Here is a 122756-nt window from a genome sequence, read left to right on the forward strand (position 1 = left end):
TGGGTTGTTTGTTGTTTATCATGGTCAACAAATCGTAGTGTTTGCTATTCTGGGGAATGGTGAGGTGAGCAGGCGGATTTATGTGTGTGCATGTGCGTACCTGGATAATGGAGGTGGTGGCTGGTCATTCAAAGACCTGTCACTGCTCGAGGGACTCTGTGGTGCCTCTAGTCTTTTGTTCTCTTTGTCCGACTCTCCTGAGGGCTGGTACATTGGTCTCTGTGGCAGAACACATATGTCAAAACATCTTTTTATTTATATATATATATATATATCAATAAATAAATATAAATATAAGGTAACCATGTATTATGCAAATGTACAATACCATTTGACTAGAAGGAGCAGCAAGGTGAGTCTGTGTGGCCTCCTCGTCCAGCTGAGCCCCCTCCAGAAGCAGTTTGGTGTAGGTCTCCTGTAGTCGCTTTTGCGCTGGGGCCACAGGGGCCTCGCTAGGAAGCACCACTGTTTTAGCCGCTTCCCTTTGCTTCCTGTAGAGGTCCTGCAGTCTCTGGTTTCTAGTCTCTGCCTCTTCCCTCAGTGCCCTCTTCTCATCTGCCCGTTGCCTCTTTCTATCCTCTTGTTGCCGAGAAATGTATTGGCGAACAGTGTCTGCATCATAGTGTCGTTTTTTCTGCCCAGTGTCAGCAGTTTGGTGTGCAGCAGGGCTGGCGCTGCGGCAGCCTCTTGAGTAGCTACTTGTTGCCACCGTAGTTCCCCAAACAGAGACTGAAGGCCTTGTTCGTGACCCTGATCTCCCTCTCCCTCTCGTACCGCCGCTTCCTCCCCGAGACCTTTGCCGGGACCTCTCCTCCCTCTCAACTGCTTTACACTCCAGCTGAAGGTCATCAAGTATCCCCTGGATGTCTGCTGACAACAGGTCCGTGCTTACACCCACTGGAGCCTTCTCCCGATCTGCAGATGGGGGTGTAGATGTGGTTGCGGAGTGGCTTTTGGATTGAAATCCACGTCGAGGCCTTTCCGTGCTGTTCAGGCGAAGCCGTGGGTTTGATTCTGAGCGTGGGTCTGAACTGGAGCGGTGACGGGAAGCTGGTGGACATAGGGCAAAACATTTACATAAACACACTTTCTAAATAGTGTAATGCTAAACTAAGCCTTTGAAGTGTAAGCTATGTTGATGGAACATTGAACATTGTAAATGTGCGTTCACTATTCAAATCTAACCAGAGGTGAAAGTGTGTGATCGGACATTAAACTTGTTTTTCTTTACTTTATTATGTATTGGCTATACAATTCTTTAACTGTGTTCCTCTTTATCGATGATTATTCCATTCAATAAACCGGTTATTTCAGCTTACAACACACTGGATGTTCCAACAAGTGACTGCTCAAAACACTCCAAAGCTAGACGCATACTAGATGAGGCTTGTGGGGCAGGCTCTAATCTGGGCCAATTTGAAAATTCCCATCTAGATTTTAAGTATCTAATCCCGTCTGCGAGCTGCGAGCCTGTCCCTGCTCTGTAGTCTCTGGAAATCAGGCCATGTCTAGATTGTGCACCCAACCAGAACAGCCAGTCACTATATTCTTTCCGGTCAATGGTACTCTGTATTGATGCAGATAGTCTGTGACTATGAGAGAATGTGAGACAGAGTCTGAGACCAGTAGCAGACTACTTTATTTATTCATATTCTTTGGCAGTCCCAGACATGCAAAACCTCTATAAAAGGCTCCAGATATGTATTTTATAACATCTTCCAGGTACATGGACGACTCCCATTCCAGGTAATAGCAACAGTACAGACCTTTATGTTTAATTTTAGAGGTGGAATTTTGATAGCTACTTGAGGAAACAAGTCACCGTTTCTATCCATTTCCTTTTGTACATTTTGACACGCTGGTTAATGAAAGTACGTCAAGCCGAGCAAGACCATTAGAAAAATGTTTACAGCGGAGATGACTGTGTAAGCAAGCTGGGTTAGATGTTTTTGAATTTGCCTAACATAGAAATATAAGATATGGGTGTAGCGGCATGTATAGAAGGGTTAGAGTATAGGTCTCCATGTCCCACCTGTTCTGCTCAGTCTGTCAGCTGGCTGGGATCTGTCCTCCTCCCTGGGCAGCTTGGGAACTGGACCCAGTACCATCTTTACCAGCCTTTGGCCCTCCCGCCATGATGCAGGGCTAATCACTACAATGACATGGAACAATATCACCAACAATATTACCAGGTGATAGCATTCAATTCAATATAGTTCATGTTGACCTTGAGGAACATGACTGCATGTGTCTGGAGCAAGTCACCAGAAAATAAATACACACAAAGATTAGAGAACAAAGAGACCAAAAGCACCAACCACAAAACATGCAATAGCGAAGGTGCATTGCTTTAGTAAGAAACGGTCACTTAACCTTATGAAAAACAACATGAGGCCCCCACTGAAGTTTTTGTATGGGAGAGGTGATAACAAAATAACTTGTTCTTTGCCCTCCCTCAAGTACATTTTCCTCTTTGCTCCTAGTAACCATCTGGCAGATGAATTGTTTTTATTTCACATGTATCCATGCCAATCTCTGCTGCTCATAGTTCTGCCACCAGTCCAGTACATTGAGAGTGTGTAGAATAGCATGTGTAATGCTCAGAGCATTGGAAAATTACATTTAAAAAACAGCAGTATCTCTTACCATGGGCTAATCTCTCGAGCTCTTTTCACTATGGCTGTATTCTACTGAAGTGCAGTTCCTGGTAATGAAGTTGTACATCCACTAACCAAGCAGCTGTTTGTACTGGGTGGATGAGCAACTGAACCTGGCCACAGATTTCAGGGGGCTATTTATAGTGTTTTTCCAGCACGAAAGAGAGAACAGCCAGACTTTAGAGACAACACAAAAGTTGGAATAAACAAGTAGACACCCGGTACAGAGTGAACGAGAGCTATAGAATAGGTGAGGTATATTTTACAGTCAGCTTTCAGGATATTCAGATTACCTTTTTTGGTTCTGTACTGTATATTTTCAATAACTTTTTAAAAATGAGATGGAATCACTCATTTGGATGATCATGCCAAGTATATATAAAACTATACATATATATCTTTGTGAATGGGGAAGTTTTCTCAGCTATCGGAGGTCTGCTATGCCCCGTATACAGCAGTATTTGGCTATGATTCTTCTATGTAGGTGTCTGTATGCTACACAAACCTCATGTCACACATACTGAACATTTCTTCAGGGATTAGAGACTTAACACTGCTTTAGAAGCCAGCAATGTCTCTGCCCCACACACACACACACACACACACACACACACACACACACACACACACACACACACACACACACACACACACACACACACACACACACACACACACACACACACACACACACACACACACACACACACACACACACACACACACACACACACACACACACACACACACACACACACACACACACACACACACACACACACACACACACACTGAATACTGTAGTTAGAACACAGGCTTCTGCAGTCTGTCTGATGAATTTACAACATTATCACACCAATCAGATTCAAATTAAAGAAATAATTATTGTTGTACATGATTATTTGATAGTTAGCTATAATGTAAACAAAGTAAGCACTTGATAAAACCATCACTCTCATTGTAACACAGACACTGAGAAAAGCCAAAGCACACCAACAGTTCAACATTGAGGCTCTTGGTTTTGGTCCGTATGGACCGATAATACACTTCTGCCAGATTAGTCCACATATTTAGCTTTCACTACTTATAGATAAATCAGAGGGTGGATTGGCTCCCAGACACAAAAGAGGATTATTATACCTGGTTTTGCATTAAGGTCAGATGAAGGGGCAGCCTGTGGACCTTCCTGACTGGTTTGGGTGGCCTCCTCTCTTTGGACCTGTCTGCTCTCTGTTCCCTCTGCTTGCTGATGTCTGGATCTGGTGCTCTCTGTGCACAGAAGACAAAAGCAGAAAATAAGCAACACAAACTGACAAACAATTTCTCAGCTAAAAGCTGTCAGTTGGCTGAAAACCAAGCCCTGTGCCTCGGGTCAAAAATCTCTGATGTTATAAACCAAAGACTATATAAGAAAAATCATGTTTAACACTCCACTATGGAAAACAGCTGAAACAATACCTTTTTTGTGTGGGTGTCTGAGAGATCAATACACTTTTGAGCAATCATTAGCTTGCTAAGAAAGTGTTTGTTGCTTACAGCAAACTGTCGTGACAGGTCTCTGTATATTTCTCTGCTGAGGTTATGGAACTCCTCCTCCTTCCAAACTCTCCCATCAGGAGTCCGGATCTTTGTCTCAGTACTGTTGAAACCTGGGCGTATAAAGGATTGAAGACGTAAGTTGTAGCATTCTTTTTCCTAAGCTAGAATTTGTATTCCTAAAACATTAAGCTATTTACATATCATTATGTCTTTTTTTTGGTTAAAAAAGTCAAACAAACGAGAACATTTAAGTTTGAGATATATCCTACACTGATGGTACCTTTGTATATTGGTGCAGGCGGTTGCAAGCTGCTACTTTCCGTATTTTGGCTGTGGGCTTGTTGCTAGTACCAGATTGTTACTCCCTACAGCTGCCATAACGGGCTGTTCCAGATAACCCAGCAGCTTCTCTCTCTCTGCAGACTCCTCCAGATGTTGCCTCTGCCTTCGAATACGCTCTTTGAGCTTCTCCAGCTTATCGTCAGGCTGATGTCGCCTTAGGTTCTCCAGCCGTTGGGAAGCTGAACCAGGGCTGGTGGAAGGAGTGCTCTCCCTTCTGTGTGTGGAGCCAGGGGCTGGACCTAGACATGGGCTTAACTCTTGGCTATCCATTCCAAGTTGTGCTTTTGCAGTGCTTTCCTCCTCAGTCTCCTCCCATGCAGGTACTCTGCGATGGGACTGGTTTCCAATAGTCCTCAGGGTGTCCAGGGCTGGCTGGTCATTGAGGTAGCGGACCTCTGTGCTCTCCAGAGCTGAGGAGTGTGTGCTGTAAAGGTCCATGTCTGTCTGTTTGTCCCTGGTGTCTCTCTGGTAGACCAGCTGGCTAAGAAGAGGATCTGAGGAGGGCGGTGAGGATGGGTGCGAAGACCCTGGCACTGACTGCAGGCTGTAGGCCTCCAGCTGAGAGGAGGGATGTGGTGGAGGGGTGGCCTCTCTGGACACAAATCAGATTACATGGGATCAGGAAGGGGATCAAGATTTACTTTTAATTTACCACTCACTGAGTATACAGAAGAGCTTGTGTAAGGGTGGTCAAGGATGGAAACCATTCAAAATGCATAACCAGAATGAAAAAAGTGGTATTTTTAAATGATGGTACTTCCACTACGTTTGGTCTCTACAAACTCTTGAGTAGATATTCACATTCGAAATTCAGTAATTCTGTGAATATATGAGAGACAAAACATACGATTTTGCAGTATTACTGCAAAAAGCAGAGCCTTGAGCTACTGAAATACCTGTGAGACATTCAGCTATGAGCTATTCAGAGATGTCAACAACATATGGTCTCTGAATGGAAGTCTTGAAGAGCAAAGAGCGTTGGGGGACTGACTGTTATGTCGGTGTAAGAGCTCTTCTGATCTATCAAGTTGAAACAATGTAGTGACGCAATAATGAAAAGCTCAGTTGCAGAATAGTCACCATCTTATTTTGTTGTCACTCTATAGACACCCTATATCATATGACTAGATTGGTATTATCTAAATACCATGTAAAGTAGTAACATTGATGAATGTGTTTCTAGAAGGAGGATGCAATAAAAGCATTATGCTTTAAGGTTTAATTTAAATTGTGTTTGTTTTTTTAATTATTTAAAAAATGATTACCAATGTGATTTGATTGGTGCACAGATATCCAGTCCAGAGTATGACAGAATACAACAAATTACCTAGAGAGAAGAGGCTATGGATGTTTCATACATGCATTCTGATGCAGTTTTTGTACCTGTAGGAGGCGAGCGGTTCCCTGAACTCCACGCTGTTGTTCCTGCGGACATTGCTGTCCTGTGTGGCATTTCTCAGTGGGCTGCGTGAGCTGCTCTTCTCTGGACTCTGCTGACATCGCCCCCTGCGCTTTGAAGACCCTCCATGGTCATCAGCTTGTTGACCATCTGTGATAGAGACAGCAATGTTAAAATAGTTAATGTTTGAGTGTAGAATTTAACTCGTGATAATGACATTTTTACATAACCCACCCCTGCAGCGAACCGTCCTGGAGGATTTCTTCTTGGGAGGGTCCATGACAGAGTCCAGGAGAACCCCCGTCCCTGGAGCTGCCTCTAGATGGTTTTCTATATGCCGCAACTACAAAGGGAGAACATGTGTCAGACTCCTTGGGTTATGCGATGATAAAAGGGAATCATCATCATCATCATCGTTGCAGACTGTATTTCATAACTTTCATGAAATGGAAAATATAGGAGCTGACAAACAAAGTAATACAGCAGAAAACTGTTGCAGATGTACTTACAGCAGCTTTGGACTGGGACAAACTTGTCCATGCAGTTGTCAGCTCTGACAAAGAGGAAGAGAATGAAAATCCATTTTGATAGGTGATAGAGAACCCCTTGCTATGTAAACAACTCATGACACATTACATATTGCATTTTAAATAAAGTGCTTGTGAGAACACAAACAACATTACAACAAACAACATTACAACTGAACTTAAGTATTGTACACACCTGTGCAATTATTGTGATCTGTAAGCTGCTGAGCAGAGCTTTTCAGAGACACCTCAATCCTCCTGCTGCTCCTCATCTCTCTCATTCAGCTGAAGCCAAGATTAGACAAGAGGCAAATCATGAAAACTAATACTGAGCTAAGGTAAATGTGACATAAGTCAACTCTTATACTGAATACAATATACCTGTCTGAAAACAAAGCCAGTTACAATCTGGCCATCAGGCAGATAAAACAAAAATGTGAGCTGAAACCAAAACAATGAGTAGTATAGAAACAAAATAGATCAAGCATTTTCAAACAAGAAAATTACTTACAGAAATAAGCATTGGAGACAACTGTCTAGCTGTAAGCAATGCCAAGTATGTGAACACATTACAATGTGTTGAGTCTAATTTGTTCCTAGTGCAAAGTATTTATTATGACAGCAGATTATGTCAGCCTGCCATTTAAAACCGGTTTTACAACAGCACATTCCTCTAAAGATTTCCATGTAGGAAGGTAAGCAGAACTTAAGTGTGTTACGTCAGCCATAAGATGTTTACTTTGAGGCACCTGTTAAGATGGAACACAGGTGTCTGGTCCTATGTACTCTCATAAAGTCAATGACAAAATGGTACTCTTCATAAGTCAACAGTTTGTCAAATTGTTGACAACTTTGCCAATTTAATCAGTTAACTGTACCATGGATTAGTAAGTACATCTGGCCTCATTCCTTGGCGCATGGGTGTTTTGCACAGCCTTTGAGTCATAAGGAGTTCATCAGAAGTCATGTCTTGTATTCATAACAATCACGTGACACAGCCCTGAAGCGATCACGATGGAGCTAACCGAAGAGATCTTGAACTAAGTCTCTACATTAACATATTTTATTGTAAACAGTGATGACCGTAACTCTCATGAATGACGTAATTATGTATTTTCTGTTCCACAACTTTAGGTTGAGTAGACAACTTGAACTATATCCCCATAATATGTAAACGGTAGCAAATTCATAAAGATAACTAAAGTTTCCAGGTCATCCTCTCGCCTCTGGGGATAAGCTGACGTGAGCTACTTTTGGCAAAAGTTGTGACTGAAAAGTGCACACGCCAGCATTGCAGGAAACGCTTCTCTAGAAGCTCGGTTAACGACTAGGAAAGTTAACTTACTGCCACCCATTGACGACTATAAAGTCTCAAATCTCAAGCTCGATCAGCTACTTCAGAGCCGTATACTGGTCCTGTACCGCTGTGGGAGATAATCTATCCAATGCAGGCATTCAGAGCTCATACATTTCGTTTACATACTTTGACATATAAAAGTCGTCGGAAGGGAAGTTGAACTCATCAGCAACCTATTAGGGCAACAACAGGTGAACTTTAAGTGAGAAAAAAACAATTCCCCAGCTGGAGTGCATGTGATTTCCACTAAAACGAACACAACCGTGTGAAGTCAAAGATAGCTACATGTTCTTCTTCGCTTACCGATTCAAGTGTTGCTCCGCAGTATCGTCTCGGTGCTAAAACCTCTGAGTGGACGCTACACTACAAAAACACACATGTAGCGACATTGACTGTTGCAATATAGCTTCCGACCACTAATGTCCTCACTGTGCAAAAGACTAGTTACACCGCCGTTGGGCGAGGAAGAAATGACGTGCCATTTTTGACTTTATGGTTTGTATTGACTTTAACCGTTGTCGTCATTAGGGTTAGTATTACTTTATATTCACCTGACATCGCCCTTTCTCGCTGAGAACTTTACCTTCCATTTAGCAACTTCGTATTTCCTACAATATTGTGTAAAAACATCGAGAGCCTGATATGTAAGTGGGTTCACATCGACAGTACATTGGGATCTGTACAATAACGGTGTTGCTGTGACAGCAGCGCTGTTATCGTTGCATATTATAACCTTTATCAATACTAAATTAAAAAGTAAGTAATGGCCACCTAGCTCCCCACGGTCACCTGTATCAAAGCTACGACTGAACCAACCTGTCCGGAATTACCCGCCCGTAGACTCAGACAACACAATCCTCTCATTAATCTACTTTCCAGGGTGAACTTACAGTCAGGGTATTACTGTTTTCTAAAAAACAATTTATTATTAAAACAACGGTGAACTTCACAACAACCATTTGTTTGTTATCCAGCACAAACATAAACTGTCCAGAAATTATATGTGCAACTCATTCGACCCTTCTGACTTCGAGATGACTTATTCCTAAACGTCTCGGGCCAGGGAATAGTCGGAGCCGCGAACTCGAGAAAGAGTTGACGTTAATGCGAGATGACAAGAAAGTCATGAATTAACTTAGCCGACCACCTCCTTTGAGAGACGTAACACATACCTTTAGGCAAACAATCCAATTGTCTAGATGTCCGCATTCATGCTGACGTCCCAGTGACGAGGAAATCGTTACTTCTCCAGACTTCTTCCTCAGTTTCGTCCAGCTGTCTGTTTGCTAACGTTAGCGTTAGCCAGCTAACGTTAGCAAACCAATGTTAGCTAGTAGTTGTGCCAACTAAGCTAGCAACTTTTTCTACCGACATGCACCCATATTGGATGTCTCGGTGTTTGTCAGAGCAACCAAATATCCAGGTCTACTGTGAGATTTCTAGAAATAAATGTCGCTACCCGCCTCTGAGGTTGGCTTTCCCGGGTTACTATGTTGATGTTTCACAACAGTGAAAACGGGGGTATCCAAGACGGGTAGGTAACCGAGACCGAACTATCGCGAGATTTGGACCATGTCAAAACGCTCGGAAAGCCCCACCTATGCGCGTGCACGCACGCTCATACATACACACACGCACACACACAAACAAACGCGCACACACAAGCGGACTATAACATCACCATAAATGAATACGTGGTAATAATAAGAAAAAACTACATTGTCCATGTCTAGCTGTTCAGATGTAAAGAAAGATAGTATGCTGTCGGTTCTCAATAACTTTATCTATTTAGCAAATGCAAATGTTAAGGAGTGAACTAAAGAAGCCAGGGGATAATAAAACGGTGTCAAATGATCACAACTCAACAATAAAGTAGAAAAAAAAATAGTGTATCATATCATAGAACGATATCTATTTATAATTTGTCATATTGTAGAGTTTCTTCCTTTTTTAACCGTTGAACTGAAGAATAAATAAATCATGAATTAGTGATATGCAGTATGTAGTAAGGTCAGAACCTGCTGCTCCCAATACAACGTATATGCATTGAGTGCCACCGAGCGGCCTGAGTGTGCATCACATGCAGAGGCACACTACCGCATCGAGTCGCCTTGTACGTTACACTCATTCACAAAACAAGAATTACCATAGCCCAGGAACTAATACCGAGTCCAGTTCTTTTGAGTGATATTTCATCACAAGATTATTGCTTCATTTTTTTCATTGGACTGATTTTTATTAGGGCTCCGGTTCGCTTTTACTGGTCCCTATGGCAACAAACGGAGTGCATGTTGTAAAAAATGGTCGAAATAGTTTGATGATGTTATTTGTGCCTACTGTTTAACAGGCGAGTCATAAATATATAAACTGCAGTGCAGCCCATCATAACCATGGAACCATAATGTTCAGGTTCCCAGGTTATGGCTGAGCACGCGGAAGGCAGTATCCTACTTTGCGAGAACACATGTTGAGAACACATTAAGTTGCATGTGGAACTATGTTTTACATGACATTTCATAGTCATGCAACAGCGGTGTCATTTGGCTTTGGGGTCTTTTCAATAAAAGGTGCTGTAACGGACTGCTCCAATTCCCCCCGCTTCCCCTTGGCTAATAACCTGGCACAGTCTCTCTCTCTCTCTCTCTCTTCTCTCTCTCTCTCTCTCTTCTCTCTCTCTCGTCTCTCTCTCTCTCTCTCTCTATCTCTCTCTCTCTCTCTCTCTCTACTCTCTCTCTCTCTCAGTCTGGCAGGGGGACAGTACGGTGGACGTTGTCGTACAGTATCTGGCGGCACATTTTTATTTTATGTGGAAAGATGAACGACATGGAAAGGAGTTCTCTCTTTTTAGGTAAGAAATTCTGCGGACTTTATATATCTAAACAGGTATTCATTTAAAAAACGGTATTGCGCTTCTGACTATGCATCAACAACAACAACTTAAGATTATTTTGTTTTGCATATATGTTTGTGTACCACCGAGAGAAACGGGGTGCAGAAATCCATGAAGAGGAATTTCTTCAATCTCCATTTATAATACTGTTCATTGAAATAGATACATACTTGAAACACAACAGTCTGCAGTTTTCTACGTGTTTACCGAAAACATCATCAACAACATTTTATTTATTAGATTATATTAAATATGTTTGAGAATCCTCTGTGTCTAAGAAACTGTGCAGGGCAGATATACTTTTTTCTAAAAAGTATTTTTTTTCCTAAATGTTAAATCCTTAACATTTAGGACATTTAACATTTAATAAGCCTATACACAACATGCCCAAAATCATCAATGTGCAAAGACAGTGACAGAGCACTATACGCTCTCTTTACATTTATCAGTGCAACAGGCTGAGACCGGAGCCTGAGTCATTTAAATCCTGCTAATACAAGAAGATCAAATCTTTATAATCAGTGTGTTGCTCAGAGTGACAGAGCAGGTGACAGTCGAAGGACCACATTGAGGCAGACTTGAATAAGGCTCTGCAAATTACTGGGTGGGCCTCGACCAGATAATAATAAAACATTCAAGTGCTGCAGAAGAAATCTCTTCCTTGCTCAATCTCAGATGTTGGGAAGGCAGAAATCGTTACCTCAAGGAAGGAGGAATTAATTAAAGATGATAAAATCAAGACTATTTGCTCCAATTCATTAAAAGGAAGCGAGTGTCTGACATGTTGTTGATGAGGGTTTTAGGTGAACTGCCACTATCTGCTTGTGAAATCCATCTGTCATCTTGTCTGTTTGTCTCTGCCCTTGTATTACTATTACCTGGGACTTTATCAAATGGTATGTATTGTTAATAAAGATAAAGAAATCCATCAGAAGTAGAATAACAGCCTGTTTTCTCAAGTCATGGAAGGTTGAAACTAAAGAAAGAGGCAGTTTGAATAATCACTGTTTGGATGACAGACTACTGGAGGCAAACACTGTGTTGCCAGTCGACTTCATCACTTTAAATCTTTCTTTTTCCCAAAGTGGAGCTTGACAATTGCAGCCATGGCACCTCCAACAACACCCAGTTATACCGCTCAGTGGTTCAATAGGCAGGTGATCAGCTTTGTTCTTAAATCGATCAAATGATCTTGTGAATGATCAGTCCTGCTACTCCACAGTGATTTGTTAATTATTTCATCACATTAACATTTGTCACCTACCACCCCAATCCAGTTTGGCTATATTTTCTTCTTATTGTTTTTTGTTAATCTTTTTCTTGTCAAGTGCTCAGATTGTCCTGCTTAAATAACACCAGTCCTTGTCTCTCAAATTGCAAATTGGTTTTCAGGGTGTATAAATTAGTGCCTCTGTTCAGCAATCAAACGGAACCTGACGGTACCTCTTGAACTGAAACAAGCTGTATGTTTCTTGTACCACCTACAATGCATATTCACACTGCTGAATAATTGTGATTCATCATTTACAAAGATTATTAATTGCACTAAATGCATGTTTAGTTGCCACATGCAGTATTTCTGTTAAATTCTTGGTAAATACGCAAAGCACTGACAGCACACTGTCCAGAATGCTGCCAGTACATGTTGTTATGTAGTTTCAGTACAGACGTCCATTTCTGTTAAGCCTGACACTAGATCTGAGTAATGAAAGCAACAGATTGTTGTTACTTGCAGCTGTTTTCCACAGTTATGTGTGCAAGAGATGTGTGTATATATATATATATATATATATATATATATATATATATATATATATATATATATATATATATATAAACACAGTGTTGTTTCCCCCACAGCCTTGTGAATGACTTTGGCGAAGATTTAAATGGCACTGGTCTTGCTGCCATATAATCCCTTTGGAAAACAATGTTATACAGCAATAATAACCATATGCAAAAAACATTCTACCTCATATCATCATGGTCTATATATGGGATGGATTGCTGTAATGTTGTTGTGCAGACATTATGCCCAAAAAGCCTTATTTTTTTTTATTTATTACGGTTTTATGCTCTGACAACTCCTTTCCACAGAAGTCAAATATGTTTGTGGTAGTATCCCATTAGATTTAATTGTTTGATATTTATATCAATGTATTATTCAGTTGACCTTGCACAGAAGTGAGGCTGTCTCTTGAACTGAACAATACAAATACAACAAAAATCAATAAAATGTGCAGTTAAGCATGTCTTTTTTATTTGTATATAACAACTGCCAAGTTAAACACCTTGTTAAAAACGTTCTCTGTCTCCCTGTTTCCCAAACATCTAAACATTACTGAAACTTTATGATAAAATTATATCATCAGACTGAGGAAATGCATCATGTTCTCCCCTATAACAGTTTCCTTCCCATGAGGCTACTTTCCCTCCCAATGATTGGACTATAACAGTGTAGTAGTCCTATTAGTTGTGTTGATCATTACTCATCTAATGTGTCAGTGATGTTGTGTAATGGTCTTTTGTGGAAGGTCATCACAGCGGTAGGATCCCTTTGAGAGGCGTCTGTCATGTTGTACCTGGCTGCAGTTAGTCCAATAAACTATGGAGGAAAATGAGCACAAAGCTTGTCTGTGTGTAACTCTCTCAGTGGCTGACAAACATATCAAACTATGCTCTATTTAACTCCAAATAACATGATAACATTCACAATGATTCTTTGTTGTTTGTATAATGTTCCCAAGGGTCTACATGTCTAATACAAAGCAAAATGTAAGAGACAAGACCGTACACTGATCCAAAAGTTGAGCTACCCTGCAAGTGCAATGTCAAATGTCTCACTCAGGCTTCCAACTAATCCAACAAATTGATTGGTCATCCAGTGTTCATGGTGCAACACTGACATTATGATAATATGGAACTTTAATAAACCCACCAGCAAAATTGGGTTGTTGTTGTTCCAGAAATAATGTATAATATTGAAAGGATAAAGCAAAGATCATAACAATACAATTAAAGTAAATAGATGCATGAAATGAATGGCATAGAACACCACGTTGTGTAATGGGATAATTTAATTTAATCTTGCGACTAATTGATTGCCATCCAACAATTGTGTATTCATGGTTCCTAAACAATGTATCATCAAGACTTCGGTGATCCCCTGACTTTTCCTCCAGTGCCACCAGGAGGTTTACAGTTGTGGCATTGAGTTGAACGTCTCAACAAATATTGGATGGAAACACCATTACATTTGGGACAGATATGTATACCACTCTCAGGATAAATCCTTCTAACCTTGGTGACCCCTTAAAAAGAGTAGTCTACTCCATTGACTTTGTGCTCCAGTCACATTGTCAGACTCACAATAGACAGTTTTAAAAAAGGATCAAAATTGAAGCAGCAGAACCAGAGAAAATTGTCTTTTTTTATTCCTTACGCCGCTATTACCCACAATGCCACTCGACCACTGACAGTTTGTCTCGAAGATTCAGGCACACTTCCTTAGATCTCCAAATTGTAGTCGTCGGCTCCGACTAACACTGACTCAAGTGACATCACCTGAGATCAGGTTTCAGACCCTCCCTTTGGAGCCACAAAAGGCGTTATACAATACTTTTTCACACATTCAATTGTAACCCCCAAGACTTTGATGTGTAAAATTGTTGACGTTCCCCTCTAAATGTCCCTCTATAGGGCAACCCATCAGGTCAAAAATGTATCCAATACTTTTACTTTGACATTAGCATGCTTTCTGCTTCTGTTTGCTCACTGAAATGCACCACAGTGTGAAATAGAAAGTTGGAAATTGAATATGTAGATGTTGGCACTGAACTAATGGACTCTGTATAATACAGAACAGTAGTACAAAGGGGCTTTATTGTGAGAGAGCCACAAGCTCTAAATTAGCGGTTGGGTGAGCTAGAGGATATGATACTTCTAATTGAGGGGATTCATATACACTGCATGTGCATAGGCTACTTCAGTAATGTGTCAGTGTTCCTTACTCTTGGATGAGCCGTCTGCTCAGTTAATTCGGTCTTTGTCCTTCTGTTTGTACAAGGCAAACAAAGCTGTAAGATTACCCCACAGCATGCGACCAAAACTTAACTTTGACACACTCAAAGTTCTATGTGGGAGTTCCTCTGTTCCCACTGCATTGTGCTGGATAACTCCGAAAAGTGTTTGTTGGTCTAACAGTGCATTCAAATTCAAAACACTAGATGCATCACACCAGCATACAAAAAGATGCATATTCAACCCTTTTTGTCATATCTGTTTTAATCTGTCATTTTATCGCCATATTCTTTCATTTTGCCTGTATGAAGGAAACCCGTTTAGGATATTATATTGGTTACTAGAAAAAATGCCATCGCAAGGGCACATTTGTATAACTCAAATGACCAGATTTCTGGCATGAAATGTCATTTCTCAATTCCTCTTTTGGACCATTAAGCTGTCCCCAAGGTTTCTTAACGTTGCGGCTGAATCTCCTGCACCTCGTTAGAAACATGATGGTTATTTTCGGCTGGCTCAAATTTATGCCAGATTCCCTTCAAACGCCCATTAGAGTAGGTCCTGGTGACATAAAACTCCCTGACACATGTTTGGCCCCTTACCATGTTGACATCCAGGTTGAAGGGAGGATGTGGTGGAAATACGATGTGTAATCAGGCGGTCGTGTGTGCCATCGGGGGCAGCAGGTGTGAGAAGGTTCCTCGCCTGCCAGAGCCTCTCCTTCACTCCTCATTAGTAACGTTGTAGACACCTGGCTGTCAAACAAAGAGCGTAAAAACCATTTAGCCCCTCTAATGTTGTGGTTCAGTTTTCGTAAAGACTCACATTTTTTTGTCTACTTGAATCTGGACTAAGTAACTGGAAAGTCCCCACGTATAGCTGTGAGTAACACATTAGATTTCGGATAATGGCAGTATGAAAAGCTCAGTGACTAAGGCTAATCAACAACTAACCTCTTAAAAGTTATTTAGGATGATTATTTCAAACCACAATCAACTTTCTTGGCAGTTTGGTTCTGATAATTGTGTCGGGCAACCACAGTGGAGTGCAGGGGAAGCAGCTGAGTGTTGACGTCGTACTCGTTGCATTGAATTGTGGGTGAAGGTCTGTTTTTTGATGGTCTGGCAGAACTAATGGTTCTGACGATTGTTGCATAAGGTAGAAGGGCAAAACAAAGATGTCTTCTTCTTCCTCCTCATTTCTGGTCACAAAACATCGTTTTCACTTTTTTTTCATGCCGATTGTGAGATGATTGGGAAATAAGCCCAATTGGCTTGCTTGCGAACAGTTAAATGAGAAGACAGAATATAGACTGTGAAGACAAATTGTATCACATAGGGATTGTTTTGTATCTGTCTTCTTTCTTTTTTTATCTCACCGGCAGATGGTAGATGACCATAAACAAGTCACTTAAGTGCGTCAATATTGAATACACTGTATGGTATGTATACATAAACACAGTCTAAATGACCTTTACTTTAATGCACCATAGAGGACCCAATTGCTGATAAGATCTGTACTGACTTTAAGAGCAGCCTTGTGCTTGTGGCAATTTACAATGAATGTATATTGTTGTACATACTTTCATGACAACATCAATGTCTGTGTCCATTTTAGCAGCTTTCATCTTCTAAAAGTGGCCTTTTTGTCATTCAACCCTTTACTAACCATATTTGTCTAAAAAAGGTTTTGGTGTTTTTATCAGCCCATCGTATTAGTATTGATCATGGGCATGGCACCTGTCTGAGTCAATTTATTTTCCCTTTGTTGTATTATCTTGTTACTGGTGCTTTTTTGGGAGTGCAATGCCCAGATCTGACTATTTCATACTTAAACACCGTTATATGATAGCTACATTGTTTTGGCATTCTTGTATGGAGGCAGTCAGTTTGAAAACATAATTAGCCAAATGGATTCAGTGATCAATGAAAATTCTCCTGCCATTTCTCTCACAGAGTAACGGGAACCATCTGAAGGGCATATATATTCATATCTGTATATTTCACTGGCCTTTTCTGGAGTCTCATGGACATAATCTTGCAGCACTCAGTAAAGCTGGGGAGAGAAGAAGGAAGGCCGGACTTGAGAGCAGTCAGCTCATAATCATCAAGCGGCTACAATTAAAGACACTTTCACTATGGTCCCATTCTCTCTGGTCTCCACAGGTTTCCTGTTGTAGTTTTAACCACCACTATCTGACTGTCTCCTTGTTTCTCTCAAATAATTCTGCCTATTATAAATACTCAGAAAATAGTTGAAGTATGATATTTCCCTGCGGAAATGTGTCTCTTTAGCTGCTAAATGTTCCACTATGTTCACCAGCTAACTTTGTCTACAGCTTGGTGCTGAGCTGCTAGCTTACAGTGGGGCTAACGTTAGCTATAAAGATAGGCAGGGGGAAAAGATGCTAAAGGAGAGACCATAATGCCGATGTGGGATTTGGTAAATCACAGCGAAGCTGAACAACGTTTATTCCGTATGGTCACCACCAGTTGGCTCATTTGTATTACATTCGTTAGCTCTAAAGAACTCAGCCAGCCTCCCTTGCCTCAGGAAAAAATTAATGTTTGATGATTCATTTGCAGATCCTTAGCCACATTTTTCATTTATTTCATGAGTCCCCCACCTAAAATGCATGTCACTTTCTGCCTCTTGAATAATAAATCAAATTGTTGCTGGTTCATTTGTGCGCTCATAAACACAGTTCAAAGAAATCTCTCCTATTAACCTTTGCTCTGCTGCTTGTCATCTTAAAGCTTCTAGTTGTCACGGGGCTTCATCCTCTTCAGTAACAGATATCAGCAAATCAAGCAGGGTTTTTTTTTCAGTTTGTGGAGGTGTAAGTGGAGACCTTCAGAATTCAAGGAGGTGAAGCTTTCTTGCACAATTGAAGCCATCATCAGCTCAAGAGGGCCTCTGATCGTCAGTGCCCCATTCATAGCATTGTGTCCACTTATTGACAGCATCCAATTAATTGCTCTCAACATGCTGAAGCAGTCTGATGGATTTTAAGCAGATGCTCATGACAGTTTAACAGCTTTCATCCTTTCATTCCACTTGCTCTGTACAACTCCGTAGCATACTCTTTTTAACGGGTTGATATTTTCACTGCACAAGTTATTTAGAACCATTTCTCTCCGAGGGACCGTAAAACCAGAAATCTATCATTCGGGTAACTTCATTGGTGAGGGCTCCATAAAGCTGGAGTAGGAGCAGTAGCAAAACTAAGGCTTTTGCAGCATGTCAGCCAACAAGATGTATTGAATGCGTGTCTTGCTGAGCACGTACCTGAAACCAGAATGAAGGAGAAGATGGGTTGAAAAAATAATAGCGCCTTGTAATTGGGCTATTGAGCATCGCACTAGTAATATTATATGATTATTTGTTTTGAGGGTTGCATGACAGTTATCTAATTGGTTTTAGGACTAATATTTTAAACTGACTGTAGGAAGTGAGAGCTATCCGGCCATTGGCAAACTGCCCAGCTGAACAAATTCATATTCACCCAAAAGCTGAGTATCTTCAGGCTTTTGACTAGCTATAATCTATCACCCAAATAAACAGACACGCCACAATTGCAATGGGTAATTTTGCATGGTTGCATGTGGTTGTGCATAAAAGTGGAAGAGGCCCAGATGATAGTGATGTTGGTCAATAAACTAGAAAGCTATTAAAAGAATCTGAAAAACACTTTACATTTGCTTTTGACCCGGTCCCTGACTTCAGCTTGTCAGTTTCTTTTCTACTGTTTCATGTCTAATAAAAGATCCAAACAAACTGTTTTGTGAATCGTTTATGTCAATTAAATTGTATACATTAATATTCCTGTATTACATTTCTCCTTTACTCCATGCAGCACTATGCTGAGATCCCGGGCAGCCTTCCCACCATGCTGGAACTGGGCTCCTCTTCGGTCAGCTCTCAGTCTCTGACAGGGGATCACAATGCTTTGGGGCTACCGAGAGCCCCATCAGGGGAGGAGTGTTCAGAAGGTGGTCTGGACATGGGGGCGATGTGTGGTAGCAACACCCCGAGGCCCCACATCCTTCACTCGTCCACAACGGACAGTGAGAACTGGCAGAAGCATCGTGCAGGACTGGCCGCAGGGTCAAGCCTGTTGTCTGAGTCCCACTCCTTCCTGGAGCCCCAAAGTCTCTCAACCAGCTATGACACCCTCTACCTCCCACACATGTCTGGCCATGCTGCCCTTCTACATCCGAACCGGCTCGGCCTCTGTCTTGACGTGGCCTCGACTTTGGACGTTGGAGCAGGAATGTTAGGGGTGGATGGAGATTTGGCGGTCAGTCCCAATGTGATGAAGCGACGCCGGGGCGGCCTGATAGAGCAGAAGGACATTGTCAAAGCCCACCAGGCGCATAAGATTCACAGCACACCACAGGCACGACGGAAGGAGTGGGAGTGAGTATGATGCTGATTTACATACAGAACCCTGGCTCTGTCTTTCTTTTACCTGCTAAATTAATCTCAGCAACACAGCTATATACAATAATGCTCATCATCATTTTTCAATATCATAAAATCTGCTATAGAGATGCTTTGGAATCTAATCGTACAATTTCATTATATTATCATCATTGTGACACAATTCAATTTCCAGCATGTTGCCAGAATCAAAACCTATGGTAATGCAACTAAAATGGATATAATGTTCAGCTCTGTTGCGGCCACAGTTTGGATAACACTTTATTTGTGGAGTCAAATGATAGTATTCAGCCTTGGGTCAGGTAGGGATGATATGGACAACATCTGGAATCACAGTAATTACAGTGATGTTGTTTTCTAAACAATCAATTGGGAATATAGAAGAAAAGGCTCAATAAGAGAAAAGTCCAACCCATTTTCACATTCACTCCTACCTTTGTATTTAGTGTACAATTAGCAAAAAAGATGCAAGAGTGGTGTGGTGTTGACAGGAGTTACAGTTGTAAAGTAAAATAACAAATATTATCAATATTCAATGCATGGGTTTGTGTATGTCAAAGCACTGTTTAGTGAGTGTGAGTGTAGGTGTAAAAGAGTAGTTGGACATTTGACAGGTGAGAGAGACCGTTCTCATGTTTGCACTCAGTCAGTTAGCTTAGCTAAGCATAACGACTGGAAACAGCTGGCCTGGCTCCATCAAACAGTACCAGCATTCACCAGTAAACACCACTAATAAACACATCTAGTTTATTTAATACCTTTAGGGATAACACATTGCTACTTTATTGCGGGTCAACTTTTTGGCTGTGACTTAATTGTTGCTGTTCCCAGCCAAGCAATAAAGGGGAAATAATTAATGTCATATTTTGTTTTACGTTTCAATTTGTTAGCTTTAGGGGTGCTAATAGGTGGATCTGGTCAGCTTCCAATCTGTTGGCCAAGCTATGCTAACTGGCTGCTGGCTGTGTGTGTTTTTACCGGTTTCCTGCCCTGTGGTGCTGTGGATCTTCTAACTGATTATAGCAGTGACGCCCCCCCTCTGTTGCCCTGCTGAAGCTGGGCCTTCACCTCTCGTGGTGTTGGCCCCCTCTGTGCCCCCCCCCCCCCCCCCCCCATGCCTCACCACAGGTACAGGATGCCACATCCCATACTGGGTTATGTATATGGCCAAAGTGGGAGGATAGATAGGGGGTGGAGATGAGACGGATGATGACATACAATGAATGCAGAGGAAGAGATGAGGAGGGAGGAGAAATGTGTAATACGAGGCATGATTTGCAGAATGAGAACCCCTTCTGCTATAATTCACATTTGATATTCAAGCACATGTGACAGTGGTATAGATGTGGTTGATTACTGGAACAGCAGGCCTGTTGAGATGCTCAGTCATGGACCAGATAACTATTCTCTCCCCTGCCTGATATCATTATTACAATATTACATGACAGATCTACACTTCATCCGCTGAGAGTACAATGACCAGAGTGAGTCAGGATATGTAACAACCATGAACATCCACCTCTCAGGGCCACTTAGTATCAAACCCACAGTCACCTGACAGGAGGATAGAAAATGAGATGTTGCACCTGAGCCTAAGTGTGCACCTGCTTTTGTTATTCAAAGGAAATTAAGCGGTCCCTTGTTTCACTTTAGCCTTGAGCAAGATATATAGTGCTAGTTGAGTGCAATACAGTCGTGGATGTATGTTTGTCCTCCCCAATGAAGTCATAGTTACGTCATGGCCTGTCATATAGCGCCACCATCACGTTTCAATCTTCCCCCAATCCACTCTTTTAGTTATGACAAGATATCTAAAGATTCGCTGTGGATATTCATGACTCCCTGAAGATATATTGTTATTGGCTTATTGATTCACGGAGGTTTTCCCAAGTCTCATCATTGGGCCCAATTTCCCAGAATGCAATGAAAAAAAACTCTGGCTAACGTTTCCATGAAATGATTTATGTTCCCCAGAGGATGAACTTTTGTGACCGTGTGACGCTCCTTCTTGCACCTTTTAAACATTAACATTTCTAATTTCATACGGCAGACATAGATATATACCCTGTAGTCTGTTAAACTTTACAGAGTGTACTCATACTCCCCAGAGGAAGAACCCACTTCCATGACCTTTTTTTAGACCTCCTTTTTGCTATATGGAAATGCAACGAATAACGAAATAACAAATAACAAAACCATCAGTGTCTTGTTTCTTTCTCAACCCTTTGTAGCTTGGATGTTAATGAGCCACTGACTTTGTCTCTAGTCTTATTTTGTCATGTGCCTCCAATGAGGATATTCTGAAAACATTTGCTTGTCACAGCTCCGCTTGAAAGACATGTTGAAACAGCAAACACTGCTATAAATGAAGCAATTAAGACTCAGATTCTGGTATTTTGTTTTCTTCCTGGCAGGGGTTGAAAGGGTTTTGTATGTTTGTGTCTGTATTTTGGTGTGTGAGTCTGTGTGTATGTGCATTTGTAGCATTTGACACGTGGTGTTCTGGATAAAAACATCCTTTCGGAAGTGCTTGATGAAATAACAGTAGTTAGATTTGGCCTTAGCGTGGCCCTAATGACAGTAATCAAACTGAATCAATCTGGCATTTCAGTGAGGAGATCAGTCGTTGGTCACAAATAGAGGAGGGCACTAAAACTGTTTTGGTCTCTCTTTGACCTTGGTGCTGCGTGTGTTTTTGTGTTTGATTTATGTGTGTATTTCTGAGGGAAAAAGTGACTAATTTGCCTAAAAGTTGTGCAGACTTTTTTATACAATCTTCACAAAAGATCCCAATCAACAGAAGAGCGGCCTCCTCAAAGAGCAGCAAGAGTATCTCGTCTGAGCACCAGGCCAGTTTCCAAGTGACAGCACTGTGTGTGTGTGTGTGTTTTTGTACTGGAAGTAGACGTACTGTGGAGTCTTGAAATTAATTTCTTGTTTTGCATTGATTTCAATTCTGCGTCACACCTGCAGTGTGTGCTCGTCATCTTTTACACTGAATAACTCCTCTGTCTGAGGGCACTTACACTCTCCTCAGCCTTGTCGACACATATTCACAGTAAACCGATGCAGGATGAATGGGACCAAAGTGGCTGAGTGTAGTGATGATACAATTGTGGCTCTCCACAGTCTCTGGACAATTCAATTGTACAGAAATGACTGAAGCATCTTAAAAGGTTTTTTAGAAAAGAGTAGAAGGCACTTTCAGTAATCATCTGTTTGACTAAAAGCATTGAGGAAGGCAAGTACATTCAGATTTTATATTCAAAAGTTCTTCTTGTAAGAAATGAGAGAGCATTTCTCTTTTTCATTCGAAGTTTATTTATCTTGGTGAGAGGGAGCCAGCTTGTGGACCAACATCCAAACAGACATTTTCTTCAGAAAGTGTATTTTATTTGATCGATCCATTGAATCCATTTAATTAAAGCCCCTTGAGGCACATTTTTTATTTTTTATATTGTGATATATAAATCAAATTGACTTGACTTGCAGGACAAAAAATGAATGATTCCTACCAGTTATACACTGCTTCATATCTCCGGTCAGATTTGTCTGCTTCACATCACAGCTGCATTTTGTTTTTTAGAGAAAATATGACACCACATAAAACTGATTGCTCTGCGCTGACACAGGGATTTCAGATTAATTTTATTAGCCTGACGTGTCTGTGTGTTGTTGTAGTTCCTTGACTGCCATGCTGAATGGCAACACACACACACACACATATATATATATATATAAAACTGCACAGTGAAGACATATTGAGGGATGTCAAATCAACGATTCATGTAATACTTCACAGGCAATGTATTCTGCAAATGGTGCAGGCCTCATTGGTTACAGATGAAAGATAAACCAGTACATCATCATTGCTGTAGCCACCGTGTGTGTGCTGTCTGTATGTGCGTTGTGTTATCAGTAGTTTTCTGTGCAAGGCTTATCCGTGTTGGCTCTATTCTCGGCATGGTTGTGTTTACAGACTTGTGTGGGATCCTTATTTCTTCTGATCACAAGCTGATTGGAGCGCACTGGCTATGCCTCTGGCCATCCACAAAGCGTCTTCATTCGTCGAATACATCACTCACAGCTGCAGTTGGAAAATTGCCCGTTTACAGCAGTGTCAGTGTCTTTATGCTTTAGGCACCAAGCACAAGTCTCATTATTTTTCCACCGGTACAAAGAACATGGTTTCGGGGTTCTTGTTTTAGTTGAAGACTGCATGAGGCATACTGAGTGTGGCAGCGCCATAACAAATGACTTTGCTTTTTGCGAGCGGCATGCCTCCATGAAGAGCAAGGTTTGTCGATTTGACATTAAATTGTTCTACAGGCATTCATGATCCTCAAAGGATGAAGCCTGCTGACCATGGTGATCTCCGGCCTGTTCCATTAGCGCCACCATGAGGTTTACATTTGCGGTTTGAGTGAAATGTCTTGCCAACTATTTGATGGATTGCCTTGAAGTTTTGCACATAACTTCTTGTCCTCCTCTGGATCCATTTGGTGATCCATTCAATCTTCACCTAGTGGCATCATCAGGTATTTTAATTTGTCCAATACTTTGGTTTTGACCAAGAACTAAGGACATTTCGAGCAGCCTTAGTTATACTTTGCGTGTTATTTAGCAGTACCACCTAGCTCCAGACTTAGGTTAGTCTTGTTAGAAAGATTGATCATTTCATAAAAACCGTCAGGGTTATTTCGTTTTCATTCCAGGAAGATACTTTCTGATGTTGAGCTTAAACATGTATTTGGATGAATGTGTGGAATATGTATTCATGTTATATGTTTCCAGCATGATTTAAAGGTTCAAACCATGTCGATAATCCTCAAAATATAGTTTTATATATTTAGTTTTATTTCTTTCTGTATTTCTTTTTTTTTTGTCTTGAAGAATCCTTTTTAGCCAATACAGGCTAAAATACAGTACAGCCACTTGACTGTTATAGAACATCTATAACTTTGTAATAACTTTGTGCCCTCTTTTTCGTTTTTAAAATAACATAACAAAATAAAACAATATCCCCACAATATACCGCACTGATCCGTGCAATTTGTTGCTTTGACGTCGGCCCATTGTTGATAGAACTCAGTGTTTTGTGAAGCTGCTCTACAGAGTAGAGAAGCAATCACTTTGCAGTGACATCCCCTCTGGTTTGAATCTGCCTGCTTCTCTCCGTGTTCGACGCGTTAGCTCTGAAACAGAGTCTGCACTCGACTGCCCTCGGAGGGCCTCACGCTTTGATTTCTTGGCAACCTGTTGAGCTGCGTATCGGACGGATATTCAGGAGAGAAGACTCAAGCTTTTACAAAGTTGGTCCTTTACTCAGCCGGCAAGTCTGCCATCGGCTCATTCACGCATTCTCTGGGGGGGGGGTGATGTGTCAAACAGAGGCATGATTGGGGAGCAAGGCATGCAATCTAAATGTCATGAAAAACCTGTTAGCTGATTCATGGAAATTGTACAAGATTTGCTGAAGGGGCAACAAAAAAAAGAAGCTTCGAGCTACAGTTACTCACTTGAGATCAGTTTGAGGTCAATGGAGGATTTTTAAAAAGGTCATCTTAGGCAGCTTTGCTTCTTCTATCAATGTTTTACGACTCGAGGTTTGACACTTTATTAGGCCTGCTACCTGACCCGTTCTAATTTCATCTGAGAGAGAATTTGTCTCTCCTTGTATCTGTCTCCGTCTCCTTCATTATTGTCTCCTTCTTGGTGTCAGACAGACACCCAGCGCAGTGTAAATGTCAGAGCTGTTTGTCCTAAGTGAATTATTAATGATGACACGCTGAAAAGCAATTTGCAGTGCCACAAAATCATGTGTCTGTCAAACAAGATGCAGAATGGAGAAGGCAATGTTATTGAGCGAGAATATGGGGGAGGCAGGGGGGTAATATTTGCACACTTTGTAATAATGTTTTTATTTCATTCAAGCTGGCATATTTGCTTTGCGACAAGGATGTATTCGTTGTCAACTGGGTTTAGGGTGGAGCGCTCATTAAGTGATAAAATGATACACTGCTGCTTGCATTCAGTCTCACACTCTCCCTCCACCCTCACTGGTTTCTCTCTTTGCTCTCCCTCTGCCTGTCCTCCTGCGTTTGGATGGAAAACCTGCAAACTGACACTGTTCATGCCCATCACGGTGATGGAGAGAGATCATGAGTTACCAAGCTGTGTGATGTGTCGAGGACGCTGTCTGAGTTTGACTCAATGTTGCTCTGGGGTGTAGAATGAAGACATTGGAGGGATGGGAAAGAGTTGCAGCAAAGACAGACCGATACAGAGGACAGTGAAATTAAACGCTTTTTTTCTTTTCTTTCCAGACTTTGTTTTGTGTCTGCGAGTGACTTCATTATGCTTGATTGTCGATTAATAGCATTTATATTTTATTGCTCTAATTATGGCAGAGTCATTGTCATCTTTGGTTTTGATGATTAACTCTGAACGCAAAGATTGCTGAAATTAATTAGTGTTTAAAAGTAGTTTTTGTGACCATATACTTTATTGTCATATTGTATTATCACAATGTCCCCAATTCGATTCTGGCTGGAGACCTTTGCATGCCACCCCTCCTTCTCACGGCTCCCATGTACCTGTCAATCTCTGTTGTCACTATCAATAAGGGCAAATGCGCCAGCGGTTTGAACTAAATGCCAACCTCAGCTTGCCAACATTGACAAAAATAACATGCTGATGTTCAGTAAGAATTTTTTTTTTTTATCACAATCCCCATCTTAGTGGAGTGTGTTAGCTTGATACTAGTTGCTAATAAGTGCTAAGCACACAGAGCACAACTGAGTTTGAATGGAATGTGATTGCATCTGCAGACGTTTGGACCAAAACAAAGTATTGGACTCAAATGTTTACCTAATGATGGTGCTAAATGCAAAATAAAGAGATTACCAAAGTGGTTGCATTTCATCCTGAGGGGGATGTAACAATAGCTGTTGAGATATTATCCTCAAACCAATGGTGGCGCTAGAGACACACAAAATCAACAAAGTCATTAGGATTCATCAACTGGGAATCATGATTGTCTTCAGAAAAGATTGTGATAATTCATCTTTGAAAAGTCAAATTGATGGACCAAAAGACTGATGTTGCCGTTTTGTGATTACATTATAAAGTTATGTTAGTTCAGCACCCCCTCACATGTCCTATATTTTGACTCAACACAGAGGATCATCTCCATGTCCCCATTAACAGTTCCCCATTATTTCAGTATCACAGCCCTAAAGGTTACTACCATGCATCTCTGGGCTCTTGGCCTGCTTTGTGACACCAGTCTTGTGGGACTTCTCTATGAAATATGGCCTCCGGTCCTTTCATTTAGCACCACACAACGTCCGCCTGCTCTCTCATTTACGATTGCACATTCACACTCAGATGGGCACACACACACACACACACACACACACACACACACACACACACACACACAGTTGGAGACTAAATGCATATGGTTTGTTGGCACTTATTGCATTTATTATCTGGTTAATAATTGATAAGACGATAGATGTGCTGATAACTCATTTGCTTGATATACTTCCAGCTCTGTGCTGTAATTTTGTTTTTATTTCTGTAAGAAAGCTCTAAAAAGTGTAGTGCATAATTCACAAAAAACATTTTTCTAAGCAGCTGCTTAGAAAACTGCATGGCTTCTCAGAAAAGCAGCACTTTGTGTTGACCTCCCACTCTGCCCTGTGATATTAAACCATTTAGCACAGGAAGCAATGGGACCTGCCAACCTGTACGCATGCACACAGACAAATAAAACAGCCTCATGTAATGATGTTTGCATAGAGAAGTGACACCATTAGCCCCCCTTTTAAAATAGGGACTGGCTACTAGCTAACAGGAGGAAGGAAGGGATTTTGGTCTTTGATTGTGAGCTTGCAAAATGTCAAGGTGTAAATCAGAAATACAATAAAATCACATATTCCACAATATTGGCAAAGTTATAATAATTAATTATTTAATTTCATGATTTACATTACATTACATGTCATTTAGCTGACGCTTTTATCCAAAGCGACTTACAATAAGTGCATTAAACCATGAGTCCAAACTCAGCAAACTCAAGCAAACAAGAATCAAGCAAGTACAATTTCTTCAATAACGTCAAACTACAGAGTACTATCCGTAAGTGCCATTTAAGTGCTACTAAAGTGCCAAACTACATTTAGATAGAAAATACCCACTGAATAAAAAACGTCTTTGAGCTGTATTAGGATGATTTTACCGTTTAAGGACAACCCTTTAATACTTACTTTACTTACATTGCTGTGTATATAAAGAAAGGTGGTGTGTGTGTGTGTGTGTGTGTGTGTGTGTGTGTGTGTGTGTGTGTGTGTGTGTGTATGTGCGTGTGCTCAAACTAATTAGGCTGTCATGTGCTTCTGTCGACATTAAAGTCCTGACACGCTGAAGAGGATGAATGTGTACCCCATCATAGACCTTGAATCCACTCCGGTCCGTTTATGCAAAGCTTCAGATTTAAATATCAAAGATGATTGCGCTGTGCTCTGGCAGTTCAATGCTGTTATCTTATTGGAGCAAATAATACCTTTGTAGTGCAACAGGATTTCAGTCACTGATACTTTCAAGCCAAATGGGCTTATGAGGGATGCCTTAGCGATATTTAATAGCCTTTGTTGGCCCCTATTTTGAGATTACAATTCAGTAGTCGGTTGTGGAGTATGTGGCCAGCATCAAGATACACACATTAGCCGTTGTTGGAGAGTTATGCAGGAAAACAAGCCAAAGACACGCCCGAAGTGTGTGTGCGAGATATTCATCACGTCCACCCCACGCCCCCAAAACCAGAGGGAGCCCAACTGTTGCAGCTGCATGACTTATGTTGCTCCAGAAGGGTAGTAGTTATGACAAATGGGGTGAAGGATGCTGGGTAAGCAAACTGAGTTGTCATCAATATCCACAACCGCTGCTTCAATGTTGTGTCTGTGACCTCTAGTGGAGCTGCTGAGAACTCCCTGCTGCACAGACAGAATCATTCATACATTCATAAGGCAAATGGACTGTGTTTTAGCCTGTGAAGTAGTCATCTGTTTCCATCACGATGTTGTTTCAAATAAATGGGGAAACGTGGCATCAAAATGAAAGGATTTACAAGAGAAGAGGAATAATTTAAAGAGATCTCCTCGAGAATTATCCATGCAGATGCACAATGAGAACAAAAGTGGCGACTCACATATGTAAAGCTCTTTTGGGGTTTAATTTGGCACACGTGAACTCCCCCTACAGGCTGAAACATTGATAAAGAGAAACAGCGGCCGAGACTGCGAACACACAAAGAACTGATGAATCATTCCTCCATTTTATTCATCCCAAGCCAAAGTTTGAATTGATCCTGTGTGTGTTAGATGAGCGTTGTTTTGCCCACCAGAGGCCATTCCTAATCCACGGTCTTAGTGATCCACTGCAGCTTCAGTCGAGTGCTTGTCTGCACTGTATGTTTTCCAGATCAGAGCAGCTGCCACTTAAGAAGCTATTAGGTAATGATGTGGGCAAAGTCTGAAAAAAAGAGTGACAAATCAAGCATACCCAATCTGCAGCTGCTGAGACAGCAGGAATGAGTAAAGTATATCCTCCAGCCCACCGGCCTTCTGGTTATGACTGGCAGGTCCTTCCTTGCACACCTCTGTGATAAATAAAGCTGCCTGTGATGGTATTGATCCGCCTGGCTGCCAGCTTGATTATTAACACTACAAGTTTGAGCCAGATAGATATATGGACCAATGGATTGTTTAATAAAATTTAAAAAAGTAAATAGCTGCAGCACCAATCACTGATAAATCCTTAGGTATGGCTTTTCTTGATTAACCCACCTGATTACTTTCTGTATATCAGGATTGAATGTTTTTTTTTGTTTTTTGTTTTTCTTTATGAAAGAACAGAGAAAATGTTTGTGTTGCTCAAAAGTATTATGACCAGGGCCTCTGTTGGATGGATGGAGAGAGGCAGGTCTGGAAAGTTCTTAAGAAATGCATCATGGGACTGGGGAAGTGAGAAGTGACAGCAGACAGGGGCTGAGGGGCAGACTGAGCTAAATCAAAAACAACTGAGGCAGCCGTTACATAAACATAAATATCATCCTCTTGTTGGAAGTTTATATGAACATTTAGAAAGGTGACTAACCACAAAGTTATCAGACAATATAATTAATTGCCAGACAGGCCATGTCCTTTCAATTGGACAAAATACATACTCCAAATATCCAAATAGAAAATGGAAATTGGGAAATTTAAATATTGTAGTACCTCTGGTTGTCACTAGATGGAGATAATTGCTCAGCAATCGTATTTCCCACCAACCTTTACTTTATTCAAAGAAATATGGATCATTATACATAATTTAGGATACATAATGGATACATAATGTGACAGTTTTGTTAGTACACATGCATTAATGTCATACTAATAATCAAAACCGTCATTGGCCTTTTATTAAATATTAGCTTGAAATGTCATCCTCCTGGACTATGACGGAGGTAGCTGCTAAACCTGCCATGACGTTCCATTGTCTGCACAATATATTCCTTCATTAACTGTTTAATTATGTCTTTCGGAAGAGTTTTCTGTATCACATAGCCTTAAGAAACTGATACTAAAAGGTACAATCTTTGATCCAAATATAAACAAAAGTGTTCCCACAATAATATTACAATTGTGTCCCAAAATCAATACAATATTATTTATCAATAATAGATTGGTTTCGTACCATTTCAGAGGTTTCTGCACCTCACAATTATGATTAGGGCATTGATATTTACATTAACTCAACAATGTGCTGTCTCAACCTCCCTGGGCCTCAAAGCTGTGCAAAGCCTGGATGAAAGAATCTCTCAAAGTCATGTAATGGTCAGTGTGCGGCTAGTCCCAAATAATGTGGCAAAATCCTAAAAAAAGATCTCTTTATCTTTCTAAATTAATTGAAAAAGCATCTCAGACAGCCGTATACATGTCAGCGTTTATGTTTGTTTTTTGTTATCTGGTTGATGATTGTGGCGCACCATTCACTGCCCAACTGTTGCATTGACCACTCTGGACTTAAAATATCGCAGAAACCAGGTTAACAACATGCTTGTACCAGAGTCGTTTGCCTGGAGACGACGATGATAACTCAGCCCTCCTTGGGGAACGATGATTTATATAGCTTATTCCATAAAATCTAGGGTTACGGCGACAAATTCACTGGGCTGAGAATAGGGGGGCATGTCAGTTCAGTTGCTAGGAAACAAGTAGGAGGAGGACAACAGTGGAAGGCAGAAATCTGGGTTGGGTCGAGAGAGAGAGAGAGAGAGAGGAGAAGAGGGAGAGGGTAAAACAACTGGATATATATAGAGGAGGGTGAGAGAAAGAGAGAGAGAGAGACATAAAGAGAGCGAGAGAGACAGGCAGATAAGTCGTGCCGCAGGGTAAATATGTTTCATCACATTTCCTGTGGCCGCTGATCAAGGCAATGCAGGAAAGCAGCAGTGCTGCTTATTAGATGCAGTGTTATTGCGGAGAGATGACTATTGTAATTATTCCTGTTTCTATGATCAATGTAAAGGCCAGAAATTCAAATTGTGGTTCTTGTGCAGCTCATCATTAACGCACCCAGACACATGCAGACACACACATGTACTCACGCATACACAAAAGTCCTCTCATGTTCCAACCATTATCATCTCAATGAAGCTAAATATAATCCAATCCCCCGGGCCCTTCATCTCGCCACATCAATAGGTCTGGCTTTGTCGTCCGTCTGTCCTTCGGTTTGCCCCGAGCTTTTCTGTGTCATGTGGGATTCTGCGGTCTGGCCGATGGCACACTGACCCAGCACAGAGGTTATTTTGGGCAACTTGAGGTTTACTTTTTTCTTTTTCTTTTTTTTAACGATTTGAGCATCACATGATGTTAATAAAAGTTCATAAATGAGAACGCAGCACGTGACACATACTGACACTAGTTAGGGAGGTGTTGTTGGAGGTGAATAATATCACAAATGTAATCAAATGTCGTAAAAGTGAGTTTAAATACATATCTAAAAAAAGTATGGTGTTTTTATATGTATCCGTTAGTCAGACGTTCAGCACCAACACATCGGCTGTGCGGATAGTTTTTGTGCTGATGCATCTCTGAACATGTAATCAATTGTGTGACGGCCCGTTTGATTGGTGCTTTCTGGCTCTGAGGCTGCGGACCTGTTTGAAGTAATCAGTGACACACCTGGGCTCGTGGTGCCGCATGCTGTATCAGGCCTGGAGGTCTTCGGGCAGACCGCTTGTGGCTCTTTGGTTCCTTCCTCTTGCTTTTTATAGTACAATACACAAGCAGCGCATTTCCACTCACCCACTCCCGACACTACTGACTTTACAGATTAGTTTGACATGTCTTGATTATGTTGTGCGTTATAAATGACTTTATTTGTCAGTGTGCCACTTTTCTGCAAGCTATGTCAATTGGAACGATGCCTCAGTATTTGCCAAAGTTTTCACACATTTTGCAGCTCATTTCTGGTGTTTTTTGTGGCCAGGGACAAACACACACACACACACCACACACACACACACACACACACACTGCCTTAGAAGTGCACTGGAATCTAAAGGGGTGCATTGCATTGAATTTGCAGGGCCTTTTAGTCCGCACGTATTTAATCATGCAAATAATAACAAGAGCAAATGCAAGAGATGATAATTTCTCATTCTGTTTTCTGTGTCTCAAAAATGTAATCAACCGATATTCTTCAGAGACCTGCGCTGATAGAGAGAGCTAGAGCATCACAGTAGTTCATAATAAATGAACACAACATCTGACTGTGTTAAAACACCAAACACAGAGCAAGAACAGATCTGTGGTCATTACTCCTCAACTTGAAGTTGAATTTGATAAACATTGAGCTCCTCACTAATACGGCACTCTGAAGACATATGGAATATATTTTCATCCGACACTCTCTTTCTCTAATCTTTCTCTTATCTTTTTCTAACTTTTTCAGTGCAGCTCTTCTTCACATTTTTGTGGTGCACTCTTCTGTCATTGGAATTTCTATGCATTATAAGTTAAGGTTTCTCCTCATCACTCACTACACCTGTTGCATTCCTTGCAAACTGTGTGAAGTGCAGCTAGTAAATCCAACAGAATGTGCAGTCAACTGGAGTTATCCTGTACAGTTCTTTGCGCACTCTGTCTTAAATCCATGCAACAGAGAGAATTGCACACAACGTATTACACACAGGTTGAACCTGAGACAATAGTCAAGCTGAGCTTCCAGGCTGTTGTACCGTGAAAGTTGGGACAAATCAAAATGAAAGTTTACTGAATTTTGGACACGTTGAAAACGTGCCCCAACAAAGGTGTTTGGGACCAAAAGATCTCTTGATATTTTGTGCTGCCGAATATTATATAAACTATATATATATATATATATGATGACTTGTCAGATAACATGGCATTGTAAAATTGGGTAAGACAACTTTTTTGCTCACTTTGTTGCTCATATCTCAACAGTATGGGGACTGGACAACATCAACTCTTCCTGGATGTCTTGTTTCCAAACAAAGCCCTCATGCTTCTGGATTGAGAACTATACAACAAACCACATTACCCAGAATCCTTTGGTACAGATTCTAATTTGATAGTTTTCCAACCTCCTAACTTAATGAAATGTAGACTGAAATTGTAATTTTTATTTGAGAATGCGTTCATTTAGAACAGTTATAGTAAGAAAACACTTGGGAGAGAAGCACACTTAAACAATAATGAAACTCTTAAAAATGTTACCTGCACATGTAAAGCCCCTAAACAACTGCGTTCTCCACAATGATGGAAATGTTTTGACAAGTCTTACTCAGGCAGACACACAGATTCCTTATCTGGCATCTCTCTCTCTCTCTCTCGCTCGCTGTAAATAACAGTCTATCATTTTGACTTTGCTCCATTCATTTCATTCCATTGTGTCACCCAAGAAGTACAGATAATAGTGTTTACCTTCATTTTGTCCTCTTAAACATTTTTGTAAGAGCAGATTTTCTTTCAGTGCATGTCTCTTTTATGTTCGGTAGCTCCAAATGTACAGCATGTGTTCAGCACCACACAGTATGTGTGCTGCTGTTCTTGCTGGTGGGCAGTAGGAAACTAAAGTTGTTGATATTTATAGCATTACTCAGCTGCACAATACCTTATAGATGTGTCAAATCCATGTTGCACTAGGTTGCACAAATCCAGACTAATCATACAAACTAACCTGAAACAAAACCCAGCACATGCAAAATCACCAACAGGCTAACTTTGTCAATTAAAGCCGCATTGCGTAAACGTGCACACACAATGAATTGGCCATCGTGGTTGTGTCTGTTATAGTTATAATCTATTTATGGTTTTGCGTGGACGGTAAACGCTACACCATAGCAAAGCGGGGTGAGCTGGATGGAAAGATGTTGGCAGCAAATGTTCACATATGACAACCAAACATGTGTCAAGTGAATTCACAAGTGTGACTGTTCTTTTCCTCAGGGTGAAGAAGCTCATTTAGTTACAGGACGATTAGGCGAAGAGCCTGATAATGACCGGGTTCCAGACATGAGCATGCCAGGTATCTCTATTCTCTCGTTCTATTTTTGAATTAAAATCTTCCTTGTCACCTCAGTCCTGTGTTACTAAGTCCCATTAACGAAGTGGGGACTGTCAACCTGCTGTCACGACAGCAAGTAACCGTGGTAACACTGTGTTCCTTGGCTAGATTTTTTTGCAAGCTAGACATCTCTTCCAGCGAGAAGATTTTCCAACATTAACAACACATCGACAATGTCAAAATGTTGCCACCAACATGTACCTTTAATAGTATAGAAGTATAGACAACACAATACAGAGGAAAGTTTTAGGGCTCCTAAATCCTGAAAGACTTTCTGTTGCTTCCAGGAGGAAGATGTTATTTTTCGTATTTTTCACAGTCCTCTGTTTGCCCGGAAATATGTGTCCCTTGTTAATAATATAATGTTCTTTGTCCTTTATAAGTATCATTTGTAGCTGCAGGAGTCTTATTTTTAACTGGAAATCTAAATTGGGTCACACTTAACTTTAAGCCCCCCTATTTAGCATTGATTAGCATTACAGTATATTATTTAATAAATGGTGTATCACATTATATGGTAGCAGACATAAGAAGATGTGATGCGTTTATTAATGTAACAGTGTTTGTCAGCGATTATAACTTCTATGAAGACTTGCTCAATTTAAACTTGTTGTTGGTTTGATCAAAGCTGCAGTCATTGGTTGATCTGAGCCTTGCAGCAACAACATTGATATTCCCTATTTCAGTTGGGTTAAGTTTTAAATGAGCTTTTTAAAATTCAAAGCATCATCGACAGCAAAAAGACTCTACCAACTTGCTTTCTGTCTCTTTCCAGAAAGAACCCTGGTCCTTCCACCCTAATCATCCCTGTCGCTAACGTCTAATTACCATAATTCACCCCTCACCTCTCAGCCAAGAGAGCCCTGGCCGCTTCGCTCTCTTCTCTTTGCAGAAAACAATGTAATGTTATCACTGCTGCACAGAGGAAGTGGCAGAAGTCACATGTCTATCATCAGCTGATATTGAAATAACAAAAAGCATGTGAAACGTGATCTCTCAACAGTTCTTTGCCTCATAACCGGAGGAGACTGTTACAGGCACATCTTCTGTGTCACTTCTAATGAGGAGATGTCAGAAATCTGTCTGTTATGTGTTCTATTTTTAAAGCACATAATGTATTGGAGCTCTAATGAGTTGGAGGCCACACATCATTGGTCACTGCCTTCGTCATATCACCCGTCAGTGTTAGCGTCTCCTGTGGTTCTTCTTCTCTTTGACTTCTGTTTCCATTAACATCAGTTTACTGGTGAATTTGACTTCACACTGATTCTATCAGCTTGATGCTTTTGAGAATAAAGGCGTTCGTTCAGACATCTAATTCGTGTTTTATACATCTTTTTGGACAGTTGCTCTTTTTCATTAAAAGCAAGCTCAGTAGTTCCTTAAAACCGCTGAGCACTGTAGTTTTTAGCAAATAGCGGGACAGTTGGCGCTATTTTCCTCTAGCGCCACCATGAGGTGCACACCTGTGGTTTTGAGTAAAATATCTCAACTAATGGATAGAGTGCCATACAATGTGATAGATGTACCCATGGTATGTATTTGTCCGAAGACTTTGGTTTATGACCAAATACCTGAAAACTAATGACATTCACTCTCAGTTTCTTTACTTAGAAGTTTGTTTCTCAAAATACTATAAATAAGATTAACATTATTGTTATGAGATTATAAGCATTGCTAATTTTAGCACAAAGCACTGCTGTGCAGAGGAAGAAGCTACTTGAGACTTTGGCTACATGTTAAAAAAATGTTCTAGCCAACTTGTTCATAGAATCGATTAATCATTTCGATTTGCTCTTTTCAAGGGAGTTATTGATGATAAAAGGCACGTAGAATATCAACAGACTCTTCAAGCCAATTCTCTTAATGATTGCTTGATGTACAGTACATTTTCTCAGATCTGACAGATGCAACATTTCAACTCAACCCTTCCACCTTCCACCATCGGTCCCTGCCCCCCCCCCCCCCCCCCCCCCCCCCCCCTTCATTGTGAAAAGCTTTCATCCTCATGAGATATGATCACTTCCAGCCAGCACACAGGGCACAACTCCCCCTCACTATATCAAGCCTCGCAATAGTAGGTTCTGAACACTGTAATTAAGCAAAGATGCTTGCTGCTGTCCTGCTGAGTGTCTTTGCTGGCGCAGGTTTCATTTCATAACAGGTGTTAGCTCCTGCAGACTCGATGTGTGACCCGGATGACCATGTGGGGTGAACAACATCCGAATCAACGGAGGTTACAGGATAGGCGCATGTCGCATTAGGAGACACTGCTGTCTCCTCTCCTTCTGCCTAACAGCGCGGTGGGGAAGGTGGACACTTCTTTCACCAACCCAATGCAGAAAAGATGGATAGAGGATTTTCTTTTCCTCCGTGTGACACGTAGTTGACAGTTTTCTTTTGTTCGCATGGAAAATGCCAAAGTTTTTTTTTTTTTTCGGTCGTCCTACGCACGCAATAATAGTGCTCTTGTGGTAGGTGGTCAATAGAGAAGAGGAGACGGGAGACAGGAGTGATGTGCTCTGAATTACTCAGAGGACTGCTGCTAGTTTATTTAAAGCCCCATGGATCAACCTGCTCTTCTCGCTCAGCGGACTGAGGATGGCTGAAGACGTGACCTGTTGCAGCCTTTCTTTCAGATATTAGTGTTTGGATGGGAATCAAACGCTGTGAAATTAATCCGTTTTTACAGCTTAATTCAAGACGACGGATTGTTAAATAAGGCGGAATTACTTTTTTCTTGGATTTGTGTCCTTTGTTTTACGCAGAGCGCACTTGAAATCGACGAGCGCCTCTAATTGGACCGACTGGAGGTGAATCCGTGAATGTTTTGAACATATTTTGAAGTTGAGGAACACTGAGTTCGGTGTTTCTTCTTTGCAAATAAAACTGATGATGGACTAGAACTGGTCAGGATCTCGCCCCTCCGCCGCTGTCACGCCTAGCGCAGCACCGCGCCCTGCTTTCTAGGAGACTATAACCTCCTTTCCCTCTCCCGTCTCCCCTCCCGACAGAATGGCCCGGTTTGGAGACGACGTCCCGGGCTTGTTGAGCCCGGGTGATGGAGGGTCCGAGCGCAACCGGAACCGCGATGGGGCGGCTATGTCCACAGGTGGCATCTCCCCTGCCTTCAAGCAGACCAAAGCGCAGCGTGCCCGCACCATGGCCTTGTACAACCCCATCCCGGTCAGGGAGAACTGCTTCACCGTCAACAGGTCCCTCTTCATCTTTGGCGAGGACAACGTGGTCAGGAAGTACGCCAAGAAAGTCATTGAGTGGCCATATCCTTTTCTGCTTCATGATGTAAGTGAAGCGGGTAATGTGTGAAATATACAAACGCATTCGTCGGAGATGTGAAAGGAGTCCTGAAGGAGTGAAATTACTAAGGTGGGTAAACTGTGTCACGGTGTAACAAATAAACAAGTGTATCATATTTCCACAAGTTCACACAATTTCACAGAAAACCAGAGTCCTTAAACAGCCACATTCTCTTCGCCCCTATAGTGTCTCTTTCAGCACCATGGACAGCACACACAGGGCAAGACATGATACATTCAACTAACACACACAGACAGTGTGAGATACTCAGTCCATGAGTCATTGAGTGATACATTACTTTTTTGGTGTGTTTATTTAATTGATTCACTCATTTTAATGTAATCCACTACTGGGAATTAGGAATTGAGAAAGTAGAGTATATGACTACTAAATCAGACATTCTTTTTTTTAATTGTTTTATAGGTCAATAATCCAGAAGTGGATATAATTATCTATAGGGTTATGACTCAGGTTTTGACACTCAGCTATTTCTAGACGATATGGAGAAGGGGAGGTGATGTCAATGGAAAGTGGATTAAAAGAAGACAGAAGAGTTTCGCTGTTTATGGTTGTCAATCTTTTCTGTACAAGAAGACCTGCTGTTGCCACAACATTCACTGAATGCAGTGAATACATCAAGCTCAACTAGAGCAGCAATAATCGGCTGATTCATCGAGTAGTCGATGGACAGAAAATGAATCGATAACTTTTATGATATATGATCAATTGTTTTGGTAATTTTTTTCAACTTCTCCAATGTGATGGTTTTCTGTTTTTTTCTGTTTTACATCACTTATAAACTTTATATATTTAAGTTTTAGACTGTCGATCAGACAAAATGCCAACATTGAAGTGTAGCAGCAAACAACTATTTGTGATGTAAAGGTATAATATAATGTCCTGAGCAGAGAATGAAGTCGCTCTCCCTCTTTGTGTGTTGTAATCCGAGCTTCTCTCCTCGCCGTGTTGGTGTAGCCGGGTCGGCTGCACTTGTTTCTCGTGCATTCGCATGTTAGCGTGAACCAATGGCGAGCTCACGGCTGCCGCTCTGCAGTGGCTCATACTGCTATTAATTCTAAGTGTGGCTTTTATCCAAATCTGTGATACAAAACACTTTTATTGATTTTCAAATAATGATGTCACATTAATGATTATTTGGCTACTTGGCTACTTTCTCAAACCTAATGACTCGCTCTTCCATTACTTACTGAAAAGGGGAGCGACTATATTATTATTATTATATATTTCCGCCTGTCGCTGAGGAGGACGACAACACGCAAATGTCCATTGGTGGTGTGTTTGTGCTGCTGCTGTGCAGCTCACCAGGTGTCCGGGCCAGGTGTGGCCTCCTCGCTGCTATTGTTCTGCTCCATTCAACAGCTTCCTGACTGACTGACTGTCCTACTGAAAAAAACAGCAAATAGAATGAGTGGGACTCTATTGTTGATTACTATCTATTGTTGTTTTCTCTGGGCTTGCCCATCTATTGAGGTGATTACAAATAGACACTGGATGAATTTCAGTCAACAGTTGAGGAACAAAGGCTGGAGGTGTGTGTGTGTGTGTGCGTGTGTGTGTGTGTTTGTATGTGTTTGTGTGTGTGTGTGTGTGTGTGTGTGTGTTAGTTATCATATCATATTTCATCTCTAGTGGTTGGGTCATAACCAATAGTGATGGTATAATTGCACCGACAGGCACATCTTCTGTGTCAAGAATACAATTTTAATCCAAATATTATGTGTGCTGCAGTGACCAGAAGGAAAGCAGCCAGACTAAATAACCTCCAGGTTAATGCGCTGTTGTGGAGGGAGTGTCTCATTACACCTAATGAGCTCTCCTGTATCTGATTAACAGACATTAACAGGCATTATATGTAATGATGTCTGATCGCACTGTCATCTACTATTACAACAAGTCATTACTCACTATTATCGTCAGACTATATTACACTGTTTACTAATATGGTTTTGAGGGGAATGATGCTGACCTGAGTCTTTCTGTGATCTGGTTGAGATTAACTGTGATGAGTGGCTCTCCAATACATGTGAATCATGTCTGGAGTGGGAGGATTCATTTACAGTAAATACACGAGTTAGCACAAATGCATTGTTCATATAAAGACATTTAAACGTAAAAGCAATGTTTCTATACTTGTGAGGACCCTCATTGATAGCATGCAATCTTGAGCCCCCTACCTTAATGCCCAGTGGTTGGTTCCTTAAGTATTCAGATCGAATACTTAAGGAAAAATAAAGTACCCTGCATGCAAATTATATTTAGACCTGCAAAGACTGACAACACAAAATTGACATACAATACACTTTTAAACTAATATGGCAAACTTGTTTTCAATTAGTTGCCTATTTTCACTTCCAGCAGTTATGGAGGAACTTTCATTGATCACTTAGTGAGTCCTATATTGACACTTTTTGGGTTTGACCAACTCCTGAGGTAAATTTGTCTCTTAGGCTTCTAAATGCTCATCACAAGTTAGCAGTTTAACCTGATCCCTTAACTTAACATAAACCTATTTATATTCATAACCCTTCCTGTAATAGCCTTTGAAGTAGGGAAAACCACCCTAAAACATTCTCACTTCTTGTTGTCTGAAATGCAAATTATTCACAGAAATAGAAATACAAGAGTACACACACACACACACACACACACACTCTCTCTCTCTCTCACTCTCACTCTCACTCTCTCAGCAGGACATCTCCTAAAGGTCAGCTATGAGTTGGAAAACAACATGCCGCTATCACCTCGCTATAAGAGGATCTTTTTTCTCTGAGTGCTCAATTAACAGCAGATCAATTTAGAAATTATCCAGAGCCAGAGTGTTGTGGGCATATTGCACTTGATATTTACACAAGTACATATTCTCTCTTATGTGTTTTGGAAGAGGTGGTTAAATATGTGTATGCGTACGTCAGCCTACTGTACCTGCCTGAGCTTGTAGTCGATGGAAGGCTGATCAAGGCCTGGCAGGGAAGAGGAAGAGCTAATTAAGTCAACGGCCTGAGATTTGTGCGGCAGGCCTGGTGAGGACTGACAGCTGCTCCTCCTGTCTGATCCCCACTGGGATCCCCCGCAGAGGGAAGTTTCCCATTGAGAAGGTACACCTCTAAATAATTTATATGGATTTAATAGTTTGTTTCATCAGGGCATACAGTAATAACCTTGTGCTTGCTGGTTGTCGGACTTTCAGTTTTTAAATATGAATGGTAGACATTTTAAGTATTAAACAGAACGGCCTACTGTTCTTTTTGAGGACTGTCCGTGGATTTCAAATCCTGGTGAGGCCACACCAGGATTGTAAATCCTTTGCAAATGTCTCTAGAGCCAGCTTTAACCCGAGAAAGACCATTAATTTCCCTCTAAATGGCATCCTTGCATGAAAAACGGAAATGGTCAATTAGTAAGGAAATTACCCTAGTGTTGATATGGCCCTACTCTCATTTATCTCCAATTACAAAAACAGTTTTTCCGCTTACTGCTTGCGTTTTTTTAAAACTTCTTTAATCAGAGCAGATTTTCTTTAGTGAAGAAATTAAACTACTAAATGTGGCCTTGCACTATGCTTAATATGCACTGCTCTCAAATCTGCTTACAGACATGTAATAAAACCAATCCCAAAACATCACATGAAGTATGTCCCACCCTCGCTCTTTAGTGTGAGGACTGTACATCCACCTACTCCCTGAAAGAGAGGTGCATATAAGAGCTAGCTGTGGCTCAGAGTTGACACGGTTTACTTGCAGGGATGCTGCGACTTACTGAACTATGGCCGCATTTATCCTCAGGATTGATCGTCTGGCTCAAGCAGACCACTGAGGTGTGGAGGTGATGTGGAATTGAAGATCGATTGGACAATGTTTGATGCCACAGTCTGTTAAATCCATTCAGTTGACAACATCTTTTGCACCTTGTGCATATTTGAATAACAGCACAGCACTAGAGATGTAAGTCGTAGTCTTTTCATTCCTCAGGAGGAAATAGAGTTAATTTTACTCCAAATGGTGATTACACTCTGGGCCTAAGCGTGTTCACAGATGCACAGGGCCTCGCACTCTGTCTCCGTGTCTATTTTTACACGCATGTTTGAGTAGTCGAGGCAGAGTGCCAGCGTCACTGTGACTCACAGGATTGCTCACGAGACGCCTCACTGCTAAAGCTGGTAGACGATCCATGATCGCCGTCACGCTCCAGAGCAGCGCAGAGGAGGGGAGATGGGTTCTGGTTAAAGACACTTGTTGAGTGTGTAATTTAGGGCGAAGTCTACATTGAATTTTACCACATTACATAGAGAGAATTTATTGAAACGTCTGGAGTCAGGGAATCCAGTCACCGACTCTGCAATCCAGCTCCACGGAACTCTTTAGCATCTTTTTCAGTTCATTGATTTGGTTTTCCTCTTTGCTGTTTTGATTAACTTTCAACGCTTCCATTGCATCGTTGGCTGTGTCATGAGTGCTGTACAGCAGCTAATATCATCACTGACTACCAACGTTACTATTTGTTGTAGTAGTGAAGTTACACAGAGCCGTAACTTCATTATTGGTTAGGCTAACATGGCCCTATGCCAGCGCTGCAGCGAGGCGCATGATGTATAATCTTGCTTGTCAACTCGCCGCAAAGTGAAGGCCCTTTATTAATTTCTTCCGTATGCAGTTCCCAGTTCCTTTTGAACTGAGCATGTTTGCTTTCTATGGTCTGTAATCTTACTTTTCATGGCTGAATACCCTGTGCAGCCCACTTCTCAGGGAATGAGGCGATCAGAACGCAGCCTGTCTGTCCACCGCCATACAGTGGGCAGACCAAGCTAGCAGCTGGTAAATATAGTGGAGCATTCAGCAGCTAAAGATGTAATCTCCTCTCAACTAAATAACTAAAAAGCCAATTTGGTGGAGGAGTTGGCAGAGACAGAAAAATGAAAATGAGAGCTGAAATGAGATTGATTGTTTGACTTTAATTTGTGAGGTTGCCAGAAACACAACTTCAAATAAATGTTGCTTTTTATCTGCTGGATGTGTAAAAGATGCATGTTTCCTGCTTACCCCAAAATGGTCACAACACAAGTTATAGCAGGTTTAAGGTGCTTTTTAGTTCATGTACTCATAGGCAGAACAAGGAGAAGTGTATTTCTTTCTTGAAATATATATTAATGTATCACTTGTAATATTATTTAAGTAATGACCCCACTTTGAAATATTGTACAAAGTCAAGAAAATGTTTCTTTGACAATATTGATAAAGTCTTTTATATGACTGATACTAACCTGTTGTAGCTCTTCAACGTCTGCCATGTAGTGGTGAAAATTATCCTGATATACAGCATAACCATGTAGCCTCAGCATGTGTGTGTGTGTGTGTGTGTGTGTGTGTGTGTGTGTGTGGATGTGTAACCAGAGATAGTTCAGGTGCCCAGTAACCGTCTTGTAGGATTGACTTTTGACTGGAAGAGAACCCTGTTGCCTTGGATACCTCTGTCTTTCTTCTTTAATTTGATCTCTTTCCTCCCTTTTCTTTCCTCTCTCTTTCCTCCGTCTCGCGTTCCCCCTCCTGCTGTTTGTGTTGTATGTGTTTGAGGGAATGCAGGGCGTGGTGAGCGATGCTCGTTATTGTCGGAGGGTGACTCAAAAGAAATATTTTACTTCTCGAAAAAAACAACCCCTCGGCCCGAGACAGTTATTATGCAGTGAAAACACTTTTTGCTATTGGTTCTCACGCTCATCATGTTTTCATGGCTGATGGCTGCTGTGGTTTCGTTTGTCCAAAGGCTCTGTGATCAACTTCCAATCACAGAGTCAAATCTGTGGCTCAGTCTAGTTTTAAGTTAGAATCCCTTCGGGCTGGTGGGAGTAAGATTATATTTGTTTATTTAGCTCACATATCCCTGACTAACCCTGCTGGCTGCAGCTGCTAGTGCAGCATCAATATGTCCGGTGTCAGTCTTATTTGGTCCCATTGCCTCCTCCTCACCCACCGGTTTAGCAAGCTTCTGACACTCTAAATAGCCATCGTCTTCCCTACCACTGATCTCTCGTCATCCCCCTTATCACTTTCTCCGGTTGCATCCCTCTGTTATCGTTGCCTCCTTCTTACTTCCGCTCTCCCTCCCTGTCTCCACTCTGCAGCTTTAAGCTCCCTTCCTTCCTACCTCTTCTGCACATAACCAGCAGAATGGGGACTGCCCACGCAGAACATTAGATAAAGAACACATTGCTGGCTTAGCTCAACCCCAAAGTGGCTGGTGTTGAACTGACAACCAACACAGGTCCCATAGAGCAGGCACTGAAGCTTGTAGTCAGTGACCCTGTTTATGGGATCACGTTTAAGGCCCACCTGATCATCCCTCCTCGATAAGCCCTCTGTGTGTGTGTGTGTGTGTGTGTCAATGTCTGCTGCAGCTGACCTCACATAATGTTTAGCGTGCGTCTGGTTGTGTCTACGGCCCCGAGACTCATAACATGCAGGTTAATTCTGTTTCGTTTCATACAGGGGAATCAATGTTCGCCTGACTATCAATGCTTACATGACATTGTAATTTTCATTTAACTAAATTATTATTTACTTATTCTTCTGTGATTTAGTATGTGGATACTAATCTGTTCTCTCTATTCTAAGAGCATATACTTTCCAGACTGTGTATAAATATCATAGAAAGACTTGTAGTGTCATTTATTACACTATGTACATTTCCTGAACTTCTCTTGTGCTTGGGTGAATAGACCACCTCACTTTTGTCTTTGACGCTATTTTTTTCTGTAAATAATCCATTACTTAAAGGATGAGGCTGGAAATGTACTTTATATTTCTTAATGTCAAAATATTCTATGAAAAGACCAAAACCAACAATGAACTGTTGTCACTAACAAGTGTTTGTTTGTGTATCCAATGCTTATTCCTCTGTGTTTAAACTTCCAATGCGGCTCAAAACCTGTTAAAGTAAGCTCCACTGTTGCACTAGGCAAACCATGTTCCTTCATTACCATGAACATGGGCACTGTATAGTTTATTTTGAGTTGATCCCATTCTGTTGCCGGAAATACTCACTAGTGCATCAGATCTGTGGCTTGAAATAGTCCAGAACAAATGTGCAAATGTGCAAATGAGCAATGTTTGCTAAAAGCTACAGTGTCTGGTTGTTTTAGGAAATTACCAAACCTTTTGTAAAATAAAAGTATATGTTCATGACCTGATTTTATTTTTTATTTTATTTTTTTATTGGAAGTAGGCATCAATTAGACATTTACAGATTCTACTCATTTTAGTTATACATATTTAGAGCAAGAAGTGTAAAAATTTAGGATTAACAACAAAAAAGAGACAGAATTAAACAAAAAACTAAAATAAAACAATGTATAATAGGGAGTGATCTATTCTCTATTGTACATTCATTGATTTATGAAAATAAAATCAGGTCTATGAGGTGTTACGTATGTAACCCATTTTTCCCAATATGCCACAAACTGTTCCAGATTGGAGTTGACAGATGCTGTTATCTTCTCCATGTTGTAAATGTCCATTGATGACCTGATTTTAAAAGATTCCCTTGAACGTCATGGTCTGAGAGCCACAGTCTAACATGTTTGGTTTGGTTCTTTAAAAGGAATTAGTTGCCAATGACACACACATAGAACATCACCAGCCTTGTCCTTTCAAATGAACATATTTTACCAGGCACTCAACATTAGGTCGGTCAAAAGTTCCTTAACTTCGTCCTTCCACTCCATTTGAGTACATGATCCTCACCACCATCATCGCCAACTGCATCGTCTTGGCTCTGGAGCAGCACCTTCCTGGAGAGGACAAAACCCCCATGTCGAAGAGACTCGTGAGTTATTAACGCATTGAAACTTCTGCACGCACGACCACACTTCCCACACTTCCCACTCTTCCCACTCTTCTGTCAAAAGATGAGTCTAAACGGCCTCTGATGGAGCCTGTAGATCCCCACGAAAACCCAAACATGACACCTCCATGCACAGTGCTTCCATTCCAGTTAAGTGTAAGCTAATTATCCCTCTGATTAGCTGCTTTGCTCTTACAGGAGAAGACGGAGCCATACTTCATTGGGATGTTCTGTTTGGAGGCTGGGATCAAGATCATCGCCCTGGGCTTTGTATTCCATAAAGGGTCCTACCTCAGGAATGGATGGAACGTCATGGACTTCATTGTGGTCCTCAGTGGGTGAGTCAAACAGGTTGAGTGTTTGTGTGTGTGTGTGTGTTAGTTATCATATCATATAGCCCGCCAAGAATAAAATACAGCAAGAAACAACGACCACAGCAAAATGTATTTCTTCTCAAAATGTAATTATTGTCATCTGAAGAAAAAAACAGATTATTATGGTTTTATCAAAGAAAACAAAAAAGGTGCTCCTGCCACCAGTGTGCAATACTTTAAATCAGGAGCCATGGCAAACATGAACTCAATTAGTATGTCCATCTATTAAAACTGCACATGCCAAATTGGGTACTTTTTACTGAGGTCCTCAGACCCCAATACATTGGTATCTTTTCGATTCAGAAATTCAAATCTATTGAAATGAATCATGAATAATTGGGTGAGAGAATAAAGTACCTGTAAAATATCAAGTATACCTCTGGAGTCTGTGGACCCCCGTTGGTAGAATAAGGGGTTATGGTTGCCAGTTATTTTAGCTGGTTTGGTTGCTCAAGTTTGACAAACACTTTCTTTGTTGCTTGTTGGTCTTAAATGAATATGAATACCGACTCACTTGATATTTGGTCTTTTTATTTTAATTTCAATGCTGCCAAATTAAAAGGGATCCAAGGCCTGTGAAGAAAAGTAACACAAGGAGTTGGTGTAGGGAGTTATGATCTCATTTCCCATTGCAAAATTACACGTTTGGTGTTGGTGAATCGGATTATGAGTTTTAATTATATCATAAATTAGCTTTTTAATAACTGGGTTTCACCTTGACGACAAAATGTTCTTGTTCTTTGTAAAAAATGTTATGCTAAGTTTTCCAAGTCTCATCTGCTATATGTCATACATCACATTATACACATTAACTCCTGTCTTTGGGAGCCTTTTCTTGCATTTGGATGAGATTATTTTCAAAACACACCATAGTTAATCTCCATGTCTCCATAAATGGCATCAGTGTACCCTAAATTATTGTCCTTGTTTGACCACTTCAGGTGTTTACAGTCTGCTCTTCATTTCCTGTTAGAGAAGGACCAGTTGAGGGTCAGGGTTTGATTTCAGATTACATATTCATAAAGATTTCTATGGGCTGTATGGGAATAGTGGCACGACTGTAAATTCACAACTCTCAAGTCATTGAAATGAAAAATGTTTTTAAATGACATCATACTCTCTTTTAATTAGTTATATGCACTCGACGGACAGTTCTTATCGATATATAAATGGGTCACCATGTTCGGATACCTCATTCAGTGTTGAAGTTTTACCTTTTTAATTTACTTTATCTATGTCATTTAATAAATCAAAGGTACTTGAAAATGTACCTTTAGTTGGACTAGTCCAACTAAAGTCTTGCTCTGTCCAAAATAAACAATAGTTTATTGTATAATCAGTAGCAAACTAAAGTGCTAAAGACTCTTTAAAGTATTTACAGATCCATTAAGAGTAGTTTACATCCTAGGGGCACTACATTTCTTGGTTAATTGTAGAAAGTCACATGTATTTAAGCAGTACATTTCGTGAACTAGGTTACTAATAGGCAGGTATTTTTGGAAAAAGGTCTCCTTCACTACAATCTGTTCGCTGTGCACCTTGTTGGATTAACAACCAGCTGAAGTCATACTCCAAGAGGCCGTGTCCTGTTGTGAAGTGGTGAACACTTTGAAACCATCACCTCACTCTGTCCTTAGAGTACATCAATAACATGGTAGTTAAAGGCCCTAAATGCCCTGGGGGGCTTATGTCTACATTAGTCTGTTCTGTGGGGGAAAGGTGTTACGTAAAGGGCATTTTACAGCAGTTACCAGAAAGGTGCCTCACCGTCATAGCAAAAAGAGGAAATGCAGATTAACATCTCTCACGCACACATGCAATCACACACACACACACTCTCACACACACACACACACACACACACACACACACAAACACACACACAGAAATTAAATATTAATCAATTCACAGTGCAGAAGTACAATGGAAGACAGGGTTCTTAGAGAATTCTACATGATTATGGGTGTTAAATAATTGATGAGCCGAGCTCTGGCTTCTTAACGATACTCCACCTGCTGTTGGAGAGAGAAAGGGTGCGACGTTGGAGGAGGAAGGAGGAGGAGAGGAGAGAAAGAGAGAGGGATGACATAAAGAAGAAGTGTTGTGGAAGACGGTAGGAGAGGATATGGCCAGAGCGCCTCCTGTCCCCCTCGCCTGTTGATCAGTTGATGTGATAAAGCAGTTGAGGTCACCCAACCTCGTGGCATGTGACTAAACGACCACAATTAGAAGCTTAATTAAAACACAGTGAGACAGACACATCCTAATGGCTTGTTTTAATCTCACCTGCCTGAATGGGTTCAGAGAAGAATACACCAAGGCTTGTCCAAGGGTGACAGATCCTGCAATCACACATCACCTTTCCGTTAGTGTTGTGTATCGATCAGGAAGTAGGTATTGATGTGTGGGCTTCTCCGGGTACCGAGGTCAGTGTGTGGCGAGGCTAAAGTAATTTGAAACGTCCAAATTAATGCAATCCAATGCATTGCTAATATTTCCCAAAACAGTTTCCAAAAGGAAAATACTCCTTTTTCAAACACAAGCTCAACATGTTCACATAGCAGTAAAATGAAGGCTTTTTTTTTTTTGTAGGTTTAATCTAAGCTACTGATTGTGATTTAAGGAGGAGACATGCTTGACCTGGATGGAATAGCCTTCCAGCTCTCTTTTTATTAATATTCAGCATGATGAAGTGAGCTGCAGATAGATCCCCCTCGAAATTATCATTCTGACGACAGAAAAGACAAATTAATGAAAATGTTCTCGCTCTCCTTCCCTCCCTCTTTCTCTTTAACACACACAGACTATCCAACACACACACGCACATGGACACATTCACTCACCTGCAGGCCGTCACTCAAGGTTTGCAATCTTATTAGAGAGTGAATGAAGATTATGCAGTGGGGGCAAACTGCCTACCCCAAGCGAAGGAGTTCAAGTATCTCGGGGTCTTGTTCACGAGTGAGGGTAAGGTGGAGCGGGAGATCGATAGGCGGATCGGTGCGGCTGCAGCAGTAAAACAGGCGCTGTACCGGTCCGTCTTAGTGAAGAGGGAGCTGAGCCGGAAGGCAAAGCTCTCCATTTACTGGTCGGTCTACGTTCCAACCCTCACCTATGGTCACGAACTCTGGGTCGTGACCGAAAGAACGAGATCTCGGATACAAGCGGCCGAAATGAGCTTCCTCCGTAGGGTGGCCGGGCTCAGCCTTAGAGATAGGGTAAGGAGCTCGGACATCAGGGGGGAGCTTGGAGTCGAGTCGCTGCTCCTTCGTGTCGAAAGGAGTCAGCTGAGGTGGTTCGGGCATCTAGTTAGGATGCCTCCTGGACGCCTCCCATTAGAGGTTTTCCGGGCACGTCCAACTGGTAGGAGGCCCCGGGGAAGACCGAGGACACGCTGGAGGGATTATATCTCCCGGCTGGCCTTGGAACGCCTCGGGATCCCCCAGAATGAGCTGGAAAGTGCTGCGGGTGAGAGGGAAGCCTGGGTCGGCCTGCTGAACCTGCTGCCACCGCGACCCGACCCCGGATAAGCGGGTGATAATGGATGGATGGATGGATGGATGAAGATTATGAGAACTGCTGATAATTTTAGATGAGTCACAGTGCTGTCTATCAGTTAGTAATTAGGAGGCCTCTGCAGACCGGAGGGGTCACAGACTGTGCTACAAATACAGATGCAGACTCTCCAAACCCCCTCCTCACACATGCAGTATGCATGCAAACATGTAACATCCTAAGCATGATGCACAGTATAAACAAATGTTATTCATTTAACATATTTTTGGGGCATTTTCTTGCCTATCTTATGAATCAAATCAGGGACGTTGTGGTCCATGGTTGGTGTGCTAAGCCCTACAGGCCATGGGGCACCCTGACTCAATTTTATTCATATAGTGCAGAATCACAACATTTTCCCAAAGGGTTTTACAATCTACACAACATCAGTGTCTATCCTTACACTGTGTCATCCTTGATTGAAACAAATAATGAAAAACTCCAAAAATATTTAATGGGTGAAAAAGACAAAAACTTAGGAAGAGTGACAGAGGTTTCCCTCTCCCAGAATGGACAGATATTCAATACATAGTGCTATAAACAGTAGATAGAAGCAACAATCGTTTAAATAAAAAGACCACCAGAATGACAATAAGAGTCAGTAACACTTTATAATAAGTATGTTTCTTAGTTTGCTGGCACATTCACATTATTGATTATGAGTATCCAGCTATCACCTGGATTGGTCTACTTAGCTACAAGTGAGGTGACCCGGTGGTGCGTGCCTGTCTCAGGACCTCTAGTTAGTGACTAGCTTGCTCGCTGGCTAGCTAGCTAGATACTCATAATCAATAATGTGTACGTGTCAGCAAACTAAGAAACATACTCAATAATCGTGCCACTGACGGGCATCGACTCCCATCACCTGGCCGGCATTCTTTCTGGCCCGGTTCCACGCTCCCTTTCGACCTAGTTCGGAGTTTTGTGTGTCATTTCTAAATGCTTTGTAAGGCATAACTAGTCCTCACTTTAGTGAGGTCACACAAAATACTTAAGTAACGACTAGTGACTACTTGAATTAATCATGAATTGCAGTATTAAAACACGTTCATAAAGCCCATGTTAACATAGTCCCTAACCATTAGTGCATATCTAAATCATTACATGTATAAATAAATACATGAATAATTTACATTGAAATCGTTTTTTTATAATCATTTACTAACACTACATACATTATCTCATTAATCATCTATATGTCCTTAATAGTTGGTTTGTAATATATATTACTTAATTTACAAATGGGGAATACATCATTTATAAAGTATGAAAACCCAATCATGAAATGCATAATAGTCAAGCTTATTAATCAAGAATAAAACATTTATAACTGTGTTTATGAATTGCATACTAATGAGTGTTCATGTTGGAACAATGCTTTATAAATGATGACTTAAGTGTTTACTCCTACTTAACTAATGCTAAGTAGCGTGTAGTTATTATAAAGTGTTAACTAAGAGTCAAATAAACTGCAGAACTAAAGCATATAAAAACATATATTGTCAAAGATAATGTCAAGAAACTTCAGGCGTCTTGGTGCTCTTGTGCTTTTTTGTGCAAAAACAATATATTTTGTGAATTGGACCTTGAGGCGGTGCAGATAGAGGTTGCAAGAGAAGGCAATTCATGGTGCTATCAGCTTCTGCAATCCGTTCTTTATTTGCCAGTCACTGTGTTATAAAATATATTTCCAGTTCTTTATCAACCCTTGTGGGGTTAAGTGCGCAGAAACCCAGGAAACCGTGAAACGTTCTGGATGTCATTAAAATAATGTTCAGGGGCCACCGGTGATTATTTACCTGGTGGGGCCCCAAACACAGAGGGATTCTGGGTACATCCACAGGTGCAACGTGTCCCTTCAGGCTTGATGAACAGCAAGTAGTCAAACAGGCTCAGACTTGCCAACTACACCGATTACCTGTTCATTACTCATTCCTTCAATTCTATTTCCCTGCAGTAAAACCCATCATCTGTGAAGCTTACAATGTTCAGTGTTGTTGACATTGTCATAGAGGTGTTGATTCAACTCGCATGACTGCACTGAGCGGACTTTTATTAAAGGTTTATATGCTTGAGTCATAGAGGCAGAAACTCTAATTTCTGGAGAATGTTCTCCTTTGGGGGGGCCGAATACGCTCTCACTGTGAGCCTTTCCACAGTGGATACCCCTGACTCACTCAAAATTGTGTTTGGACGTGTAATTATGGAACCATTTCCTAACGTGTCGACGCTTGAGGCCATGACTACTACAGAAAGCTGCCTTGGTGTTTCAAGATGGTCTGTATCACACACACAGTGAGTGGGAGGGACATATGAAAAACAGATTGCCCTTGCTGTTTCCTTAAAGGCTGTTATCTTGCAGCTGAGGACTGTTGGAACTGCAATTCAAATAGCGGGGCTGCAGGTTTTCTCGGGGAATCACGCACGCTTCACCGGTCTGTGACTGCTGCTACATGGCAAGTTGTGAAGGGAAGTCAGAGAAAAGAGGAGGCTGAAACCAGGAACACGTAACAGGAGAGAAACAAAGTAAAGAAAAGACATGAGAGAAGAGATAGAGCTGGAGCAAATGTGTAATCGTATGTACTAATTGGCACTTTGGCAGTCTCATTCGCTGGCAAGCCCTCCATTAGACTGGCAACCGTTGGCAGGGGGCGACGCCCACCGAAGGGTTGTATCACCACTATGTGCCAGACACTTAGAGGGGGATGGGAGAGAGTGGAGGAGAGATGGAGTTAGCTCAGAGGGAGTTCATGAGAGTAAAGATGAAGAGATTGGGAACAAAAGAGCATAAGCATTTTCCTTTTCCCACTTCTGGTGTCCAACGGGTTGTTTTTAGGAACACAGACATTCCTTCTAAGTTAAGATTGCTCTTTTTCTTTTGGAAATTGAATCTCAAGACATTGATTTTGTAAGGCTGATACTGAGTCTGAACACGTCTCAACGGTCTCAATAGTTAATTGTCTTCTCATTGCACTGCATTTTAGTTGGAAAATAGGCAGAAAATGGAACGTTTACTGGTTGTTAAACATACTAAACTTGCGGACCATGAGACAATATTTCCATTTCCAAAATCCTATTAAAAATGCATATTTTTTTGGCATGTTATTATTTCGTATTTAGTGTAGTGAAGACAGGTAATAAGAGGAGAGAGAGATGATATGCAACATAGGTCCCCAGCTGGACTCAAATCAGAGATATTGCAAATGCATAGGCCAAGAGGACACCGGAAAGTGTCTTAATCCTCTCTTCAGCTCCATGTGCTATACGACTGCATGTCTTTTAGCCAAAAGCATCGTCGGACTGTTTGGTCATACAGCTGTTCATCTGTCACACACACACACACACACGCACGCACAGATACTAACCACACACACACACACAGATACACAGATAGACCTGTCGTCTCAGCTCATGATTCCCATCTGTTGTCTTATCGATTGATGAGTTCAGACACAGCGTGATGTGGATATGTCCCTCTGAGCTGTTACCGTGGTGACGAAGGACCCCGCCCCAGGTTAGGCTGTCACTAGCTCCAGTCCTGAGGCTTCTCTGGTCAATGTCTCTACAATTAGACCAGACCAGGATAGACTTGTCTTTTCCTATAGTCTGACGTGGGAATGTGCTGATTCACCTGCTTGTGTGTGTGTGTGTGTGTGTGTGTGTGTGTGTGTGTGTGTGTGTGTGTGTGTGTGTGTGTGTGTGTATGTACAGAAAAAGGAACAGGCAGAGCGTTGGCAACACTTTTCAACATGAACATGTACGTGAATAAGACGAAGACATTCAAATGACATCCTCAGAGTGAAATTGGTGTTTTAGCTGTGATCCTGAATTAAGTGAGTGAATAATGATGATAGGAATTGACAGTCTCACCAGCTCACGCTGTGTCCCTATATGACTCTCTCTCTCTCTCTCTCTCTCTCTCTCTCTCCATGTTTCTCGCCATTATAAAGAGCTGGCTGAGTGGGCCGGGAAACAAAGACTGTGTCAAGGGCCTTTATACAGTCTAGTCTGGGATCTGATCAGTAGATGAGGTGCTACCTGGAGATGAAAGCGGTCCCGCTGTTAACAGGAACTCAGTTCAATTACTAGTGAAAGTTACAGAAAAGGGGTTGAGCAGAAATTCACAGAAACATTTGTCAATTAGGATCTGGCAATTGGTGCTTACAACTCCAATTTCAGGCAGACAACCCTTTGGTTGAGTTCCCTCTGATTTGTTCAAAGACTGAACTAAATACACTCGGAACAGAGTCTTCCCACAATTTACAGATGGAGTTTAGAATGAAATTACTTCTTTCAAAGACAGACAGAGAAGACAGCACTCTACACACCGGGTTGTAAAAAACGTTGTTCACTTCCCAGGGAGACGGGCTGACATGCACACTCTTCACTGGATTCACAACGACATACTGTATGTGACATAAAGTGGGATTACTAGAGATTGAGCTGTGCCAAGAAACCGCGGTATCCGTTATAGCCTCGAACAAGTCAAACGTGGTCTTCCATATGCCAATCAAGGGAGTAGGTTTGATTTCAACATTGGTCGGGAGACATATTACGGGGAAAAATATGTAATCACAGCCGGTAGGTGGCATTTGGACTTGCACCCCTGAATTTTTGGAATTCACAAATAGTTCACTGATAAAAACACATTTACATGTCTAGGGATTATACAAAGAAGGCCAACTCGCTGTCAAATGCTTTAAAAACAGATGGTCTTAAAAGTCTTAATTTGAGTATATATTTTGCAGCCAAATCAAAATGTTTACAGAATATTCAACCTACCTTTCTTTATATTGCGTGTAATACATTTCCCTTTTCTTTGCAGGGCTTGTACAAAGGCAATGAATAAGTCCATGAATATGATATATTAGTTTACAGATGATTATAATCCCCCCATGTCATTGTGGAGGTTGGTTTATGTTTTTTGTTGGTTCCACCTACAGTCTATGGGCGTATCTATGGGTTACACTCATTGTCTTTCTGATTCTTCACAGATAATTTTGTTTGTACAACCTTTAGCGTTTTCGAGAATAAAGCAGCGCCTAGAGTATAAACGCCTCTGGTCATGCTCGGAGCTCGCGTGGCGTCTACGAAGGGTTTTGACGCGCCAATTGCGAGTATAAACAAAGCTTTATTTGTGCTAGGGAGCCATAACTACACCAACTTGTGAGTTAACTACACAAGTTGGTGTAGTTATGGCTCCCTAGCACGGCCAAAACCTTTTTTCTCTGTTTTCTTTTTTTTCTTTAAAAATAATAACTTGTTTCTTGGGCTGAACTAAATAAAACACTTATGTCTTCTGAGAGGCGTCACAATCAACTATCAGTGTTGTTGGCAAGAGAAACGTTCTACACTTTAGATATGGGAATCCCAAGCAGAACTAATTTGGAGAAATTGTTTTTAGCCATTTTATGACATCAGCTAGCACCCCGTATCTTCTCTCTTTACTCGGTTCCAGGCCTTGGATGTATTGGAGCGAGTGCTTCTGACAAGCAGTGAGATTAAATGGATGAGTGTCCAGAGGGCAGCGATGTTAAGTGAATCCGAGATAATTCAAAAGACAGCAGGTAGTTTGAAATATCTCCAGTGTTCAGTGCACCATGATCCAGTGTGCTGAAATATCAGTGGGATAAAATGAGAGTTTAAATGACTACAAGATCACTCCACAATGTAGTGAAAGAAAGAGTCTCTGGTTCAAACTGGTACCAACACAGATATTAAAACCCTTCTTGAGCTGTAATGGTGACATGCTGCCTGGTTCTTGTTCTCTCTTTTTTGTGTCAGAAAATGTCCTTTTTGTGAATTTTGTTGCTCTTTTTTTAAGGAGAAATGTATCTTTCCAAATCTGGCAAGTATACAAAAGTAAAGATCTGGCAAGTATACAAAAGTATTTTAATTTCTCTATAAACCATTTTAAATGAACTTGTATATCCCTTTTGACATTAAAATAATGACATTTAACCCATTTTACATCTTCTCAAACAGTTTTTGCCTGGAGCTTTCAGTGTCCATGTTACAGGCTGTTAGTAAATATCGAGGCGTTTTAGAGGTTGTTTTAGCTCCCTGAAGCCGTTCCTGTCCAGCTGCAGACAGAACCCAACCTTGCACTCCTCATACATCCAGGGAGAGCTTTTATGGCAGAGAATACACCGTTTCTGTGTCAGGCTGGCCTTCTGTCTGTTCTTTTACCAGTGTCCTTCTTTTTGTTTGTGGAGAAAAGGAAAGTGGACTCACTGTCTGGCGCAGGGTGCAAGCGTCGGCGCCAGACAGTGCTCGAGAAGGGTTTTAATCCCTAAACTTAACAGAAATATGGTATGATTTTCTTTAAAGACCCTGGAGTCTGACTTCTCTCATTGTATGATTCATTTCTGTCATACGCATTGTATGTGTTGTAACATCTATTTCACTCGTATCCATCCTGGGACAGGGATCCCTTCTCTGTTGCTCTCCCTCAGGTTTCAACCTTTTTTCACCACGTTAAAGCTTCTTTTTGGGGGAGTTTTTTCTGTACCAGTGCGAGGGTCAACAAGCAATGTGCTGCATTTGGCTTCCATTGTCCACAAGGGACCAACCAGAGATTCAGGCCACTTTTGCTTGGAATTACATTATTCTTCTGCATTGTGTTATTGCTACTTCTTTTGTGAAGGATCAAGAAACGTCTTCTACCTCTGGCGTATGAAATTGAATTTTGGCATTTTACTTTCAACTTATTTGTTTTGCAATGTGTATTTCTAAATATTTAACTCTGTAATTCATCAATGTTCTTGCCCGGCCTGTGATAGGGCTTTTTAATGGAAACATACTGTATGTAGGCAGTGATCATGATATTATGCAACATTTACAATTTTCTCATTGGTTTTGTTTGTGAACTTTTGAGCCCTAGAATGAGTTGGTGTGCCACCGCCAACGACTCGTCTCTCTCTGCACTATACGGAATTAACATCCCTCACTCGCTCGCTCTCTGTCTTTATCTCTCTACCTCCTTTTCCCTCCCCTCTCCCTCTCTCTCTCTTCCAACAGATGGCTAATAAATCATTTACCCAAATAAATTATTCATTCTAGCCAAAGAGCAAACATTTACCTAACTGACACATGAACCAATATGCAGGCTGATACTCAACTGATTCACATAAAGCCAGGCCAGTATCTCAGGCTGTCGATAGAAGGAGCAGTAACATTTGATCTTGCATAACAACTTGAATATCTTGTGTGTGAATGTAGAAGGGTTCAGTGTGTGTGTGTGTGTGTGTGTGCATGTGTGTGTGTTTCAGAAAGAGAGAGAGTAAAAAGGATGAGGGGGGAGGTATAAATGAGAGAGCACACTGTGGGTGGCAGAGAGGCTTATATTAACTAAACCAACCGGAGCAGCACTGTAGGAGTTCCTCCACACAATTCCTTATTCTGTCAAGACAATCCGTTGAACACACCACCCACTGCACTATGGGCCACCAGAGGAGTTATATGAATTCATGGTCCTGCAGAATCACAGGTCTTCATAACACATGAGTGTATGAGAGGTCTGATTGTGTGTTATCGATGCTGAAAATGAGTCAAAACGGATCATTTTATTTTAGGAAAGAAATCTCTAAATCTAGTGTCTCGATTTTTAATGTTCATTTGAGCATAATATTGTATTTTGGACGGACAAGTCAAGTTATCTTGATATTATCAGGCAGAAAGGATTGTTGAGTTGCACAGTGTTATACTGTATTAGTTAATTTCCACATTTTTATCCAGCTCAGCTTCACCAACTCATGGTGTGTGTGTCTCTCCATAGTGCTCATGCTGATACAATCTACTGCAAGTCATGCTGCTGGATTGTTCACATTGACATTAACACATTAATGACTATATACTGTGTGGTATTTAGCTTTTTGTTGAGTGGAAAACCTCCCAGAAGTCAACTGTCCAAGAACTGAGAACAATATATTTTTTTTTACAGCAGATATTTTAACATTTTGACAAAAGTGCAGGTGTAATTGATGATATTGATAATAGCAATAAAAACTATCACAGTGAAAAAGGTTTTCGTAATAAACAGAATCTTGTGAGGCACCACAATTATCCCGTAACCCCTCAGCTGAGAACGAGTGGCGTTCATAGCGCACGCTGTGGAATTGATATCACAGCAACAGGCAGGTGTGCTCATATCATATTAGTTAGCAGCTTGACAGTGACGTGGAGGATAAGTCACAACGTTATCAGTATCACAGCATGACGGTTGTCACAACAGATTAGTCACGCAGCAGCAAGCTGTCACTTCTGCACGGTGTGTCATTGCTTCTCACTTATCATGGCTGACAACTCTGACCAGGGCATCAGCTCAGTTCACTGTGTGTCTCACACAACGCCTGCAGATACGTGCAGGGTGAACAAAGATGTCCTTCTGCGCGACATCTCCCGGTGACTAAAAATGACTTGATTCACTTTGAGGATGCACCAGACATCTTTCCGATGTGTGTTGTCTCTGGGATCAGTTAGGGTGTTCATGAAGTGACTGCCGGGGTTCAATCAATCCAAGACGCTCTCTTCCCCATCAGGCCCAAACTGAAGCTCACATTTTAACCATTGAGGTTAGTTGGCAGAGGAACAAAAGATTGAGAAACTTGGAGAGATGTGAGAACTGTAGGGAATTATAAAAGTGGTTGCTTCTTAAATGTATTTAACACTCATATTAAAACTATCATATTAACGCCTCTGATGCACCAATAAAAAGCGACAAGTAAAACATTGTTTAAAAACCTGACACAGATAGAAGGTCTTTATCATTTGTTTGGGTTTCATTTAATGTTTTAGTCATGATAACAAATTAAATTATCTATGAATATGATATACGTGTTTAATATAAGTTTAATTTACGTAATATTTTTTTAATAAGTGTTTATCACCATACAAAATATACCCAACCTAATATAAATAACAGATTAATTGTCCGACATTAGGGAGAATGGAAACTACAGGGTGGAAATAAACTGTATATATAATATTTCTAATAATGCGTTGTGCTTCCCGTGGCTGATTTACATCTGCCAGTTTGTGTGTCCAACCTTCACCTTCCTTATAGAGGGTGCAACGTCCAGACGGCAGTAGTGTGAAGCATAGCTGTCATAATGATGATTGGAGCGAAGTGCAGGTCACTGGACATTTTGGAAATGCTATTATCTAAATTCATTAAATAATTCTCATTTCTGCCTGGACTGTGTATATGTAAAGTAGTTATTATTATTCTTTGATATAGTATGTCCAGTTCCGGACCACAGCAGCCTGCATTAGATCAGTGTTGGTAAGATTCCACCTGAATTACATTTTAAAAGAGCAATGTATTGCACACACACAGAGTGTGATGTTTTATTTAAGCTTTTTATTTCATGTACCCTTACATATGTTCAATACATGCTGGCTTACAGACCAAATCCAAGTTTAATGAAAAAAGGTATTTGTCATCCTCTTCAGCACCATGGACAGCTCTCAGGGGCTGTGTACATGTACTTGTGCTTCGCTGTAATTTTGGGAAAGTTTATGCATTATTTACACAACCCATATAAACATGTTGTCATACTGGAACATCACATAACAGTGTCAGGACACAGATGAATTCTTTTTTTCCGCATACATGAACACATACAGAGAATATCTTTACATCCAAGCAATCTAAACAATTCATATCTAGCGTGTTTTTGCTTTAACGGTAGCTGATACGGTTCTATTGGCATGACGGTGATACTGACTTCCAGATTGCAGCTCAAGACACAGACACAAAAGAGGCTCAGACTGACGCCCAGCAGCAAACTATTTCTAGCTGTAATGTCTCTTTCTTATTTGCAAGCATACACACTTCCTTGGCTTAAACAAGCAGACAATTAAAATGGCGCTAACATGACCGGAATGAGTCCAGTTGGCCGTTGAGAGCAGAAATCCTCTGAACTGCAAAAGGTCGTTATTAAAAAGCGGGAACCAGGACATCCACTGAATAACAGTGGACTAAATGAGGTAGCCATTTTTAGACCCTCCATCCCTTCGTCTCCATAACAACTAAAGAGCAGCCAGGACTGACTAATGGTCTGAGGAAAGATTGAGATATGGAGGAAGTGGGGGATGAAATGAGGTGGGGAAGAGGCAGCAAAGGGAGCGATTGGGGTAAAAGGAGGGAAGAAGAAAAGTACAAAGAAATAGTTTGTTAGGGGTGGAAATGGAAAAGGGGAGAACATCCACAGGGGCTAGATAGAGGTGTGAAACTCATGAGAATAATCTATTTCTGTATTTGTGTGGATGATGGTGAGCTATATTTAAACTTTCTCTCACCTCATTCTCTCTCTTCCTCTCACACTCCCTCTGCATGTCTTTCTTCTGTTAATTAAATCAGATGACGCTCTGTGCCTCCTCACACTGTAGACGGGACTAATTTTCACCCCTGTGTCACAGCACAACTGGGTCTGTGTGGCTGTTTTTATATGTGTGATATCCAGTATGCCATCATCTTAGAGTAAATTACAGAAATATGTTGTTTTAACATTTTACTGCATCATGTGTTTAAAAGGCTGCACTTTATATAATCTGCCTATCAATTACCTCGAGATGTTCTTGAGTGACTTTCTTTATTTTTAACTTGTGTTTTCATCCATCTATTTGTTTTTCTCTCAGTATGCAACCAAGTGAAGGGGAAATAAATGTGTGTTCAGGTCTGTGGAAAATGGATAAACAGAGTCAAATGTGCCAGTATAATTGGGAAGGAGGTTGTAAAAACAGGTGGATGAAGAGGTAGTGGAGAGGAGAGAGGTTTAGGGATAAAGAGCAGGATATGAGGGTACAGAGAGGAGAGAGAAAAGGGAAGCAGGAGGGCAGACTAATGAGGAAGCAGGGGGGTGGAGGGGAATCACTGTCTTTCTGTTTCATCTGGGAATAGATGAGAGAAAACAAGACACCAAATTAAACTTTTGTAGGACTGAAACTGTGTAGCAGAGAAGAGGTCAGTGTGACTGTGACATTTGTGTGTGTGAGTGTGTGTGTGTGTGTGTGTGTGTGTGTGTGTGTGTGTGTGTGTGTGTCCACGCATATGTTTATCCGCAAGCTTCATGTGTCTCTCGTCTGAGAATGTCTTGCCTTCCCTTGACAGAGCTGCTTTCTGTGTTCTTCTTCTAAATAGCAGTTGTCACAGGCCATTGCATCCTCCCACACACAGCGAAACAGCCAAAAGCCACAAAAAACATCCCTGTTGTTTTCTCTCTGTGTGCTGGGGACCCCACACTCTGTATCTAAGCTCTGCAGCCATCCTCCAATGTGTGTGTGATGGCCCTACTGTGTGTGTGTGTGTGTGTGTGTGTGTGTGTGTGTGTGTGTGTGTGTGAGAGTGAGAGTCCCCTTATTGGCGCCATTCCGTGACAGATTATAAAGCGTAAAATTGTAGCTTTCATGTTCATCTGCAAGACAGTGACAACTCTGCTCTGTGACTGTGTGTGTCTGTTTGTGTGGGTTTGTGTTGTCCTCTGCAGGATCCTGGCCGCTGCAGGGGCACATATGAACATCTCAGTGGACCTGAGGACGCTGAGGGCGGTGCGAGTGCTGCGACCCCTCAAACTGGTCTCAGGCATCCCGAGTAAGTACCACATTACATATCAATATCCTTTTATTGCTAAAGTCAAGAAAATAAAACTCATTGTCTCACTCCCGTTGGTGTATCTCGACCATGGAGACAGTTTTGGCGGCATATTGTCAGGTTTTCAGATATCGCCTCAGAAAATTTAAACCTCCAATCCAATTGAATGTTTGTGAACCTCAGAAAGCAGTTCTTAAGAAAGAAAACTAGAAACTGCCTGCGTGGCACTTGAGAGTGAACCTTTTTCAGTAAGGTCCATTCGTCCATTAGTATACACTTTATAAATAAAGGTTGAATTAATTAATGAATCACCGAAGTCCTCCATTAAATTCCTGGGCAATATTAGTGTGAGATATTATACTAACCAATCGATTCATCTGCTGATTATCTTTGTTATTAATAAAGTGATGGTTTGGTTACTCAAATATCAATGTGTGGAAATGTCCATCACAATTTCTCAGAACCACAGCCAACATCTTCAAGTTTGTTTTGACTGAGCAACAGTCAAAAATCCAAAGATATTCAATTTATCGTCATAGAAAATAAGACAACAAGCAAACATTCATCTCAGAAGCTGGAATCAGTGATTGCTTACTTACATTACTTGAATGATTAATAGATTATCAAAATAGTTAATGGACCATTTTATGTGAATAAATGAATTGAAAAAGCATTTCAGCTCTGCTTGAAAATATATATTCTTTCAATCACTGTATATAGATAGATAGATTTACAGCTATCAAATGTGTGATAGCTGTAAATCTGTTTTCACTTGACCTCACTGTGTGCTCTACTTCTAGGTCTGCAGATAGTCTTGAAGTCGATAATGAAGGCCATGGTTCCTCTGCTGCAGATCGGCCTGCTGCTCTTTTTTGCAATCCTCATGTTCGCCATCATCGGCCTGGAGTTTTACAGCGGCAAACTGCACTACACCTGCACGGCGCAGCCTGGACTACTGGGTACAGACACACTCATTGTACATACAGTATACATCAATATAGATATATATTCGTATAGCCCACAGGTACATGCTGCACATTACATGCAATATATGCATAGTAATGCTTACATGGGCGGATGTATATCTGGACAGGATGTGCACAATATGTACATCTGGGCTCAGTACTTAAAGTGGAAAATAAAAAAAGTTACTCCCCTTATTCACATGTTGCCATGTGTATCGACCAGTAATAGTGATCCTTATTACATTCTGAATTTAACAGTCACTAAAGGATATAGATACAGATATCCCCTCAGAACATTTGTTTTTGACTTAAAAGTATGCAAGTTCAACTATAATGTTGTACCATATTATTAGTTGAATGATTATTTTATATATTTACACATGTCACAGCCTTTGTCTGAAAATTTCATTTGTCTGGCAGTGTTGGCTGTATAAAATCATATTCTATAAATCAAAAGAACAGATTCAGAAAAGCTAAAAAAAAAATTATTTTATTTGTTCACAAATAAAAGAAGGTTATGATGGACTGTTCTCAAATTATTTCTTAAAGGGACAGAAACATTGCATTGATTAATTACAACACCCTTCTATCTAGGATTTCACACAGACAGGAAGTGTGTGTTAGTAACTAGTAAGTTCATTTGTTATAACGTATTTGTACTAATTCAGTGTTCCAGTTCAGATACACACTGGATACTTATTTGTGTTGTTATCCAAAAGTAACATCTTGTTATTACTGTTATTCAGATATGTATTCATCTCAAGCCAAGATCTAATTTAAATTGTTTCAATAACTCTGACACACACAGTGATGGCATAGATATAACAAAAGAGAGCCATTCGTAGAAAGGGCCTGAAATGGTTGTGAATAATTAATAATTGCGAACAGATAAAAGACAAATTGATGAATTGAGAAGCAAACTGCATCAAAGAAAGAAAAGGCAAAGAGTCGAGACTGAGCTCATGCTGTTGTTGTTGTCGTTGTTATTGAGTGTGTATCTACTGTATGTGTGTGTCTATGTGTTGTGTACATAGCTCGTCAGGTGGTAGCGCCGTTGTCATAATTACAAATGCACACACACGTACGCACAATGGCACGCCAGGCTGCACCTGCAGGCTTGATCAAACCAAACTGTCAGTGTTGTCCTGTATAATTAAAAAGAATGCGCTGCTCTACAATAGCTCATTGTGCATTCACAGCTGTCATTAACCTCCATGCTGCTCCTGTCTCACTGAAGCTGTTTGGGCAGTTAGATAACAAGGGAAGTGCGTATTTGCTGTCACTGAATGGCCACGCACCTGTTCTGACAGGCTGCTCCTCTCAGAGGTTTATTTTATCCCTTTTGACTCCAATGCATTCTTCCTGCACATTGTGATGCCTGGCCAGTAAGATATCTTTGAGGCTAAGAATTCTCATTTGTAGAGCAATAATGAAGAGCAGCGTTGCTCACTGGGTACACGGATGGGTTTAAACTGCGCAGTAGGAGGCGTGAGAACAAATTATTAAAATTCTCAAATTATGTGTGAAAATTCTCAAATGTGTGATAGCTTTCAAATGAAATACCGACATTCATTGAACAGGCGAGGTCTGTTTTTCGGTTGTTGGTAACGTTGGTCCTACATACGACGCTTTTCTTCTCTCTATCTATCCACCTTTCAGAAAATGAGACGGTGGACTCCTCCGAGTATGAGGTCCCGTGTGGCGTACGTCGGTGTCCGGCCAAATACACTTGCAGCGATACTTGGATTGGCCCGAATGACGGCATCACTCAGTTTGATAACATCCTGTTTGCTGTTCTCACCGTCTTCCAGTGCATCACCATGGAGGGATGGACCACCGTACTCTACAATGTGAGACATGTACACTCACATGTGCCGCTCATAATGTTGCTCTGAATTGCTACAAAGTATTGAGGTGCAGCAAGTGTTTTGTCACAATTTAAATTATATTAAACCCAAAGAACAGAAGCTGCTTTCGCACACTGATGGGAGCTGACTGGAGGTCTGCGCCCTGCTCTCAGACGGTCTGTGGCTGGAGAACATGGGGTCAGGGTTACTTGGTTGTGGTTTTAGTGTTGAAATTGCAGAGTGCTCTGTTGATTTCTGTTTTGCTCCCAGCTTGTCGTTTTTATTCTATTCATCCTTACAAATGTACAACCTGCTGCAACATGCAGCATAGGCTGAATAGAGATTAGACTGCCCACCTACTAGTTATTAAATATGACACGCTTCAGAATCTTTTAGAAATGTAATCTTGGATTATTGGCTGTGTAAACCTCTGCTATATATTGTGAGAGTGTGAACATGAAGAAGGCAGAAAAATTACATTTTGGCCTCTGTTAACGCATATTTAAATACACAGAACTAACGTGAATCATTTCTTAATGGAAAGTTTAGCAGAAAATTGTCTCCCTGAGCCAAATCACCCCAAAAAATGTTTACTTCTCCATGTTCAAGTAATATATTGGATTATTTGTATATATCATGACCATAGTTGTGTAGTTGCGTCATCCTGAGTGACTGACTGGGTCAGTTATGCTGTTGCTCTGTGGGGAACTGGTTATGCTCAAGGACTTATAGTCCGAGAGCAAAAGCTTGAGGACACATTTTTAATTCTTTGACAGTTATACAGAAAACAGGAAAGCACTGCATCGTGTTCATAATGAGTGTAACAATGTCATTTTCTGCTGTGGAATGACTCTCTGACAGGGATTGAGGTGCTGCAACGTGCTTCATGAGCATCTATGTCAGAGTTAGAGGAGCAGGAAGACACACACACAGGCACACACACACACACACACACACACACACACACACACACACAAACAAACACAAACAGTATGTAGAAAGAAAGGAGAGCAGTGGAAGGCAGTGGCACCATTTGCTAATTTTATATATGTGTTGCCTCCATGACCGTCCAACAAATCAAGTCCAATCATGTCCACCTCTGGTTGAATTACAAGATCCTGTTTCTGCCCGCTTCAAAAATATATCATCAGAGAAGCATTTTTGCAAAACAAAATGCCATTCTTCTCATAAAGGCCTGGACACTTCTGAAATTGGCAAAGAAACGGTATGCATGGATACATTATGACTCTAGTGCAGTGTTGATAACAGTTCCACATTATTTTAGACAAGACTGAAGCATTTTATTAACATATGTGCATTTTTACTGTCATTTACTTTTTGCGAAATATCTCGTATTGCTTCAAGTTGAAAGGAAATATGTTCAGAAGTTTTTTCAGCGTGAGAGTGTTTCTAATTACATTTTTTTTAAATGTTCAAACCGGTAAGGAAATACACTACTCAAGGTCCAAAGTACTCAACAGAAGTTGTGCTGGAATTCAATCAAAAGAAGATTTATTAGCACTAAGACTCCCCCAAGGCCAAAAACAACTGAATGTATCAAAAAAACCTTTGTATGAGCGTAACATTTCAGCGATACCATATGACAAGGATTAGGAAGTCAGAGTGAATTTCACAAGACTGTAGTCTAAAGATTTCTATTATTTGAGCAAGTTTTAATCAGAAGAAGAAGAAGAAGAAAGAAGGATAGACTGGTGTGTACTGTAGGTCATTGTACTATATGCTTGTTGTAAGTACTACTTCTAAAATAATACTTTTCTTGTTTTTGTCAGTTTGTCAGTTGCCAATTATGTGGAAACCAAAAGAAAATCACGGAATTAATCAATAACTTAATTTCTCCTTTCTTCTTTTACCTACGATTTCCGATCTCAGTAAAGCAACAATCATAAGCATACGCTCACACACACACACAATGCTGTGCCAGGGTGTAATTTGCAGTAAGCTGCCGGCTCTTTCAGTTTTTATTGAGATTGATGATGGCAGATGATTTGCCAGGTTGATTGTATTATGTTGTCTGAAGTGATGCTGAATGAGCTTTGCTGATGAACAATCAGCGGGGAGGATGACATGCTGAAAAAGGACTGCTGACTATACAGGCTCACGGACTGAAGTAGAGATGCTGTACTCTGTTCCTACGTTGGCTTCATAAAGTAGCTTTACCTCCACTCCCCTGCAAAGTGGAGATCAATACACATGATGTAGCTGTCCGATGCACTGCCTGCCCTCTGACTTGAACCTTCACCCAAACACCTACACTTGTGTATTTTTGTCAATGGCAGCATGAATCTGCTCCAGGTTGATGTTGATTTTACTGAATTTAGAATTGACTTTGATGTTTTAGACCGACGATGCCTTGGGCCCCAACTGGAACTGGCTCTACTTCGTCCCTCTCATCATCATCGGCTCTTTCTTTGTCCTGAATCTTGTGCTGGGAGTCCTCTCTGGGTAGGTGCACAGCTTCAATTCAGGTTCATTTTAAACTCTTCCAGGTTTCAGCTTTCTGATGTATGTATTTGTTTAGCTCATAGACCAATTATGAAGTAATACACGGTTCTGTGAAGGTGAGGTTATCTGATTGCCTAACTGATAGCCTTCTTCCTCCTGGAGACACCACTACTGTTGCATGTCCTTGATGGCCACGAACTGCCATTATATTCCATACGATAGTGGTCAGTTATTCAAAGTTACCTTGAGGTGGTCTCTTGAAACGTATTGATGATGCACTTTGACTTCATGACTTGATGAAGACATTGTGCTATTTCAGTAGGTGGTATTAAAATCTAAACCAGTTAATTAGTATTACATAAAGGTCAATGGGGGATCCACACTATCAGGATCTCCTCAGTGAGAGATCTCCTTCACCTTGTTCCCTCTCTTCTGCTCTTGTGGTTGAATGAGCAATGACAAGAGTTTAAGACAACATTATATGTTTCCCCCCGGTGATTGTCTCCAGGACTTATCCATGTGACTATAAATCCCTGTACCCTCAATGAATATAAATACGTGATTTTGTTTTTTGTTCTGCAGCGAATTTGCAAAGGAGAGGGAGAGGGTGGAAAACCGCAGGGCCTTCATGAAACTGAGACGCCAACAGCAGATTGAGAGAGAGCTCAACGGCTACCGGGCCTGGATCGACAGAGCAGGTGGCTTTAGTCCCAGTCACGGCTCAGGGAGACCGAGGATGTGGCTCTTGATGAGAAAAGCTAAATCAATACTTCCCTTTAAGCTTTAAGACTAATCCAATCAATTGGTGAACGTATGACTATCTGAGGCAACCTGTTCACAATTGAGATATAGATGTTGTTACAAAAGTATATTTTGTATATCTCTTTCCATCTGAGCCAGCATCAGCTGCTCATTTCTTATCGCTGTCTGACTTTTTGCTTTCCAGAGGAAGTGATGCTCGCAGAGGAGAATAAGAACTCAGGACCCTCAGCCCTCGACGGTAAGTCAGCAACGATCTTTGTTTTCTTCTGGTTTCGTTGTGCACATTTGCCTTTCTGCTATCCTCACTTTGCTTTATCAGTGACTGAATCAGTTTAATGCATTCAAGCATATGCCATGAGAGTCTGCATTATGTATTTGGGTGTGATTTTAGGTTGACACACTACTTTTTTAGAACACAGCAAAACAAAAAAAAAAAGTGTTTTCAAAGAAGTTGAATTACATTTCAATCTGGTTGAAATTATGTTGTCATGCCAGCAACAACCAATGACAATGCCAGTTAGTCAGTTAGTCCACCGCTTTGGTCCAGACTGAAATATCTCAACAACTACTGGTTGGATTGCCAAGAAATATTTTTTCAAATATTCCTGGTTCCCAGAGGATGAATTCTACAGACTGAAGTAAACCTCTTACTTTTCATCTGGGTCAAAATGTTAATTTTTCTCAATATTTTTGGATTCATCACCAAATACCTACAACACCATGACCTTCCCATCAGCCTCAGCAGATACTTACTTGTGTTCATCAGCAAATGCTCAAATGCAAAACTAAAGATTGTGAACATGATAAACATTGTTCCTTGTTTAACATCAGCATCTGTCGTCATAGTAAACAGCCAGGTGAGCATTCCTATCAATGTTAAACAATGTTGTGACCCATCATCAGGCAGCAGTGGCTAGCAGGCGTTGCTGTCACAACTCTTAGCCCTGTCACTGTGAACATGTTAGCATGATGGCTAGCTCCAGCCTCACAGAGCAGCTAGCGAGGTTGAAGTTTCTTAGTGTGCTTGAAATGTCACTGAATTGACGATTGCAACAACAAAAAGCACAGGACAGTATGTTGGTTCAGGACATATTGTATTGAGTGTGGTGCACTTGCAGAGATCATTTTAGTCCGTTGCATCGCTCGACAACTCTCAGTGCCACATAGAGAGATTTAGCACTGATGGTGGTAGACCAGACACTAAACACAGTGCCCCAGAGACAGCCACTGTGCCTGCCCTGACCCTCTAAACTCTACTATGACCTTTCCTCCTCGCTAAACCAGCAGGGCTTTTTATTAAATGTTGATTGATTGGCAGCTCTCAGGAGCCTCCCAGAGTGGAGTACAGGTGGTGCCTATGGTGAGAACCGTCCTCTGTTCTGCTTTCTCCCTCACCAACTTCACCACTTCATTTGTCACACACACACACACACACACACACACACACACACACAGCCACTCAAAATCACACATACGAACACAAAGAGGGTAAATCCTCACTGAAGTATGTTTCTTGTTCAGTATGTTTCTGTCACTGGAAGAACAAAGAAAAGATACAAATAAATTGAATGCAAATCTGTAGTTAAAACAGATAGGGGCTCTAGCTGCTGTGATGGATATACATGCAGAAGCTCTGAAAGCTTTGATTAAAAAGAAAGGAGGCGCACTGCGGTTGCCTAAGCAACCATTGGCCTACGTGTATGTGTGTGTGTGTGTGTGTGTGTGTGTGTGTGTGTGTGTGTGTGTGTGTGTGTGTGTGTGTGTGTGTGTTGACGGGATCCAGTGTTCATGTCAGTGTGTGAAATGGCAGCAATATTGTTTGTGTGTTTAATCAACAGCTTATTAAAAAAAGTACTCATATAAACTGCAAGTAGATTCAGAAATCACAAGGTAGCAGGAAAGTACGAGTGGAGGACACACATTAGTCAGCGAAAAGGTCAAAACATACTCATCACACTCACTACGGCATGTGTGCACTGCACGGCATGTAACCTGATACTGTATGGCAGCCGCTCAAAGAGGAGAAATGCATGGTCTGTCAAGCCGCCTCGGAGCACGTTTTACCATGACGGAGGTCATGACACAGCACTAGAAGGTTTGCATTCTGTTGTTTGGATCATTACACTGCCATTAAATGATAATTTTAATCTAATTCAACTGCAGCATTAAGTTCTTCAACATTCCGTCTCCGCTAACTTCACAGACATTAGCTTGTCATGCAGATGATCCTCGTTGTGATTTTCTGCTTATCATTTGCTTCATCGTTATCTTTATATTACATTTTAACTTTCCACACTTGGATACTGCCTGAGTCGACCTATTAGTGTCTCACAGATGTATGGGTGGTCATGCACAAGGCAGTTTTTTTGGGCCACATTAACGTACTACCAGTAAAAAAGGAAAACATCTATTCACTGAACAAGCACAATGTGATCGAAAGCAAAGATTGCCAAAAAATACAGTGTTTTGTGGCCATGTTGCCCAAAAGTCAGCTTTGTGTCACTGTCCTCCCGCTGTGTTCCCTCTAATTTCACAGAATGTGTTGTTTATACAGTTTGAACATCTTGTTCTGGGGCTCTTTTATGTACAAAACCTGCTGTGTCCGCAGTGTTGAAGAGAGCCACCACCATCAAGAGGAGAGGGATGGATGGGGTGCATCGAGGGCAACCCGGGGAGGAGCAATATGGCGACATGGGTGAGTGGGACTCTGGACAGGCTGATGAATATGAACACATGAAGTGTAAGGCGTTCTCCACTTCGGCAGCTCTGCTGCAGCTGTAGAAGTGTATGTTTGACGTTGTTTGTAAACAGTGTTGGGAGCTCAGTGCAAGATACAGAACATGCTGTTCAAGCCCGGTTCGTTACCTTTCCCTCTCTGTCTCCTTCTCATCCCCGCAGGCATCCCCATGGCCAGAGCGAGTATCAGGAGTGCCAAGCGAGGTCCAACAGCATTTTTCCGCCGCAAGGAGCGTCTCCTGCGCATCTCCATCCGCCGTGTGGTGAAGACACACACGTTCTACTGGACAGTGCTCGGCATCGTGGCTCTCAACACGATGTGTGTGGCCATTGTTCACCACAACCAGCCTCTCTGGCTGTCCAACTTCCTCTGTGAGACACACTTCATTTCAGCAACACCTTGAGGCAGTTGATACACCTTTCTGTTGCCACTCTAAAGCAGTCAATTGGCTTAGAAATGTGTTGCTTTGTTATATAATAGTCTATACAAGTTTCACGATTGAAACCCCTTTTTTTTTCTTGTTGTTCCAGACTATGCAGAGTTCCTGTTCCTCGCTCTGTTTCTGACTGAGATGTTTCTAAAGATGTACAGCTTGGGACCGCGTCTCTACTTCCATTCCTCCTTCAACTGCTTTGACTGCAGCGTCAGTACTCAGTCTCCCTCTCTACATATTGGTTTTCCCAGAAATCCTGCCTGTGTTCTTGAATGATGCAGCATCAGCCCTTGCGTCCTCTGTCTCTGCCTCTGTCTGTCATAGCTGTTGGTATCGACTCATGATGTGTTTTCATGTTCGTCTGTAGGTGATCGTTGGCAGCATCTTTGAAGTGCTGTGGGGTTTCTTCAGGCCCGGCACTTCCTTCGGCATCAGTGTCCTGCGTGCTCTCCGTCTGCTGAGGATCTTCAAGATCACCAAGTTAGTGCCTTCCTAACTCTTCGACATCTGTTGAGATGTTTTGTATTGTTTACATGGAGCATTTTACTGTACTGAAAGATAGCAGTTGTGTTATGTTTGCCATGTTGTTGTGATATGCAGTTTTCTATATTTTACGTTGTGTTAGGGGTGTTTTTTCATTTCTTTAAATGTGGTCTTTTTGTCTAGTTGTATTAATGCAGCAACAACCAAGTGCATCAAACAATAAGATAATACAGTCAAGACAAAACAATAACAAATCAATAAAGCACAAAATACAGACATGTACCTACATACAGTATATAAAAATATACTGTATATATATATATATATATATATATATATATATATATATATATATATATATATATATATGTATATGCCCATGACATTTAAAAATTCCTAACAAAAATAAATCAGCAAAGTGGCATACGTTTACAGTTAGTTTTTAGCATTGTGTTTCTATAACAGACATACAGTATAAAACAAGGGAAGAATAGAAATATGTTCTGTTTTATTCCATCCCCCCTACTTCTTTGTCAAAACCTGCCAACTGCATTACCCACAATGAAATCATTTGTGTGTGTTATGCTATAAGTGTCTGTATCCTATAAACAGAGATGAGGGTCGTGTCTAGATGGCAATCCTCAATTTGCAAAACTCTGGCAAGATGGTACGTTAGGTACGTTTTTGTAAATCTAGACACGACCAGAGATGAAGAGCGGGCTACAGAAATCTGGTGAGCTCGCTCTCTTCTAGCTCTACACCTCCAGATTGTTTTAATTTTCAATCTTCAGCCCCAGCCAATGCTGACTCACTTGAGGTGATTCATTGGACCTCTTTTCCTCCTCAGACCTATTAACAGACTTTGATGTGAACAATCTTTTGAGTATTACATTTTTTTTTGCACTAATGTATTATTTTGTGATTTTCAAGGTATTGGGCGTCTCTGAGAAACTTGGTCGTCTCTCTGATGAACTCCATGAAGTCCATCATCTCCCTCATCTTCCTCCTCTTCCTCTTCATTCTCGTTTTCGCACTCCTTGGCATGCAGCTCTTCGGTGGCAGGTAACAATGAATAGTCGCCCACAGTCGTGCTGTGCGCATCCCTCGGTACGAGTACAGAAATAAAATGAGTCAAGTGAGGAACAACCGGGGCTGAAAATCTAATCCAGCTGGCAAAAAATTATAGAATGTTTTTGTCTCCCACTTGGCTCGTTCTTTCATTTCCTGTGGTTCCAGTAAAGACACATTAACAGACACAAGAACAAAGCTAAAGTCATATTCATTGATCAGTAGATTGGTCTTTATTAACTGCACACAGTTTAGAGGAGAACAGATTGTCGCCGTTGTTTTCCAGCTCGGTCGAGATTTCAGACTTTCTTTGTCACAGCTTTCGTTGCTTGGTTTTCCCCTGATGCCGTTTCTCACAAGCTGTCACTTCAGTAAAGGATGGCCTTGGGTTTGAACTGGCCTCAAGAATACAGAACACAAGAAAGAAAGAAAACATCAGCCGGCCAGTCAGAGAGGAGGATTGATTTCTGTCTGACTGAGGATATCAAAATTAAATAAAAAATTAGACCCAGTTCTGGATCACGGCCAATATGAACCGAGCAGCTAGAGGAGGCTCGGTTTTAAAGCTAGAGCGACGATGTCAATGTAAATGATAATGGGTTCTTTAGGTACCCACGAGTCTCTCGCTTTACAGGCATGCCCACTTTATGTTAATCCCATGCTGTTTGAAGCAGTAAGCCAGCAGTTTTATTTAGCAGTTTCCATAACAGAGGTGCTCACCATCACCCAAACAAAATGCAATTGTTGCTTAACTTTCCAAATGTCAAATGTTTTATCAAATCAGAGGATGGAATTTCTATGGTTTTCCTCAAATATTGGTGTGTTAATGCGGGGTTTTGAAGGGATTTTTATAAATTCTTGAGTAATAAAAATCTGTGTAATTATTGGTATCATCCCCAAAATCGCTGCAACAACTCATGAGACATAAAAGAGAATGGGGATGACCATCACATACTACCATTATAGTGTTCTAAACCCTTCGACACAATTCATTTTAAACTGTTCATTAATTCTTTTTTATATATAATCATTTAGGACTAGAACAACTTGACACACAGTGCTGAATATGATGGATACCACTTCTGTGTACCGTTGACCTGCTGTTATTACTGTTGACCTGCGTTCTCACCCTAAAAGAAAATGTGTCTTTCATATATGTCTTTCTCACAGGTTCATCTTTGAAGACTACACCCCGACAAACTTTGACACTTTTCCTGCAGCCATCATGACAGTCTTTCAGGTCTGGAAATGAACCTGACAATTTAAAGCTCTCGACTTCACACACGTTTAATACAGCCAGTGACGAAGAAACAGGAAATGCTATTTTGAGTCTAACAACCTTCAAGCGGGTGTGCGGTTTATAGCTAAGCTCAACAGTGATGTGCAGGCTAGTTAAGGGGATAATATTCTGTGTGCGTTGTGTGTTTTCTCAGATCCTGACTGGAGAGGACTGGAACGAGGTGATGTACAACGGTATTCGCTCTCAAGGAGGAGTGAAGTCTGGCATGTGGTCCTCCATCTACTTTATAGTGCTCACACTGTTTGGAAACTGTATCCTTTATTCCTCTTTCCTTCCCAATTGTCAAATTCATAAGCAGCATTACTGCTTTCCTTTAAGTATGTGACCGCAACTGTCTACCGTTATTACTAAAGTAAAGGTGCCATCCTTTTATATAATTTTGAATCAATAATTTAGTCAGTCTGTATTATTAGCTTTTTTCTGCTGCACTTTACCCAAGTCCTTAACTCAGCTGTGACCAGACACACTGCTGAATGTCTTCTTGGCCATTGCTGTGGATAACCTTGCTAATGCACAAGAACTTACGAAGGTAATAAAAACGTGAAAATGAAAGAACAAACCTGGTGCAATCTGCTTTTATTCTTGTTAGATTCTGTTACTAAATGCTAAATAGTCCAAATAATCGTACCACCCCACCGTGTCTAGTCCTGCTATCATCTCCTCTCTTTTCCTCTTTTGATCAGGATGAAGAGGAAGCCGAGGCAGCGTTCAACCAGAAGCACGCTCTCCAGAAGGCGAAGGAGGTCGGACCGTTGTCCTCCTTCATGTCTTCAGAGTAAGTGCTGTATGCAGCTTCTTTCCCTGCTTGACCTCCTCCTCTCTTCCCCCTGTCTCCCTCTTCCTCTTCCTCTCCCTCCCTCCTCCCTTCCTCCAGGGATTGTCTATATCGGACTGACCTGCATTACCAACAGGCGACAGCACGAGTTGCTGTAGCCTCTATCAAATGGCGAGTCTATTATTATGTTGCAGTGGATCTGGCTTACTAACCACGCCACGCAGTGATAGTTGGAGGTTAAGGGTCGTCAATACAAAGCTTCAAGTTGTTCACTTAAATGCCACCTAGGATCTGTTGAGAGAATCAGTATTTGATGCTGTACCACTAGAGACTTATTGATACGTCTCTCCTGAAAAGTCTACTATCCCGACTCTGCCTGTCCCCACCCAGCATTGTAATTTGCTCCAAATTGAAGTCTCCATGGTTACTCGCTCTACTCCAGGGTGGGAGGTGCTTATGAGGTTGTCATGGAGACAGGTTTACTTAGTGTCCAAATTAACATGGTGTGTCCATTAAAGTAATATACAAATGGGTTCAACAAAGGATGAATATTGTTGATATTGTAAATAAAGTATGTGCAGGCTCTGATCTGTTGAAGTGTTCTCCCTTGTGGAAATTTTGATAACGTGACCATATTTTCTCAATGCTCAGGATTCCAGCTTGCAGAATAGATTGTGTTTTTTCTCAGGGATTGATTGCACAGTGCCTTATCGTAGGTGGTGGAGGTGCATGTGCATGCACAAGAGTGGGGACCTCTGGCTCTGTATGTACGCTGTGTATTGAGAAACAAGCAGTTTGTTGCATGGGCATGTGGGAGATCTGACAAGAAAAGATTTTATTAACGTGATAATATGCACCTTCTTTCTGTCTATTTCCGTTTCTTTCTTTCTTTCTGGAGGCCTTGCCATTTTTCTAAAACTTGCCAAACATAAATTAAATTAGAACAGAGTAGAAAGTAAAGTAGAGATGTACATTAGTTTTGGTTTATCCAGTTCGGGTCAGAGTCCTGTCAGAGCCCATAGAGAAGACAGAAATACCACAGGGTCATCTGGGCCGGCATCTGTATTCATAGAGGACACTCTGAACTTTAAGGGTCTCTGGTCTCATCGCCGATGTCAGCTATGAAACCCTGGCGGTGCCTGCCCCCGCTGACCTCCAAGAAACTTGCATGACAGCATTTGCTCCCAAAAAAATAAAAGGGATGCAGCATGTTGGAGGCTGATGATAATTTCACTTTGGGAACGCATGCGTCTGGTCAGCATGATCAAAGGAAGAAAAAACGAAATTACACACACATCCCTGCTTTTCGCAGAATAACAAGTGATCCTCCGATTGGGATATTTGGATTTTTCGGTTCAGTGTGTGTCCAGTTTTTCTTCCATTGTGAAGTCTTTAATCCCTAATGCTCTTGAATATTCTGAATATTTTATACTAATATTTTGAAGCTCTGCACATGAATTGCCTCATTTAACTCGACTAGCATGTCCTAAAAGAATGCTAATGTGTGAGTGCTCTGAGTTGAGGGTGGTGTTGAGAGCTGCATCCCAATGTGCTGGTTTTGTTCAAAAGGTATCTAAATATGTACTATTTTCCTGTGTTTTGTTGATGGAGCCCATCTGTGTGTTTTATACCTGTACCCATACCGTAGCTCAGACTGTCTAACATCTCAATCTTACTTAAGGTGTCTTCTTATCAATGTTGCGCTTCCTGTTGATGTTTATGAATGTTGTTTGATTGATTCTATACTGCTCCCATCTTGTTTGTCAATGTGCCGCTTGGCTCCAGCGGAGACACACAGCAAAGCATCCACAGTCAGTTTGAGACCAAATGTATTCATTGCAAGCATTTAAAGAAGGGAAGTGCACAGTGGAAATGTTCTGTTGCAGTCAGAATATATGATGTTGCAACTGAATATTTACTAAGTAATACCGCCGGGTGTATTCTTCTCAATATAACAGTTTTACATATGGATAACAAATCCAGGACAGCTGGTAAATGACATTAACAGTCTACAAACAGTTGTTTTTGATGACTTTGGTCTTTGTGTTTATTGTTGAGGATCGTTCGCTGTGTGTCTCCTGGTCTGTTATGTCTCTACTCACAAAAGCACTAATGTCTTGTTTTCAACCAATCGCTCATTGATAACACGGACCACACAAGAGTCCACGTTCCAGTAAGTAACACTGTCTGTTCAGCTCTCTGAATCTCTCACTAACGCCTGTCTGATTTTCTAAAATGGGTAAATGTCCCAGACTCATCCTTTATAGTCTTCTGTTCATGCTCTGTCCTGTACCTCCAAACTCTCCTACCTTATTTTATTCCACCTTCTTTATATCTATTCCACTGGTTTCATTCTGCATCTTACTCTTTGTGTTATTATGGTAACACCACAACTTCTGGCTTGGTTAATTTATCGCCTAACATCTTCATCAATCCAGTAAATTGCTTCATGCTCTTTGTTGTTTATAAACCACACGGACATCAGACCAAAGTTCTTGTTTGTACATGTACTGTGATATTTATTTTTGGGGGTTTTAATGTATTGATTGCTCATTTACATTTCATAAAACAAAAAGGGAACCTTTATGGAAATTCAGAAACAAATCAGACTTTTGGTAAATACATAGCATGGAAAAATGGTTTCAGACGTGGAAATATCAATACTAGCTAAAATGACTGGCCTCAAACCAAATGAAATACAACATTAGCCTTGGCTTAAACCTTCTTTATGTTAATGTAGCGCTGCATTTACTAAATTGTCTGCTTCTATATGCTGACATTTGGCCTTTTCTTTCTCTTCTTAGCGGAAGCCGGAGGAGGCGGCCCTACCTGTACAGGAAAAGAGCCATCCACCGCAGCCGGCCTACCTACTCCTGCTCCCTGGAGGAGGCCCATGGCAGCATCAGGGAGGGCCGCCCCCGCCCACCCCCACCACTCAACTCCTCTAACTCTTTCATGTCCAGGAGAGAGAGAAGAAAAAGGATGACCATGTCCGTGTGGGAGCAGAGGACCAGCCAGCTGCGGCGACACCGCCAGATGTCCAGCCGAGAGATCCTGTTCAGTGGCCCCAGCGAGGAGAAGGACGGGACCCCTGTTTCAGCCCAGACCCAACAGGGACCTCCCCTGTCACTGCACCGCAAGGCCATGGAGGCCACACAGACTGGGAGTTTGACAGACCCCTTAGACTCCCCATCCAAGAACCAGGCTTCAGGCTCCTCCATGTCGGTGGATACGCCTCTGGATGCCACCCTCTCTGGTGACGTATCTGAACCCCCAGTGGTCCTGGAAACCGAGTTACTGAATGCGACGAACGTTCCCCTTGCTGATGTTTCTGTGTCTGTGGCCATATCAGAGCCTCCCGAATCAGACTCCATCACCGAGAGCGGAAAACTGAATAATCAGAGTCACAACACCGTCAGCAAGCGCCCGAGCCCCAGGTTGAATGGCGAGCGACAACACCGGGCAGTAAAGAAGTTCAGACCACCAGAAAGCTTTGACACACTGACACCTGAGATGGGCGGTCATGGTGGGATCAGGGGAAGGAGGGCGCCGCATCACTGTGATCATCAGAGCGGGGCCAGAAGTCAGGGATCATCATCAAATGGAAGCCACTTGGCGAGTCGCTCGGTCAGCAGAGAGAGGAGGAGAAATCCAGGGAAAGTAGAGGAGAAGGAGGCAGAGACTAAAAAGGAGGAAGAACTGTCCAAACCTGATGAGAGCAGGTGAGACAGACCGACAGCGTGTGGTCGTAGTATTTGTTTGGCTTGGATTTGGTAAACAGGTGAATCAAAGTGAAGAGAGACAAGAATGATTTGAGAAGAGAGGGGAATAAGATGCAGCAAATACTCCCGAGTCAGAGTGATCCCATTTAAATGTTTAATGCCAATGACTTTCAACGACCTGGAGGTGTTATGAAAGTAAAGTATTTGTGTCTGTATTTTCAGACGGAGTGACATGAGTGAGAAAGGAGCCACCGAGCCACCAGACAACCAGAGCCACACTGGTGACCAGTGTCCTCAGACGCAGGAAGAACATCCGCAGCAATCAGACCCGTCTCCTCCTGTCACCCTAGAGAGCAACAAAGACGAGAATGAGACAGACCAGGACCAGGATCAGATCCAGGACAAATCTCAGCTCAGCTCCAGTGTAATCATCGATGTGCCCAACGCTCAGTCATCTCTGGAGCTCTCCACAATTACAGGTATTTGAGAAAAGAAATAGGCCATTCAGTTGCAGAGTCTTGCTTCATTTCATATTTATTCATAGACTGTATATCAGAAGTGATCGTAGTCACAGTGAAGTCACCCATGGGTTTCTGGACTGCCTTTTTTAGTTCTCAAATTCAACGTATTGGTTTTTCGCTGTCACCATCTGGTTTTGTTTACAACTAGAAGTGACATGAGAAGATGAAGCTAAGTACAACCCAACACTGAACAAGACATTTTTAGGGGACCAAAAAGTTACAATGAATTTTCATGAATTAAAAAAACACTACGGTAGTGTTAATTCAGACTTCCAGACTTGACAATGCTGAGGTAGTGACCTGTCAATCACAAGTTAGCCAGGCCCTAAAGCATACCCTGCTTTATTGTCTGTGTTTTTCTAAATGGGACCATAATGTACTAAATTAACATCATGCTGAATTGAAGAAAACTTAGAACTAACAATTATTTATTATGTATTTAAATTTATTCAACCAGGAAAAGCCTCATTGAGATTGAAAATCTCCTTTACAAGAGTGTCCTGGCCAAGACAGCAGTAGCACATTAAACAAAGTTTCAGACATACATCATAAAACAGTGACAGATAATAAAAAAATGAGTAAAACGAAAACTCAGGTCATCATATCCCATTTCACAGACTGTTGTCAATTGAGACCATAGTAACAAATCAGGGAAGAAGTAGGATAATGTTCGCATAGACTTCTATACAATCGTCCAACCAGAGGAGTTGCCCCCTGCTGGCTATTAGAGAGAATGCAAGTTTAAGGCACGTGCGGATTTCCTTCACTTTTCAAGGTTGCATCCACAGCATTGTTTTAGAAGTGATGAGTCACGTTATTGTGGTCAGGCACTGTGGCTAGCGAGATGACGCTTAATGAAGCATTAAAGATTTCCAGCAAATAGGTTTGCAAAGGGACACATTTGTCGAAGCTTCATGTCCACACGAAAAACACCCGTTGGCCAAACAGGCATATTATATATATAGATATATTACAGATGATCTCAAGCATTTGATCTGTGCTGGACTATTGTATTCTGCCCCAGTCGGCTAAATTGTCTTGCATCAAATGTGTATTAATCAATCTGTTTGTCAATAATTGTGTATTATATATATATATCATATGATAATGACAGGAGGGGCAATATTCGTGTTCTAAAACTAGAAAGTGTCAGTGGGCTGTGAATGTACTTGTGAAAATTATTTTGAGGATAGACTTTTTTCGTTTTTATTCAGGAACAATAATTAACATATTAGGGCGTCATCAGTGACGTTAATGGTCTAAAAATATCCCAGGCTCGATACACAGAAAACTTCCTGTTTTACTCGACACAAGCTACAAAGCCTCGGCACAACAAGCAACATCTCTCACCATGGCTCACTGATTCAGTTCACCACTGCTGGGCTCCATCTATTCTCAGTGGGTATTTGCCAGATTTAAATCCCATTTTGAACACAAAGATTGCAACTTTCTCGGCCTCCTTCCTTGTTTGTATCCTCGCTGTATCACCCTCTCATTCTACCCTACTCTGTCCTTACGTCATCATCTTCCTCTTCTGACCTTCTCCAGTCATCAGTAAGGACCCTGAAACCTGTAAATCAGAGAGGGAGGAGGCAGATGAGACAAAGCCAGTCGACCCTGTGAATCCAGACAGCATGTTCATCTTCAAACCTGACAACCCGTAAGTTGTTGCCACGAGGATCCACTTTCTAACCCAGGGGAATGGTGATACTCCAGACATCACAAGGTCTGGGAAGAAATTGCTGCCACGGGGACATTTAATCTCTTTCGATTAGATTCCATCCCTGTTGTTTAAAACTGCTTCCATTATATTTCAGTCCATGAATCTTAATTTCTGCAGACTTTCACACCTGATTATTCTTGAACCATTTCTTTTTAATTTGTTATTGAAGCTGTTTTTTTTCCAAAATGATTAAATGTATTACTTGACAATTAATACAAGAGCCTGGACGACGTTTCATTCTGGGAGTAAAAAATATAAAATAAATACCCACAATTATAAATAACATGTTCCCATTCATATTTATACTATTTCAAGACCCTGCAGCCTCTCACACTCAACCATTTGACAGGTGATGTCAGTTACGTCCCTTAAGGATTCAAGGCTGAAGGCTTTAGGGGGCAGATTGGGATTGGGCCACAGTCTCACTCTTAGTAAATATGGTACCTGACCCCCGCCGTCTGCTCTCCCTCAGGGTGCGCCGAGCGTGTCACTACGTGGTGAACCTCAGGTACTTTGAAATGTCCATCCTGCTGGTCATAGCCGCTAGTAGTATAGCACTGGCTGCTGAGGACCCTGTAGCCACCTCCTCTAACTGGAATAAGGTTTGTGTATTCACATTCATGTACGTATCACAGCTGACCCAGGGACAGCTGTAACATTAAATGACTTAGTAGAAGCCAGAATATTTCTGCTGTTTCCACCATCACCTGAGATAGCAATCATTGTTAATCTGTGCCTTGGGATTCGTTCACACTAAGCAACACTTTAGGAATGAAACTTTCTGTAAAAAAGAATCCCTTAAATTGTTTTGCAATGAACATCTAATGTACTTGATGGGGGGGGGAGGTGTATTGTCGATGAGTGAGGAAATTGCAGTCTGAGGCACACTGGAGCGAGGTTGTTTATAGGAGGAATTAGGCAAATGAACTTGTGTTGTACTGCCATCATACTTAACCACACGATGAGATTGTGTGAAGTAAAATGGTTTCAGATGTCAGGTGAAGAACTCGTGGAGAACACAATTGTGTTATCTGTGTTATATGCTAGATGTGTTTGATTTTCTGATCTGCCTTTTTGACTGTCCTTCTGTAGGTTCTGCGGTATTTTGATTATGTGTTCACCGGAGTCTTCACATTTGAAATGATTATGAAGGTGGGTTACTGTGTAAACGGAATGAAAATGATATGTCAGTATGTGGTGGTCGATTGCAAGAAATTGTGGTGAAACAGAAATGTACCTGTTTCTCTTTAAAAGACAAGACGGTATGATAACCATCAGTTTCAATAGCGCAGTAAACCTCGATGCCGTTGCGACCCTATTCGGGACCCCTCGTCTCCCGTTGTATACGTGGATTGGTTGTGACCAATTTAACTAGAAGATATAAAAGATATGAATTCAAAGTTGGCTTCTCCATCACTGGAAACAACCTTGGAGACGGAAGATTCTTCACGGCACACTCTTGTCTTGTCCTCAGATGATTGACCAGGGTCTGATCCTCCATGATGGCGCCTACTTCAGAGACCTGTGGAACATCCTCGACTTCATCGTCGTGGTGGGAGCGTTGGTGGCCTTCGCCCTCTCGTCAGTAACAGGATTTATTTTAATTAATGTGCCTAAACAGTAATCACAAACATCAGAGTGTGTTTAAATCAGCTGTAAATTACACTTTTCTGCTGTAAATGTTTGTCATCTCCTCCATTTTGTTTCTAACATTATAACTGTTGATATACGTGTGCCTCTTTCCTGTCTTCCTCCCTCTTTGGGTGATGCCCCTGTGGGATTGACCAGCAGCAATGTGATGGGGTAAAAAACACAAAAAGTCTTCCTCTCATAGAATTAATACTAGTATCTATTAATACTATTGTGTCCTTGTGTAACATAAGTAGAATATGCCACATTAAACATAATGTAACGATGCTTGAATAAGGTGGGAAAAACAAATCAAGGAGTGTCTAAAAATGTGATGATTACTAAGCTGCAATGGTGTGATGCTCACATTGTCTGTCTTTGTGTTCAGAAACAACAAAGGGCGGGACATTAAGACCATCAAATCTCTGAGAGTGTTGCGTGTCCTCAGACCACTGAAGACCATCAAGAGACTTCCTAAACTCAAGGTCAAAGGTGTCTTTGATTTCTTGGTGGTGTTTCCATACTTGTATAATTTGTATATTTTTGTCAATATCTGTTATTATGAGCATATTTATATATATTTTTTTTTTTAAAGATATTAAGATGTGACAAAGATCACACCAGTTGTCCAATATACCTTAATTTGTGGTTTTTAGTTCAACTTTAAGAAGACACAGTAAGATTTTGACCACACATCCATCTTGCACGGTAGAGAAGACCTCAAGCCTGTAACTTGGCATTCAAGTCTAAGACGTACGGCAGTCTTTCCATCCGTTCCGCAACCATGTCTTTTTTATATAAGTATATACCTTTACATATTTCTCATCCTAGTATGCACACTGACAGAGACATACCCTGACTCTTAAAGATTCTTCCTCTGAGCCCTGAGAGCAGAGAAAGAATGTGCTGACGGATGAGATAACAAACTATTATGTGAGGATCTCTGAGCATCCAAGACATGCTGTCGGACAAACGTCACGCGTAGTCTGTCCACAAGGAAGAGAGGAGAGGACATACAAAACCGTACAAGTTCATCCATACAGAGGTGGATAATGCTTTAGGTCTGTTTTCAAAATTGACCTAGTGATTTTCAGACAGGAGAAGAAGAAAAAAAAATCAATAAGAGGAGAGGGCAGAGTTCAAGTGAAGGCAGGGAATAAGCCGCCCTGAGAGGCAGCTGGAGGACTGTCTGAGTGTGCTAACAGGAACTCATTGTGGGATTGCAACTTATAACATGCACACAGAGCTGTGAATGAAAGACTTGTTATATTCACTGGGAGAGGCAACGAAGAACATTAACTTTTTACTAAAAGTGCCACTTGTGGTTTTACATATTTTACGACATTTCCGCTGAAGCCGAGCAGCTGTCTTTAGATTATTTTCTTGCCCTCCAGGCAGCCATTGGTTTTGTTTCAGGCCAGTAAAAATCAAACTGTGAGACGTTAAAAAGATTATTCATTAATGAGCTATGTTGTCAGAAAATTTGATGACAAACCAGAAGCATTGTAAGTAGCAAAGTGTGGTTTAGATTTCTTCTTGCATGAAATCAGTTGTAGCTCAACCTCTAATCTCAGATGTCAGATCTTTACCTGCTTTGACCCCACTTACAACTTTCTTACTGTGTGACGATACCATAAATGGGACACAATGGATAAATAGATAGTTATGTGCATCAAACAATAAACTTCCTTTACTTCATGCTCGCTTGTTGCTGCAGTATGTGCACATCTGCACGGACCCCAATTCCCTGATCTCACCACATTTTTTCCACCTCACTTGTCTCTCTCTTCCAGGCGGTGTTTGACTGTGTGGTGACGTCTCTGAAAAACGTCTTCAACATCCTGATCGTCTATAAGCTTTTTATGTTCATTTTTGCCGTCATTGCCGTGCAGCTCTTCAAGGGAAAGTTTTTTTATTGCAGCGACAGTTCGAAAGACACAGAGAAAGACTGCCAGTAATGTCCTTTTTTATTGCTGCATTCAGATCTATATTCGTTCTTCTTTATTCCTGAATTTTTCTTTCATTTGCTTCAGATGTTATGATCTTTCCACATCCCCTTTCCACAATGAGTTCATATTATTTTTTTGGCTCCATGTCTTCCGATAACTAGACACTTTAGTTAATAAAACAAGTGACAAAATCCTTTCAAATTATATATGATTCTTTATAATTTGGTCTCCTCTTTGTCCACCAGGGGTTACTACATAGACTACAGTAAGGACAAGAAAGAGGTGAAGAGACGAGACTGGAAGAGACACGAGTTTCACTACGACAACGTCATCTGGGCTCTCCTCACTCTCTTCACTGTTTCCACTGGAGAGGGATGGCCTCAGTGAGTGTCCAACTGGAGTCGGTGGACGACTGCTAATTCTTAATATGGTTGAGGAAATTCAACGGTTTTCCCGCGTATCATTTTCCATTCTTAGAGGACTCATTAGCTTTTATGAGTGTCCTAACCTTTCAACAGCTGGCTTATTCTTTGGTAATGGTCAAATCTGACCTTTGATGAAAGAAATATAATATATGTGATTAACTTAACAAAAATGGTGTCATTTATTATCTCACAATATCGTTATACTAATATTTCACTGACAGTGCTTGTGGGTTTGTACTGTTCCAGCCCTCATTAATTAACTGCTGATGTGGAAATAAATGATATCCTCTTCTAAGTAGCAAATGGGCTTTCGATCCCCACCCCAGTGAACAAAAGGTTCTCCCTAAATTAAAAGCTGCTGTAAGTAGCTGTAAGTATGCAAGAGTCTTGATTTTGTGAATGATGTGAAGCAGTTTGATATATTTTCAGTAGGCGTCACAGGGAAATGATTGCTGTCCTTGTCCTGTGTCTGTGTTGCCAAATAGTGACGGTTCTTCTTTGTTGTTGCTGAAGCTGTTAATATCAGTAGTTTCCATTGTGTCTCTCTTCCAGGGTTCTGCAGCACTCAGTGGACGTGACAGAGGAGGACAGAGGTCCGAGCCACGGCAACAGGATGGAGATGTCTATCTTCTACGTCATCTACTTCGTCGTCTTTCCTTTCTTCTTCGTCAACATCTTTGTCGCTCTCATCATCATCACTTTCCAGGAACAGGGTGACAAGATGATGGAGGAGTGCAGCCTGGAAAAAAACGAGGTGAAGGGGCGATTGATGAAGGAACAACTTACAAACATTTTCTCTGTCGCTTGTCTTTTGTTTCATGTGTTTAATGACCCTTAAGCTCCTTTCTAGTCTAATCAGTACTGTTTCCAATCTGTCTCTGTCTCTTTACTTTATCCACAGTATAGATTTACAGTCTATCCTATGAAGCCCAAATAGATAAAATGTAGTCTGAATGTCTTTGTAAATCCATAAATGTTCTTGTTTAAAGCAAACAGAAAATAAGCAGTTTCTTCTGTTTTCCGTATTTCAGAGGGCGTGTATAGACTTTTCCATCGGTGCCAAGCCTCTGACCCGGTACATGCCCCAGAACCGGCACACGTTCCAGTACCGTCTGTGGCATTTTGTGGTGTCGCCCTCTTTTGAGTACACCGTTCTGGCCATGATCGCTCTCAACACCATTGTACTGATGATGAAGGTGAGAATAATGAAGAGAAGACTAGAATGAGAGAACAACAATCGGTGTGACAGTTTCTATCGTTATCTACAGCTGTCGTCTCACTCCTGACGATGACGTGCCATTTGCCACACATCCCAGTTTGCTGATGGGGAAAAAAAACACACCTTCTGTTGTCAGGAACTTGCGACTGTTAACACTTTGGTTTTAAAATAACCCAAGATGTGTCACTCCTCACGGAAAACATGGATGTGTAGATACTGGTGTGTTCTCTTTAGGTGCCACCTCTACACACTGTGATGTTTTCATTTGGATCTGCTCCCTCATCACTTTTATTTTCCCGAACTAGCATTTTCTTCGTCTGTGCTGGTTGTTCAGACAGACAGATGGACAGACAGACAGACCGACAGACAGGCGCAGGGTGACTCAGCCTGTATTAAATATTGATCTATAATATCCAGGGGCTGCTATTTAGCATGACCTCATTAACTGTGGCTGCCGCCTCTAGAGGAATGACTCCTTTTATAGTGCGACAGATGAAAGGTCTGGAGACTGAGGCACTATTTATGGGTCTGGAGGAATCTTCCATCAACCTGTAGGTCAGCAGGGTGCGGGGCTGAAACTCAGTAAACTGGATAGGGAATATTCCGCTTTTTAATCATTCTCATAACACAGACTCCACGTTGTTTAACCCCTGCCGCCTCTCTATTTTCAGTATTACTCTGCCCCGCCGGCATACGAGGCCGTACTGAAGCACCTGAACACAGCTTTCACTGTTCTCTTCTCTGTTGAGTGCGTCCTCAAGATCATGGCCTTCGGCTTTCTGGTGAGAGAAAAGAGCAACACACCGCCAATTTAAGGTCACTCTTTACAATACAAATGGCTCAAAGCATCTTTTCCCATCTCTACAGAACTACTTTCGAGACACGTGGAACATTTTCGACTTCATCACTGTGTTGGGCAGCATCACAGAGATTGTGGTGGACTTGCAGGTAATAAGAAAAACACGATTAAGTATCGACAGAGTGACACTGAAAGAGAGAGCGTTTCTTTTCGACTCTTCTTCTCTGCACAGTTTCCTTTGATTTTAAGTATTTATGTGAACAGTAAGACTGTCTTCCTGTGTATGACAAGCTGACGTCCCACGAGTAAACACCAGTAAACTAGTTTCCTTCCTCTCCCCTTGTGTTCCGACACCAGTTTGTTGATACGTTCAACATGAGTTTCTTGAAGCTGTTCAGAGCAGCTCGTCTGATCAAACTGCTCAGACAAGGTTACACCATCCGGATTCTTCTGTGGACCTTCGTCCAGTCCTTCAAGGCTTTACCCTACGTGTGCCTGCTCATCGCCATGCTCTTCTTCATCTACGCCATCATTGGCATGCAGGTTAGAAAGACACCTGGTAGATCAGCCTCTGTATCTCTATGGAGATGGTGTTTAATATATTACATTTACCATTTTTATGCAGCGTCCCTCAGCATCATAAGTATATTTGTTTTATGGTGAAATATAAACGCTCACCAAAAAAAGCACATGCATAATCGCTGGGCATAACAATAGTTCTGTCATTGTTGTGGATGTGTGTGTACATGTGTGTGAATCAGGTGTTTGGGAACATTAAGCTGAACGAGGAGACTCACATTACGCAGCACAACAACTTCAAGAGCTTCTCTGGTGCTCTGATGCTGCTGTTCAGGTAGGACACCTTGAGATCTTCAGTCCTGATTTTCAAGTAGTTTTGGACTTCATGTTGTTTCTTTTAATAATAATAATAATAATAATGCATTTAATTTATATAGCGCTTTTCATAATACTCAAAGACACTTCACATAATTAAAACATCCTAAAAGCTAAAAATAAATAAATAAGAATAGCTAAAATACAGGTAAAACAAATAAAACAAATAAATAGGGACTTAGAGTCGCTCGGACCCTTTTAGATCAAAACAGACACAATGGTGAGAGCTTTTCCATGATCCGCTTCAGTACTCCAGAACAGTTAGTCTCAGTTAAATTGTGATCCAAACTGCACTTGGTTCGCGAAATAACACATTTCCTTGTAGTGTGAATAATGTTGCCAGGTTATGGTAGTTAAGCTTTGCTTCCTAAGTACCCATGGGGTTACTCACTGTCAAGTGGTGATAGATGCTGCTGGGTACCACTTACCACTTTGCAAATTGCTGTGCAAAACACTCAGAGTTTTAGAAAGCAGAGTGGGTCAAATAATGAAATGGCTATCAAGTCCATTGTTGAGTGTTGAGGTTCAAGTTTGTTCTCATAAGCCGTGAAGATAAACAATGCACATTTTAAACATGACAGGAATCAATCTCTTTGGCTGTGAAATCAAATTATCCATGGCAGAATAACTTGCTGGATGCATTACACTTGCAGTAAAACTAACCTAAAAAACAACTGTATATAGAACAAACATAAAACATAAAGTTTAGTTCAATGCGCTACCAGTCCAAGCTGTGGAGACATTGGTACAGCTGTCTAATTATAAGGCATTCATAGGTCTATGTCTTTTAATTGTAATTTTGTATGTATTTTATTCTATTTAATGTTTTGTACTATCTGGACCTTGAGACTGAAATAATAGTTTGATTGATTGACTGTATAAAACAATGCATAGAGAATATACTGTAAATCTATGAATAACTACTACACAACATGGTCTCACATTTGTAACATTTTAAAGCTGTCTCTGAAGCGAGTGTCTCTGAGTCTCGATGCTTTGACGGCACCGACCAGGCGACAGACGTAACTGTGAATAAACTGTGAGCTAGACTGCTCGAGTCCTAACCCACCCTCCTCCTCCTCCTCCTGGTGTTGTGTAATGTGTGCGTGTCCAGGAGTGCCACAGGGGAGTCATGGCAGGAGATCATGTTGTCTTGTCTCGGGGGACAAAAGTGTGAGACAGACACCTCGCTTTCCTCAGCCGTACCCACGTCCGACCAGGAGGGGGGCTGTGGCTCCGACTTTGCTTATTTCTACTTTGTCTCGTTCATCTTCTTCAGCTCCTTCCTGGTAAGACGGGGAAACTGGAGAGTAAATGACGAATCCATTCTTCAAGCACTTTTTATCCTCATGTGAATAAATGTCATGGCTTCTCTTTTTTCCTTTTCCTTGGTCTCCGGTCCAGATGCTGAACCTGTTTGTGGCTGTGATCATGGATAACTTTGAGTATCTGACCAGAGACTCCTCCATCTTAGGTCCTCACCACCTGGATGAGTTTGTCCGGATCTGGGGGGAGTATGACCGCGCTGCAAGGTCAGTGTCCCGATGCTACACTAACATTTCATGAGAAGTAAAGCTGTACACACACAAATCTCCATAAACAAACATCTGCATATGAATGCAGAATCCGTCGGCAAAGGGCGCGTTCTGGTTTCTGTTTGCAGTCCGTTTGTAGTCCGAGAAGTACCAATCACGTCTGAGCGGACTTCGGTTGAATGCAGGTAAAGTCCATGTGGAGAGCAAAAGAGGCGGAACACATCGGCCGAAATGCAATCTTCAAAAAACATCGGCTATCGTCTGACTCCGATGTAGTTTCCCTATTTAAATGCATTTGCATTCATTTTCAGATATCTTTTTATACAGATAAGCCATTGACGTTGTCTCTTACCTCAAACTCCATTCTGGGGTCTCAAGTTGCTAATCAGACCGTAAACAATGGCTGGCGTACAGAAGACAAAGTCTTGAAGAGGAAGGGAAACCCGAGGTGTATCCATCGTTAGACCGATAGGCTTCGAGATTGTTCACACGGCAATGCTCCAGATTTCATTGATGTCAAATGATGTGTTCTACAGTCATGTAAAAATATTAACAGACTAAAGCCACTCCATACACTTATACACACATGTAGATGGAAGTTTTGGGTTGTCTGTCTAGCACATTTGCTCCTGTACAATATTTGTGCGAAGAAAGTTTGATTTAATACTGTTTATATGTCCTAACATGTTTCATGTAGACCTGATTCCCCCGACACTACAAGGCTTTAATGATGCACAACTAAAGACATGTATGTTCTTTCCAGTGCGAGGCTCCACTATAAGGAGATGTACAAAGTTGTACGCACTATCTCACCTCCCTTGGGCTTTGGAAAGAACTGCCCGCACAGGGTGGCGTGCAAGGTTTGGTTCCCCCATATCTACAAACACCACCCCTCTGCCTCTTTCGTGTGGGATCCTTTCTTAGCTCCTCCTATCCCTCCTTTCCTTCCCTTCACCAGCTGTCACCGCCCTGCTTGACCTTTAGGGGTGTTTTATTCAGGTCAAAGAATGACGACTCTGGGGTTTTAGGGTACTAAGATTCAGGACATCCCTCATTCATGATTAGAATTTTAAAAAGGCACTTACAATTCATACTTTTGATGCAGATGTAGAGCCTGGGGGAGGCCTGTCTCTTTCTACCTTTTGGATCTGGTTTTTAAGATGTTTTTAGTTCTCTCTCACACACATACAATGCTACTCAACGTAAGTATTTGATATTTGTACCAGATCCAGTGAGGCTGTCATTCCTTTGCTCATCATGTTTTCTCCTTTTCCCAGATTTCTATGCCCTGATGGCAGCATAGAAAGAATACAACCTGTTTTATTTTCCCATACTTTACTCCATACTCCTATGTGATACTTTGTTGGAATAATCCTTTCTCTTGTATCTCCTCCATTCTTGTACCTTTTCTTTTACCTTCCACCCACTCCTGTGATCTTTTCCTCCTCCAACTCTTGGGAACACACTCCCCATACTCCTCAATTTCTTCTCCAACATCATCTCTTTCCTCCCTCCCCCTTTTCTTTTCTTTCTCATCCCCATCTTCATGGCTACCTGGCGCCCCCAGTGGTCGTATCCATTACACTGACATGTATGAGATGTTGACCAACATGTCGCCACCTCTAGGCCTGGGCAAGAAATGCCCCTCCAAGTTGGCATATAAGGTAGACTAAACACTAGAACCTAACAGGCTTAATCAATCAGGACAGGCACTGTGAACTCTCATTTTGTGTGTCACACATTGGAAAAACAAAGCATTATTTTTATGTTGGCATATGACCCGGTATTGCTTGTTGAAGTTCAAGTGTTTTTTCATTGGCAGGAGGATAAGTGCTGCAGTGATGATTTGCTTGTTTTGCTTTGCATCTTGGCAGAAGAAAATAAGACGTCATTATCTGTTATCTGATGAAAGAGTCTTGGTGGTGTTTATTTATTGAACCATTTAGAGAACATTAATCAGAAAGTTGTCAAACATCTACATGCTAAATCGTGTCATTTGTAGAAGTTTGCTGTCGAATGTCTTTCTTACATATCTGTTTCTCACATGTACCTGTCTGCATGTGCCTCTTGCAACAGCCCAATGTTACATCTCTGTGTAATATGAAATGCTCTGTATGTGTGTGTTGTTTGTGTGTGTGTTGTTTGTGTGTGTGAGTTTGTGAGCCTGCAGCATGCTCCATCGCAGATGAACACTATACTCTTTCAGCAGTGAGTGTGTTGTTGTATGAGCTTTATCTAATTTTTCTTTTGTAATGATGCTCAGAAAGGTCATGGTCGCTCATTATTTGTTTGAAGCCAGTTGCCCTGAAATCATCATTTGATTATCTAATTACCTCTGTGACATTTATGGAGTAGTGGGTGTTTTTGCTTCGAGCCTTTCTTTTCATTCAAATGTTGTCCGATCTTGCTGATTTAAACTCTAAACAGTTCATTGTCAAATCTGATGGCTAAATTATCGGCAATTTGGAATAGCGGGCTTTGAAAACTATAACGACTAAAACTAATTTGTTATCTCTAAATAATGACAATAGTTCCGTCATTATAAAGACATTGTGACCCACCACAGCCTCTCTGAGCTTCCACGTTTTAATTGTGGCATGTTGTATACTGGTGCGCTGGGTTGTGTCTGACTATGATGCTTTCTCTGCTGCCATCAGAGACTCGTCCTGATGAACATGCCCGTGGACGATGACATGTCCGTTCACTTCACCTCCACCCTCATGGCCCTCATCCGCACCGCCCTGGAGATCAAGATAGCCAGAGGTTAGACCGACGATCAAAACCTTACTGGCACACATTCGTTGTGATGTAAAACTCCTCTAATCACACTTGATGTGTTTTTAAAAAAAAAAAAAATTTCCAGGAGAGGAGGATAGAAATCAGATGGACCTGGACCTGCAGAAGGAGATCGGTGTCATCTGGCCTCATCTCTCTCAGAAGACGTTAGATCTGCTGGTTCCCATTCACAAAGGTCACATCAGACAGTACACTCAATGAAAGGAAACATATACATACATGTTATCTATCATAGCTGTAGTAGGAAGTGGGGTTGTATTTGATCATGTACCCCTGAAGGGTCATGGCAGTGGTCTGATGCTTTCTCCTTTTCCAGCCAGTGACATGACTATTGGGAAGATCTATGCCGCCATGATGATCATGGACTACTACAAGCAGAGCAAGGCCAAGAAGCTCCGACAGCAACTGGAGGAACAGGTGCTTCTCTTTTTTTAATGTTTAGGTGTATTAAGACAATTATCTATTTCAATGTATTCTAAGAAGCACCCAGCAGCCGCTGATGTGCAGTGGTTCTATTGAATAATTATGTTCTTTTCCTTGGTCACCATTCAACAATTACTATTTTGTAATGTTTACCTGTTTGGTTTAAAACTTAGCCTGAGGTCTGTGTGTACTCAGTTTTAATTGTATCCATGTCCACATGTGGTCATTATAGAAGGTTCTGTTTCAATTCCCCATCTACCTCTGTGTGTGTTTATCTCCCCCTATAGAAACATGCGCCGATGTTCCAGCGTATGGATGCCTCCTCTCTGCCTCAAGAAATCCTATGCAATGCCAAATCCCTTTCATTCCTCAGACACAGCGCCGGATCTGCTCTGTAAATATAACACTCACACAGTTATTTATATTGGTTTGTGGGTATTTATGCCGGTAGGATCTGGTCACTGGCGGACTTTTCAGTTGCCTTCTGTTCCTTTATCATCATCAACCAGGATTGACACATGTATGCGGTTACATAATGCACGGTATAATATATAATGTGTGTCCTTCAGAACCAGAGGAGGTTTCTTGGCACTTAGCCCCATCTCTCCACAAGAGATGTTCCTGCAGCCGCTGTCCCGCTCCAGGGAGGAGAAGGAAGAAGAGGAGGACAACGACGACAACTACCGCTCACCCTACCACCCATACCACCACCCACACCCCCACCACCATCATTTACACACACTGGTAACCTGTAGTATTGAGAAAGCTGCATAATGATTTTCATCAACTAGTGACCAGAAGTCCATTAATGGCAATAACCACCCTCTTATTATTAGCTAGTTTCACTACTGCGAGAGAATAAAAAAATAATGTAATTCAAATGTCCACAAGAACGATATGCCTTATCTGTACTGGGATACATTGTTCGTTAATGAACTTTGTTGTTCAACTGTTATCGAGCAACATTATGGAGATTTGGAAATGTGGTCTTTGTGTAGGTACCAGAAGTCTTGGGGTATAACCAAGTGATGCAGCAGGCCAGGCAGGACGCAACAGCTGTTAAATCACCTCAGCGGACGGCATCTATCAGAGCGTCCTCCATGCCCAGATTGGCTGTTGATCCACAGGTAATAAAGAGTCATTACTTTTATTCAAACCGATATTTTAGTAGCTAACAAATATTGTAATAGAACGTGCTTTAAAATCAACAATTGAAATTAATTAAGGAAAAAATGTTATTGTACTTTTGTTGTCTGTATCTGTGTTTTTTATTATGAGAGAGTGTGTTTCTATTAGGGGTAATTCACAGTCACTCATGTGATTCCTTCCTGGTTGTTTGATGTGTGTGTAGCCTGGGATATCAGCAGACAGTAAGCTGATGAAGCGCTCCTTCTCGACCATCGGAAACCAGTGTGTGAACGGCCTCTTGCAGGAGCAGCACTCTCTGGAGAGAGTCAGTCCTGACGGCACATACCGGCCTCGCCAGAGGAGCTACAGAGGTCACTGAGCACACGTGGCATTACATCGCACCTCATACAGTCTGATACATATTCAGAGCAAGATTTAGAAGTCATGGAAATAATTTCCCTCAAATGATATCATTGTACCTGTAATTTATATGGTAAAAAAAATACGGATTTCCCTTTAAACTGCATAAATAAGGATATGTTTAACACTGTGATATCCACAAGGATGTTTTACATGCTCTGACCTTTTTTTTTTGACTAATCTGAAATCTACCCCGCCTCTCAGGTCCTCGAATAAACCACGGAGAAACAAGTAGTCACGAGAGAGGGCGATCTAAGGAACGGCGTCACCTGCTGTCTCCGGACGTGTCCCGCTGCAACTCTGAGGAGCGCAGCCGCGAACCATCGTGTGAACGGAGACGGTCACGTTCTCCTAGCGAAGGGCGCACACAAACCTTACAGAGACAGGTAGGAGTGCAACATGGTCAATTGCACACCAAGGCGCCAGTTTCAGACTCTGTGACCCAAGCTTGTGCTGGTTTGTATCGCACAATGAAATGAGGGCCTTTCTTGTATCTGTGAATCCAGTGAACCACCTGGAAGAAAACCAGCAGGACTCCTGTGCATCATTGTGCTTCTGTTGTTTGCAGGTGAACACATCAGGCAGCCCGGCCCATTCCGCCTCAGTGTCTGGTACTCCTCGTAATCGCCGCCAGCTGCCGCAGACACCGTCTCGCCCGCGACCGTACATCTCCTATTCCCCTCTGGTCTGCCAAGCCCACACCTCTCCCACACCAGCAGCCCCCTCTGAGGATCAGACCCAGCCTCAGGATGGCGCCGGTAGCTCCACGGGGACCGCGTGGAAGGCTGACAAGGAGGGCGGCCCCCTAATTGCACCTCAGGGGTCAACCGGCGGTCAGGTTTCAGGACCTAGCAACCCATCTCCTCATCGCTACATCTCTGAGCCCTACCTACCGTTCCACGAGGGCGTCAGCAGCAGGGTGGCAGGCGACGGGCAGGATACCCTTACTTTTGAGACTGCCGTGGCAACCAGCCTGGGACGGGCCAATGCTATATGCTCCGCTCCTCAGCTCAGACACTCCTGGCAGGTTCCTAACGGGCATTACCGGAAGCACTTGGGCCAAGCGGGTCCAGCTGGAGCCAGCGAGCTGCTAAGTGACCCAGATGAGGACGACCGCTGCTAAGAACCAGAGACAAAGAGAGGCTCCACATGACACCACAAGGCTCTAGCTCCTCTGTGGCTCTAATAACTTGTATTCTCAGTGCCAGTAGCATACCAGGCAGGACTGAACTACACTGCTATTAATCCAGACACTTGGGTGTCTGTCTGCAATGGGTTCTTGTGTTTGTTTGTTTGTGTGTGTGTGTGTGTGTGTGTGTGTGTGTGTGTTTGTTTGTTTGTTTGTTTTAGCTGAAGGGAGGCTGTGTGTGTGTGTGTGTGTGTGTGTGTGTGTGTGTGTGTGTGTGTGTGTGTGTGTGTGTGTGGGGACACGAGAGTGTGTTTGTGTGTGTGTAAGTGTGCTCTCGATGGAGAAAAGTTGCCAAATCAAGAGAACAGCAGAGACTGACTGTACTTTAGTAGATCACAGCAGCAAACTCAAGCATTGCCAAGCTTTCCCTCACAAGTTGATGTTTTGATTGTTTGTTGAACAAAATACGGTGAATCGTCGATCCAAGATGTTCAAACCTCTCTTTGAAACCAAGAAAGTGATCTGAGTGCGTTTTGTGATGATGAACATAGAGGTAGCATGTCAAAATGTAATACAATGAATGTATTTTAGCTTTTGTTTCTTATGTTCAGGTCATTTAAGAGGGTTGCTGTTAGTCTTGATGGTGCCTAGTTTTGAGAGTAGCATTGAAAAAAGGTTTGATTCTGTCGGATTTTGCCAATTTAGACTTCAACATAGTTCCTGTTTACAAGAGTATTCACATGGTTCAAGGGCATTATACAGTCACTAATTAATAGATACAGGGAATCATGTTCGAGACCGTACAGTGAGCAAAACTTCTAGTAACGGTTATTTCTTGGTCCTTATATGAAAACAATGATGGTGTGTACCTTCAACTGGAGCCCGGTGGTGTGAAAATGATTCTGGAGATCTACATAATAAGAGATGTTTTATCTTAGGATACTGGACCACTGAATTTGTAGTATATCACCTTCTGAAAAAATGAAGACGTGCGAAAATCAGAAGGACTAAAAGTGTCTCTCGCAGGTCAGTCAGCATGATATCAAGACAACGAGATCGTCATAAGGACTAGTGGGGATTTCACACAGAACCAGTGTTCTGCATCTATTCTATGAACTATAACGACTTTTGCCTGAGGTACAACCATCTGCAGGACCGGCAAACGGATGTTCATTCTCCACGTTCCTGTGCTGGATGACCGTCGTCGATGTTGTCGTGTCAGAGAGGTGACTAAAGCCATTTTCTTCCGGTACACAGAGCCAGGAGCGTGTCTTCTTCAGGATGCGTTGCCTCCTATGTGATGACGAAAAGTTCATGTCCTTTTTACATGTGATGCAACATGAATGTTTTTTCAAAAGAGGAATAGGTTACCTGCCACATTGTTTCAGTCACATCGAGGCCCATGTATCGATCGGTAAAATGACGCATTATGGTATGGTTCTGTGCTCTAGAGTTATTGTGATTTCCACGTGCATGATCATGGTGACAATGAGAGATGTGGGAGAAGGATGTGTTTTAGGGCTGCCTGGTTGTTCTAATTTTTTTTATGTATCCATGATATTAAATGTGATTTTAAACCACCTCACCAACAGAGTAACGGTGTAACAGCAGGCAGAGAAATGTTCATGTTTTTTTCAGTCCCAGCACTGTCGATATCTTTCCAACTTTCGACCATTTGTAGTTCCCCTTAAATAAGATGTATATTTATATCACGTGCTGTTGTGTTAATGTAATATATGTTCAGTTTGACATGTTTCTGAAATGTGAACACAGGACTTATCTGGACTGAGGATCCACAGGAAAGACAAGGTCACACTGCCCTGTTGGTGTCGCAATCAGGAAGTCCTGGACTGAAAAATATGTATTTTAGCAGAGAATCCACCTTTGAAGTGTGTCGACTATGAAGCTCGATTCATACAGTGTACAGGTTAGGTTAAGGCTTCAGCCTGTCGTTCATAGGACCGTGCTTAACATGTACAATGCAGCCTAGGACTTGACCTAGATATCCGTCTCTGTACAGAACAACCTAATCGGTGCCTGGGGAAGCTCGCCCAAAGAGTTCCCTATCAAGCCTGGATTTCATAGATAAGAGAAGCTTTCTGGTAAATATGTAGTATAAACTGTACAAAATAAATCCATGTTTAATTTATTGCACCGTTTACATTTTATTTGAATAATGATGCCGGTCTACATATCTGTTAAAAGAACCATTAAAGAGAGTTCACTTGTCTTTTTTTGTGCTGACTTATATGACAACCTTTAAATAATATATATGTTAATAATAATCCATTTAATTTATATAGCGCTTTTTAAGATACTCAAAGACACTTTACATGTTACATTTCATACACACAGCTACGGGGAGCAATGTAGGGTTAAGTGTCTTGCTCAAGGACACATCGACTAGGGTGGGGATTGAACTGCCAACCCCCTGATTGAAAGTTGGACCTGCTAACCACTGACCCATAGTCACCCATGTTCTTCTTTTTGCAATATTATTGGGGAAATTCTTGTCTTTATTGTAGATTTGACAACAAAATGATAAACTTCTAGGCCAAGAGAATTGAACTACCTTATATTTAGCAATAGCTGGGTTGTTATGTTTAAAGGGAATTGTGTGGGTATAATGGGCTTTAGAAATTGGATACCAACAGGTGTGTACTGTCTGCAAGCATCCCTCCATTAGTACACTTAAAATGAAGACAAGATCAATTATAATAAGAGATAACTGCACTTGATGGAATTATTCTGCAGGTTTGAGTGTCTTGGAAGCGTAGCAGAGGTGAGGTAGGTGAGATATCTAGTTTGCTGTTGAGAGATCAGGACATGAGCCGAGTGACCGAGATGCCAGTTAGGCCCGGCCCTCTGGTCGAGATGTTCCTCCAGCACCACTTCTTTCTCTGCAGTCCAAACTGGGGACATGATGCCGAGCACATCTTTGCTCTCAGTGCTTTGGTTTCAAGCCTGTTTGTTGATAGTGAAACATGCGGATGGTCTGTTCGGGGAAGTGAGCACACCTCAGCAGTGTTATCTTCACCCCAAAGCAAACGTTCATGGGAGGGACGGAGGAAATGTGACACTTGCGGGTGTGAAAGGTAGGCAAACTTGGGATGAGGTACATTTCTGATGGCTGTGTGTGTGTGTGTGGGGGGGGGGGGGGGGGGGGTAATGAGAGCATTACCTATCCACTTAAGTGTCATTAATAATGTCTCTTTGTCTTGTGTTTGCAGAAGTGGATCTGTTACAGCTGTTGGACATGCAGTCAGACACTCATTACAATATTTCAACCACAGAAGATGACCGAGGATGTCCAGCATATCAGATCGGACAATACGCCACACTGTCCCTACCAACAGCTACAGTATTCGGCCCTCTGTAAGTATTATTAATTAGACTCGACACAGGAGCTAATGTAAAAACCTACTGCATTACTTCTCAGGGGACATTTTACGTGAGTAAATAGGGTTTGTTTTCATGTAGTCAACAGGAGAACAGGGAGCTGTGTCATCTCAGGCCCACTCCACTTCACGCCCACCTAAACTATACTCATCTGCTATATACTAATCCTACTTACTTGCAGCCGACCAATCTTATATCACCAGTCTAAATAAAACTTTATTCTTTTTGAACAAAAAACATGTGTCAATATTGTTATTTATTGTACATTGCTCATGAATATATCCATGATTCAAATTCATGCCATGTGTTCAAAATCAAACATTTTAAAATACTAATAATTTTACTCACTAAATCTAGTTTGTTTGTACTGCTAATCTATATGTTTTGCTCCAAAGGGTTTCTCACTTCCACAGAGGTGATGGCAAACCTGTTTATCTAGGAGGGTTTTTTCTTTCCACGGTGTGTAGGTTTGAAAGGATTTATCTAAAGGCTTCGGTGTTAAACTTGACCTTGGCTGTTGACACACTAATGCCACGACGTCTGAATCTGTCGGCTTTGTGACAGTTTACATTCACATGTGAAGCGGCGCTCTTCAGTCTCCTCTGTGACGCCACTTCTGTGGATTTAAAATCTACACTGTCTTGTATTCTCATCTACGCTGTCCATGTCCAGTGAAGGAGCAGAGAGGGTAAATGTGCACGTGAGCGCGCGTACGTGAGTGTGTGTGGGAGAGTCTTCTGTACGTGTACATTTACTTGTGAATGTGCTCACGTTTACATGACAGTTTTCCAGAGGAGCTGAGTGTGCTGATGCGTCTGCGTCTGGGTCAACGTCGGTCCGAGGAGACGCCGCTGTTGGTTATTTTAGGGCAGGAAGGGGAGGAGCTTTTTCAGCTGAAGGTGGGGCCAAGACTCTTCACTGTCGTCAGTGCCTGGGAACAACACTATGAGTGAGAAAACACACTCGCACATAAACACTCACACAACCACAGACGAAGACATAATGATCAAACAAACACACATTCACCATTGAATGTGTGAAATTATGTTTTATGAGTCAAAATTCATAACCTTTGCATGACATAAGGGCTGAAACTGGTTTAGTTCCCAATAAAAGTTGAATTTTGCTTGCCTTGATGTTTAAGTAATTTTGCTTTGAGTTATTTATTTTTTAAAATAGAGGAAGATATTAATGTTAACTAAAAACCCAGCAAAAGTCACGTAGACCAGGTCTTTTTTAAAGATGGAAGAATGCAATGCATACTTATTTTAACTTACACAACTTACTCCAACTCATTCCCTGAAACTGCAGCTAGAGCTTTAAATTGACTTTGTGAATGTGATGATCAGCTGAAAGGCATTCTGATGGCACAAGTTTTAGTAGTTGTTTAAATGGGACTTTTTCCCACATTAAGGCAGTCTGAGTTTTGCTTTCAGCATTTCAACCAGTTCATCTTTTGACACTATCATTGAGGAATTGTTTGATTTGACACATAATAGCTTTTAGGACCAACTTACCACCGTTCAGTGGTTTAACTTCTCACCTTGCTGCAGGGATATAGAAATGTACGGTGTGTCAGCACATTGTGGCTGTGGACAGACTTTTAACCAGAGAAGACAGTAAAACGCTGCCCTGGTGTTACGCTGTAGATACTAATCTGTAGGGTTTCAGTAGCTGAAAGACAAAATCACTGGCCATTTTTGCTGTGAAATTCTCACAGGTCTGTCTCACAGGTTTCCTGCTGCTCCTCTGTGGGATGGACTGTGGCACAGCCTCTCCCTGTCCGTCTCTCGGTCCAGGCTAGAGTTGTATCTGGACTGTCGTCTACAGGAGAGCGTCCCCTGGCGCCTCGGCATTGAACCGCAGATCAACACTTTAGGCCTGACGCTGCTGGGAGGAGCTTCGCGTCCTTACCACACACCCTTTACCGTAAGACACAACCGTCCTCGGGCAGCAGCCCCTCACTCTTCTGATCTCAATGTCACATTCCTCACCTGGGCCCCAGTCCTCCCCCTCCCGACCAAAAAGAAGATGGAGGAGCTCAATGTGAAGTTCAACGGCAAATTAAGCATAACACAATCATCAGTTGGTTAATTTGTTTCAAGTTCAGGGCAAGAATGGGTTCAAGCAATTAAAATAATAAAAAATGCAGGATCTATGTGAACGATTTAATGACGCTCTCTGTGCATTTATGGAAAAAGGGGAAACACAGCAAACCTTTTAAATGGTTTGCTGTGTTTCCCCTTACAGCAAACACAAATATAAATCAGCAATGCACAAGTTGGAGTGAGAATACAACTAGAATAAAAGAAGGATGATGAGGATAGGAAGCGTGTCCCTCATCCCAAGCCCACATCAGTGACAACTGTGTTTTCTATTAAGTCTGACCTTCACCATCGATCTGCCACGACCACAGAGAACTTACATCCACTGGACAGCAACTCCGGTAGACAACACACCTAAGTGTCTGTTGTTGTTCACACTCCGTTCTAACTTGCTGAGTATTCAGTGGTGGACACTGACCTGTCTATAGCGCTGTGTTGTCACAGGAAGCAGGAGAGATGTGTGTGTGTGTGTGTGTGTGTGTGTGTGTGTGTGTGTGTGTGTGTGTGTGTGTGTGTGTGTGTGTGTGTGTGTGTGTGTGTGTGTGTGTGTGTGTGTGTGTGTGGATATATGTTTGGATGAGAGTTAGGGCGTCTGGCTTGGTCGGTTGGGTTCATCATTTCTCTGTGCTGTAAACGTGTGGTCAGCCAGGCCAGCGCTGGGCTCGGTCCTCCGTGGGAGGGTGTGTGTGTTTCTCAAGTTCAGCCCCTGAACCTAAGTGTGTAAAGCAGCTACTGTCAGAGGAGTCCAGAAGTGACCTTAATCAGAAGCCATGCAGAGTGCTGTGGTGGTGCTACTGCTACTGAGCTGCGTAAGTCTGATTGTCTGTATTATGAATCTCTGTTGAAATGTCGGGCTCAAATTTAGAAACCTAAAGATTAACCGTCTGTTTAGATTTTTGTTTTGTTTTTTATCTCTTCATAAATTATGAAAACAAAGGGCTTTGAAAAACTTGCTTCATTTCTAAAAATGTTTATTTATTTATTTTAGATCATTTGGTTACATTAAGATGTATTGGAATTGTTATGTTTTCTTTTGAGTTTTCTCGTGCCGTCTGGAAATACGCTGTGAAAAGATACAGTAGATAATATTATAAGCTTTGAAAATATAGTTGACCATTTTATACTCAACTAGCTTTTCTGTTGCATTTAATGGGGTTTAAGTGTTTTCCTGTAAATGTTGGCATTGCTATTGACCGAGCACCAGTTTCTTTGAGTTTCTTTGAGTTTCATGGAGTTTCACCATTAGCTCACATATTTCTAAGTCAGGATTGGGGGCTTCTTACGTGTGCATGTGAGAGGATGAAAGGCAGGAGAAGATTTTCACATCAACCAGTAAATCTCAGAAAATGCTGTGCAGAAAATGTCAGTCTTTGTCACTGTGGGAAATTGTAGAAAGATAAATTTAACCCTAAAAAACTCAAAAGGATGCGTGTAGTTACAAATCAGTGGATAATCTTACCGAACACACTCTGACAGCTTATTGTGATGACTGACTTAAACAGTGCACTTACATTATGCATTGGTCCTTATTTCAATTCAGTCCTGAACATTACATCTTTTTTGTTTTTGCAAATATAGTTTCAAGAAAACCGAGCATTTAGTATACAGAAAATAATAGAGTAGTGGCAGTATGTATTAACACACAAAATGTAAATGAATGAATATTGATGCTCAAGATTGAAGTTGGTTTTAAGATTTAATTCAGTGTAAATGGGAAGTAATACCAATATATAACTTTGGCATTGTTGTCGTCAAAGTGCTTTGTTTTTTATTTGTATGTGAAGCACAAAGGTTAACATGTTCACCTACTGTCTGCCATGTGCCTGTGGTGTGTTCAGGGCACCATCCAGCAGATGATCTTTGTCTCAGGAGATCCAACAGCAGCAGGGCAGCACTGTCGAGATCACAGCAGCACCTGCTCAGCTCTGACAGACACACAGGTACGAATAACACGGGTACGAATAACACGGGTACGAATAACACAGGTACGAATAACACAGGTACGAATAACACAGGTACGAATAACACAGGTACGAATAACACCGGTACGAATAACACCGGTACGAATAACACCGGTACGAATAACACCGGTACGAATAACACGGGTACGAATAACAGAGGTACGAATAACAGAGGTACGAATAACAGAGGTACGAATAACAGAGGTACGAATAACACAGGTACGAATAACACAGGTACGAATAACACGGGTACGAATAACACGGGTACGAATAACACAGGTACGAATAACAGAGGTACGAATAACACAGGTACAACACATGTACGAACAACACAGGTACGAACAACACAGGTACGAACAACACAGGTACGAACAACACAGGTACGAATAACACAGGTACGAATAACACAGGTACAACACAGGTACGAACAACACAGGTACGAACAACACAGGTACGAACAACACAGGTACGAAAAACACAGGTACGAAGAACACAGGTACGAAAAACACAGGTACGAATAACACAGGTACGAATAACACAGGTACGAATAACTCAGGTACGAACAACACAGGTACGAATAACAGAGGTACGAATAACACCGGTACGAATAACACCGGTACGAATAACACAGGTACGAATAACACCGGTACGAATAACACAGGTACGCATAACACCGGTACGAATAACACTGGTACGAATAACACCGGTACGAATAACACAGGTACACGAACAACACCTGTGTTGTTCGTATACCTCTGTTGTTCGTACCTACTGTCAGCTGCCAAAGGAAACGTGGGACTTTACGCACAATGTTTACGTCCTGATGACGTGTCATTTGTTGTTCTATTTTCCTGATATTACAGACAGTATAACAAACAACAAATAAAATCTAAAATGTTGTAACTTTTGAAACTTTTTCTACCATGTTTGAAGTAGGAAAGAAAGTATAATTGTGTCCGAATGCAGGGCAAATTAGTCTTCCAAGAACTAGACAGTATTGTGCAACCGATTCATTTAGATGTCTATCTGAAGTCTGACTTAAGTTTGATCTAAGCCACAGTCAAAGTCTATCCTTGTGAAACATTGCGCCTGAACAGGTTAGGTGGAGCTTTGCTGGGAATTATCCGAGCTTGCTAAACTTCAAGACACAAAACTAATAGGCATTTCAGGGAGATAACAATGAAGCTTAATTGGTACACGCCCACACAGTCTCATTAGGACGGTCTTATTCGGAAGAATAGGTGAAAAAAAAGTGTGAATTGTTTTGGACACTAACTGCATGTTACACTTGAGTGTGATCCCATCCTTGTGTGTGTGAGTGTTTCCATTTCTCTTTCTCTTCCAAGACTCTTTTAACACCGCCAAAGAAAGCACAATACTGAACTGTAACTTTAAGAGGCATGGTCTTCATTCTTGTGTGCTGTTTGTTTGGTTGCATCCCTGAGGGATTCATTATTGTATTTACCCAACTGCTGATATTTATTAATTCAATAAAGTCCTCTCACATCTCTTACTTTAAAAGGAGCTCAGCACTCAGCGTGCATGTTGGGTAATATTCTCCCTTGTGCAAACCTTTCCCAGGAGGTTGCTGCTATAGATGAGGTGACCCTTCAGCCTGAGATCAGAGTATCACCCAAAGCCCCTCAAGACACCACTCTACAGGCTGGTCCCACTGAGGTGACACCACAACTGGATCCAGTGAGCAGCTCTTCCCCTCTGAAGTCACATCCTGACCCAGAGGTTGTGCACACCAAAGCTGTAGAGAAAGCCCCGGCTGACCCGGACACTGAGACTGTAAACTCGACCAACAGAGAACAGGATAAAACAACAGCTGTGCGTAAGGAGGTATATCAAGGTGGAGATACTGAAACGCAGCCTCCCTCTCTGACTGGAAATGAGCAGTTTTCTAATGCTCACCATGACATATTCGGGACAATGGAGGAACCATTGAGCACAGAAAGAAGTATCATAACCAGGACTCATAATCTGACCATTGAAGCAAAGAAAGATCCCATAACAAGTAACAAGGAAAGTGTTGAAACAGCCATTTTGAGCCTTAACGTTCAACCCGAGATCCTCACAGAAACAGGAGTCTCATCAGAAGATGCAGAAACTGCAAGTCCAGAAATTGCTTTCTCTAATGGGTCACAGTTTGCTACTAGATCTACTTTTATCTCAGGCCCCATCACAGAATCAGGGTTTGTCACTTCCAGGGTGTACCCTTCATCTGAAGAAGGATTAAGAGAGGCGAGACAGGAGGCATCGCCACTAGTCATTACACCTCCAGTTTCAGAAGATCCACATGCAGAAGAAAATGTAGCTGAGAACTTTGCTGCGCCTCAGAAAGATCCAGCCTCAAACCTGACTGTTTTAACTTCCACACCCCAAAGCGGAGAAGCACTTAGTACCAGGAACACGGAGGGTGCGGAGGGTAATGTCTCAGCGGGTGAGACGAAAGAAAAAGAGGAAATGGATGACGGGTTGCAAACCGTTTCACCCAGAACAGAAACATCACCACGACAACTTCCAGGTGGAGAGCAGGGAAGTGGGATGTCGGACAAAATAGATTTAGAGGAGGAGGAGAAAGTGCAAAGACATGCAGGGATGGAAAAAGAAAGTCCTGATAATGAAACTGCCATTTCTGAGGATTACAATCAGTCCACAACTGATCAGATCTCCCAGTTCAGCGCTGAAGGCTCCTTAGAGACTGAATCCCCCCAGCAGGATGTTAAAGCAGCCAATCAGCCGCCTACACACACAGTTAGACGTCAGGGGGCCGGATTAAGACCTGGGATCAGAGGTCAAAGGGTAGGACATTGTTTACATTTAGCGGTACCTGTGTAACATGTTCATAATCAATGATCAAAGCTGGATTTCACATTTGAAGTTATAGTTTTTGTTATAGGTTTCTTAGTATAATTTAAACGTCAGATGTATTCACAGTTACACTGAGTACAGTGTTAATACGCTTATAAATGCATAAACAAACCACGTAGGGCATTTAAATCACATTTGTGTGATATTATCATCTCATTTTCTGTCTAAACCTTGGATGAAATTGAGTTTACGAGGAGCTGATTCGATGCCTGAGATGGCAACATATAGCTGTGTCAATTCTAGGACCTATAAAGACATGCAAGTGTGAGTGTGGTGAGGGAACCAGTGCTACTGTGACCCTTCTGGAATTTTAGACTAAACACTGCAAGACTGTAGACTGTGTTGTTATACCAGAAGTAACTATTTTTATATATATATATATATATATATATATATATATATATCAATGAGTTTGAATATGTTACAGGACATTATTTTTGGTTGTGGTGATTATCCAGCTCTAACTGTTCTTCCTGACTCTTTCATCAGGGGTTGCAGGGTCCACCTGGGCTATCAGGACCACCAGGGCCTAAAGGAGACAAAGTATGATTTCAATGAAACCATGAATCAAAAAACTTTCATTTGAGTCAAACTGCTCGTAGCGCTAAACAGATGTGTGTCAAACATACTGCACAACTCAAACAGTTGAAATGTTAAAAACAACAATAAAAATGTAAAGAAAGCCGTGGCAGGTGAAGAGAGCGTGTCTATCTAGCAAGTTAACTTAGATACCCAGACATTTTTCTCTTTTTCATTTGTATAGCACATGTCAACCAAACCAGAGATACACAATTAATATGAGCCTTACATTTGTCAGGTGTTCTAAATTAAATACGACTGAACTAAGATGCTCATGTTGCTCTGTGACAGCTAGCTTCGTGCATTTAGCAGATCAGCCGTCATCTTATTTTATGTAATTATCATCTTGTCTGTAGTACATTACATTATATTTCTTCCCTTCTATTATCTTCTTTAACTTTCACTTGTAATTCTCACAAAATCAATAAATATTAATAGTTTATACATTTAATACATAACAATTTTGTATCCATATTTACCCCAACTATATAATACTAAATATAACTTTAAAGTGTGTGAATGGTCCTCTTCAGGCAAGGCAAGTTTATTTGTATAGCACATTTCAACAAGGCAATTCAAAGTGCTTCACATAAAACCATTAAAAGCATCAAAACGTAATGCAAAAGAAAACAAGATTTAAAAACAATTAAGAACATTCATTAAAACGTAACATATACAGTCAAAAAGTAAGAAATAGAATAAAAGTTGCAGTGCAGTTAAAGAAATAAAATGCAGTAGTGAGATGCAGAAATTGATAGATATCCTTGAATCTGGTTTTAATTAAAGGCAAACAGAAAAGTCTTCAATCTGTCACGGAGCGGGAACTGTGGAGGAGGACTCGGACGCAGAGTAGAGGTTTTCCTAACATTTATTTTCTACAAAAAGGGGAAAAATCCTGGAAACAAATAACTCCTCCGAAGAGGGAACAAAAAGTCACAGGGAAAAATCCTGGAAACAAATAACTCCTCCGAAGAGGGATGAACGGGAATATGCTCAACAAAACGGGAAGCCTACAAAAACTAAAATAATAATCTACAACTAGGTTCGGCCTAGACAATACTGAAACCTGGACTTGACCATGACAAGGCGTGTGTGCAGGGCGAAAGGATCAGACACACTGGCACAGGGCAAGGGGAGACACCGACTATAAGTACACATGAGGGAAGTGGGGAAACAAGTGGACACAATCAGGAATCAGGGAAGACAATCAGACTGGTGACACATGAGGAAGGGCAAGGGACCTGAAATGAGAGGAGAGTTAATTTCCAAAATCTGGATTTAAAGGAGCTGATGGTCTCACTAGACTAGACTAGAATGGTTTTCAGGGACTTTGTTCCAGATATGTGGAGCAGAAAAATTGAACGCTGCTTTACTGAAACCAAAGAACATCATGGGTCCTGTTTTCCTATAAATGACTTCTAAGAGTTCCTCACCTAATTTATGTCTGATGGAGAATTGGCCTACTCACTTTTTTTAAATAATCAATAACATGTCCTCCCCTGATTAAACCTCAGATAGAGCAACTTATTTATGCAACAGAGCAAATTGGTTTAGACCACAACTGCAGTTTAAACTTCTGAGGGAACCACAATCAGATTTAAGTTTTATTTCCAGATTCCACAGATATACAATACTTAAAATATGAACTTCCGATATACTGAAGTTAAATGACACAGCAACTGCCAACAAGGCTCAATAAATTAATGTCAGGGCTGTTTTTTCAGCTTTTTGTGGATTTCTTCTGCACCCTAGTGGTCAAACATGGACTCTTAAATTATCAATTGTGAATGATGATGATGATGATTTGTATCCCTGTCCACGTTGATCAAAATCTAGACTCATCCTGTGTTTTCCCAATCAAAGAGACATTGTTTTCTGTCCTCTCAGGGTTATCAAGGCGTTATGGGCAGGACCGGGCAGACAGGATATAGAGGCCCCATTGGCCCTCCTGGGATATCTGCCATTGTTGTATATAAAACCAATGAGGAAGAGTGGGAGGCTTTCAAGGTAAACACTTGTTTATATTTGGATCTGGTGAAATAAGTAATTATATGCCAATATACTAGTTATTACAAATTACTGAAAAAACATACATTACCCTGCCTGTATATTATAGTTTTTTTATTTGTTTATCGAGCCTTAACAAAAATGGCAGTTTTGTAGTATGATTTTTGTATGTTATAATTAATACTACTTGTATTTTTACGCATGTATTCATATGTATTTTTATATTAATAATGTTTACTGTCTACATATTTTACTCTAAAGCATTTAATATACCTCAAATCAGATAAAGGTTTAAACATTTATTAGGGAAATTTGCACGTTTAGTTCATATTTTTTTGCTGACAATAACATTTGTCATGTTTGGGTTATTGTTTTTAAGTTTATTTTATATTCAACATGGTTCGAGGATTATTTTTTAGAAAAAAAGTTTTCCAATGTAAAAAGAGTTTTGTCTTTGTCATATCATTGCAGAAAAAGAAGATCTATAAAAAGCTGGTTTCTTCATGGCCGGTGGGTGTTTGTTAAAAAAGAAATTCAATGCATTTAAGATCTGTATTTTTCCAATACAAGATTTATATACAAGTATTATTGCTTTATTTACATTGTACTTGTATACCACGAGGATATGTTGTGACTGGATTTGTTTTGATCTTCAGAAACGAAAGGGGCCTCCAGGACCTCTTGGACCTCTTGGAGATGATGGACCAATTGTAAGCAGACAAAAGATGTATTACTAGAAAAGGCAAAGGCTATCTGGGTTTAATCTTTACCATGACAATCGCAGACATCGAGGGATTGTTAAAGGACTCCTGTGACTCATTTTGTTTTCCAGGGGCCACCTGGAATTACTGGGAAACAAGGACGAAAAGGAGTTCAAGGGAAAATAGTAGGTGTCTCTACTTAATTTGCATCTCATTATAGTCTGCAGCGAGGCTTCATCACGTACCACTTTAATGAGGAGTATTTTATTTACACTTGTTCAAGTGTCAAACATTTAGAAAGACAATAATAAGCTTCACGCACTGTACGTTACTACAGTCTCTGCAGTTCTTGTGACAGAAACTCATAACTACAGATAACATTAAACTCATAACTACAGATTGGCTTTGATTGATAATGCATTTACTTGACAACAACAGGGAAATACATTTTCACTACGACGTCCGCTCCAATGCACACACACTCTATATATTACAGCAAGCACGCTAACAATATGATTTAAAAAACAGTACAATATGGTAAAATACAATTCAATTAACTATTTCATCACTGATTTGTGGGACAAATAAGAAAACACATTATCAATTTTTTCGCAATGAAAGTTCTCTTGAGACCAGGCATTACATGTAGTGTTGTTTACTTCAGGGCAATCCCGGACCTAAAGGCATGCTGGGCCCCCAGGGCCGACCTGGGCAAGATGGCACCCCAGTAAGAGACGCTGATCCGGGCCCTCCAGGCTTACCTGGAGAACAGGTAAATCTGCTAAGAGACATGTCAAATATGTGTGTATCATCATTGTAATGGAATGATATACTGTGTATGGTATAATCAATTTCCAGCCATACATGTCAATGTATTCCTGTTCTCCGTGTTTGCCCCCGTAGGGTCCCCAAGGCTACAGAGGGGAGAAGGGCAGCAAAGGGGAGCTGGGTGAGTGGGTAAGAGCGACCTGGACTTCTAATGTTATGGGGACTGAAATTATGGAGGCCCAACTATACATGTGTCTATCTGTCAATATAATTATTGTTGCATTTAGCCTCACACTATTATAGTTGCTCAAATTCACTTGTTCCAATTGTAAGAACTGGGTGTGAAGTGTCGGGTATTCTTTTGTGAAGTTGTCACTTTAGCTTCAGAGTGGAGCCTTTTGTTTATAGTTATTTGTCAAACCCTTATTTCTCCATCCGTAGGGTTATCATGGGGAGGCTGGACCGCAAGGACGAAGAGGACAAAAAGGGGACACGGTTAGATTCCACCACAGACACACACACACACACACACACACACACACACGCACACACTTTTTCGAGAGTAGAGGACTGGTGTATGTAATTCGGATTTTCCTCTCTGTTGTTACCAGGGAAATAAAGGAGTCAGAGGTGTCATTGGTGTGCCTGGCTACATAGTAAGTTTGGATTACTTTACTACTTAATGACAGCCCCTTTTGTTGCCCCCTCATTATTGAGTCATTATGAAGTGCAATTTCAAAAATACATACATTCTTTTTACTGGGTGTAAAACAATTACTTTTTGTTGTGAATTTCTACATTGCAACATCTAACCTTTGTTTACAGGGACTGCCTGGAGCTCGGGGTCCTACTGGTTTTCTAGGAATAGCAGGACCTCGGGTCAGTGTCATAAAGCTCACTGGCTGACAATTATGTATATTTGTATGAATAATAATAATTATATAAACATACTCCTCTTGATCATCAGACTCAAAGCCTTGTTTTCCGATAATGTCATACCACTAATAATCTTGTTTATACATTGATGATTATTTTCAGGGAGAGATTGGATCTCAAGGCTTTGGTGGACCACCAGGCCCACCTGTAAGTTTTCATGATAAAATAATGATGTTGGACTAAATGATGTTGGACTAAATAATAAAAGTGCATTTATTATCTGTCCTCTGCTCAGGGAAAAATGGGCCCCAGAGGAGTCCAAGGTGTCCTAGGAGTTAAAGGACCTCCGGTAAGAAAACAACTAATTTATCTATAAAACCAAATTGACTAATAAACAGACTTTAAAACTATACTTAATGCCATCAGAGTCATCAAGGTGCACTGGGTGCCAGAGGAGCAGCTGGACCACAGGTGACAAAAAGCCTACAGAGGAAATAATTAGAAGCTAATGACATTTATTTACCTTATAAAATCTCTAACCTGTGTGTGTGTGTGTGTGTGTGTGTGTGTGTGTGTGTGTGTGTGTGTGTGTGTGTGTGTGTGTGTGTGTTGCTTCAGGGAGAGCGTGGTCCTGATGGAGCAGTTTGGTTTCCCGGTGTCCGTGGCCCCCAGGTATAATAAAACCTTTCGAAGTGTTTCATTCTTTAGTAGAATCACAAACAAAACCAAAAGCAGTCAATCAGTGAGTTTATTAAGTTGTTTTTCAACCGGAGAATTAATTAGTTTGGTCATGTGAACCACAAATATGAGACAGAATGTTAAAGTCGTACATGAAAAAGCAGTTCCTTCTTTTATTACTATTATTCCTATTTTCCTTTAACGTGACTATTGTGCTTTACTTGCATGCAACATGAAGATAAAATATTATGAATAAAGAAAACAACTTGAATACATTTTTGTCACAGGGAAAACCCGGACCAGATGGACCTCCAGGTCCGAAAGGAGACCCTGTGAGTACACTTTAAGGAAAAAACAGTAGATTGTAGTATCCTTTTGGGGTCTCTCTGTTATCTGCGGTCTGTGTGTGTCACCAGGGGGATCCCGGAGATGAAGGGGACATTGGGGAACCTGGACCACCTGGACTTTATGTGAGACAACAAGGCCAAACCTTCTGCACAAGCAAAATCAATTCCTAGAGAAGATATGAACTCAGATGCGCTGTAGTGATGTCCTGTTGAAGCTTGAGTATATGGTTTTCCTTTCTAATTTCAGGGAGCCAATGGGAATTCAGGAAAGCCTGGACCCTCAGGTGATCCCGTAAGATTACTTAAAGCAATTTTACCTCAATTATAATGCATGGCAATATTTAACGACCTTAATCATATCAAGTTATGATCTAGCAGCCATTTTGCTTCCTAAGCGCTGAGCTAAATGTGCAGGTGTTCGCTGTCTGTGTGCTCTTTTCTCCACCAGGGGGCGAAAGCCAAGCGAGGTGAGAAGGGCGATCTGGGGTTCAAGGGAGACCTGGTAAGATGGATGGTTCCTGTTGATTGTGGATAATTTTATTGACTGATCAGTAGCTCAGTTCAATGTCTTGTTGTGTTTGTGTACAGGGGTCTCCCGGACCTCCTGGTAAACAAGGACAGAAGGGGCGTCGGGGCCCTTCAGGACTTGAGGGACTCGGAGGACCCACAGGGCCACCAGGACCTCCTGGATCCAGTGTGAGTGAAATACACGTGCTGAGTGAGGACATGTTCACTAACGCTGCTGTAGCGACTGTAATAATCGAGGAATGTTTCATACCCGCCTTCATGGCTGTAGGGCTTTGATGGCATCATGGGGGAGCAAGGGAAGCAGGGAAGAGATGGACTGAAGGTGGGTTTGAAGAAAGTAGAAAGAATCATGAGATGTTTTTTCACTTGAAAAATAATTGTGAAATTGTGCATGTGTGTGAATGGAGTATTTTTATTTTTTGTGTAGGGAGATCGAGGGCCAATTGGCATTCAAGGAGTTCATGGACCTCGATGCAACAAGGTAGGACAAAAATGGAATAAGTGGAATAAGTGGAAAGATTATAAAAGACCAATACGTTTCTTTATATTACTATGTTTGTTAAATATTTAGAGTACCAGCTCCACATTCATTGGTCATTGAAATGTCAGAAAGCTACAACTTTGCTATATCCTTTTTAAAGGGACAGTGTCTCAGCTGATTCTATATATATATATATATATTATTATTATTTTAATTTGGAAATATTTTAGTGATACAACATAGAGAGGGGACTCCTGGAGCGGATAATTAATCCTGATCAATATATCCGAGTCAATTATGGTCATTTCTCCCGTCAAAGGGTCGAGAAGGTCAAGCTGGATTTTCTGGAGTGCCGGGTCCAATTGTGAGTATGAGTTTACTCTAAATGTTGGTCCTTGTGCTGAATCCACACCACTGATGTGTGTTCTGCTTCCAGGGAGAGATGGGAACATCTGGAGAGAGAGGGCGTGAAGGAGAACCTGGTATTAAGGTTCCTATGTCTTTTTATTTTGTCCTGATGTGACTATAGTGTCAAGTCCAAACACATAACCACTTACTATTCACTCCTGTTTTTGAATAGTTTTTCATAATACTTGCGATTAGATGGCTTTAACTTACAGTTGTAACATAGTTAGATAACATAACATAGTTTTGAAGCTGTTTATTTCACAATTATATCTGAAGATTGTATGTAGACTATAAAAAATATAATTTATGATTATCTGACAAACTAACTTGAATTGTTCATTTCCCACTTTAACGTCTATGTATAGGTCTCTAATTGTAGTCCAAAAAGAATGTTCATGCAATTTAGGATTTTATTTCTCAATTTGTTGCTAATATAGATGTTAAAGAGGCGTTTTGTGCTTTATGTATGTAAACCTTTTGTGTAGGGATTGCTTGGAATACTTGGAGTTACTGGACCTAAAGGCCTGAAGGTGATCAGAATTATATAAATAATGTAAAATAGTGTTGAGTCTCATTTAAAATTGATGATATTATTTGTGTAATTTTAAGTATTGGTCAATGAATGTCGTGTAATTTCTCTCTCCAGTACGAATAAAGGCAATTTTGGAATTTAATTAGTCATATAAATCATTAAAAAAAACTAGCTCACATTATCGGTGTCTCATTTTAGGGATTTCAAGGTCATTTAGGTAACAGGGGACCTGATGGACCTCCTGGAGCTCTGGTAAGACCAACCAACAATATGTTACCAATCATATTTTTGACTTTGTTCAATCACATGTCCCCTTCATAAACTCTATTATATATTTACGTTTAAATGTAGTGTTGTCTTTTTTTAAACTAAAGGTCTATATTTCTCTATATTACTCTTCAGTGGGACTATTAAAGACGTGTGGGATGTTTTGAAGTGCGGTTGAATGAGGTTTTGCATCCATAGTCATAGATGATGGTCGGCCCGCCCCACAATTAGGCAAGAGGTACCACACGGAGCCAAAGCCATGTAAAGCCAAAGCCTAAAAAAAGGACCATGTAAAAAAATATATATATATTTTGGTTTAATTTAAGTGTACGCTATATTTAAAAATATTTTCACCTTGCCGCCTTTCCTACGGAGAACTGCAGCTTTAGTATCCATATATGCTCTCTTCAAAACTTCCAGACTCTATTGGGAAAACGCATCTCATACAACCCCACTTAATAACCTAATATCATATTTCTGTCAGGGTCACATTGGTTCAAATGGAATGAATGGGGACGCTGGACCTACAGGACTAAAAGTGAGTTTATCTCTATAATAAACACTAAACAAGTACATTTGCTCACTTTATTGTGTCACAAATGGATAACTGATACTCTCCTAAATGTTGTTCACAGGGATTGCCTGGGAAGACAGGAGCTCCTGGCCTACAAGGACTCGTAGGGAAGAGTGTGAGTTTTAATTTCCTGGAGTGAAATGTGATTTTTAGTTTTTCATCTTTTATTTAATGAAACAAAAGTAGATCTCATTTCTACTGGGATGAGTTGCAGCATGGCAAGAAGCTAACAGTTATTCATACATTCACATGTAGTTACATATACATGCCATATTACTGTAGGTGAGGCATTTCAGATTATATGAGTATGTGGTGTAAATGGAATATATTGATTATTATAGCATTGTGTATATGTGTGTCAATCAACAGGGAGAAGCTGAAAGCAGAGGGATGAAGGGGACACCAGGAATGCCAGGAGGGAGAGTGAGTTAAAACATCACCATCTGGCTTTTTAGTATGATACAGTGCAATCTGTCTGGAAGTGCCACAATATGATATTTATAGCCATGATGATATTTCTTCAGGGGGTTAAAGGTAAAGAAGGATCTAGAGGGTTTCCAGGAAATGAAGGCCTAAAGGTATTTGTTACTTAAAATCTTCATGTTTGTCAAGATATGCATTTTAATCAAATTACATGTCTGTCAGTAATATAAGATGCATCTTTCTGTGACATTGGACAAATGTGTTCACTTTGTAACTCACTCGTGGGATACATTTTGCAATTTAATGCGGTATATTTGTTGTGAAGAGCAAGAGAGGTGAGGAGGGACCAACGGGGAAACAAGGGCGCAGAGTAAGTGATTTATTTCATGTTATTAGTTTCACTGCTGCAGTTGTTTACACTATGAGTGCTACTGTATCTAATCAAACATAAGTGTTTATTTCAAAATAGTTTTTTCTGTGCTCAGGGTGAGATGGGCATGCCTGGACCAAGGGGATACAGAGGATCTCCTGTAAGATGATTTCATTCATTCCAAACACATCCATCTATATTAATCCATCTATTCATCCATCCAGTCCTTTACCTCCTCACTCATTAAGTCAACTTCTGTTTATTGTTGAAATATTGTCCCACATTTACTTACAAGTCTCCTCGTGAAAAGATGTGTGTGAATGACACTCGTACTAGCACTTGTAATACTACAATCAACAATCAACAATAAGCTTACTTTACAAGATTATGTTTACCTCTTCCCTTACGTGTTAAGGTTTTTATTAAGTCTTTTCTCCCAGAAAGCTCGGTTTTTGCTGGGAAAGCCAATTGAGAAATTATGGATGATATACCTGATATATCTCAATAAACCTGACTTGACCTAAAATGTGTCTTTCTTTCCTTTAGGGTGTTCAGGGTAACTTTGGACCGTGGGGTGAGGTGGGGCCCCGTGGCCTTTCAGGTGACCAGGGGCCACTCGGTCCAGTGGGCCCACGTGGAGTTACAAGTTATTCAGTAAGTTTATTTGTATGTATTTGTTGTCTAAAGTATAAACGTCATGTTGGGCATGAGCTCACTGGAGAGAAATGAAAACCAGCTCAGTGCAAGTTCACAATCTTGAGCAACATAACAAGTAAAGGTATCAAACCCAAGTTAGGATGTACAGTAAGCTAAACCGTCAACTCAATCTGCTTACTGATGTAAACCGTCAAAATGTCAAAATACTAAGCCATGAAAAAAGTCAGACAATGTTTAATCAAATCACTTTTGAGTTTTACGTATCTATTGGTTGGCAGGCCTCTTGTGGCAGCGGCTGACAGTAGCGTAAATCTGATGAGTGAACAGGAAGTGTTTCTCTTTCATTTGGATTTTCTTGGAAACATAATTAGGCTGCATCACAAGATTTAAGATGAATTGTCATGGTCTGTGCATCTTCTTTGAGAGAGGAGAGGCTGATCATAATCAATCAGACGTCAGAAGAATCTTCTGAGGATTTTTTTATTACAATTTTTTTTTGTATAGGCAAATTAATTGTCCTCATCATCATTGTTTTTTAATATCTTCAAAGATGCATACGATATGGAAACTTTTGTTCTTGCTGTCTTTTTTTTGTCTGTGTTGTTTTTTTCGACTCCTGTACAGCACTTTGTGACCTTTGTCTGTGATAAGTGCAATTTATATTAACTTTACTTACTTACTTACTTACTGTCTGTAATAATAAACTTGAAATCATATTGTGAAATCCATCATGATAAAGAAATCTGCTGTACAAACACCTTAAAGTTAGTGCTCCAAGTATCAAGCTCACCAAGATGAGTTTGAGAGTAGGTTAGGGGGTAAATTAAGTCTTTTTTGTGCAATTTGTGCTTTACTTTCTCAATATTTAGGGCAAAGATGGACCTCAGGGACCATCTGGATCAGCTGGTGTCAAGGGAGATAAGGTAAAGTTTTTATTTTACTGAGCTACTCGGAACATGCTTCAGAAATAGGATTTACAAGAGTAGCGTCGATGGGACGGTCTCAAGTTCAATGATTCATCGCTCAGTTGTTTCTGTCGCCTTTCCAGGGGTCCAGAGGAGCTTTGGGGCTAGAGGGAGTTGCTGGTCTCGATGGTGAGGAGGTAGATTGATTAGACTGTGCTTGTCACATATTTGATTTATATCTTTTCTTATTTAAATGAATGCAAATGTCAGATTTTCTACAAACACAGGAATAGAGTCTTATGCATTCTGCAGGTTTTGACTGAGCCTTATGTTCATCATGTGTACGAGTAACCCAGTGGTTTTGTGTTTAGGGTCCAGTTGGTCTAAAGGGACCTGAGGGGCCAGCTGGAAAACAAGGCCTATCTGTGAGTTCTGTGAAATAAAAAGTTTTTTTTCTCCTAAAAATGATCCATGGTCATTACAAACTTTCAAGACTTCGAAAATGCAGCATACAATTACACATATATGCGTTGGAAGATGATTTGAGCTGAGGATGCTGCCACCTAATATGCAAAGATTATTCCGTCACTTTATTCAATAACCATTACTGCCTCTCACCAATTACAAATTCACAACAACTCTCTTGGAGGAGCATGAAGGGTGCAGGTGTGTTTCTCTTTGGATTTCAGAGCGTCCGATTACAACGTATCAACCAGTCCAGATTGCAGCAGCTCGACACTGAAACGTATCTACTCCAACAAGGTTGCAATTGAAGTCAGACAAAGGAGAATGGGGTGATGGACAATGCAAAGGTGCCCTTGGAGTGCCAGAAAATAAATCTGTTCTGTACTTATATCCAGCAGAGGGTGCTGCAGCATCCTCAGCACCACACTTCTAGTGCTTTGATTACACACACGCTGCAAGTCCATTGGACATAAGTGTATCAATAACATTTTGGAAACTATTTTTTTACTTACATTTCAGGGTGAAAAGGGAAACACTGGGCCGCCTGGACAGAGAGGGACAAAAGCAGCTGAAAGCATCAGAGGCAACCAAGGGCCACAGGGAGCAAAGGGGCCACCAGGGAAACAGGTGGATAGGACTGCATTTCTGCAGTATAGTTTACTAGAATAGCATGGCAATGCCTTGCATCCTTGTCTGTTTCTGCTCTGAAAATGCATCAGAATCATCCACAAAATCTAAATGTCTGCAGCAACTGATGTCTAAAATATGAATACAGACTTCTGTGTGTGCTGAATATTTTTGTTTTAATTAAAACAGCACAATGTATTTGCTCTGCCCCTCCCATTTTGCAGGGAGAAGGGGGTTCACCAGGGGCGAGGGGAAAACAAGGAGTTCCAGGGCTCAAGGTCAGTCATTTTGGTCAATCAGAAGTATTGTTGGACTTGACCTTATGCTGAGGTCACAGTCTGCAAAAGGAATGCTGAAAGTTTGGTTTAGAGTCCGAAATGTGTGATGATTATGATGATGTTTTCACAGGGTGAGCCAGGTACCAGAGGTTCTTCAGGCATGCATGGACAGTTCGGACCAGGGGGTAACACTGGGGCCGCAGGGGCCAAAGGCCAGAAGGGGCTCCAAGGACACACTGTTAGTAACAGTTAGATCCTTTGATTAATGATGTCCAAAATTCTGTACGATGACGATTATTACCAATTATTAGCTCCATGTTATCATTGATAATGCTTGCTTTTTTTATATATATATATCATTTCTGTTTTTTATTGTATATGATATGCTATATATTCTATTTTTACAATAATAAACACTGTATGTTTGACGCCTTCTCCTTTCAGGGCCCCCCCGGCAGTTTAGGTCCTGCTGGACAAATTGGACCGTCAACACCAGTATGTGTTATTAGACTTAATGTGGCATTTACTGGATAATATTCAAGAGAAACCTATTTGCATCTAGGCCACCCTGATTTGTAACTATGCATGTACCATGAACCATTTTAACCACTAGATAGCAGCAAATACAGTCTCTCCTTATGTTTTGTTACACTTCAATGTCAAAGACATGATTGGGTACATTAAGACTGTACAAACTGTGCATAAAACTCCTTTTCATTCATTGTTTTCCATACAAAACAAATATGACTTAACTTAAGCGCCTGATCTAGTTTTTGTCATTCCTAATTGTTTTTTATTTGTGTCTTTTCAGGGTTTGCCAGGCAAGAAAGGCATTGAGGGCAAAACTGGAATCCCCGGACAAAAGGTGTAATGCGCCATTTGTTCTTTCTGATGCAGAGAAATGCTGTGTGATCTCACCAGCTGAAGGAGTTCACTTCATACCTTTCATGCCGTCTCTGCTGTGTTTTTGTGCGATACAGGGCAGTCACGGCGAGACGGGCAAGCTCGGCCTTCAAGGCAACAAAGGAGACATGGTGGGACGTCATTACGTGTTGCGTTATTCCATCATAAATCTGGTTAAACATATTTAATGGTATGCATAAAGTGACGCACTGTCCATCTGTAATCTGCAGGGCATTAGAGGTCAAAAGGGCGCAAAAGGAGACGATGGGACAAGAGGCACAATGGTGGGAAAGCACATTTGAATTTAAAAGGATTAGGTTTGCAATTCTCAGCCTTTGTAATTAAATCATTCAATGTTACTGATTGATCTGGTATTTTAATAGTTCTATGTATTCAGTAAATAGAGGTCATTTTATGGTGTTATTTATGTGCATGACTGTTTTTTTAGGGGACGGTGGGGAAGATGGGGTTCATTGGCATTCCAGGTGCTAAAGGTCGATCTGGGCCTGCTGGTCCTCCTGGGCTTCCAGGATTTAAAGGAATTCGTGGACCAAAGGTAAAAATAAGTCAGCGCTCAGCTCAGATGAGAAATATAGAACAGAAACAAATTGTCATAATGGAGATAATGTCTTTATAAAGGGTAAAACAGCCCAGTCTGGGAAGAAAGGAAACAAAGGAGCTCCTGGAAAAACAGTAAGTTCTGAAATTTAAAAAATATATTTCCATTCGCAACACTTTTTTTCACGCTTTCTAAGAAATGCACTTTGCGTCACTTAATGTAAACATCGTGATCACTGTCTTTGATCTCTCTGTTGATGTTTCATTTTATATAAAGGTAGGATTACGTTTTACTGAACTAATAAAGTCCATTTTGTAGGGAGATGAAGGTCTGCTTGGTAGACCCGGACCTGCTGGACGACCTGGAAAACCTGCAAGTATCCCTTGTGACAGATTAAATACATACAAGTATCACAAAATCCATTACCACTACCTGAAATCACCACTCATTTCATATACTAAGAAAATAACATGCAAACTAAAAAAGCTACGCTGATAAGCTGTTATGATAAAGTCGTATTGTAGCACACACAAAGTTAAAGTGAGATTTGTGTTGACGATTGGTTTCTCGTCATGTGATCTTGTTCTCAGGGCTTAAGTGGTTTGGATGGCCTACTAGGGGTTGAGGGTAATGAAGGAGATCCGGTAAGTAAAATGTTGCATACTGCAATTTAGACTGTTGTTCAAGAGTTTTACTAAATGAAGTCCCTCCTCTGCTTATCCCAAAGGGTGATATAGGATTCATAGGAGCTCCTGCACCTCCTGGCAGGCCAGGTATAATGGTAAGCTCCAAAACAAGCATGGATAATGTGCAACCCTGTACCATAAAACCACGGGGATATACCCTTATTCATAAATATCTATTCTAGCTTGGTCTACAGATTAGGGATATTAAATGCATTTATAACATTATGTTCTTGTAGGGAAAACCTGGATCTCCTGGGATCAGGGGAAACGCTGGAGAACCAGGGTTCAAGGTACAATGTGATGTTGTTTATTTAAATGTAAGATAATACTTATATGTCCAGTGTGTTCACTGTGTGCATATGTGTATACTTTTCATGTATGTAGTTCACATCTGTCTTACTGATTGTGTCTCTCAGGATAAAGCTGGACAAAAAGGAAAACAAGGACCACCTGGACCAATGGGGCCAAAGGTAAACAAGTTTGTTCAGCAGCGTAATAATAAGATCACTAAAAGACTAAAAATAATATCATCATCGCTGGTCTTGATACAGGGTATTCCAGGACTGAGAGGAGAGAAGGGCGAGTCTGCAATTACTGGTCCGAAGGTAAAAGTCAGACACCCAGTACTCTCCTTTTAACATTTAGAATATGTTTTTACTTATGTTATATTTATTTAATACAGTTTATACTTCCTGTAAGGAGTGCTTCTGCTATCTTGCAGTTTTTCCTATCATGTTTTTGTAAGATATTTATTCAACTCATCGTCTGCTGGTGTTGTAAGTGGGTGAAAGTTGTTGCATTAGCCAACGAAGAAAACATTTTGGAGCGGATCTGAATCACTGGGCAGATGCATAATTATGGTGCACAAACCTTTTAGAAATCTGGCAAAATTACAATCACATTGCTCGTGAATCATTTAAATGTTGTGTGAGAAGCAGTTTTCAAACCATTCTCGTCTTTCTTTTCTTCACCTATAGGGGCTCCCAGGTGACACGGGAATGCTCGGACCAATGGGGCCACCTGGGCTAAAGGTTGAAGTGATTGCAAATATATAATAATAACTTAAACTCAAAGATATGCATCATTTAAGTTGGTCTAAGACAATTGGAACTTTTTTTTAGGGGAATCCTGGTTTTCAGGGGCTGAAAGGTCAAAGAGGTCATAAAGGAAAGCAGGTAAATTGTGTTTTTACTTTTCTTTTCACGTTGTTTTTAGCAGGTAGCGAGGTTATTAATCAACTGGCTGATTTTCACAGGGGGGTGCCGGTCCTCGTGGTCCACGTGGGCGAAAAGGCTTCCTTGGACTCACTGTACGTTGATTTGATATGCTGCTATTTAAATAGTTCCTGAAACGTTTTATTGAATTATTTCTGTTCTGTCTCTGTTACAGGGCCAGCTCGGAAAGAAGGTGAGAGACTGTTTTTGTGTTTGTTTATGATTTCACAAGTTCGTGGCTCTTCCTGGACCTGATCTGGTCACAGGGCTTTTTAGTTTCTGTTCAAACGAAAAAGCCTGACTGTGTTTTGGGCCTTTTCAGGGAGTGAAAGGTGTCCAAGGCAGGAGAGGAACAAAGGGAGTAAAGGGCAAACTTGGACCTCCAGTAAGACCTTTTACTCTCACAATATAAGTTTTAAAACATTGTTTTAAGTTTTGACCTGATCAACGTAGTTCACTGTAACATACTGTTAAGTTAAAGATCCCTTAGAAGCTTGATGGCTGTGAATACTGCTCATCCCCTCGGAGGTTTGTACCATGCTCTTGAAGCAAAGGCATTTGTTTCACAGGGGAAACCAGGTGCACCTGGTGAGCGCAGGCCTACACAAAGACGGGGATCAAAACCTGTGCCAAAGCCCAGTCAGGACAAAACCAGACCCGGGACAAGATCAAAACTGGAAAATGTGCCACCCAGCCTCCTGAAGCAAGGAGAAGGACAACGCAAAGTCTGCACACGCTTCTCATACACACTTTATTTAAAGAATCATCTTGTTTTGTGTTAGATTCTGTTTTATATTCAAGGAGCTGTTTTATGGATTAATGACTGAATTATGGATTCCTCTGTCTCAGCCCAAGCAGGTGTCCAGGAGATGGTCTGAAGTAGATGAGGAGACCCTCGGCCGGCCTCAGGGAACCAAAGATGACCCTGCCACCACCTGCTACGAGCTGGGACTCATCCGCCCACATCTGATTGATGGTGAGGGTCTGAAAAGGTTCTCATGTAAATCTGCTTATGACGATACTCTGTAGCCCAAATTAGTGTGACTGATCAGACACTCAATTTGATTATCTTTCAGGGTACTTTTACATGGACCCCAACCAAGGCTGTCCCTTTGATGCTGTGAAGGTGTTCTGTAACTTCACAGCAGGAGGAACAACCTGCATTGACCCTTCACAGCCTCAGGTACACTCATTTTTACCGACAAGGATTGGCAGGTTTTAGGGCTGTGTGAGAAATGGGCTCACTTTCTATTTCTTCCTCTTGTTTTCAACTACGACAACAACATGATGTAATCCAATGGTCTTACATAAGAGTATAGTTATACAACACATCACTAAACATGCTGGTCAGATGGTCTCAATTTCCCACAGCAATGATTTCAAATGTCTTAAAAATGTGATGATTTGAAGTGTAGGAATCAGTATACATTAATACAGATAACTCCTGGGAAATAAAGGGACTACTGATCAGATTTTTGGGGTATTAATGTTAATATACGAATAAAACGGCAGAAAAGATGGCTTTAAAATGTTGCTAACATGTCTATTCTTTAGACTAAATTCAGTCGGGAACCAGAAAAGAAGAAATCTAAAATGTCTGTCCAGTGGTTCAGTCAGCAGCACCGTGGAAACAAGGTAGCGCCCTATTGGAGTGATTGATTTAGTCCATCTAGCATCAGTGAGCCGTTTCCTCAGACTTGACATGAATGGTTTCTGTCTCTGATAGTTTGATTACGCTGGTGTGGATGTCGTCCAGCTGAGGTTTCTGCGGTTACACAGCCACACATCTTTCCAGCACATGACTGTCAGCTGTACAGCAAACCATTCCAGCAGTGCTGGGAGAACTAATTCAGCCAACAGGATGATTCACATCCTGGGAGACTCTGGCAAAGAAATCTTTTCACACGTTACCACGGTGTCCAGAAAGGGATGCGAGGTAAGACGTACAAAATATTTTGTCAAATTTCAAAACAACCATTTCTTTCAGCTTTCTCTAACTGCAAAAAAACTGTAATATAAGTAACATGTCAAATAATTTGTTTTGGGGTTAAAGAAAATACAAGATTGCAAATTAGTATAAATCAGTCCCTGAATGGCCGTCAGCTCAGTAAAGGGTATTTATTTGGTCTCATTTATAAAGTGTTGCACTCACAGAATAAGAATATTTGGTTTACTCAATGATAAAAAAGGGGTCTCCGTAGGAGAAGGGTTAGGGATCCGTGTTCTCGGCTGCAAAATAAATCCTTCTTCACTGTGCAATAGGCTAAAAAATGTTCTCTGCATGTCTCCTGTGTCTGATCATTTTGCAGGTGGAGGCGGTTGTGATGGTCCGGGGGAGCACGGAGCGACATCGAGGTGATATGGAGTTACTGCCTGTCAGAGATCTGGGTGTAGAGATGAGGTCGTTATCTCCCCTCGTCCCTGAGATCACAGTTGTCTTGGGACCCCTCTGCTTCTTGTGACCTCTGAGGAGTGTGTGCATGTGTGTGTTGTGTGTGTGTTTTTGTGTGTGTGCCTATGTACGATGAACTGTAAATATCTCTTTTATATAGAAAGCAGGGATATATGATGCCACGGTATTTTACATGAACAATTAATCAGTATTACGTTGCTCTTTGCTGTACTGTATTTGTGAATATTTATTACATTGTTAGATTGTATCATATAAAGCATGATATAATTTGTTCTTTAAATGATACCTCATTGTTTGTATGACATTTACTTACAGAGTTTATATCCCAACTCATTGAATTTGTGTTTCCTCACAGCACTATTAAAATAAAATTATGACTTTGAACATGTTAAATGAAATCGAGATATGTGCATCTGTTGTATTTTTACATAGCCTGCCTGTACCATTTAGTAGATGCTCAATTTAAAATGGATTGAATCTCAAATTTGGATTGTAATGTAGATTGTCTTTCC

At 41.2% G+C, this 122756-nt stretch overlaps 2 protein-coding genes across 2 annotated transcripts in view; one reads left to right on the top strand and one right to left on the bottom strand.

The window, feature by feature from the left end:
• cep350 (centrosomal protein 350) overlaps positions 1-9362 on the bottom strand; it is a 31256-nt gene extending 21894 nt beyond the window's left edge. Inside the window, 13 exon segments of the mRNA XM_034531563.1 lie at positions 101-219; positions 329-1050; positions 2033-2152; positions 3798-3926; positions 4193-4306; positions 4477-4498; positions 4501-4550; positions 4553-5130; positions 5922-6087; positions 6172-6280; positions 6447-6490; positions 6661-6749; positions 8994-9362. Coding sequence (XP_034387454.1) covers positions 101-219; positions 329-1050; positions 2033-2152; positions 3798-3926; positions 4193-4306; positions 4477-4498; positions 4501-4550; positions 4553-5130; positions 5922-6087; positions 6172-6280; positions 6447-6490; positions 6661-6745 — 2258 coding nt within the window. The 5' untranslated portion in view covers positions 6746-6749; positions 8994-9362.
• Positions 9363-10571: 1209 nt separating this feature from the next.
• Positions 10572-93650, top strand: LOC117729286 (voltage-dependent R-type calcium channel subunit alpha-1E). Its single transcript, XM_034530230.1, has 49 exons — positions 10572-10669; positions 18588-19150; positions 36832-37098; positions 44866-44971; positions 45188-45327; positions 60408-60511; positions 61312-61470; positions 63136-63326; positions 65683-65786; positions 66369-66484; positions 66733-66786; positions 67867-67908; positions 69157-69243; positions 69447-69656; positions 69816-69928; positions 70086-70198; positions 71132-71263; positions 72440-72509; positions 72703-72820; positions 73031-73098; positions 73253-73344; positions 76149-77066; positions 77289-77545; positions 79136-79247; positions 79783-79912; positions 80403-80462; positions 80785-80891; positions 81102-81113; positions 81328-81424; positions 82733-82893; positions 83134-83271; positions 83866-84067; positions 84345-84509; positions 85204-85314; positions 85400-85480; positions 85689-85874; positions 86093-86184; positions 87340-87514; positions 87630-87757; positions 89328-89424; positions 90418-90523; positions 90624-90731; positions 90873-90973; positions 91267-91373; positions 91549-91723; positions 91978-92106; positions 92331-92478; positions 92732-92913; positions 93096-93650. Exons 2-49 carry the CDS (start codon positions 18621-18623, stop codon positions 93648-93650), a joined length of 7656 nt encoding a protein of 2551 aa, XP_034386121.1. The 5' UTR covers positions 10572-10669; positions 18588-18620.
• The last annotated feature ends 29106 nt before the right edge of the window (positions 93651-122756 follow it).

Source organism: Cyclopterus lumpus, chromosome 4 (genome assembly GCF_009769545.1).
Source record: "Cyclopterus lumpus isolate fCycLum1 chromosome 4, fCycLum1.pri, whole genome shotgun sequence".
NCBI classification, from domain to species: Eukaryota; Metazoa; Chordata; class Actinopteri; order Perciformes; family Cyclopteridae; genus Cyclopterus; species Cyclopterus lumpus.

What these genes read in the sequence shown, in the direction of transcription:
- LOC117729286 (XM_034530230.1), top strand. Translation starts at nt 18,621, where the DNA reads ATGCTGGAACTGGGCTCCTCTTCGGTCAGCTCTCAGTCTCTGACAGGG. An exon ending in GGAGCAATATGGCGACATGG is followed by an intron (nt 69,244 to 69,446) that starts GTGAGTGGGACT and finishes TCATCCCCGCAG; the next exon opens with GCATCCCCATGGCCAGAGCG. An exon ending in GCTGGTTCCCATTCACAAAG is followed by an intron (nt 90,732 to 90,872) that starts GTCACATCAGAC and finishes CTCCTTTTCCAG; the next exon opens with CCAGTGACATGACTATTGGG.